The sequence below is a fragment of the Eleutherodactylus coqui genome, chromosome 8 (assembly GCF_035609145.1).
Source record: "Eleutherodactylus coqui strain aEleCoq1 chromosome 8, aEleCoq1.hap1, whole genome shotgun sequence".
In the NCBI taxonomy this organism is placed as follows: Eukaryota; Metazoa; Chordata; class Amphibia; order Anura; family Eleutherodactylidae; genus Eleutherodactylus; species Eleutherodactylus coqui.
This window is the reverse complement of record NC_089844.1, coordinates 52,636,047-52,780,225: the sequence shown is the minus strand read 5'-3', so window position 1 is coordinate 52,780,225 and position 144,179 is coordinate 52,636,047. Positions and strand designations below refer to the sequence as shown.

The following is a 144,179-nucleotide window of genomic DNA, read 5'->3' as shown; positions in this document are numbered from 1 at the left end:
TGTGTAGGAGCCAATGGGAAGCTTTTGGCAGTGACCTTGGCATTACTTGTAGCTGAGGCAGCCCAACCCATACTTCTGGTGGAGACATACTATACTAATACTCACTAGAGCAAGGGGGCACAATCTGAGATTAGTTGGGGGAAAAATCAGAAGCAATATCAGGAAATATTATTTCACAGAAAGAGTAGTAGATGCTTAGGACAAACTTCCAGCAGATGGGGTTAGAAAATAACAATTATTAAATTTCAACTACCTGGGATAAGTACAGATCTATCCTAAGGGAGACATAAAAAGGAACTAACGTAAGTGCAAACTAGATGGTCTGTTTCTGTTGTTAATTTTGTATGTTTCTACCAATCTATTATTCTTATATAAAGCAGTTTATGCGTTGAGTAAACTTAGTGCCCTCTAGTGACATTCATGCAAAAAAAAATGTTCAGCAGATATTTTTTTTCTAATAATATTATTTTTTGTTTTGTCTTTTGTACTGTAATGTCAGCATTGTTGTTAGTTTTGTATTTGCAAGCACAATTTATCCTTATAAAAGGTTATAGAAACAGAAAGCTGCTAAAATATGTTAATTAAATGTCTTGCCATTTTTATCTTTTTTCTTTTTTGGCTTTTATTTTATGCTTTTAGTCTAAGCTTGAGGGATTTTCAGGAAACACACAGTCTACTCTATTGTCTAGAAAGTCCATCGGCATATCACAGTCTGTTCTCTCCCTAATGTATTACTATAATTCCATCATAGGTGCACCTACAGTTTAGACAATGATTTTATTGGACGGGTAATTGCTGTCCAAATGACCTTCTGAAGGCTCTCATATGTGATGCCAAAAGCCACGTACAATATGTTACTAGATAACTGAACGTGTTTTCCGCGTGAAGCGCCGCTCTGGAATGATATTGATGAATTTTCTGATTCAGCACTATATAATGTCTTCTCAGTTTCATACATTACTGCTTATTCATCTCAGCAGAACCAGTAATTCCACTACTAGTCAGAATAACCCAAGAGAGATACCCGTATAGGACTACATCATGTGGGTGTTTGAGGGAGATCTGAGTCATATTATAAATAGTTTAGATAAAATATAAAGGGTAAGAATGGTAACGAGACATGACAGGTGTGAACTGAATCGCTAGCCCAATTGTGAATGTTGTCTTAAGATAGGGTCACACAGGTTGGAAATTATATGGATTTTCTGCAGTGAAATTAGCATTTGGAGTGTGTGATTATTTTTTTGGATGTGACTTCTAGTTGTTGTATAGTTATGTTCCTTTCCTTTTTCGCACCCCTTTTCTTTTACTAATAATTGTGGTGTCCATCTGTTATGGATTACTCCTGCTAATTAAAGGCACATTGTCAAAATAACAGTATTAGAGATGAGCGAGCATACTCGCTAAGGGCAATTATTCGATCGAGCATTGCCCTTAGCGAGTACCTGCCCGCTCGGAAGAAAAGATTCGGCTGCCGGCGGCGGGCAGGGAGCGGCTAGGGAGAGCGGAGAGGAGCGGAGGGGAGATCTCTCTCTCCCTCTCTCCCCCCCCCCACTCCCACCTGCTCACTGCCGCAACTCACCTCTCACCCGCGCCGGCAGCCGAACCTTTTCTTCCGAGCGGGGAGATACTCGCTAAGGGCAATGCTCGATCGAGTAATTGCCCTTAGCGAGTATGCTCGCTCATCTCTAAACAGTATACAAAACAGTAATAAAGGCATGCATCAGAAATGTGGGATACAGTAATGTAAGGGTAGCCCACTTTTCCCTCAGATGCTGTATGCCTCCAGCAGTTCACTGTTTCTTATGATTCTTGTGTATATTTACAGGTAGGCACCAGGGTCACACTGAGCACGCTCAGACCAGTTACTTGAGAAGAGCAATGCGCGCTCGAGTAACTGCTGTATCTGAGCGTGCTTGCTCATCTCTAGTCCCTGGATTTCTGAAGTGGTTCCAGACCGATAACTGCCTAAAACAGCGCCAGCTTTAACACTAAAACAACAGTCATCATCAATATGGATTGGATGAATACAGCCTCAGGGCTTTTACCCACTAGCGTTTTTTTTTTCTTGCGCTGTGAGAGCGAGTGAAAACACTCACAGAGCAGAGCAAAAAATGCGCTGCGATATCGCAAAATGCTTTCAATGGGACCAGCAGCAGCCGCAGCTCCAGCTCCATTGAAAGCATAGGGAGTATATTGCGGACTATGACTATGACAGCTGTGGCTGGAGTTTCCTTCATCCCCTCGGGGGATGCTGCTTCCAGCCCCATTGAAAGCAGTGGGTTGCTACAGCATGATTTTCGGGGAAGGGCTTGAAATCTAAGCCCTTCCCTGGAAATCATCCATAGCTGGCGAAAAAAATAAAAAAATTATATACTCACCTCTCCGCCGCTCAGGCTGTCAAGCTGTTTCAGCAGGTGTGAATTCAAAAATCTTATATTTCAAGCTTTTCCCCAGCAGCAGCGCTAACCCAATTGATAGCAATGGGATAGCATCCAGGACTTCTGCCACAGCTGTCATAGCTGTGGCAGAAGTCCACAATATACTCCCTATGCTTTCAATGGGGCTAGCGCTGCTGCCACTGGCCCCATTGAAAACACTGCGATATCGCAGATTTCTTCTCTGCGCTGCAAAGCTGGAGTGAAACAAATCGCAAATGAGTATGAAACCATTGAAAATCATTGGTTCCATAATCTTCGCTGTCGCATTGCAAGGAAAAATATTGCTAGTGGGTAAAAGCCCTTAGGCTATGGCCACACAATGCTGAATTTCTGGAGTGTAAAATTTGCAGGAAACTTTTGTGGAAATTTACGTCAAAATTTACATGCGGATATTAACCCTTTGTAATCCATTTTTGGATTCAGAGTTTCCTAGGGGGCTTTCTCTTTCTGTCATTATACAATGGTGCCATCTGCTGGCTAGAGCCAGTACTGCGGTATATGACATGTCGGAGAGGCCAACGATAACAGAGCGGCCAGTAATATACAGTAAGAATACCCTGTCGGACATCATCCGACATCGGAGCTGTACAGCCTTCAATCACAATGTCTTTAGACGTCAGACAGTGGATTGGAAAGCGTTAATGGAGATTTGGTATGGATTTCACATGCTGATGTGCAGAGGTAGAATCCACACTATAAATCCACTGCATAAATTGACATGCTACAGATTTGAAGGCGCTGTCAATTTACGCTGCATATATTTTACACAGCATGTCTATGAGATGTCTTGAAATATCAACCACATTACTTGTACTGTTAAACCCTGTGGATTTTCTGCAGCCAATCCTACTGGGGAAAGTCCAGCGTTTACACTAACTGTACCTGTGGATGTATTCTTAGGGTAAAGATAAGAAGAAGGAACCCCCAGAACCATAAGGGACCTCCACAGACCTCCCAAAACAGCAGGGCAGCCACTGAAATTGGGCAAAGTCCCAATGGATCTGGACCCATTGGAGGCTAAGTTGTATATCAATGCAGTTCCCTAATAGACAAGTGTTTCACTTGCTGGTCTTTTACTTAACAAGTATGGTGTGAGCTCAGAGTGGAGTAGAATATTACTTGTATCTTAATGAATAGGCTACAAGAGCATTTCTAAGAGTAGGACCAACAATAAACATCACTGGACTTAACTGGAACCACTTTAAGGAGAATGTGTTGCAGAAAATCTAATGCTGAATTGAAAACTCCCATATGAAACTGGTAGATGAGTATCTTCTGCCTATACATCTGAGTTGCGGTTTCAGCCTTTGCTGACTAGGGGCAGTCCCGATGGTATCTCCGGTGCTAAAATGTAGTGTTTTGTAAAAGTTCTAACTCTCATTACATTTTTGCACTTGTTTTTCAGCCCTGGGATACATTCATTAGAGAAATTGAAAATCTTGCTTCTTGTTATTTTCTTGTCACGTATGCAAATTTGCTAAATGTCATATAAGGTAAGGATATACCGTTTAACACAACGTGCAAAGCGATCACTGGTAAAGGTTGCTCCAATAAAGGATAAATAAAACTTTGCAGACTGTGGTTGTCTTGTATTGCTCCAATACATCTAGAATAAAAATGAAGTAACTTGGAAAATAGTCTTGATTATGCATTTTCTACTGGTCTGTGACTACAACTCCTATGCAGACCTCTATGTTTCCATGGTAACAGACTACAAAAATACTCTGTGTAGTCTGATCCTGCAGTTGAATTGCATAGGGGAACTATGTGGCAAGATGAGATTGCTTTGGTTGACCATTAATGGAGGAATGCTATGTGCAATCATTGGTTAAGGAAGAGGTGATTATAAAATCTCTCATGGACCCTGTTTGTATAGTTGGAAGATTAAAGGGAACTGCCTAAAGCGACGCAAACTAACTTTTGGTGCCATTAGGCGAGGTGGCAAGGAGCCGGGTGATGCATTTTTTATAAACCTGTATAGAAGAGCGTGCATAGAATACTGAAAGGAGTCAGATTTTCATCCGTCGTGAGGACTTCAGTGGTGGGCACCGCAGGATCCAGGGAGTGGATGAGTATAAAAAATGCATCACCCGACTCTCTGTCACCTCATCTAATAGTACCATAAGTTAGTTTATGGTGCTTTAGGCTGGCAACAGGTTCCCTTTAAAGGGATTTCCTGTGTTAAATAAAAGTGCCTCTCACAGGCTAAGTTGTAGGGGACATCCTATGACAATGCCAAGTTTAAAATTACAGCGCTCTTCAGATGACCGATGCTAGTACCAATGTTTGTCTATAGAGATTACATGACTGTGTGCTTGATTGTATGTACCCATTTGCAATGGATGTGGCTGAAAAGCCTGAACCATATGGACCCATAGACTTCTATAGGTGCCATATTACAGATCCTTATAGCTTGAAGTTTACAATGGTATGAGAAATTAACCCCTTAGTGACTTCCCCATAGTGTTTTTATGTCCTGGCTTGAGGGCAGGTGAAATTACTTACCTAAGGCCTCCGGCAATGTCCTCTGATAGGATCTTTATCTGCGGACCTTTCCCCAGCTTCGACGAATGCACCCGTAAGCACAATGGCGGACACAAGCACAGAAGCTGGGGGGGGGGGGGGCAGAAATTTAAAATCTCCTGCCTACTAAAGGTAGCAGAGAGCCTGGAGCAGTGACCGAGGGGCACAGTGAATGGTCCCCAGTCATGTCATCAGTCACAAAAAATTTAAAAACAGTTGTAGCTTAATGTTCCTTTTGGTTTGAGCCCCGTTGTGCATACGGACATAAGATTAGGGCCACAATGGATATGTCTCTGAACAGGGGTATCCATTTTGGGGTGCAAGTCTTCATTCATATGTGTTCTGTACAAAAACAACTGTTTTTAAATGACACAATTGCCCAAAAAATGAAAATCGTTATTTTTCCCTTCTGCTTTGCTTAGATTCATTCAAAAACTGTGGGATCAAAATACACAGGATACCCCTAGATGAATTTGTTAAGGGGTCTAGTTTTCAAAATGCGGTCATTTGTGGGGTTGTCCATAGTTTTGGCCATTCTAGTGCTTTATAAGTTAAATTTGTGCATCTCCTAAATGGTTAAAAAACAAGGTTTTTCCAATGTGCGTCCAGAAAAGAGTGAACAGATTGAAATATATATCTCATAAAAATTTGTATGGTATTTTTCCACATATTTGAGATAATGCAGTTGAAAATGTGAAAAAATGACAATTTTTTTCAACATTTTCTCAATTTTGGCGCTTTTAATAAACATACACAAGTTCTATTGGTCTAGTTCTACCACCTAAATGAAGTACAATATGTGGCGAAAAAACACTGTCAGAATCAATTGGATATGCAAAACTTTTACGGAGTTATTCTATGTTAAAGTGACACATGTCAGATTTCCATATTTTGGCTTGGTCACTAAGGGGTTAATACAGCCATGTGTATGAGGGCTTTTCAGAAGTTGGGCACTTGTCACAATTTATTATAGATGTATCCTCTTAGGTGAATGTATGTTCATAGATGAATGAATACCCCTGTAAAATCGTTTTCTTACTATACAGTACATTACCAATTAAATATATTGCAATTAACCCCTAAGCGCTCCAGGACATATGTTTACGTCATGGTGGTGCAGATTTTGTATAAAGCAGGATCAGCTGCCAATCCCGCTCCGTACACAGCGAGTGTTGGCTGTCTTTGACAGCTGACACCTGCCCGCAAAAGCTGCAATTAGCATTAACGCTAATCGTTGCTGTTAACCCTTAAAATGCCATTGTCAAGTCTGACAGCGACATTTAATTGCCACTGTTATGTCCGTGCAGGCTATGACAACAACGACCTACACAAATGCAATGAATTTTATGACTAGAGAGGAGAAAGCAGAATTGGGACGTGCATACATGACTGGATATAAACATCAAACAAGCATAAACCAGACATGCATACAAACACCCACAGGTAAAACGGAACAACAGACCCAGCACACCTGAAGGCCTCATACTTACCAATGTACTAAACCACCAGACAGATGGAAATATCTATAAGTAGGTATGAGGTACTGGTTTGTATTTTGGCAAGAACAGATAAGCTCACAAGCCCACGTCTGGGGTCTTTGTTGTCTTGTGAGTCCCTACACTACCAAGACAACTACAACAAAGGGAAGAGGAACCCTGCCTACAAGCGGGCCGATTGTCCCAATTGGCAATGGCCTCATGCCTGAACCTAGGGGCCAACTGTAACTATTTTCCTAGGTGGAAATAAGCAAGAGCACCAGCATAAAGTGATCCTCCACTTCTCCTGCTGTCTCCAGCTCCATTACTGGCTTCACCAGCACTTTGGGGTCCCATATCCTTTAGTCCCAGAAGTGATGTCCCACCTAGCTTGACTGAAGAAGGGGTTCTCTCTGAAACGCATATGCTATGCTGCTTTTTAATATACTTAATAAAAGAGAAGTCAAATAATATATCCTATTGTCCCACCATCTTTTCTGGAGCGTTGCGCCTATCCACCAATCTTTTCTTTCTATAGCTCTTCACACATCTGCCATGTCCACCTTTGGTGGGTTCTCCTAGTTGTGAGCATCCCCACAGTTCATTCATTTTTCACAGCCCTTCCTAAGGCATTTTTGGTCTCTAGACATTCATCTGGGACCAAAGCCTCAGTTACAATTGGGTTTGCTCCAACCCTCTCCTTTTCTACATCTGATAAAAGGGAAGTTAAAAAAGGGTCTGCAGAACATGCAGACAGGGAGATCAGGTGTCCAGACTATCTTCAGGGAAGTTGAGGGAAGCAACTCAAACAAGCAGCATGCATAACACAAAACACCAAAGTTCTGAGAGGGAAGAATGTAAATAGATAAATGTCCTACACCCTGGAGCAATACACACCCAGCCATCTCATCCTATGCCTGTGGAAGTGTGCTCCTGGTAACCCATAGAACTACAGGTCCCAGGAGCAACATGTAACAGCTACAATAGCTGTTTTGGGGGTCCTGAATGGCCCCTTGCAATGAGATCGCAAGGTGCTGTTTGGTTGTGATGGCAGCTAGGGGCCTTCTAAATGCCGCCAGGGCTGCCATGAATGATTGTAAATCAAGATGTGCCTGTGACATGTCTTGATAGACTGCATGTAAGAATACAGTATAATGCAATTCTATAGTATTGCATTATACTGTATGAGCAATCAAACAATCATAAGTTCAAGTCTCCTCAGGGGACTAAAAAACAAATGTAAATATAAGTTAATTTTTTAAAATTATTATTATAAATTATAAAGGATATTAAACATTTCATAAAATCTTTTCCCATATTTATAACAATAAAAAAAACTAAACGAACATTTTTGGTATTGCCATGTCCATAAAAGTCAGATCTATCAAAGCAAAGCATTATTTACACCATTCAGTGAACGGCATCAGAAAAAAACACACAACACCAAAACTGTGCTTTTTTTGTCAGCATGCATTCCAAAGTAGTACCAGAAACTACAGGATGTCCCGCAAGAAAAAATGAGCCCTCACACTATATCGAAGGGAAAATAAAAAAAAGTCATGGAAGTCAGAAGACAGCGACAGAAAATATTTTTTTTCCAAACATATATTATTTTTTAAAATAATTATAGCAAAAAACCTATATGCATTTGGCATCTTTGTGATCGTACTGACCCATAGAGTAAAGTTATCATGGCATTTTTACCACAATGAGTACGCCATAAAAACAAGATCCCCCCCCCCCAAAAGTGATGGAATAGCATTTTTTCCCCATTACGCTACACTTATATGATACATTAAATGGTACCCTTGAAAAATACAATTCATCCCCCCCAAAAAACAAGCCCTCAGACAGTTACGTCAGTGGAAAAAGAGGAGTTATGTTTTTTTGAAAATGGGGAGGAAAAACAAAAATTGAAAAATAAAATGTGTCCGCATTACTAAAGGGTAAAATTCGTAGCAAAGACAGAGTTACTGAGTAAAAATGGACTGGCGGACAACACATATGATATCTATCACTGACTAATTGTGTCCACTTTATCACGGTTTAGGGTTGTGCTTAGTAGCTGTGAAAAGGCCACTGACCCTCTATTTCCTATTGCTCTATGGCTTTGATGATGGGACTGGACAGAGCCAATGTTATCCATAAACAATATGAATGGCACCTGAGGCAATGTTATTGAGACACAAAGGAGAAATCCAGCTAGATGAAGAACTGAAATGAAGTAAAACTGGTTCAGGTCTGTCATACCTATGAGAAAGAGCTTTATGAGCCCTTTTATAGAATATGTGATTTATATTACCTATGGCCCCAGTACCGGATTAACCATTAGGCAAATAAGGCAGGTGCCTTATGGCCAACCAAAAATCCAGGCCACAAAAAAAGTTTTAAAAATTTGCTAACTATCAGGTGATGACAAGACTTGGACGTTGTTCAGGTGCGCTCGTCCGTAAATCGAGAAAAATGTATCACTTAAACCGAAGTATAACTGAAGATCACGCTTTTGTACAAAGGTAAATACACAAATCCTATTAAAGGGGTTGTCTCGCAGCAAGCATCAACATTTTACATTACCCCATTCCCCCTGTCACCCCCCTGGCATAAAATAGCAATTTAAAGCGGTTTTTAAACCGCTTGCTACTCCACGATCCGACGAAATATGGAGTTATAAAAATCTTCTCCCTAAGATGGCCGCCGGTCCTTTCCCAGGGATGCACTGCGGTTTTCTCCCATGGTGCACCATGGGCTCTGTGCGTTCCATTGCCGATTCCAGCCTCCTGATTGGCTGGAATCGGCACACATGACGGGGCGGAGCTACGATGACGACGCAGTGACCAGCTCTCCGGCACGAGCGGCCCCATTCCCCAGCCAGAAGCACGGACTGCGCAAGCACGTCTAAAAACGCCAGAAGACATCAGAATTAGACGGATCCATGGCGACGGGGATGCTAGCAACGGAGGTAAGTGAATAACTTCTGTATGGCTCATATATTACAAAGTGCATTAATATGGCCATACAGAAGTGTATAACCCCACTTGCTGCCGCGAGACAACCCCTTTAAATAATTTAGTTTATCCTATTTACAGATAGTCCCCTACTTGCGAACATTCGATTTACGAACTTCGCAAGATGTGAACAATCTATGGCATTACATCATACTGTGCAGGGACCAGGCAGGCTTCTATCAAGCCTGATAGAAGCCTGTCCGGTCAGATTGCGGTTGCTAGTCAGCCGGGGGCCTTCTGAAAGGCCCTAGGGCTGTCAATGCAGAGCGCCTATCAAGCCGTGCACTTGATGGGCACTCTGCATAGACAGCCCTGGGGCCTTTCAGGAGGTCCCCGGCTGCCTAGCAACCACACAGCGTCCCGCGATCTCATCGTGGGACGCTGTACAGGCCCCCTGAACGTCGGGTGCCCGCTGTTTCTCACAGCGGGCACCTGGCGGCAGCAGTTCTGACGAGCCGCGCCGCTCGTCAGAACTGTTAACACTTTAAATACCGCTGTCAGAGCGGTTATTAAAGTGTTATCAGTTCAGACGAGCGGCGCGGCTCGTCGGAACTGCTGCCGCCGGGTGTCCGCTGTAAGAACAGCCTGCACCCGACGTTGTATGGAGCAGGATCCACCCGCGATCCCACTCCATACAACCATTTGTTCGGACTTGTGAACAAATGGACTTGCAAACAGGCTCCTGGAACGGAACCTGTTCACAAGTAGGGGACTAACTGTAGTTGTGTTTTCTACAAATTGTATTTTGAACCAAATAAAAGTCCGTTTCTACAGGTAACTAATGCTATCGATTCGCCAGGCAGCTTGTGACAGGCCCTTCCATTCTACATGTTTTTTTATAACCAATTTTCTTAGGGCAAGCACAGCCTTAATACTGCTTTGTATGGCCCTAAAAAATCCAGTACTAGTTAGTCTGAAAAGTAGGGTCACATAGACACACTCATTAACTACTCATTAAGTTCAGAAAGACTCTGCAGACACTCCTTGTGAACAATGCCCTGGAACAAGATTCCTCTTAGATTACCGGTTGGAATTTAGATTCTGCCTGCAGAAGTATATGGCAATATTGCTAAATAATTGTTCCGTGTTATGTGGAATATTAATAACAACTATCAACCAAACACAATTATACGCACATATAGATACATCAAGTTGAGGAAGAAGTCAAATTATTCTTCCTCTATCAATGAGCCAGCCTCAATGAGGAAATACAGTAGAATTCCTTTCCGATGTATTGGAATTTATCATGCAGATTGCACAAAACATAACAAATTTTTAATTGGAATCATTAAAAAATGGTTTTATTTTTGACTCCCTTTGAGAGCATCCGTTTAATGTGTCCAGTGCTGGTGAAAAGACACTTCTTCTAGTGCCATGATTCTTCTTGCCTGGCGTATACAATAGTAGTGTTAGATTCATAGAGGGAACAAGTATGATGCCTCTTCTAGATGTCATCAACATGACAGACCAAGATGTAATAAATGTCCAAACAAGACCAGGGCTGGTTTAGGAACGGAGGACAGGAAGTCCCTACAACCAACCCTCTCCCCTGTCTCTACCTACTTGCCCCCCCTGGGCTAAGCCCCAGGGTGACAACTGGGCGGCGGTCCCTACCCTGCACTGAAGGGATCCAAGGGAAGGACAGGAGAGACCAACAAACCAGATAGACAGAATACAAAAGACCAGAGGACAGGAGAGCCAAGTAACCTCCTAGAAGGCCAAAGGAGAGACTAATTCAAGATCAGAGCGAACCACATCAGCAGACTGGACAGAAAAACCTGAGAGGGTGTTAGCTGGTGAACCATAGCAAACACTGGCAGGGACTGACAGTGTCAGCGGAGTTAAATATCAAAAGCCCCGCCTAGGTCGGGGCGGGACTAGATGACACGCTGGCCGGTGATGCATATAGACCGCCCGACCTCCGGCCACGCCCCCTAACAGGGGAACTTCGAGCCCGGCCACTGAACCCTCGCCCAGCAGTGCAACGGACCCCACACAGCAAACCGACAGGGATGCCAAGTGGCAAAGAAGGACGCCGAGCAGCGCTACACCAGCGGCCGCACACCAGGCAGAACCGCCGAGCCTGCGCTGCGCACCACCACCGCCACGGGTAAATCTCCTCCTGACACAAACTAGACAGATATAATACCATGAAAATGAGGGGACACAAAATAGGGCAAATAATGGTAATAGAACCAACTTTGGCATGGCAGACCCTTTCTAAAAAAAACTGAATGATCGCCACAAAAAGGACGGTCCGATGTTAGGAACCTAGGGGGTCTAGTCTGTCCCCGAAGAAAGAGGTTTAATGCAGAAGGAAAAGGAAATGTATATAATACAGTATAAATAACCACAAGTAGTAGGAGTCGCTGATTGGTTGAATATGTAAAACACCTTCCTGTCAGCCAATCAGCCCACACACCATAACAGATGCAGCAGAAATGTGAAGAAGGAAACATAATACACAGGCCAAGTAAGGGAATTCTGATAAACAACACTTCAGGGAACTACTGCAATCACAGGACACAGGTGCAGGAAACAGAAACAATGAAGTGAGGCTAATGTTGTGACATCACCCGGCTCCCATTCCTTTGCCATCACCATATCGCTGTGACACATAGGAGTCACTTGCTTACCAGCATACAAAAAGATCTAGGCCATGAGACTTAGCTGCTAAGCATGTGTGACCTGCACTAGACATGTTAGATGTCTACATCATCACTACATCATCCCAGATAAATATTTGTCCAGCCTTTGTTTGAAGACTTTCATTGAAGGAGAACTCACCACCTCCCGTGGTTACCTGTTCCACTCATTGATCACCCTCACTGTCAGAAAGTTTTTCCTAATATCTAATCTGTGTCTTCTCCCTTTCACTTTCATCCCATTGCTTCTAGTCTTTCCTTGTGCAAATGAGAATAGGGCTGATCCCTCTGCACTCTGACAGCCCTATAGATATTTGTAGACTGCTATTAAGTCTCCTCTCAGCCTTCTTTTTTGCAAGTGAAGCATTCCCAGATCCTTTAACCGTTCCTCAAAGGACATGATTTGCAGACCGCTCACCATCTTGGTAACTCTTTCCTGAAATTTCTCCAGGTTGTCTATGTTTTTTTTAAAAATCGGGGTGCCCAGAACTGGACACAGTATTCAAGATGAGGTCTGACTAATGGTGGCTTCACATGAGCATTTTTTTGTGTGAGCATACACCCGCACAAAAACACGCGCCTATTTGAACCAATGCATTCCCTATGCTGTGTTCACATGTCCATGCTTTACAGGCGTGAATACATGCGGCTGCTGCTGGCGGCTCTATTGAAGACAATGGTCTGCCGGCACCCCGTAATTGTTTGTTTGGGAAGGGCTTTAAATATAAGCCCTTCACTGAAAAACAAGGCAAAGAAGTATAAAAAAAAAAATAACATACTCACCTTCCTTCAGCTGCTGGGGCTTAGCTGCGTCCTCTCTGCACTGTCCCCAGCTCTACAATGCAGTTCTTACAGCAGGCAAGGATTTAAAAATCCTGCCTGCTGAAATAGCTGCTTGTGATTGGCCAAGGCGCTCAGCTAATCACAGGCAGCTCTCGCCTATCATTCAGCAAGAGCTGCCTGTGATTGGCTGAGCACCTCAGCCAATCAGAAGCAGCTCTTTCAGTTAGCGGGGATTTTAAAATCCCCGCCTGCTGAAAGAACTGCATTGCAGAGCCAGGGACAGCGCAGAGAAGACGCGGCTGAGCCCCAGCAGCTGAAGGAGCCACAGCACCCTGCCCCCTCCTCCACCAAAAATAAGTTAGACAATACATTATATGTACCCCAAAAGTTACCAATAAAAAACGACAGCTCACCACACAATGTACAATGCCTCATATGGCCATGTCAATGGAAGAATAAAACAGTTATGGCTTTTGAAAGCTGAAGATGAAAATCTCAAAAATCATCATGTCCTTAAGTACCAAACTAGGCCAAGTCTGTAAGGGGTCGGCCTCTTTATATTTAGTTTTACAGATTAGCTTTAAACTATCATGAGCGACTTACTACTGTATTCTTGATTACAGATTAGTGCCAATGTCTTGCTCCAAGAAGCGCTACCCCCTTGTTAGCATAGTCTTCTACATTGCAAAGATGGTAGAACATGAACAGACCCCCCAATATACTGGATCCTTAGAATAACATATGCTAGTTTCCCATCCTGTGTAACTTAATGGAGGCCACTGATGGATGGTTCTGGTCGTTGAGGCATTAACGGAGAACATGCATGTGTAGCTGTATCCGATGCTGCAGCTTAGCCCTACTCGGTCTGTTTACATGAATGGGCTAAGCTGGAGTACCAAGGGCAGTCACACTGATGACTATCAGAGGTTTTGGGGATGTGACTTTCACCAATCATACACTGAAGGCCTGTACTAAGGATAGACAGCAAAAAAAGCCTAAATAACCTTTAACATATATAGTATAGTGCAGCGCTTCTGAAAAAATATGGCCAATATTTTAGGTTATCCCATAGTCTATTGTGTTATCTATAGTTTTATTTAATAGGGATTAATTGCCAGTGTATCTTTTCATCTTTATTTGCTATTTCAATTGGGCCAATTTGTAGGTAAAATACAAAATAGACAAAACTAAAAGATGGCACATAGTTAACAGGAAATAATGCAATCACCTTAGACCACAGTCACATCTCATATTGTGTATTACAACTGGGGGTTGCCAGGTGCCATTGATCTTAAAGGAACGTGCAGGTGTTACCTTACTGCAATCCTCTGTGGTTTTCTTCAGGAAGCATTGGTGTTGAGCTTGGTAGACAACACAGCTGGATCCGAGCTTGGTTTTGTATTCCAGAAAACCCGAACAATACAAACATCAGTGCAGCTGTATTGTCGAAAGAAGACGTCCTCAATACTTCATGGTGTTAGTAAGAATGTGTTTCAGTCTACTTCCCTGTTCTGATAAGAGAATTATTAATATACAGGAGTTCATGTTTCATACAATATGAGACGGCTGCTAAATTATCAATCCCGCAAAAAGAGAATTGCAAATCAGGACAACAGGCAGGTGCTTTGTCTGTTTATATGAATTTGGCCTTAGTAGACATCGGATTTCTCTTTCCCTTTCATTGGACATCATTTTTTTATCAGTCTACAAACTATAATGCCAGATGCTCTGTTGGAACTCTACTATTAAATGTTTATGTCATCACAGCCTTAAAGGGGTCGTCCTGCAAAAATAACATATCCTCTATCTACAGTATAAAGAATATGTATCTGGCTGGATAGGGTCCAACCTCTGAGACCCCCACCAATCATGAGAACAGGGTTCCCGAAGGTCTCGTAAGTGGTGGTCACCTGTGTCCACTGCCGCACCATTCATTGTAAAGGGAAATCCAAATAGAAGGTCCCATTTCAATGGTGGAGGACCGAGCGGTCAGACCGCATTGATCAGCTACCTATACCCTATCTAGGGAATAAGTTCTTTTTGTGGGACAACTCCTTTATCCCATTCCCGAAAATCCACCATACATATACGTAGATGCCGAATGTCGGTGTATAGAGCAGTTCAACACCTGACCATTTAACCATTTAGATGCTGCTGTCAATACTGACAGCAGCATTTAAATAGGTTGACCAAAAGAGGGAATGCCCGCTGCGTCTCGAACAGTTCCCTGCAAGGAGATCATAGGCAGATGTTTGGTTACTATGGCAGCTGGCAGCCTGAGGGCCTTGTAAAGGCACTCAGGGCTGTCATTGATGCCTTCCTGTTAAACTCTGGCATCGCCAGGGCTTAATACAACAGCTGTAAAGTGTACAATAGTAGTCAATACTGAAGAACTGTATTGTACATGAAATAAGACGATCGCAAGTTCAAGTCCCCTATGAGGCCTAGAAAAAGTAAATAAGATTAATAAAGTTTTTTTAGGTATTAGTACATTTTTTTAAAAATGTAAAGTTAAAACAAACCTTTTCTTAGTTGTTGCGTAAAAAATTAAAAACATAATTGGTATTGCCGTGTCTGTAAAAGTCCAACTTATTAAAAGTGCCATATAATTTATCCCGCATGGTGAACACCATCATAAAAAAATACAAAATGCCAGAATTGTGTTTTTTGGTCACCTCATCTCCAAGAAAAAATTGAATAAAATGTAAAAATTGTGTGGGATGAAAGTTGTATGGCTCCCATAATGGTACAAATAAAAATAACAGGTTGCTTTACAAAGAGAGAGCCCTTACACAGCCCCATCAACAAATAAAAAACAGGCATGTGATGCCACACCTAATAGCAAAGGGATGCACTAAAAAGGGGTCACTGTGAAGTGGCTAGTGGGCTTATACAATCAAAATGTAACTAAGAACCTCATGTGTATACATATTGCTGAGAATCACTAGATCAATGAAGAATATGTGGAAGTGCGTCCATGTCTTTTTTCTACAATGTTGGCCCAATAAAAAAGTTATGGTGGACAAACGGTGGCCACAAAAAGTGATTTTAAAAAAGTAACACAACATTAAAAAATGATATATTCTTGGTATCACTGTAATCGTACTGAACCACAGCAAAAGGTAACATGTCATTTTTACCGCACCATGAACTCTGTAAAACAACTCTCCCTACCCCCACACGAAAAAATAAAAATACATGACGTCATTGCATTCTTTTTTCAATTTCAATGCACTTAGAAATCTTTAAAAGTTTCCTTTACATCATATGATATATTAAACTGTACCATTGACTAATATGACTGGACCCACAAAAAAACGATCCCCTCATGTAGCTATGTTACAATTTTTGAAAGCGGAAATGGAAAAATGAAATAGAAATACAAGAAAAGCCTGCAGCGGGAAGGAGTTAAAGGGCTCCTCTTATCAGAGACAATGACATTAAGTTCATAGCCCCCATAGAGAGCAGTGGATCACTATGAGTCTGGCTCCCACCACCTTAGCAAACAGCTGATTTTGCCAAGGGGAGCTGTGGCTGTTCTGGCACTTTCCTGTAGTGGCCACTGCAGGCGAACTGCAGCATTACATGGCAGCCATTCAAATGAATGACTGTCTAATAATAATCTTTATTTATATAGCGCCAACATATTCAGCAACACTATGTTATACAGGGACAGCTTGAGCCCCCAGAACAGAAGCCATTCTCAAAGAATAGATCTCTCTCTCCATTCTGGCTCATAGAGAGAGCATCTGGAAGGGGGTTGTAATTGCAAAGGTTAACCATTTAATTTAGCATATTAATAGGCCTAAAATACAGCTTCCTGTCTGAAAATGTTACCATTGCACTGCTTGTATTCTTTTTTACTAATTATCAATTTCAGCTAGGCTCATAGATGTAGAAAAGCGATTAGAGCCTCAGTTACTTCAGTAATATCAGAAGTGTCTAGGTGTAATGATCTTCGTATTTTGGAAAATCTGAAGCACTTCTGTGTCTTGTAAAAGTATGTAAATATAGAAAGATAATCTTTCCAGGAAAGACAACACAAAATACCAGTCTATTCACCTTTGGTCAGCTCATATTCATTTTACTAATTTTCTGATTCCAGACGCTATGCCTGATTCTTCCTAGAATGACTTAGCAGTGACTGCCATTGTATGTGCAATACTTATGTATCCACTGAAAGGTATCAGAGACCGAGTAGATAGCGTATTAATGTTCTAATGTTACTAAAGACATTTAAACTTAGGTAGAGTCATAGATGGAAAAAAGTGAGCAGTGTTGGAGTCATTTCACTATTACTAGAAGTGTCAGTCTATGACGATCTTGGGGAAAGGAACCTCTGGGTAGAGTGTGGGCCCTCAGATAAGATTGCTAACTTTGGCACAAGACTCTCTCTGTGGATCATTGGGTACCGCTAGTGGTTGAGATGAATATCTCTCCTGTCAAGACACAGGTTTGGGTACCACTATTCATATCTGAGCACCAGAGCCATGCTTGGCAAAATAGGCTCAGTCAGAGGCATGCATCAGCGTAGTTATTGGCTTCCGACAAAGAAAGGACTGGTAAGCCACCATCTTGGTGCAAAATTTTACTGAAAGTGTAATCAAACAATAACAGTCTAAGGAAACTTTCCTGTGATATGGCTAATAGGAGAATTCCAGTGCATGAAGAGTGGAAAAACAATGGTCCTTTGTAAGATAAACAGTTCATTGTGAATAAGATTTACGGCGGTCCATGGGACAGTCCTTCGATACTCATACTCGAAGGTGAGGCAACGGTGGAGTGTGAGGTTACGGCAGACATTAGGTCTCTATTGAAGTTGTACTTGACTATACTATGACTCACCAAAATGCTAAGATACTCAGGCCAGAGGATTTCAGGTCAGACACCAGCTTCAATGAGGAACGTAGTGCCAGAAGGCCTGCTTCAGTACCCAAATGTCTTTTCCACACAGCTGCTGGTGAGGGCTATGCATGCCCTTCTTATAGTTTGTGAGGACCTGATATCCAGCCCATGTATTTGTCCAATAGTCTATGGGGTAGTCCATTTAATGACTAGCTTATCACAAGTAAAAATTAACAAATGGATCCATCAGACTTGTTGATACACCATCCACTAAAAATAAGGATATATTTAAGGAAAAATTTAGTTTTTGTGTTTGAAACAGAATAAAAAGCATTGTGCATATAAAATTATTCATTGTTTGTAAATCAAGCATCTGTATAGAGAGGGTGCATCCTGACTGATGGGGTCACTGTGTACGGCCAACCACGGAAGAGCAGAACATCAGGCAGCTTTGTCACCATGTCTTTTATTGGTTATAGAATCTGCTAATCCTTTAACCCCAGCCCACCCTTCATAAAGAGGTCTAGTGGTATTGTCTTATAGGTGGGCTAATGGTAGAGATGTCCCCTCCAACAAATGTGGGTGTCATGCAGACGGATGTGTATCCACCTTGGCACACATCAATTTGGCTTAGGGATTTGTCTGAAGGCAGTACTTAGGGAACCCTGGCTTTCAACCATTACCCCTCCAAGTGAGATTTGGTCTTCACTTTGGAGTCCCCAAGCTGTTACTTGCAGAAATAGTTTCTGTAGCATGCCTGCTGACACTGCCTAAGGCTGAGGCGCAGTACCTGAGGATGTGAATGCAGACATAAACCAGAAACAGAAGCTATGTGACCAACTGCCATCAAATTATTTATCTTATTTTTCTATTCAGGTTAGAGGTTGTCTAACCTCTAAGATGGGACGGATCCCACCACTTTTCTATGAGTAGACATGGTGGTGGATGAGGCATCTCTAGTGACAAAGGAGCACTAGCCCTAGGTATTTAAAACAATCCTCCAGGCTTGGAGATGATGGTCGCACCGCTTTTCTGATGCAACATTTTTTCGGTTGGGCAGAAGGGAAAAAAACTCAGGTTCCAAGTCTTGCTGTATGTAGTCGCTGAATACAGCAATTTAGCTAAAGGAAGGAGCTGTAAATTTAAGCCTCATAATTTGCCTACACTGCCTAACACCAGGTGAACTAAGTATACAGAGAAGTGTTACCAGTATACTGCCAAAGTTTCAGGTTTGCCAATGGCTCAGAAATTCCTGGACAGTCAGTAAAAATAGAGCAGAGCATTTAAAAAAAAAAAAAAAAATAGACGTGGGTCAGGAAGTGTATCATTTATCCTTAGGGAGAGCACTTAGAAGGTGTGAGGAAACTTATACTACCATTCATGCTCCTCTGGGAAATATGCAAATGAGCAGCTGGGGCAATACTGCTACAGCACCACCTATTGGATGGCAGCATTCCTGCAAGTCAAAGTCAGACTTTTTAACCAGCCTTATAACAATAACTGGGAATTGTGAGCCAAAGCCAGAATAACAATGCACAGACAGCTGTTTAAGGGTGATTGTCCCTCATCAGTGTGCAGTAGGTTTCTGGCTTGGCTAGTGAGAGGCTTATAGACATGGGTCAGGAAGGGTACGATGCGTCCTTGATCATCATTTTACAGCTCAGAGTAAATGCTGGTAATGATTTTAGATTGAGTTCTGACCTATAGACATTTATCTTTATCATTCAATATCATTTTCCAATGTGAAAAATGTTGGCTGTGTGTGATTTTTCTACGTTGTCCAGAAAAATGAAAAATTCAGGTTGGAGACCCTGCAAGTTCCCTGTTAATAAAGTTCCATTTGAACAAGCAAGCAACAATATGGTCTCTACAAGGGTATGTTCCGACCCGTCATATGGTGCTAGGACAGGCTTGTGACTGGACCTTCTTCAAACACTTCCCAGTGGTGCTCCGAAAAAAAGAGTTGACAAACCCCGAGGTCTTCTCCTTTGTAAGTCTACAGAAGACCCTGCTCGAGGACCCACCTGCCCAGAAGTTCTCTTCATTTACACATCGGTGCTTTAAAATATAAACCAGCATAACATCACCTTCAGGCTTTTATTATTTGCATACAACATACACAGGTAGGTATATTACAGAGACTGTCAAGCTCTAATCAATGTAAACACACTTGAGTTTCTCACCCCTGATTTACTATGTCCATCAGCACCCCTGAAATGAGGAAAAGAGGGAGCTAAAATTCCTTTGTGTATTCACTCCCATTAAAGACAACAGAAACCAGTTCATATTTGCTTAAGAAGGAGCTTTTAAGACAACAAGGCCAGAGCCGTGTCAGGGTGAGCAAGGAGGAACTGAAGGAGGATTAGGTTGGTTTGTGGAGTAGGAGGAGGGCTTGGTCTGGGAGTTACCATGGAAAGCTGGAATCCTGTATGACAGGTGTACTGCAGGAATCTGCTGGTGACCAGCATGCTTATAAACCGGCTAAGGTGTGTACTGAAACAGGGGAAAAGTCAACAGCACAAGGAGAGGAAGAAAACGGAGGAATATGCAAAGTTAAAGAAGGTTGCAAAACCAATAGACATATAAACATTGAAGAATGTGCCTGGTTCACCCTTTGCACCTTACTTTACAAGGCACATCAATGACTGGATCTTCTATTAATTTGATCAACTGTTATTTGGGTTTATAGTAATATGTTTTGCAAATGTCTAAGAAGGTTCTCCACAACAGCCATATCAATTCCTGTATATCCTTTCCTTAGGAGACTCTGGTTTGGTTTATATTCCCTGTTAGGGAACTTTTAAAAGTTTGATTGCTACTAGAGATGAGCGAGCACCAAAATGCTCGGGTGCTCGTTACTCGAGTCGAACTTTCAGTGATGCTCGAGAGTTCGTTTCGAGTAACGAACACCATTGAAGTCAATGGGTGACTCGAGCATTTTTGTATATCGCCGATGCTCGCTAAGGTTTTCATTTGTGAAAATCTGCAAAACACAAGAAAGTGATGGAAACGACATAGAAACGAATAGGGCAGGCGAGGAGCTACATTTTGGGCTGTATCTCAAGTTCCCAGGTCCCACTATTAAGCCACAATAGCGGCAAGAGTGAGACCCCCACACACACTGTCAGCGTAAAGATCGTTCTCCTCTGCCACAGCTGTAACAGCTGTGGCAGAGAAGAACGATGTTAGCCCATTGAATTCAATGGAGCCGGCAATACAGCCGGCTCTATTGAAAGCAATGGGCTGCCGGCATACGCGGGATGAATTGTCGGGAAGGGCTTAAATATATAAGCCCTTTCCTACAATTCATCCAGAAATGTGTAAAAATAAAAAATATATATATACTTACCTGGTCCCGGCAGAACGATGTTAGCCCATTGAATTCAATGGAGCCGGCAATACAGCCGACTCCATTGAAAGCAATGGGCTGCCGGCGATCGCGGGATGAATTGTCGGGAAGGGGTTAAATATATAAGCCCTTCCCTGCAATTCATCCAGAAATGTGTAAAAATAAAAAATATATATATACTTACCGGGTCCCGGCAGACGGAGTTCAGCGCGGCAGGCTGCAGTTCTCCTGAACTGCTCTGAACAGCTGTGAGTAGTATTCAGCAGCCGGGGATTTAAAATCCCCGCCTGCTGAATGAGATGCCTCTGATTGGTCACAGCCTGACCAATCAGAGGCATCCCTCACTCACACCCATTCATGAATTCATGAATGGGTGAGTGAGGGCTGCCTCTGATTGGCTCTCAGCTGTCCCTGCGCTAAGCCAATCAGAGGCAGCCCTCACTCACCCATTCATGAATTCATGAATGGGTGTGAGTGAGGGATGCCTCTGATTGGTCAGGCTGTGACCAATCAGAGGCATCTCATTCAGCAGGCGGGGATTTTAAATCCCAGGCTGCTGAATACTACTCACAGCTGTTCAGAGCAGTTCAGGAGAACTGTAGCCTGCCGCGCTGAACTCCGTCTGCCGGGACCCGGTAAGTATAAATATATTTTTTATTTTTACACATTTCTGGATGAATTGCAGGGAAGGGCTTATATATTTAACCCCTTCCCGACAATTCATCCCGCGATCGCCGGCAGCCCATTGCTTTCAATGGAGTCGGCTGTATTGCCGGCTCCATTGAATTCAATGGGCTAATATCGTTCTGCCGGGACCAGGTGAGTATATATATATTTTTTATTTTTACACATTTCTGGATGAATTGCAGGGAAGGGCTTATATATTTAACCCCTTCCCGACAATTCATCCCGCGTACGCCGGCAGCCCATTGCTTTCAATAGAGCCGGCTGTATTGCCGGCTCCATTGAATTCAATGGTCAGTGCTCGTTTAATCGAGATGAGTACCGCGTGGTGCTCGTCTCGAGTAACGAGCATCTCGAGCACCCTAATACTCGAACGAGCATCAAGCTCGGACGAGTATGCTCGCTCATCTCTAATTGCTACGTTGAGTTTTGGGGAAAAGTTTTGTTTGCTCCAAATTAGTTTGAATCAAATCGGAACTTCAAAAATCCCCCTAAAATTGGAGGAGGAAAAATAAGAGAATTTAGCTGAGATGAACCTCCCAATATTTAAGTTCACACCTTTTGCAAAATTCGCAAACCAGAAACCAGCTCCTCTGCAGATGACCCCACGCAAGAACTGGCTGGAAAACTGTCTGTTCATATGGTGGCTATACTAACCTTGGTCAGTTATCTAAATAATAATCCATTTAACCTTCAATTTGCATTCTCATATGATCGAATTCACACTTCGAGATTTGAAACTGTCAGGCAACGCGATGCGGTCTTTGGTCGAGATGTCTACTTACCAAAAGCCCACTGCTGCTATATTATATGCTTTATCGTGTCATCCTATTCATGTGTTTAAAGTGTCCCAGTGGGAGTATTGCTGCATGCCAAGTAAAATTGTTCCTCTGATTTGGCCTTCGAAACGGAGGAACAAAAAGTTGTGAAGAGATTGCAACATCGCAATTACCCAAAATGGATGTTGTCTATCTAGGGCCCCAAAAATTTCTGTTGAAAAAAATTGTACTGACTTGTTGAGAGTTAAACCACACCCATGTAGTAATAGGAGGGGCATGGTGATTTTTTCAATCCCTTACAGTGTTGACTATCCCTCTATCTGTCAGATCAAGCAGAAATATCTTCCTTTATTGCGTACTAACAGGGATTTTGCCAGAATTCTTGATTCAGGGTGCATTCAGACTACCGTATATCGTCTGCGTTTTCACGTGCAGCCAATATACGGCGTCTCTCTCTGCAGGGGGAGGAGGCTGGAAGAGCCAGGAGCAGTGCTCTGAGCTCCCGCCCCCTCTCTGCCTCCTCTCCACCCCTCTGCACTATTTGCAATGAGAGGAGGTGGAATGGGGGCGGGGCTAAGTTCCGGGAATTAGCTCCACCCCGTCCCGCCTCTCCTCATTGAAAATAGTGCAGGGGGTGGAGAGGAGGCAGAGCGGGGGCAGGAGCTCAGAGCACTGCTCCCGGCTCTTCCAGCCTCCTCCCCCTGCAGAGAGAAACGTAGTATATCGGCTGGGCGTGAAAACCCAGACGATATACGGTCGTCTGAATGCACCCTCAGGCTGAAAATTTGTAGTTGAAAAAACCGCACCTTCATGCCATGTAATGCTGCAGTTCGCCTGCAGTGGCCACTACAGGAAAGTGCCAGAACAGCCACAGCTCCCCTTGGCAAAATCAGCTGTTTGCTAAGGTGGTGGGAGCCAGACTCATAGTGATCCACTGCTCTCTATGGGGGCTATGAACTTAATGTCGTTGTCTCTGATAAGAGGAGCCCTTTAACTCCTTCCCGCTGCAGCCTTTTCTTGTATTTCCATTTCATTTTTCCATTTCCACTTTCAAAAATTGTAACATAGCTACATGAGGGGATCGTTTTTTTGTGGGTCCAGTCATATTAGTCAATGGTACAGTTTAATATATCATATGATGTAAAGGAAACTTTTAAAGATTTCTAAGTGGGTTGAAATGGAAAAAAAAATGCAATGACGTCATGTATTTTTATTTTTTCGTGTGGGGGTAGGGAGAGTTGTTTTTACAGAGTTCATGGTGCGGTAAAAATGACATGTTACCTTTTGCTGTGGTTCAGTACGATTACAGTGATACCAAGAATAAATCATTTTTTAATGTTGTGTTACTTTTTTAAAATCACTTTTTGTGGCCACCGTTTGTCCACCATAACTTTTTTATTGGGCCAACATTGTAGAAAAAAGACATGGACGCACTTCCACATATTCTTCATTGATCTAGTGATTCATTGAAAATAGTGCAGGGGGTGGAGAGGAGGCAGAGCGGGGGCAGGAGCTCAGAGCACTGCTCCCGGCTCTTCCAGCCTCCTCCCCCTGCAGAGAGAAACTTAGTATATCGGCTGGGCGTGAAAACCCAGACGATATACGGTCGTCTGAATGCACCCTCAGGCTGAAAATTTGTAGTTGAAAAAACCGCACCTTCCAACATTTATTATCACCCAGTGTGATGATTGACCATCGAACTGAACAATTCTCTTGGCTTTGCTATTCAGGCTGTGTGAAATGTGGACATAATAGAAGTATTTCTTGCTCCGTTGTTCACACTACAAAAAAACTTTTTTGTCAAGTGTCACGAAAAATACTTTCAGCATAGCTCAATATATAAACTGTGGGATGACTTCTGTGGTTTATCTCATCAGATGTCTGTCCTGCCAAGTGCAGTATGTTGGGGCACTGTCTGCAGTTTAAAAACTACGATAAGAATACATATCTAATATTGAACATGCTGGAAGGAAGAATACATCGGTTGTTTCATCCCATTTCTTTTTGGCTCATTTTTCCTCTCTACCAGTCTGTGGTATAGAAAGAGTTAACTGCCCATTATGGGGCGGAGATCATCATCTCAAACTTCTTGGCAAAGAGGCATTTTGGAAGCATATTTTACAAACCTATGAACCGCCCACTGGACTTTTTATTGAATTATTAGTTATTTTTTATTTTTGTTTCCTTGTAATTGTATTTTGCCTCTAAGGGTCATGTGTTTTTGTTCCAAGCTCCCCATTGGCTATTCACTGTGAGATATGTGTTACTCACATGTGCCTTAATGTCTTTGATTAAGGGCAGCACGCTTGCCTGAAACATGTAAGACAACACATGTCCTTTGTTCCTCCATGTCTTTCTGGATCATCTAATAAAGACTAAAAGCTTTTAACTAGAGATGAGCGAGCACGCTCGGATAAAGCAGTTACTCAAGCAAGCATCGCTCTTCTCAAGCAACTGCTTACTGGTCCGAGCAGGCTTGGGGGGCGGGGGGGAGCAGGGGGAGAGTGAGAGAGCTCTCTCTGTCCCCCCCCCCTCCCGATCCTGCTCGAACAAGTAAGCAGTTACTCGAGAAGAGCAATGCTCACTCGAGTAACTGCTTTATCCGAGCGTGCTCGCTCATCTCTAGTTGTAACCCAACGGTGGACTTTCTCCATTTCCCGTGCATCAATTTTAGCAAAATAGGATACAAAATCAACTATTTTGATTTGCTCAACACTATTCCTAGTCATGTTGCAAGACCTGTTAAAGGGTCAGGCATTGATATATAGGCACTGGCGTAACTAGAGGGGATGCGGTTGCACCCGGGCCCGGGAGCCTTAGGGGGCCCATAAGGCCTCTCTTCTCCATATAAGGAGCCCAGTACTATGAATGAAGCATTATAGTTTTGGGGCCCCATTACAGGTTTTGCATTGGCACTGCCCAGGAGCTTCTAGTTATGCCTCTGCATTAAGGGGTTAAGAGAAGTTCAGGGCCCCAAGATAAAATTTTGCAGCCGGGCCCATGAGCCTTTAGCTACACCCCTGTATATAGGGTTGCTATTTAACAGTTGGAAGCTTTTTTGCATACCCTGTTCCCAGGAATCATTGCCTGGCCTACAATACTCCCTAGACCAACTTGTCAGTCTCCACAAGGGGAGGCGCCATCCCCCAATTTCTAGATATAATATGTTAAATGCCAACCGCCTTCCAACTTCACCCTAAAGAGCTGTTTTTCCAGTCTGTATAACACCATGAAGTTTAACACATTGTCATTAACAAATGGCTGAGATCAGAGATGACAGATCACATATGCTTTGGATAAACATGACCTTGGCTGCAGTGCAATGACTGCCTATATAGATGGACTATGACTTACTGCATGTTATCATGTGGTATTTCGGTAGATTACCTCTACAGTGCATCTTTAGATGAAGAACAGTGTGAGAGGAGGGTGACCCGTGTTTACCTGCAGCAGGTCAGTAAACTCCGTAGGGAAGAGGGACATGCTTTGAGAAAACCCTTTTATGGGCCTTTTACATGGACCAATAATCACCAAGGAACATTTGTTAGGCCTCCTTCCCATGAACGGATTTACGCCGCGTAATTCGCGGCGAAAATCCGCTGCGTTGCCCGCTGCTATTCTGCACCGTGAAATCTCCCATCCTCACCCGCGGCATGCTCTATTTGCCGCGGGTATACGCGCTGACGGCTTCCATTGCAGTCAATGGAAGCCGTCCGTTCGCGCTATCTCCCGCTGTAACACAGCGGAAGATAGCGCGAAAACGCTTTCCCACCTACCGCCGCCGCGTCACATGACACGGCCGGCCACGTCATGTGACGCGGTGGGCATGTCACATGACGTGGCGGCGGTGGGCGGGGAAGCGTCTTCACGCTATCTTCCGCTGGTAAGTATGGGGTCTCTGGGGGGCGCCGTGACGGGCTTCGCCGCGGAATATTCCGCGGCAGAGCCCGTCACGCTCGTGTGAAGCCGGCCTTAAAATGAACATTCAGTGTAAACACGTGAAGTAATTGCATGATGATTCATTCATTTCTTGTTGATCGCATCATTAAGGGCTCCTTCCCACGGACGGATTTCCACCACGTAATACGCGGTAAAAATCCGCCACGTTGCCCGCAGCTATTAGGTTCTATTGAACCTAATAGCTCAATGCTCATGGTGCGGAATTCCATCGCGGAATTCTGCACAGTGAAATCACCCAACCTCACCCGCGACATGCTCTATTTGCCGCGGGTGTACATGCGTCCGGCTTCCATTGCAGTTGCGTCATGTGATGCTTTGGTTGTCATATGACGCGGGCGGCGTGTCACGCGCTCTATTGCACATGCGCGCCGAAGCGTCATGTGGGACGGAAGACGCCGGATCCGGAGGTAAGTATTGGGGTCTCTGGAGGGCGCCGTGACGGGCTCCGCCGCGGAACCCGTCACGGCCGTGGGAAGCCAGCCTAATGCTGATGTAAAAATCATCACTTGTTGGCAGAAGATCTCCACATTCAGGACGGCTTCACATGAGTGTATGCGCAATTGCATATGACTCGGCGCAGTGTATTTACGCTATGGGAAAGGTTTGTGTGCGCGCATATTGGCGTATTTTACTGTACGTTTTGCGCTTGGGACACAACCATTGCTTGATTTAAATGGCTATTTAGCCTAATGAGTTCCAGATGTGTTCGTTTTTCAGAGGAATTATGAAGCGTATTACGCATCTCTATAGAGACCTTTGAGGCGCAAATGCGCACAAAAGTACAGCATGCTAAATGCGTGCTGACAAAGTTGGAGTTTGTATGAGCAAATTTTGCAATACGCCTGAATCCGCCCTTAAACAGGCGTCTGCTTGTCATTTATAATGCTGTCACCACGAGAAAAGGACAGACGAATGATCGAAAACAGACATTGTGAAGTAGGATCTGTCATCTCCGCTCTCTTCAGTAGATACTTGTAATCCCCATAAAATAGCAATTCTGAAGCATCATAAGTCTGCGTTGTGATGTTCCTCTATTAGTCCTCTTAGACATTTATGAATAAATTGACAACTGGGTGTTACTATTCCCGCTGTCAAGAGGCTGTGTCCCTACTTATTGAGCACCGATTGGACAGTGTCAGAGAATACAGGGACGCACCGCTAAACTGCTAACACCCAGTTATCAATTTTTTCATAAATGGAGTAAATGAAGAACGGTGCAACATAGAGTTCTAAGAAAAGAACCTCCATAATTGTTATTGCATGTGGAATGCCAATATGTACTAAAAAAGATATGTCATGGGTAATGATAGAGCTCTTTAAATACAGTGCAATTCCTGCAGGTCCGCACATCTTGAGCGGTGATCACTGATCGGCACTCGTTTTAGCAATCCTTTTTTCTATGAAAAAGGATTATTTTCAAATAAAACAGATAGATTAAAAAAAACTCTGAAAAATCCATTTGCAGTTTCCTAAACAGATATCATTCTCATTCTACACAGTAGATCATTTGATGTCATTGACTTGCATGGGATTCAATAGAATCATCATTTATTTACCGTCGTTTGGATGTGAATTTGTTACGGTCCTTAAAGGGTATTCCCAAGATTGATCTTTACCACCTGTCAACAGGATAAAAGTCTGATCGATGGGGGTCTCGCCACTGAGACTCCCCATCGATCCCAAGAATAGGGGTCCAGTGTCCCCCTCTCTTCTTCGCTGCGGTCTTACTGCATCTTAGGTAGTGAGGAGTAAGTTGAATGGAGCGGCGGTCAAGCACACTGTGCAGCTTCATTCATCTTCACAGTGACTACCAGAGATAGCAGATTGCTTGTACTCAACTGTTTCCATGAAGGGGCACTACACATGCTCAGCCAGCACTCCGCTTAAAGGGGTTGTCTCGTGCCGAAACAGGTTTTTTTTTTTTCCATAGGCCCCCCGTTCGGCGCAGGACAAACACAAGGGATGTGTTAAAAAAAAATATATATATTACTTACCTGAATCCCCGCTCTGCGACTTCTTCTTTCTTCCTACTTCTTCCTTCACCAAGATGGCCGCCGGGATCTTCACCCACGATGCACCGCGGGTCTTCTCCCATGGTGCACCGTGGGCTCTGTGCGGTCCATTGCCAATTCCAGCCTCCTGGTTGGCTGGAATCGGCACACGTGACGGGGCGGAGCTACGATGACGACGCGGTGACCAGCTCTCCGGAACGAGCGGCCCCATTCACCAAGCAGAAGACCGGACTGCGCAAGCGCGTCTAAAAAAGCAAGCAGACAGCGAAATTAGACGGAGCCATGGAGACGTGGACACCAGCAACGGAGCAGGTAAGTGAATAACTTCTGTATGGCTCATATTTAATGCACGATGTATATTACAAAGTGCATTAATATGGCCATACAGAAGTGTATAACCCCACTTGCTGCCGCGAGACAACCCCTTTAAGCTTTATGTCACAGCAGGGGTGGATTGATCCCATATAGAGGAGGAGAGGAGGACACAGGACCCCTGTTCTTGGGATCAGTGGGAATCTTAGCTATGAGACCCCCACCAATCAGACTTTTATAACCTATCCTATGGTAATCAATCAATATTGGTAATACCTCTTTAATAAATGTGGCATGTCATATTTCCATAGTAATGTTCTACTTTCTGTCTACAAGGGTGCAGTACTGCATGGGAAAGAGTACAATATTGGACATTTATATTGCTGCCATACATGTAAATTAAACACCCAAAAACATCAAACAGGTACAAATATTCAGTGCATAGATTCAGTCATTGAAACGTGCATCATTATGGTTGTGAGACGGTTAATCAGCTTCCTCATTGCTGTTGCTATTCGGTAGGACAAAAGGATTTTCTTCCCTCTCTGTGTACTGTGACCGCAGACACCCAGGAGGTTACGTTATCTGCTCCCGTTTTAATTATAGTAAACAAGGAGAAGGGTCACTGCTGCCATCCATGGCCATTGTGCGGGCGTGCTCTGGCTTGTTCAAACACCTGCAGATTCATTCAGAGGGTGGTGACCCTGGGCAGAGATACTATTAGATTTAGACCGCCCCAATTGCAACTAGATAGATCCTCATAACCCAACTGTGACCTTCACTGCTGGAAGGTGTAAGTAACAGTAGGCAACAGACCGAAGGTCATCAAACACAGTCAATATGTCCCTTCTGATTACAAGAGATGATGTTTAAAGGGATTTCCCAGACATTTATTATTGATGACCTATGCTCAGGATAGTAAGCAATAGACGATCGGCATGGATCCACCATGCACTGACAGCGAGCCAGAGGATCAGATGATCGGCCACTGATCAACTATTAACCCATTAAGGACCAGGCTGTTTTGTACCTTCAGGGTGAAGTCACACGAACGTATATCGGCTCGGTTTTTACGCCGAGCCGATATACGTTGTCCTCGTGTGCAGGGGGGGGGGGGAGGATGGAAGAGCCAGGAGCAGGAACTGAGCTCCCGTCCCCCTCTCCGCCTCCTCTCCGCCCCTCTGCACTATCTGCAATGGGAAGAGGCGGGACGGGGGCGGGGCTAAGTTCCGAGACAGACACTTTTTAGGGATTTTACACATGTGGTACTTTTACTGCCCTATTTTTGCTGCGTTTTTTTTTTCCCATTACATATAGGGCTATTTTTTAAATATCTTTTTTGCTGAGTTTTTTTTTGTTTTATAGTTTTATTGGGGTTAAAAAACAAAAAAAATGATTTTTTTTTAAACATTAATAGTTTTGTTTTTTTTTAATTTAAGGAGGCAGAAAGGGTTAAAAACCCCTCCTGCCTTCTTCTCCGTGTTATCAGCTGTGGCTAACAGCACAGCCCGTCCTGCTTATGATTGATTGCAGAAACAGGAGGCTTTAATCCCTGCCGGAAATTTCACATACGGCTGGGCTTTAAGCCCGGGGACCAAGTGCCGTAAATGTACAGTGCTCGGTCCTTAATGGGTTAAAGACATATCCTGAGAATAATCAACAGCTGATCAACAGGAGTCCATCATTCGGGATTGCCGCCGATCATCTGATCCTCTGGCTCGCTGTCAGTGCAGCTGGGTTTGACATCTACATTGCGGTTGGAGACAGATGTGTAATAGAAAGCAAAACTCCCTAAGGAAATTAATGGGAGCGAAAACTTCCATTACACTTTTGGATCCCACCCCAATGAGGACATCCAGCTCGATTGCTCAGACAGCGGACCTGAAGATTAGATGATCAGCAGTGGATCCCCACTAATCAACTATTAAAGACCTATCCTAAGGATAAGTAATCAACAGCTGATCAATGGGAGTCCATCATTCGGGATTGACACCAATCATCTGATCCTACGGCTCGCTGCCAGTGCAGCCGGGCTTGACATTCGCTGTGTAATAAAAAGCAATACTCCCAATGAAATCAATGGGAGCAAAGCCTTCCACTACACTTGTGGATCCCACCCCAATGCGGACATCCAACTCGGCTGCACAGACAACGGGCTTGAGAATCAGATGATCGGCAGTGAATCCCCACTGATCAACTATTAAAGACCTATCCTGAGGATAGGTCATCGATAGTAAATGCCTGGAAAAAAAGCTTTGATACAAAGCAACCAATATTAAGGTATACAGTGTTACTTTTATGTTCTCAAATATAACATTCGCACAAGCGTTTGTTTTATTGAAAATGTCAGAATCCTGATATATCACATTAAACATAACTTCCATGGCTGTCAAAGGGGTTAATTCCTCCAGCAGTGATATTCCAGGCACACAGTAATGGCTTCATTGGACTTGACTGTAAATAGAGCACAATTTCGAGAGACAAACAAGGAAATACTCTATTGAACCAGAAGCCGTGTGAGGGTGGGACAGGTGCATTGAAGCTATCGAGTTAAGGTGTGCCTAGTGGGGATTAACTAAAAGTAGCTGTGCAGGTTTATCTGTTGCTCTGCATCTCACCATGGTAATTTCGGATAAGCCAAGTGCCATACAATCTTTCCCTTCACCTCAATTCCTCCCAGAACGAAAGATTAGAACAAAACCTGAATCATCATCATTGCCAGTCGCTGGGTTTGATTCCTTTTGAAAACTGTTGTAATCCCAAAGTCCCATTCACCTGTCACCCTACCCTGTAATTATCCAAATGTCACGTAGTCCTAAAGACAGAGTGATAACTGTTAGGATTTATAGCATGTGAACCAACGCTTCATGGAGAAGCAGACAACACACATCCTATAAAGTTGTAGGCGGACATTGAAGAAATACTATGTCCAATGAGTGGGTCATGGTTGCTGATGACATTGAGGGCATACATCAATAAGTAGAGACACTGCTAAATACAGGTGTCCCAAAAAATGTACACACTTCAACAGCCACTAATGGCTGAAAACTGATAGCTTGGTGGAGGTCTCAGTGGTCAGACAACTAGGAAACTGTATTCCCCCTATTTCACAATGCAGTGTTGCTTCTCCCTATTTCCTATAATGTAGCAGTGAATGAGCCGCTGGCCTCATATCTGTGGCCGCTACTCCTTGCATTTCAATGGGGCAGACAGATAATCAAGTGCTATGCTCGGCTATTTCCGTCAGTACCATTGAAATAAATGGAATGGCATAGTTCCATTCATTTCAATGGGGCTGATGAAAATTGGCAAGTATATCTCTCAGCTGGTGGGGTGCCACAGGGTTCAGTATTGGGCCCCATTCTGTTCAATATATTTATCAATGGCCTGATAGAGGGGCTGCACAGCAAAATATCAATATTTGCAGATGATGCAAAATTGTACAAGATAATTAATACAATGGAGGACAATGTACAGCTGCAAATGGACCTGGATAAACTGAAGGCTTGGGTAGAAAAATGGAAAAATGAAGTTCAATGTTGATAAATGTAAGGTTATGCACATGGGCAGGAGAAACTGATGTCACCAATACACACTAAATGGGGTACTGCTGGGGAAAAGTGATATGGACAAAGACCTGGGGGTACTAGTGGATTGTAGACTTAACTGGAGCAATTAATGCTAGTCAGCTGCTGCAAAAGCAAATAAGGTCTCGGGGTGTATTAAAAGAGGTATAGGGGCGAGGGATGAGAATACTATTCTTCCACTATATAAGGCACTTGTCAGGCCCCACATGAATACTGTGTACAGTTCTGGTCACCAATGCTCAGGAAAGATGTTATAGTACCGGAGGGGATTCAAAGAAGGGGGACTAAATTAATAAACGGAATGGGAGGACTGGAATACCCAGATAGGCTCAAAATTGGGAATATTTACCCTGGAAAAAATACGGCTAATACATTAGGGAACAATACAAAGATGTCGCCCATGATCTGCTTATACAAAGGACTGCGACGGTAACAAGAGGGGATCCTCTACGTCTAGAGGAAAGCAGGTTTCATCACACACATGGAAGGGGGTTCTTTACCATAAGAGCAGTGAGACAGTGGAACTCTCTGTCTGAGGATGTGGTGATGGCAACATCCATAGAGGAGTTTAAGAGGGAACTAGATGTCTTTTAAGAGCGGAAGGATATTACGAGATATAGACATTAGGTGATCAGCAGGGTTGTTGATCCGGGTCTTGGAGTCAGGTAGGAACTATCAAATGTTGATCCAGAGATTATTCTGACTGCCATTATGGAGTCGGGAAGGAATTTTTCCCCCAAATAGGCTAATTGGCTTCTGCCTTATTGGGGGGTTTTGCCTTCCTCTGGATCAACAAGGGGAGGGGGTTGAAACAGGCTGAACTAGATGGACATTGTCTTCATTCAGCCTAACTAACTATGTTACTATGTTATCTGTTGGCCCCATTGAAACGAATGGAGAAGAAGCCTTGCATGTGCGGCCTGCGGCTCTATTATGAAAATATGGAAAAACAATTCTGCATTCTGAAATAGAGGAATACAACATTTGGCCCCCCACCAATATATCATTTTTTACCCATTCTATGGATGGGTGAAAATTTGTCATTTCTTCCATTAACTGGAATACCCCATTAACCAATTAGAAATAGTGGATGAAGTCAAACTAAGCTTAGAACAAAACATAGAACAAAATTCAGGACAGCGCTCTGCAGTCTTGGAACACAAAACCTTTTGTAAAAGGCTGTACAATCCGGAACAAATATGAAATGGACTTACCCGCTGTCCAGTGGGATTGCACTAAAAGAACACTCTACCAGCACCTCCAAATCCCGGTCTGCTTATAGATAGTGACTATCGTAGAGTTTCTACGTATGATGGCGACTCCTTAGATGCTTGTCCTAAAGAGCGCAGAGAGCTTTTTTATTTTTTCGATGATGGTAAGCTTAGAACAAAGAAAACTTTTCCTGAAGTGCGACTAGAAGTTTGAAAATGCAGTTGGAGCGTAAAGACAGTTTCTGACAGAGTTTCAAACAAACCCACCTACATGACTTACCATCACTCGAACCAGAAATAAGAAAACCGCGAACATCGACAAGCCCCACAAAGCAAGAATGGTTGATGGAAAAATATCTCCAGAGTACAAGAAAATCTGTGTGGCAAGTGGGTCATGAGACAAGAATTTCAACATCCAGTGTCCATCGCATTATGAAGCGCTGTGATTGGAAAGGTTACATTCCAAGAATGGTCCATGCTCTCAATGAAGATGATCCAGACCAGACAGAGGAGTTTTGCGAGCCGCGCTTGGCAAGATGTGCAGAGGATGCAAAGGTTTCCAAGAAAGACGTCTTGGAGCGATGAGACTACATTTAAATTAAATGGCTCAATTAACGGCCACAATTGTACCTACTGGGGACCTGAGAATTTGTATATTATGGAGCAACATCATGTTTATTTTCCAGAAGTTTTAGTGTGGTGTGGATTATCAAGAAATAGGGATTAGTTGGACCATTCTTTTTTGAAGCTGTTGTGTCTGGTGCGGTTTACTTGAACTTGCTGCAGCAATCTGTCATGCCACGCATTCAAGAGGACTTCAAGGACGGCGAGTTTTATTTCCAACAGGGTGGAGCACAACCAACACTACCATCGTGGCATAAGGACCTGCCTTGATGACAATCTGCCAAACAGATGGATTGGACGCAGAGGTTCAGTAGACTAACCCCCCCCCCCCCCCCCCATCCCCTTGCATTCTTCAGACTTTACACCCCTAGACTTTTTTATGTGGATATTTAAAAGATTAAGTTTACATAAAAAGCAGCAACAGTCAACGAATAGAGGGAGGCCATTGAACAAGAATGGGCACATCTACCAAAATAAATTATTCCTGATATTTACGAATTCACTGCTTCGAGATCTCTGCAGTGGCTGGACAAGAGTGGTCATCAGTTTGAAAACAGGCATAGGAAAAAAGACAAAAAGAATTATTCATTCCTGTATAAATGAATGAACTGTGTGTTAATAACCACTCATTCTATAATCATTTGAAGTGTGTATACATTTTTGGGGGCACCCTATAGATTCCCAATTCACCGAATTCTTGACAACTGTTTTAAATGAATGTATTTTCTTCCGAAAAAAGCCAATAAGAGGCATTATTCTTATGCAATATCTGACCTGAGAGTTAATAGCAAACCTCAAGTCTTCACTAAGAGGTAATATTAAGTCATTTCTGACACGCTGTCATTTATAGACTTGAAATCTATAATTATAATCGTATAATGTATTCTAACATGTCGTGTAGCTATATAAAATGATTTCTGGCAATGAGCAATTGTGAAAGAATGTTCTGACAATTACTTTCATCATATCCCTCTCTATGTAGTGTAGGCCACCAATTCAGTAAGACTAACTGTTATGCCTCCAAGGCTTGGGCATTGGAAGTGTCACTAAACGCTGTCCTTATCACAGTTGTACCTTTTTAAGTCTTCAGCTATATTCAGAAAACTGGCTGATGCTATATATTGAATGGTCACTTTATTAGAGACACCCACGTAGTAGTGCAATGGGCCTTATTCAGCCTTCACAACCACAATAATTTGGCGTGGCATAGATTCCTCTATATGTTCAAATTCTTCCACAGGAATATTGGCCCATGCCATGGTTTCTTGTAGTATGATGGAGGTACTCACATGCTCTGACCAACTGGTAGGAAGGGTTCATCAGTTCATGCTGCTTACACCAAATTCTGACCCTCCCATCAGCTTGGTGCAACAGAAATCTGGCTTCATCTGACCAGGCGAGGTTTTCCCGCTGCTCATTGATACACTTTTTGCCCTCTTTTGCCAACTGGAATCTTGGCTTTCCGTTTCTCTTAAACAGCAATGGCGCTGGAACTAGTCACCTGTGGTTATAGCCCATCTGTGCTCAGGAACAATGAGTTAAGCATTTAGACATATTAGTTGAAGCACCAGTATTGTATTTGTCTGCAATTTCCTTGACTTTACACTAGGGTGCCCGCAAGACATGGGGGGGGGATCTATTTTTGTTGTATCTTCGATGGGAACCCCTAAAAAGCCGCCAATTGGTGTAAAAATGAGATTGTCCAAGTCTCTGCTCAGTCGGATGATGTGAAGACCTGCCTGATCAGCCCTAAAGTAATAAAAACCCGCTATCCCCCCCAAAAAATCTGGGGTTTTCCGCTATAAAATTTGAACGGTTTACCCTAGGAACGTGTTTTTGTTTTAGTTTTGCAGAGAACGTTCCTGACCTCAATTTTCACTCCCATGACTTGTTTGACAATTGCTCCATGTAAAAGGATGTTTACTCAGACATGCTTTTCCACTTCGAATCGCTCATCTATGTTGTATGTGTGTGGATTAGAGGGGAAGGTGTCACTTCTATCCTTCGAGTCCTTCTGCTTCTGTTATCTTTATAGCAAAGGTTTAGGTCATACTATATATTCTGCAAAAATAATATATATCCTTCAAACATAAAATCCATATACATAGCTCACCATCACAGTTCAAAATCTGCATTGTTGCCTCTTCCCAGATCCCATTGTGCGTCAAAATGCCTCCCTGTATAGCATGACTACATTATCACTATCTACAATATGTGATTGAGCAATAGTGATGAAATTCCACTACACCCCTGCATTACTCTTACCTCCCATCACACAGTGGTCTTTGGACCTTTTGTAAGTCCCAGTGCCTGCGCCCCATTAGACCCTCGCACCACCTATATCTACATCACTGGCAAAATCTTTGAGTTTTACTGTTAAAATCAACAAACTGTATTTTTCCTTTTGAGTAATATAATTGTTTCACAATTAGTCATTTGTCTAATAAATGATATCACAGCAACACAGATAGACCAGTTACATAATAACATTTGATTGAAGGTAGATTACAGTCTTTTCGAAAAAAAAACAACACTACAATCGAGCGATGTGTCATGTACTAAGAATTTAGAAAGAGTATTGTAAACTTATGTAGAATTCTGTCTCTGGTTAAAGGAATCACGCTCTCAAATCACTATAAGAGAATCCCCGGAATTGGGTCTCAGTGAGAATATATAGAGTTCCAAGAATTTTTGGTGCTCTTTCTGCCTCTGTCTGCAGTTCTATAGACTAGGGCTTCTTAGTTATTTCTACTGCAGCCTTACCTCCGGAATATGGTGACAGCTGAACCTCACCAGTGCTTGAAGTCAATGCCAGAATTGAAAATAATCAATTTAGCTTCCATGTATCCTCTGAACCCACTATAACATTAAAGGGGTCATACAGGATTAGAAAAAAACATGGCTGCTTTTTTCCAGAAACACCATTATATTTTTCCATGGGTTGAGTATGTATTACAGCTAGGCTGTATTGAGATAAACAAGCCAAGCTGCAATACCAACCACAGCCTGTGGGGCACTGGCTTTGGAAGGAAGAAGACATGTTTTTCCCATTTTGCACACCCATTTAATAGTTTTCTGTTTTGCGCCATAATTGTATACCATAGTATCCCAGCACAGTGATGGCGCAGACACAACCCCTGTATTATACAGACAAATCTGGCTCTTGACTCCTTAGATGCAACTGTGAAGAGCGACTGTGACACCCAAGTGGTTTTTACAGAGGGGAGGTCCTTTTAGAAGCTTATGATCGCTAAGCCCTGAAATATGATTGAGGGGTGCCTATGGGTTGCCATGGCAGAAGGAAACTAATAATGGCCTCCAGGTCTACTATATTCAAGGACCGATTAAAAATGGCCTGTCAATCTAGCACGGACAGGCATAATATACTTAAATACAAGAGTATTGTAAAGTCCAGTATTATAGAAAAGATCAGAGGATCGGCTCTTCAAGACCCATAGAGGTATGGAACAATACCTCTGCAGCGCCACCTATTGGTATTATTGGTATTGTTCCATCTCTCCTATTTGCATATTACCCAAAAGAGCATAAATGGCCTTATAAGTCTCCTCACTCCCCTTCTAGGTGTTCTGCCTAAGGAGAAAAGATAGTGTTTCTGACCCACGCCACAGACCTCTCACTAGCCAATCCAGAAGCCTACTGTACACTGATGAGGGGCAAACACCCCAAAACAGCTGTCTGTGTATGGAATCTGGCTTAGCTTTCAATTTCCAGTCATTGTCACAAGGCTTATGTAAAGAGTCTAACATTGACTTGCAGAAATGCTGCCTTCCAATAGGTGGCGCTGCAGAGGTATTGTTTCATCTCCCTTATTTGCATATTACCCAGAGGAGCATGAATGGCCTTATAAGACTCCTCACTCACCTTCTAGGTGGTCTCCCTAAGGAGAAAAGATAGCGTCCCTTAGTTAGCTAAAAAAATTGTTGTGGCCATTTTGGACAGCTGAAAATGTGACAGAAAACTGTTAGATTAGAGGGGCGGTGGAGAAGAGCAACTAGAGGTAGCCCACACTTTACATAATTTTTGACAACATGATGTGTTTTTCAGTAGATCTACAGGTAAATCTACCGAGTGTAGGAATTGGCCATTATTTTGTAAAAAAAGATCTTCCTTTTTAAGAAATGTGATATCTAGATATATCATAGAAGTCTGATTAGTGAGGATCTAACAAATGGTCCGTCACCATAATCTTCTTATTTTTCAGTTCATGGGGTTGTGAAAATACTTGATTTTTGTATGACATCCTGTAGCTTTTTTGGGGACATTTTGAAGTGCATACAACTTTTTGATTGCTTTTTATTCAACTTTCTCGGAGAGATTGGGTGACCAAAAAGCAAAGAAAAAAACATAATTCTGGCATTGCATATTTTTTGTCTGACAGCGTTCACTGTGCGGTATTAATTATGTGATATTTTATTAAACCGGACATTTACAGACACAATGACAACAATTTTTTATATTTTTTGTTGTTGCATACATTGGGAAGAGAGTTTTTTGTAACTTAATATTGTTTGTTCTCTAATAATTAAAAAAAATATCTTTACTTTCTTACTTATTTTTTTAGAATTTGAACTTGCAATGATTTGTTCGCTCATACAATCAGGGGCGTAACTATAGAGGATGCAGGGGATGCGGTTGCACCCGGGCCCAGGAGCCTTAGGGGCCCCATAAGGCCTCTCTTCTTCATATACGGAACCCAGTACTATGAATAAAGCATTATAGTTGGGGGCCCTGTTACAGATTTTGCACTGGGGCCCAGGAGCTTCAAGTTACGCCTCTGCATACAATATAATGCAATTCTATGGTATTGCATTATACTGCATTTTCACTGGTATTCTATTAAGGCCTGCCAAAGGCACATCTTAGAAGGCAATCATTCCTGACAGACCTGGGGGCCCTCATAAGGCCTCTGTCTGCCATGACACCCAGACAACAGGGTGAGCTGCTCGGGATATCTGTCCCATTTGAGGCATTTAACTACCACTGTCAGAATTGACAGCAACATTTAAAGGGTTAACAGCCACAATTGGAAGTATCTTCTATTGCAGTTGTTGCTGCCAGATGTTGGCTCACATTCCACATAACAAATAAAAAATCTTCACATTTAGCCTCTACATCTTCAGAAACACATTAAAATAAAGACATGAACCGATTCCTTTTACTGTCGGATTATCCATTTGTTACATGAGAGGAAGCTTCAGAATCAAGTAGAACAAAAACTAAGTTCTGCTACCATCAGGAGATAATGACTATATCCTCAGCCTCTTTGCTGATGCTTCCAAACAGACTGATAACAAACTGCAGCGTCTTTCCTTAGATAAGTGTTTGGCCTATTTCTACCCAAAATGTCAAATGAGAAAAGAGCTGAAACCACAGACACAACTGTTCCATCAGTCAACTGAAAGAGGAACAGACTCCAGATCTTATCTGTGAGTGAGGTTACAATATCAGTCCTTGCCCTCCTCACCTCGTAGGCTACTGTCCCAATCGCTTCGCATCTGAACCCCCTCCTACATGCACTAAACCTGATTTAGCATATGAAATATTAAAGAACAGTCACATTAAAATGAAGAAGACTCTGAGGTTCCCAGCTTATCGGGAACACGTATCTTTCAGTTCTGAGGAGACGATATCTGGAGCATCAGATGCAGGGAAATGTGTGTCATGAGCAAGCACATCATGTAGAGATATCATGGATAATCAAAAGTCTGTTGAGACAACAGAAAGAGTTATTCATGCTTAAGACTGGCCCGCCAAAGATACAAGGCAGTTTTGATAACTTTGTAACTAGTGATGAGCGAGCATACTTGCTAAGGGCAATTGCTCGAGCGAGCATTGCCCTTAGTGAGTACCTGCCCACTCGAGAGAAAAGGTTCAGGTGCCGGCGGCGGGCAGGAAGCTGCAGGGGAGAGCGGGGAGGAACGGAGGGGACATCTCTCTCTCCCTCTCTCCCCCCCGCTGCCCCCTGCTGACTGCCGCAACTCACCGCTCCCCCGCGCCGGCACCCGAACCTTTTTTCTCGAGCGGGCAGGTACTCGCTAAGGGCAATGGTCTCTCGAGCAATTGCCCTTAGCGAGTATGCTCGCTCATCTCTATTTGTAATGCAACCGAAGAATTAGGCCGAATGCACACGACTGGGTCGGATCCCGAGTGCGAGATCTCAAAGCGGATTCAGACCCTGTGTCCCGGCGGTGACCCCCACATACCTGTCAGTTTTCTTCTTCATGCTGCGGATGTGCCGGCTAGCTCTCCACTGCAGGGCAGAGAATGATGCACCGGCGATGGCGCGGGTCCACGGCGCATCGCCAAGGGACGGACAGCTTCTATTGACTGCAATGCAAGCCGTCTAAGCGAGGCTTGCACTAAAATAGGACATGCTGTGATTTCCGCTCCGTAAGCGGAAAATCGCAGTTGATTTCCGCCCGTGGGCATGAAAAAGAGCTTTGCATAGCATGTCTATGGGCAGTATTTGCTGCAGGATCTGGAGGCAAACACCCGCTCCAGATCCCACAGTGCAAATACGTCCATGTGCATTGGGCCTTAAGTATGGTTTTTAGTCCAAAATAGGGGATGGCTAGAGAAGTTTCATGCACACTTCTGCTCCATTGGCCCCAATTATAGCACTTTGGACATGGCAGAAGTATAAAACTTGGGACAACCCCTTTAGATGCATTTGTAGGTAGATCTCATATGGAATGCATTAGAACCTGCCCATAGTAATGAAGCTTTGTGTCTGCAATGATCAAATTCTGCCTGTTTTTGCTCAAGTATTTCCATACAGCAACCATCCTATTCTTTGTAGTTGGGGAAGCATCTATATTGTAAATGAAGGTGTTCATCTGTATGTACAAAAACCAGATAGTAAACACACTTGACTATTTAGTGTGGGGTTGCAGTGCATGTACAGGGCTTAGATTTCTTGTTTTGTGGAGTTATAGAATGGACCATAATTGCTTTTTTTTACTGTTTTGTTAGACTTGTTGCTATTAATCCTTTTTAGTACTTAGCAATGGCAAATGGCTAAAAGTGATGGCTTTTATACTGCTGTGTCTGTACTCATAGATGCAAGATTATAAAAAAAATATTTGAATATTTTAATCAATTTTCCAATTGGTGTTTAATAAATTGTTGTCCCAATGTGGATGTATGTGTCTATAAGGCTGGGTTCAAAAAGGGCGGACTTGCCGTGAGGAATTTCGCCGTGGCAAATCCGCCCGCAGCTGCTAATCTCGGGATTGGCCAGCCATGTGGAAACCATGTGATTTCAAAAGATGCAGCATGTCTGTTTACTTTTACTTTTTTGTTTATTTTCGTCGCGGCCGCGCTCTCCTCTATGGGAGCGCCGGCTGCAACGGAAAAGCAAGCGGCTGGGCCGCTTCAAAGCTGCCGCGGCTTTTTCCGCGGCCGTTCTCCCAGCGGAAATCTCGCGGTTTTTGCTGTGGCCAAACCACGGGATTTCCTGCGGAAATACGCCTTGTGTGAACCCAGCCTAATAAGTGTCTATATATACACACACAAGCCTGCCATGATTCTATAGACTATAACATGTCATGGCAGCAGGCTGTACATATTGCAGGCTGTACATTAAATGTACAGGCTGTACATTTTTTCTACTGTGGTCTCACCAGCCAGAGCATAGTGATGCCTAAAAGTACCGATACACCTTCGAAAACATACAAATGAATGACACTGTGTCCAACATCGGTTTATCTTCTGGGGTCCAAAAGGATCAGAGTAGAGATGAGCGAGTATACCTGCTAAGGCACATTACTCGAGCGAGTAGTGCCTTAGCTGAGTATCTCTCCGCTCGTCTCTAAAGATTCGGGGGCCAGCGCAGGTGACAGGTGAGTTGTGGCGGTGAGCGGGGGGGGGGGGGGGGGGGGAGAGGGAGAAAGAGATCTCCCCTCCGTTCCTCCCCACTCTTCCCCGCCCGCCGTCGGCCCCCGAATCTTTAGAGACGAGCAGGGAGATACTCAGCTAAGGCACTACTCGCTCGAGTAATGTGCCTTAGCGAGTATAGTCGCGAGTATACTCGCTCATCGCTCAGTTGAAATTCAGCATCCCCGATCCTTCATTCCCTTGAGATCATCTGTTGGGAAAAAGCTGAGCCTCTCCCATAGACACTAGATAGTCGCATGTTCGGAAGAGTAAAGTCTAATATCTATGGGGGGCCTTAAGTCTTATCAGTTGGCAGATCTACCCAAATGTATCTTTCTATTGTCTGTTGAAATCAGTTCAACAGTAAAACTCACACATAATGACTCAATCATGTTGCTAAACCAGAAATTGCTTCAGGTAGAGTAAGATCTTTACAGCATATGATCACTAATGTTAAACACCACTTCCCCAACAAGTGGGGTGAACCTCACAGGTTAAGAAATAATCTTATGGAGAAAACAATATTTGGGAGAAAAAAAGAGTATTAAGGAGGGTATTTCACCCAATAAGTAGGATATCTATTGCAATATATATGGTTATGGCACAACCAATCTCCAGCTTTATTGTGCTAAAAAGAACACAGCACATCAAAACTTCATCTCTAGCATGGTGGAGGGAGCATCATGGTTTAGAGCTGCTTTGCTGACTCAGGGCCTGGATGCTTTGCAATCATTAAAGGGGTTGTCCCATACATCGTGCATTAAATATGAGCCATACAGAAGTTATTCACTTACCTGCTCCGTTGCTGGCGTCCCCGTCTCCATGGTGCCGTCTAATTTCAGAGTCTAATCGCCCGATTAGACGCGCTTGCGCAGAAGGGTCTTCTGCCTTCGGCTCGGTCCGGCACGAGCGGCGTTCTGGCTCCGCCCCCCTTCTACGCGTCATCGCGTAGCTCCGCCCCATCACGTGTGCCGATTCCAGCCTCCTGATTGTGTATAACCCCACTTGCTATCGCGGGGCAACCCCTTTAAGGAAGCAATGAATTCTCAGGTGGTTCAAAACACTTTACAGGAAAGGACAGTAGTCCATGATGGTAAGCTGAAGAGATGTTGGGTGATGCAACAGGACAAGGATCCAAAGCACAAGTAAATCAACTAAAGAACAGTTAAAAAAGACGATGATTTGATTTTTGGAATGGCCAAGTCAGAGACCTGACTTTAATGTCTCCGAGATGCTGTGTGCAAGGCATCCCAGAAATAGTAATTTGTGAAAGACAATTGCAAATAGAAATGGTCCAAAATTCCTCAACATTGTGGAAATGTTATTTGCAGCAAGTAAAATGTTGTGGAGATGACTACTGCTTAAGGCCGGCTGTCCACGAGCGATGCGGTATCCCGCGGCGAAGCGCTGGCATGGGAGCCGCCACCAGGGAGCAGGAGCCGCCGCCGAATCTCCACCGGTCAGCCCTCTCTAACTTTATTTGGAAGTGTGAATGCTCTATTGTACTGTTTTTCTGCTTGTTTGCCAATTGGTCACAAGCCTCTTACTAGCCAAGCCATAAAAACCTACTGCACACTCATGAGGTGAAAAAAACTGAAACAGCTGTCTGTGTCTGATATTCTGGCTTGGTTTACAATTCCCAATCATTGTTATAAAGGCTTGTATAAAGTGTCTGACATTGGCTTGCAGGAATGCTGACTTCCAATAGGTAGCGCTGTAGAAGTATTGTTCCATCTTCCTTATTTTCAGTTGGTGTACTGGACATACATGCAGCACAACCTTAAACATTGACTGCGCCTTTTTCTCACATTAGATAACAAAATCAGACCACAATTTATTAGTATCCAATATACAGTCATTGCTATAAAGACTTGCATAAAGTGTCTGACATTGGCTTGCAAGAATGCTGTCTTCCAATAGGTAGCGCTGTAGAGGTATTGTTCCATCTTCCTTATTAGCATATTTCCCAGAGGAGCATTAATGGCCTTATAAGACTCCTGACTCACCTTCTAGGTGCTCTCTTTAAGGAGAGATGATACCCTTCCTGACCCACGTCACAGGCCTCTCACTAGCAAGCCAGAAACCTACTACACACTGAAACAGCTGTCTGTGTATTTTATTCTGGCTTTTGCTTTTCACTTCCCAGTCATTGTTATAAAGACTTGTATAGTCTCATATTGGCTTGCAGGTATGCTGCCTTCCAATAGGTGGCGCTGCAGAGGTATTGTTCCATCTTCCTTATTTTCAATTGGTCTACTACACATACCACCTTATACACGGACTGCGCCGTTTTCTCACATTAGATAGCAAAATCAGACCCCAATTTATTAGTATCCAATACGGTAATCAATGTAATTTCAATTGGGTTAATTTACTTTCTCTTATGGGATATTATGGGATTGTAGCAGCTCACATCCTACGCCGGTAGCCTTTACCATTATCACGCTTGAGAATATATGAATGCGTACATTTCTTTCCTACATTATGCACAGCGTGTTTCAAAAGACTGATGATCATAATGGTCACATGAAGGTGCACAGTAAAAATGAGAAGTGTGCAAACCCTGGGAGACAAGTGTAACATCTCAGATAAGGAACCAGGCCGTTAGAAAATATATTATCTCAGAAGAGAAATTCCGTTTTTGTTTCCATCTTGATAAAATCAGAATGGACAGTGCATGATGAAAAGGCCTTAGACTGGACACTGTGGAGTGTAGAAGGCTTCTCAAACTCTGCAACAAATTGTAACACTGATGCGTCTCGATACATTACAGGTTTCCTGTTCCTTTTCTCATAACTGCACAGCCTCATCCATAATATCTGCTTGCTTTCATTAGGGTGGTAATCGAATGCGGCTCTTCTCTCTATAAAACACCACTATAAATGCATCCATCACTTTTAACTCTAAGCATTTTTCTTGTTACCAATGTACTTTAATGCTCTACAAGACTGCAGGGGCGCCGGGGAAGAGGTTATCACTCATGTTTGTTTGTTTGTTTGTTGCTGCAGTCTGCTATGAAAAGTTTATGTAATACTTGTTCTATAGCTCAAGGCTTCCACAAACTACTTGGACTTGGAAATTACCTATTTCGGAAAGTGTGTTGCTGTGAAGGATGAGGGGTTTAATGCTATTGTCATGGTGTGACTTACGGCAGATGCTGTACATCTGCTTTGCCCTAGATTAAAGGGAATCTGTCAGCCTGAACATGCTTTACAAACTGCAGGCGGCGTATTATAGATTCATATATAGTTGTATGGGGAAAGATGCAGTAGAACTTGTATCTTACTCATTTTAATCTCTGCTCTTTGAGTGTAGAGGTCCAGTGGGCGGGGCTTTACAGCTGTGTAGGACTGTACATACAGGGAAGGCTGTCAATCCTGTGCTATACAGCTGTGTAGGACTGTACATACAGGGAAGGCTGTCAATCCTTGTTGAACCGCCCATTGGACCTCTAACTCAGAAACAGCAGAGACTAAAATTAAGGTGACCAGATTTTCTCAGGGTCAAAGCGGTACAGAGGGGTGTGGTCAGGGGCGGGGCTTGTCACAACGTATGATTTTACAGCGCCAGTTCAAAAGAAGACGGAGCAAATGCTGCCGCATTTCTGCATTCAAAATACAGTCAAAATACATACTATTGGTATGTATTTTGACTGGAAATCAGCCATGTACCCGTACCCGCAGCTGATTTTATACTCTGCGGCATTCCCTCTCACCTCCTCTGAAGGCTTCTGACTATCAGCGCTCTCCATGTTCTGGTTTCCAGCAGCATGTAGTGGCCTCACCTGGCCAACATCACTTGACCAGCAGTGCCGCACCTGACCAGGATGCAGGGATCCAGAATCTGCAGAGCACTGACAGTGGGAAGCCTTTGGAGGAGGTGAGTGGGAGCGCCTCATAGTAAAAATCTGCACCAATGGTACAGATTCTGACTGTTTTTTAGATGCAGAAATGCTCCGGAAATTCCCTCTGCAAACATTCCGCAGCATTTCCACCATGTGTAAATATACCCTAAGTCAGCTTGACGTATACTCCCATGTGCAGAGTGGTCTCAGTAGTAATAGTGACCCCCCCTATATCGCCTCCAGTAGTAATAGTGACCCACACAGTAGCCCCAGGAGTAATAGTGACCTCCACAGTAACCTTAGTAATAATAGTGTCCCATATAAAAGCCCCAGCAATAACAGTGACCCCCACAGAAGCCCCAGTAGTATTTGCGCTCTCCTATACCAGTCCCAGCAATAATAGTGACCTCCACAGTAGCCCCAGTACTATTTGTGCTCCCTTATACCAGTCCCAGCAATAGTGACCCCCCCCCCCACAGTAGCCCCAGTAGTATTAGTGCTTCCCTATACCAGCCCCAGCAATAAGTGACCCCCACAGTAACCTCAGTAGAATTAGCATCGCCCATACCAGCCCCAGCAATAATAGTGACCCCCAAGGCCACAGCAATAATAGCCCCCACAGTAGCCCCAGCAAGTAACCTCCCACAGTAACCCCAGCAATAAGTCAGCCCCCTACAGTAGCCCCAGCAATAGTGATCCCCCACAGTAGCCCCAGCAATAAGTGACCCCCACAGTAGCCCCAGCAATAATAGTGACCCCTTGCACAGTAACCCCAGCAATAATAGTGACCCCTCACAGTAGCCCCAGCAATAATCGTGACCGCCCCACATTATCCCCAGCAATAATAGTGACCCCCACAGTGGCCTCAGTAGTAATAGGGTCCTCTAGACCCATATACTTACCTCCTCCCAGTCTTCACAGTGCCACTGCTCCTCTCAGCACTGCCGGTAGAAGTGTGTGCGCCTGCCGCAGCACATCCTCCCCTCTCCTGTCTTGTGGAACCAAGGAGGAGAGGTGAGAGGAGGAGGGTACGAAGATCCCAGTTGCACATACTGCCATCATTGTGTGCATCTGGGCGCAGCGCGGCAGAGTGATTACCGGCTGGGGAGCTGCAGCACCCTGGCTGGTAATCACTAGAAGTGTGACCCGACATCCCGAAAGTGGGACAAAACCAGGACAAATGTCCCGAAAGTAGGTAAAATGACTGTCTCGCTGGGGTCCCGGGGGAAACCAGGACACAGCATCCCAAAAGCAGGACGTCTCGTCACCTTACTAAAATATACTAGTTAGGGCTCATTCCCATATGCAGTGTCTTAATTGCATGTATATGTGCATATTTAACATGTTTTATTGTGTGTTTTGCATTCCTATTGTTTTTCATGAGTGTTAAAATAAAAAAAAATAAAAAAAAAAAGCAAGAAGGCCAAATTGATGTCAGATTGTGCTGTCTCCTAGCAACATGCACAAAGGACACAGGAAATATGCAAATTTACAGGTATTTTTAATTTTTTTGGGGGGGGGCGGGGTGGGGGGGGGGGGGGTTACCACTCCCATTGTCTTGAATGGTAATTTAGGTCCAGACCAAAATAGCACATGCGGCAATTTTTTCACAGGCATAAAAAAATGTAGGTCTAAATACACCAAAGCAAAGCAATGATAAAGCGCCATTTACACGTAATGGCGATTTCAAACCATTATCTTTACATGTAAACACTAGAGATGAGCGAGTATACTCGCTAAGGCACATTACTTGAGCGAGTAGTGCCTTATTCGAGTACCCTCCCACTCGTCTCTAAAGATTCGTGTACGGCGCAGGTGAGAGGTGAGTTGCGGCGGTGAGCAGGGGGAAGCGGGGGGAAGAAAGAGATCTCCTCTCCGTTCCTCCCCGCTCTCCCCTGCCGCTCCCTGCCCCCTGCCAGCTCCCGAATCTTTAGGTACTCGAATAAGGCACTACTCGCTCGAGTAGTTTGCCTTATCGAGTATGCTCACTCATCTCTAGTGTTTACATGTAAAGATAATGGTTTGAAATCCTCGCTATTTTCCTCGTTTTCTGGGTCATTTGGTAGTGTTTATATGTGAAATGGACTTAGATAAGATAACTGGACGATTGTTTGCTCAGATGGCCGTGTGTGTGTGTGTGTGTGTGTGTGTGTGTGTGTGTGTGTGTGTGTGTGTATAAGCGAACAATCTCTAGGCAGGAGGTTTTTAATTAGTGCAAAGAAAAAGCCATTGTCTACTGTGGCAGTATGTAGATTGGCTTTTGAATGAGCCATTTCATATAGCTGAGCAAACAAGCCCCCCTCCCCTTAAGTTGCATGAAAGACTGAAGGATGCTGTTTAAACCTAAGGACAAGCGAACAAGCTAACAACTATTTTTATGCGGGCTGGAACTCAGCGATAAATGAGTTCCATTGTGGCATTTATTTTACTGTTATATTTAATATATATACAAGTTCAATCAAAATTGAGAGAAATACGCAGGAGGTATTGTACTTGCCCCATCCTCAAAGTTCAGGTCCACCTGTCCCTGGTTATAAGGTAGCTGGCTGAAGCAGAAGCCTCCCCCCACTACTCTGTCGGCAAAATGCTAAACCACTCCCACACTGACACTTAATTCCCTCCTAATGATGTCCATCTGATGAGGAATCAACACTCTTTGTTCTGTGCAATATTTCTACTAGACTGTCTCAGGAGCGATAATTGTTGCGTGTAAATGGGCCATAACTCGTGGGGATGATCATTCCAGACAATTACTTTAATATTCTCTGTCTTTGCTAATTGAATGGCACGTTCTGCTTTCAAAGATTTCATATAAAGGAGAGGGGGCATGAAGAAAAGGCAAAATCTTGGTTCACCCTGCATCTTCTCAAATTCAGGTCACTATTAACCCCTTAAGGGCACGGCCTTTTTTTCATTTTTGTTTTTTTCTCTCTACATTAAAAAAAAAATCATAATTCTTTTATTTATCCATCAGCATCTGAAAGCTTGCTTTTTTCAGGCCGAGTTGTATTTTCCAATGGTGCTATTTAATGTACCATAAAATGTGCAGAAAAACTTTAAAAAACATCTAAGTGGAGGGAAATGGAAAAAAAAGTGAAATTTTGCCTTTTTTATGTGGTGGTTGTTTCTACTGTGTACACACTGCAGCAAAAATTACATAACTTGATTCTGTAGGTCAGTACAATTACTACAATACTAAATTCATATTAGTTCATTTTTGCTCTACTACGTCTAAAAAATTAGGGTGGATTCAGATGACCGTATATCAGATCGGTTTTCACGCCGAGCCGATATACGGTGTCCTCATCTGCAGGGGGCAGGGGAGGAGGGAAGAGCCAGGAGCAGGAACTGAGCTCCCGCCCCCCTCTCTGCCTCCTCTCCACCCCTCTGCACTATTTGCAATGAAAGGAGGTGGGATAGGGGTGGGGCTAAGTTCTGAGAATTAGCCCCACCCCCATCCCACCTCTCCCCATTGCAAATAGTGCAGAGGGGCGAAGAGGAGGCAGAGAGGGGGCGGGAGCTCAGAGCACTGCTCCTGGCTCTTCCAGGCTCCACCCCTACAGAGAGAGACTACGTATATTGGCTGGGAGTGAAAACCCAGCTGATATACGTTCGTCTGAATGCAGCCTTAAATATATCTTTGGAAAAAAAAAATTCTGCTGCCATTACTTTTTTTTTTTTAATCGATATAGTTGTGTGAGAGCTCATTTTTCTGCAGGATGCCTTACAGTTTCTAATGGTACCATTTTGGAGGACATATGACTTTCTGATAGCTTTCTATTACATTTTTTCTTGGAGACGGGGTGACTATAGAAGCGCAATTCTGATGTTATTTTTTTTTTCTGATGACGCTGATCGTGCAGGGTAAATGATGAGTTACTTTGGTAGATCAGAATTGTATGGACACAGTGATATCATATGTTTTTGGGTATGTTGTTTAGATTTTTAAAATTATAAATATGGTTAAAAAAGGCTTTTTTAACTTATTTAAAAAAGTAATTAATAAAACTTTCTAAAGCCTGAACTTGTGATCCTTTGATCATTCTGGCAATATGGTGTAATACCATAGCATTACATTATACTGCGATATGTCAGGCTCTTTATCAAGCCACATAACAGGCATGGCAATGTACAATGGCAGCTGTGGGGGCTTTCAGAAGGCACAGGCGGCTGTTCAGGACCCCCAAACTCCAATCGAAGTATTTAAAACACCATTGTCAGAATTGACAGCGGCATTTAAAGGGTTAACAGCTGCTCTCAGCCGAAGTACTGATTACAGCCGTTGCACATTGTATGAAGCAGGATCGGCCCCCGATTTCTCTCCATACAAACTCCGAACCTCCGTGATGTAACTGTATGTCATGGAGCATTAAGGGGTTAAAATGAACCAACAGCAAAAAAGGGCCTGGAAATTACTGCTACAAATTCAAGTTATTTTCACAGTTTTGCAGCCCAAATTTATAACCGGTTGAACGTTCAGCAAAACAATGGAAGGGGTATGCAAAATTAAACTTTACAGGGAATCTGTCACCACCTTTGTGCTGTCCTCTCTGGGGGCAGCATAAGCTAGTTATGGGCACTGATGTCTCTGTTAAGCATTTTATGGGTAGCAGACACACAACACACATCAAGGACTACAGGAAGTAGTCCTGGATATTGTCGGACTGCAGCTTGCCATGCCCTCCCTGTCCTGCAGCCACTCATTGGCAGCTTTCTCTATGCCCAATAGTTGGCAGACCGCTTTCAATCAGTGCCTGGATGATTGGGTGAGCAGGGCTAGCCTGCAGCTCCTGAATATCCAGGACTATTTCCTGCAGACCTCTGTATGTGGCTGCTACTGATAAAATGTAAGTTTCTGACAAACTACTTTGCAGATGCATAAAGACAGACATCTTACTGCACTTAACCCCTAAATTTCCCTGCAGTCCGAAGCTTAAAGGGTTGATGGTAATGATCTGTTGTTTGCCACATATTAAATGAGGTGGTTGGTCAACAGGAGTCATTAAAGGGGTTGTCCCGCGCCGAAACGGGTTTTTTTTTTTTTTTAACCCCCCCCCCGTTCGGCGCGAGACAACCCCGATGCAGGGGTTAAAAAAACAAACCGCTCAGCGCTTACCTGAATCCCGGCGGTCCGGCGTCTTCATACTTACCTGCTGAAGATGGCCGCCGGGGTCTGCTCCCTCCGTGGACCGCAGCTCTTCTGTGCGGTCCATTGCCGATTCCAGCCTCCTGATTGGCTGGAATCGGCACGTGATGGGGCGGAGCTACACGGAGACGGCATTCTGCACGAGCGGCTCCATTGAAGAGAGCAGAAGACCCGGACTGCGCAAGCGCGGCTAATTTGGCCATCGGAGGGCGAAAATTAGTCGGCTCCATGGGAACGAGGACGCCAGCAACGGAGCAGGTAAGTAAAAAACTTTTTATAACTTCTGTATGGCTCATAATTAATGCACAATGTACATTACAAAGTGCATTAATATGGCCATACAGAAGTGTATAGACCCACTTGCTGCCGCGGGACAACCCCTTTAAGATCAGTACCAAATGGAGGTTGCAAGAGGTTGGTTAAGCCATCCTTGTAGTCTAATAGTTTGTGATTTGATGATGCAATTCTGCGCACAGTTAAAGGGATGATTAATAACTATTATCTCAAAAGTCTGCTACTAACTAGAGGCAAAAAAGTAGCTGCTGGGACTACAAGCAATCATTTTTATCCGTGGGACAACCCAACAGCGTGTTCATGTGCACTGAGGAAATTTATTGAATTTGTTATGGCTGCTGGTCATGGCCGGTGAATTTGCCTACCTCTTCTTGCTGTCTCACATGTTGTGTGGCAGAAGCCGCATCTTCTGTCCCTTTCCTGATTTCTGTAGAGTGTAACTATGTGCCCAGTCCCCCTATAAAAGGGCAAGCATGTTCATGCAGTTTTTCAGTCCCCAAACAAACAATTCTGACAGGTTCTAGGCTACTTATTGCTACTTTGACCATCAGCAGGTGCCTGAACAATCAGTCTCTATATTGCGTGATGGTCCAAGTGTGTTTCTGTCTTATCTCCAGGTATTTGATCCATGCCTGAACCATCCAGCTTTCCTGAACTCTGTAATCCTGACCTTGGCTCAATATAGGATTATGCTTTCTTGTCTGCTGCCTGCCCTGACCCTTGGCCTGATCGACATTGTTAAACTATTCCGTCTGCCCTGACTCCAACTTTCTTTTACATCTACTTACCTGACTACAACCTCCAGTACCGCATTATGGAAAACCTGACCAGGTGCGTCAGCTGCCTCCTAACTGAAACTAGTTCTAAGGTCTGGGGGTCCCCTTAGAAAAGACGAAATCCCTCTTGGTGTGGCAAAAGGGTGAAAACCAGGGAACCCGGGGTACTGTCCCTGGACCTAACTCCAAGTCAAATCATTTCTGAGGCACAGCAGATCCACATTCGCTGCTGTGAAGGTAATGAAACACAGAACTGTGCCTAGTGGAATCAATGGAGTGTCCATCTAATGCACGAATAAGCTGGATCCTCGAGAGCAAGAGATACTTTGTTTAGACTCTGGCTAATAAAGGCTGGTCTGAAACACAAGTCCCCCCCACCCTCTATCAATTTTTTAGGCAAATATTTTTTTCAATGCAGTTCAAATAGGATCTGTCAGCTTAATATGATACCCTATGTAAGGAAAACACATTACAGCTACTGGCCCGTACTCATAGTAGCCAAATTGGCCTCCACATTTTTTTGGGCTGTTTGGATACTACATACTCATAATTAGGAGTCCAGTGTATTCATGTCAATCCACTTTAAAGATATACTTATAAAATTGTTTATGTTATCTATATATATAAAATTGAATGTATGCGTGCGTGTCTGTCTGCGTGTCTGTCTGTGTGTTTGTCCTTTTGGCGATTATTCAATTGTAAGCGCCAAAGAATTAGCGTCCAAATTTTACGTACGGAATCTAATTTTCTCGCTTCCCAATGTCATAGAAACTTGAAATTTGGCACGAGCATTGATTAGGTCATAAATAGGAAAAGCTAATGGGTCCCAACTCGATTATTCAATTCTAAGCGCCAAAGAATTAGCATCCAAATTTTACGTACGGAATCTAATTTTCTCGCTTCCCAATGTCATAGAAACGTGAAATTTGGCACGGGCATTGAATATGTCATAAATAGGAAACGCTAATCGGTCCCAACTCGATTATTCAATTCTATGCGCCAAAGAATTAGCGTCCAAATTTTACATACGAAATCGAATTCTCTCGCTTCCCAATGTAATAGAAACGTGAAATTTGGCACGAGCATTGATTATGTCATAAATAGGAAAAGCTAATGGGTCCCAACTCGAATATTCAATTCTATGCGCAAAAGAATTAGCGTCCAAATTTTACGTACGGAATCTAATTTTCTCGCTTCCTGATGTAATAGAAACTTGAAATTTGGCACGAGCATTGATTATGTCATAAATAGGAAAAGCTAATGGGTCCCAACTCGATTATTCAATTCTATGCGCCAAAGAATTAGCGTCCAAATGTTACGTACGGAATCGAATTTTCTCGCTTCCTGATGTAATAGAAACTTGAAATTTGGCACGAGCATTGATTATGTCATAAATAGGAAAAGTTAATGGGAAGTTGTTGAGTACACTCCTGGGAAGATTACTGGCATAGTAGATCTATCCTACGATAAATGGCGCGTGCGAGCGTCGTCGACAGTTATACCCCCCCAGACAAAGAGCGTTTGATTTCCATCTCAAGCACAAAAGCAAAAGGCATTACGAGCAACGGAATGCGTGTTCAACTACAAAATGATGCATCCGCCGAACGTATCACAAGACAATTCCTGGATATTGAGAATGCTGAGGTAAAATAAAAGCTGTGCTGTGATTGGTTGCTATATATTATACCGCTGAGGTAAAATGAAAGCTGCGCTGTGATTCGTTGCTATTTTTTATATTGCTGAGGCAGAATAAAAGTTGCGCTGTGATTGGTTGTTATTTCTCTTACTGCTGACGTAACATGAAAGCTGTGCAGTGATTGGTTGTTATATTTTATACTGCTGAGGTAACATATAAGCTGCCCTGTGATTGGGTGTTATATATTATAAAGCTGAGGTAACATGAAAGCTGCGCTGTGATTGGTTGTTATATATTATACCACTGAGGTAACCTAAAAAAGCTGCGCTGTGATTGGCTGTTATCTAGATATATAAAAACGAATGTATGTCTGTCTGTCTGTCTTCGCAGCAAGGCGCGACGGGTAAGCTAGTAAGAAAATAAAAAAAAGTAAATCGGACAATTGCCTTTGTTCCTGAGATTCCCTAGAAAAGTTTATTCCAGTAGTTGTGCAATCAAATTATTACAACTCTCAATTTGTTACAAAGATCCCATAACTTCAAATATTAAAACAAAGGTCTCATATCCCCCCCATGCATACACAAGCACATTCACTCAGAAGGGCAGCAACATTTTCAAAATAAGTGGGCATAATAAAATATGAACATTGCCACCTGAGGTTGGGCACCAGCTCTTCCTAAAGTGGTTAACATGCACATAGAAAATCACATTACAGTATCAGCTTTCCAGTTCAGTACCCCAAAAGTGCATGAATTGAGGGCAAGCAGGACTGTGTACCTCAACATTTGTCTTGCAAGCTGGGAACAAAAAATAAAACTTTTGAAACGAGATTTTGATAAAAGTGAAATGTAGACTTTGAGAGTAGACCATCCGACAAGCAAGGAATTTATTTTGTGGCCCAAATTAGAGGTAGTTTTTATGTTGGAAAATGGGCTGTCCTAAAAAAAAAAGTCAAACAAGTCAAAGTCACATGAATTGAGCCAGCACTTCAACTCAAAGCAATGGAATAACCAAGCAAGAGTGGCTAACCCCAGAGTAAACGTTTTGGGCAGAAGTGACTCATTCTCAAATGCTCAGCCTCACTAACCTGACGTTATAACATGTGCGAGTCACAAGTTTTCTTGAGACAATGCTTTACCCCTCTTAAAATCTTAGTCTGCACTGCTAAACATTCTAGATGACTGATACAGAAACATCTATTTAGGGGGTATCCGAGTATTTACTATTGGTGACCTGTCCTTGGCATAGGTCATCAATAGTTGATCGGCATGATTCCACCACTTGGGATCCGCATTGATCAGCTTATCTTCCGGCCGCTGTCCACACCAGTGGTCAGAGCCAGAAGTGTAATAAAAGGCTTGAATCCCATTGAAATCAATAGAAGCAATGCCTTTTATTACACGTCCAGCTTTGACCACAATAAGGAGTCAGAAGGCTAATGGAAGACATCACTACTAGTGATGAGCGAGCATACTCGCTAAGGGCAATTGCACGAGCGAGCATTGCCCTTAGCAAGTACCTGCCCACTCGAGAGAAAAGGTTCGGGTGCCGACGGCGGGCAGGGAGCTGCGGGGGAGAGCGGGGAGGAACGGAGGAGAGATCTCTCTCTCCCTCTCTCCCCCCCACTGACTGCCGCAACTCACCGCTCCCCCGCGCCGGCACCCGAACCTTGTCTCTCGAGCGGGCAGGTACTCGCTAAGGGCAATGCTCGCTCGAGCAATTGCCCTTAGCGAGTATGCTCGCTCATCTCTATTCACTACTATTGATTTCAGTGAAAGTGAGGCTTTCCTCTTACACTTCAGGTTCCGCCTATCGATGCGGACATCTTGCTCGACTGCACTGACAGCAGCCGATGGACCAGCTGATCGATGGGGATCCCAAGTGGTGGATCCCTGCGAATCAACTATTGATGACCTATGCTCAGAATAGGTCATCAATATTAAGTGCCCGTTAATCCCCTATCATTTCTATGAAGAGAATCACAGTAATTAAGAGCTATAATATATGCAAGTCAATAAATTAAAAAGGTTATAAATCTTAAAAATAGTAAAAATCTATCCTAAAATCAGAGATAATTTTAGAATGATTTTATTTTTTGTTCCCATGTTTAGAAGCAAATATTTTAAACAGAATAAAACATACATTGAGAGATTCCCCATCAACTGCTGGAATGTGACCATTTATATATCTATTTATATTTAAAGCATATTTCCCAAGAAAAAAAAATACCATATAACAACTTTAGCAACTTTACAATTTTCCCTAAACATAAAAATTTAAAATTTCCAGTTTTCATACAAAGATATACATTTCAGAACGAAAACAAAAAAAAATGTACAACTGGAAGTCAAAAACAAATAGAACAGAAAAGGCAATTATCAAGTGATACAATAAGATCATTACCAGATTATCTAGTTAATGCATTACAAAGATTGTATTGTAAGTTTTACTTCTCAGAACATCTACACAGTTTTTTTTTTCTTTTCCAGTCCTTTTCTTTGCTTTTAAATACAAAACTACATTTTATTACAAAAATATGTAAACAGACTGTACAATTAATGACCCAAACAGAAGAATATGTAGACCACGGGTTTTAGGAGACTGTATTAAATGACCTATACAGACATTTCCTTCAACCCATTAGCTCTCAGAGAGGTGTAAGGAGATTTTCCTGGATGAGAGGAGTGTATGATGAACATGTCCCCAAAAGTGAAAAAAAAAAAAATCAAATCAATGGACAGACGTTTAAGTAGGAGACCAGTTTTTACTTTTCTTGGGTTTTATGGGTAGATAAAATGTGGCTCTGAAAGTTGCAAATGGCAATTTTTGAAAATGTTTAAAAGAATATTCAGATTTGATGTAATTGCAGCTTTTCCCCTGCCCTTGGGCTAGACACGACCAAAATGTCTAAAAAAAAAAAATTAGGTCTGTCAAAAAAAAGAAAAAAAGTTCAATACATAATTGTCCACTTTAAAACTACATATAGAATTTAAAATATTAACCCTTTGCAATCCAATTTTGGATTCAGGGTTTCCTAGGGGGCTTTCTCTTTCTGCCATTATACAATGGCGCCATCTGCTGGCTAGAGCCAGTACTGCGGTATGGGACATGCTGGAGAGGCCCCTGACAACAGAGCGGACAGTAATATACAGTAAGAATACCCTGCCAGACGTCTTCCAACATCGGAGCTGCACAGCCTTCAAATAGAATGTCTTTAGATGTCAGGCAGTGAATTGGAAAGGGTTAATCAATGTACTTAATAAAACTTGGAGGAGGCCAGGTGAAGGCTATAATGTCCTATGAGAAGAACAAGCGAGTCGAGCAGCTTAAAAGATACAAGTAATTAAAAGAACAGTTACGTACTTGTATCCACCTAATACTACACAGATCTGGAAATGTTTGTGCATGAACCAGTGGCTTACAAAAGTTGTCATAGTCCCAGCAGTGATGACCTGGAGTTTTATTGTAGATCACAGTATAAAGAAGATACCCAAAGTCCATGCCTTGTTGAGTTGTGCAGAGTAGGATGCCAGTGCTACCGGACACCAGTTAAGTGCATAGCAAAAGGGACAAAGTAAAGTATCCTCTTCAGACACACTGGAGTGCCACTTGAGGTATATTTGGGGTTTAAAAGACGCAAGTCCAGTCGAAGTGCATTGCAAAAATCCAAAAGTTTGTCCCCATGGCTATCACAGCTCAAGTAATGCAGAGGATGAGGAAAGAGTGGCTTACGAGTGACAAAGTGTTTCCACCTATCATAATAAACGTGGGAACCGCGCATCAGTGGTGCGACGCACAAATATCATACACAGTTCTATGGATGCATCAAGTCAATGGTAGCATAAAATGGAAATGGTCCATTTAAAATCAACATTCGAAAACACCTGGTAAAAAAGATATATATACAAAGTACCAGAGAGAAGAAGAAAATGTGATTTTCAGTTTCGTTATGACTTCTTAGAGTGTCTGCAACAGAAATGCACAGAGTACCAGGCTGAGCACTCAGATGGAGGGCGATGGAGTAAAACTAGTTGGTCGAACTGCTATCAAAGACAAACTTCCATTTGGTGTATAGGGGGAGAGCTTAGAAAGAGTGGCATCATTCACAACATTTTGTCTTCGGCCGCCTCCACACGGGCCGTAAATGCTGCAGAATTTCCACAGTAGATTTTGCTGTAGAAATTTTGCAGGGTTTACAGTCCAAGTCAGATGGAGGAGATTTCAGAAATATTCTTCACGTGGTGCAGAAAGTTTCCGCAACTAATCCATAGAACGTCTAGTTATGCTGTGGAATTCAACCAAGGGTTAAATCCTGTAGCAAACCTGCAAGAAAAAACGGCATCCAAATCGGCACCATTCAGGTATGGATTTGGATACTGAACTTTTCCAACATAGCTGCTACGTGTTTTCTGTTGCGGAATGCCCACAGTTATTACGCCATGTGTGAAGGCGACCTAAGGCTGAGAACTCAAGTTGAGATCCCTCATATACCAGAATGGGAATGGAATGATCACCAAAATCACAAGAAGTTTTTCCAAGATGCTCTTAGAATTAAGAGGTTTTCAAGTACATAAATAAGCAAAACCAATTTTTCATTTGAAAACCAACCCAAAACTCTAATAGTATAGACACCATTTTGTTCATCACCCCTAATGGGTACGTAAGGATGGTTTGCTGTACCATCATACACAGGCGAAAACCAAAAAAGCTACAGTAAGTCTAATGGACCGATTTTATCTTAATGGGATTCCTTAAGATCTGTTGCCAAATGGATAGGATATGGGTCAGGTAAGGAATAAAAATGGGACTTCTGACTCCAGTGTGAAAAGAGCTTTACTCGTCAATCACCTTCTCTAAAGGACCTGCCTTGCTGGAAAGGTTTGACAAACAGCGATACGACTATACAATTTTACTTTGTTACTTAAACGCAAAACAATATGACTTAATTACAGTTTGATAATGAAGCAAGATGTGAGCGCCATTTGGTGCTTCATTAAAAACAGATTCGCAACGCAGGACTGAATGTCTGGAGATTGTGATGGACCAATAGATAACAGATGTATTTCCTTAGAATATAACTTACTTTACAATATATTTAAGTTAAATAGAACTTGTAGCTGCAATGTATCCAAAATTTGTTTCTAATTGCTAAATATTTAAAGTGCACCCACTCACAACCACACAGTGGCTTTAAAAAGGGGCCGTCTGGTTGTAAACTATTGATGGCCAATCCTCTAGTCAATACTAGATTGCTGGGTTTCTGTCGTCTAGGCACCCCGCCAATCAGCTATTCTCTGGGCCAATGAACACCTGCAGTGAACTGGTTTCTGCAGGAAGCAGACAGCTCTGTTTCCACTGTAGTGGCCAGCTTTGGTATTACATAAATTAGCTCAGCGCAACAGTAAACCAGCCAAGATAACAGCTGATTGGCATGGTTCCCTGATGACAGACCCCACAGATCTACTATTGATGGCCTATAATAAGGATAGGTCATCAATGATTTATAACTGGACAACCCCTTTAATGTTCCCCAGTGACTGAACGATAAATTCACCAACCTTGTCTTAAGACTGGCATAGTGAGACTACTTGTATTTGTAAGAGTTAACTTTAATTTGCAAAGACAAGATGCAAGGATAGCAACATTCTTACTCATGACTCAGTTATGTATGCAAACAAATAATATTCCAACCACTTTGATTCCACATAGCTCAGCTGAAAAACAACAAAGGCAGTCTTAAGGGACCCCGTGAAATCAATCAAGAAAGTTTGCTTGATCTTTCGTCTAGCTGTTACACGTCACATGATATTGCACATGGTTTTCTATTTAGCTCGACTAGAACATAAAAAAGGCGAGATATGGTATAACTAGAGATGAGCGAGCATACTTGCTAAGGCAAATTACTCGAGCAAGTATTGCCTTTTGCGAGTACCTGCCCGCTCGTCTCTAAAGATTCAAGTGCCGGCGGGGGACGGGGAGGAATTGGAAGGGGGGGGAGGGGAAGTCTCTCACCCGAATCTTTTGAGACGAGCAGGCAGGTACTCGCAAAAGGCAATACTCGCTCGAGTAATTTGCCTTAGCAAGTACGATCGCTCATCTCTAGGTACAACTTATTTTTCTTCTTTCATTAAAAAGGGGCCTAAAATAGAGGATAAAATTCAATGAAGTGCTCTATTTGTCAAAGTCCTGGACGAAATATAAATTTAAACAAGTATTTCAATAATGCTCTTCCTATGAAACATCAGTAAGACATATCACATGGTCACTTCAGTTGTGGAACTTGCAAATGTTTGAGGAGGAGGTAGAGGGAAAGGAAAGGAAGGGAAAGGAAAAAAAGAGGAAGGGAAAGGGAAAAAAAAGGGGAAGGGAAAGGAAAAAAAAGGGAAAAAAAGGAAGGGAAAGGAAAAAAAGGAAGGGAAAGGAAAAAAAAGGAAGGGAAAGGAAAAAAAAGGAAGGGAAAGGAAAAAAGAGGAAGGGAAAGGAAAAAAAAGGAAGGGAAAGGAAAAAAGAGGAAGGGAAAGGAAAAAAGAGGAAGGGAAATTAAAAAGAAAGAAAGTGAAAGGAAAAAGAAAGGAAGTGAAAGGAAAAAGAAAGGAAGTGAAAGGAAAAAGAAAGGAAGTGAAAGGAAAAACAAAGGAAGTGAAAGGAAAAAGAAAGGAAGGGAAAGGAAAGAGAAAGAAAGGGAAAGGAAAGAGAAAGAAAGGGAAAGGAAAGAGAAAGAAAGGGAAAGGAAGCAAAGGAAAAGGAAAGGATGGGAAAGGAAAGGAAGGGATTTGGGTTCACACTGAAGCCAAATTTTGACCTGAAACAGGGACTGACTACTTATGGCCAAAAAATTAAAAGTATAGTTCAAATAACTGTCCTCTGCACCAACTGATGTGGTTAAGAACTGCATGTTGTTTTAACAGCATTTAATGGGACAGGAGCTTCTATGATATCCTCTTTGAATGGTCTCAATAGTGAACTGCTTAACCACAGTACAGCATGAATGAATGTTTTTATGTGTTTTTGTATATTATAGTTTTTCAAACTTAAATAAAAAAAGGGGCAAAAATCAGGCAAAAACTGTACCTAGAGCACAAAAAATACATTAGAATGGTCTGAAATCTGCAGTGCAATTGTGTAAATGGGAACTTGATTTCTCATTCATCAGAACTGCACTACATAATTGCCAAACCACAAAGGGAATGTCGTCTTTGAAGCTCACCTTCATATAGAAGGTGGTCCTAGAATCTGACGTTTCCCCCTTAAGGTCACAAATCTGTTAGAAATAAGAATCATCAGCAAGGCCAAGTGTATACAAAGCCCAGGGAGGACCAGCAACGGCACAGAACCTGAGAAATGTAATCCTAAGCACATTATAACTTTTCTTTAATTTGCTTATTTTTAAAAGGTTTCTAGCCTTATGGGGAAACGAAATGTAAGAATCTTGGACAGTCCCTTTAGAGGCTGCGATCATCCTATCTTCATTAAGATCGTCAGAAAGGTTTTTGTATAGAAAAGGGAGAGTACAGAGAAAGTTTTTGTTGTAATAGGAACACTTCTAACACTCAATATAAAGTGCTCTAGACAAACTTCAGAACTTATTAAGACCATGACGTAGTCGCTCCAACACACACTATTCAAAGTAAATAAGGTAATGATGTAACATTGGCGTATCTGGGGTTTACAGGGACTTTACATCTTTCACTTGCTTTGTCAATAAGGTCACTGAGCATTTATTCTTAATGATTTACATTGCTAGGTGTCCACCACCTGAAGGATTACATCCAATTAATATACCAGCCCCTTTATCCTCTGAGGCAAAACTAGTTGTATTAACCCTTTCCAATCCACTGTCTGACGTCTAAAGACATTATGATTTAAGGCTGTACAGCTCCGATGTTGGAAGACGTCCGTCGGGCTCTCTTACTGTTTATTGCAAGTCTCTCTGCTGTCGGAGCCTATCCAACGTGTCACCTCATGCAGTACTGGCTTTGGCCAGCATATAGCGCTGTTGTATAATGGCAGAAAAAGAGTAAGCCCCCTAGGAAAACCAGGATACAAATTGGATTGGAAAGGGTTAATGCAAATAATCCAACGGGGCTGGATGTCTGCACTTCAGTTCGTATTCGCATTTGGTAATAAAGTGATCAGGTTGATCTTCAAACATCAATGGGCTGTGGATGTCTAAAAACTAATTATAAAAAATTCCATTTAAAGAAGCCCTCCTCCAGCATTTTTTGTCTACATGAAGTAGCATAGGCTATTATTAACGAACAGTGTAGAGGGTTTTGTGTACATCTCTTTTAGTTGATGTGTTCTACATGAACCATTTGCAATCCTAGCTCCCTCTTAGGCAGTCTCATTCGCAGTCCTACGAACTACAATTCCCATGAAACATCTGGTTTGCGGAGACAGAGGCGGCATCTAATCATGAGACACTTGCTCTAGGGACTAGGAGTGCAGTGATGTAGTAGATAAGGCTGAAATGTCATCTTCATTAGCATTATATTTAGGGGTAGACACAGAGGTGGATCTTTGGGGAAGAGGAGGTGCCGAAGTTCCCAGAAAGTCTTGCACACATGGGAGACTCAAAACTTGTCTACATAGGAATGAATACAAGCTCTGGACCATAAGTCAAACTATTGATCATATGACACAGCTGTCCATAATCAGTAAGAGGTTCAAAATGTATGGATGCAAATGAGCTATATTTAGGGGTACATACAGAGGAACAAAGAGGGTGGATCTTTGGGGAAGAGGAGGTGCCGAGAGCTACCAGGAGGGATTTGATAGATGATGTTGTAATCCTGTAGTTCCTAGAAAGTCCTGCACACATGGGAGACTCAAAACTTGTCTACATAGGAATACAAGCTCTGGACCGGTAGTCAAACTATTGATCATATGGACAGCTGTCCATAATCAGCAAAAGGGTCAAAATGTATGGATGCAAATGAGCTATATTTAGGGGTAGATACAGAGGAACAAAGAGGGTGGATCTTTGGGGAAGAGGAGGTGCCGAGCGCTACGAGGAGGAATTTGATAGATGATGATGTAATCCTGTAGTTCCTAGAAAGTCCTGCACACATGGGAGACCCAAAACTTGTCTACATAGGAATGAATATAAGCTCTGGACCGGTAGTCAAACTATTGATCATATGACACAGCTGCCCATAAATCGGCAAGAGGTTCAAAATCTATGGATGCAAATGAGCTAGGATTAAATAAATTAGAATATTGCTGGTGGGAAAACATGTCCAAAAATGCTGGAGTGTTACTTTAAAGTAGTAGTAAGGTGGCCAATTTAAGAACTGCATGCCGATCTGCTCGTCAACCAGCCTATGCTTACCATTTATGGAATTTCATAAATCCTTTTCCTAATAGTCATATGTTTGTCCCTATGATTATGTTACGTCTATAAATGGGAATATGTTTTAATGATTGTAGCTGCAGGACTTAGATGTCTTATGTGTAGTTTTGTGAGGCAACTGAAATCCCATAAATCATGTTGACTGTCTATCACAGGGCGAAAATGTTGGTACATACTATTTGTTAACCTTCAGGTGCGGACAGAGAATTAGATCTCTTTATGACGAACCGGAAATAAAGAATTATCCAAACTTCCTTTTAGCACGGACTTTTCTTTTACGCATATATTAAATTGAAATCACGGACAGAAGAGTATGTTGGTGGACACTTTCAATGCCATTTGGATAATGATAGAAACCTACCACAGGCTTCACCAAATAAACGTTGTCTACCAAGCAAGGTTTTCAGTTGAAAATCGCAAATATATCCCAATGTATGTATTGTAGGTTAGAGGTGTGTACAATGAGTTAACGAACAAGATTATAATGTGGACTCTTAAAGTTAACTTTTACAGACTACATCTGTAGACCTTCAAAAAAGTCAGTTGACGATTCGGTCATAATCATACAATGTTGATGTATTGAATGTTAGAAAACACTGTTCCAAGGATGTTCTTAATTCAGATGAAGCTAAACAAATGTGTAACACACCACCTGTTGGTTATCGGTATCTAACTTAGAAAGCAATGAAGGCTTTCCAATTTTTGACCCACTATCCCTCAATATATGCGAATCGTAGCTTTGTACAAGCTACATCTTATCCACGGATATGTTTTACTGTGCCTGACCTCAACCAGGAGATCAGTTTTGAGGATTCAGTAGTACATCTCTATTTCAAAGCTCCTTTACAGAAACATACCTCAGCAACGCAAAAGTCCCATAGGTAATACCAAAATATTGGTAGTTACTCCTTATATCTATTCACAAGAATTGTGGACAGTACCGTTTCATGGAAAAAGGATATTACATATGCTTACAAAATATAAGTAACTTAGAACTGTTTTAGGCTAATTAAAGTCTGAAGGAAAGTGGGTGAGTAAGTGCAGTATTCTTCATGTGCAGTTCTACTTCATAGAAGCACCTCTCCAGTTCTCAGCTATTGGAACGGGTGCTCTCCACGGACTATGTGTGAGGAGAATTCATAGCGGTCCTGACTTCTGTGACCACAAATGTTACATTCAAGTGGGTCCCGATAACCATGACAGCCCATGTGGATCGTATACATGACGTGATCTAGAAAAAGCACACGACAGTGCTCGCATTTGAAGGCTTTGATCTGCTCCCCTTCACTATTATATACTTTATAGACATCTTTGGAAGTGCCCAATCCTGCCTTGGCGGCATCTAGAGCTTTGCCATCTTCCTTGGAATATACTGGACTCTGCTTTCTCTTAGGGTTTAAGGCATGATTCCCTTGGTATGACTGTCGATCATCATGGCTGCTTTCGGAATCAGTGGTGTCCAGGCAACTGTTGCTGGGGGATGCCTCCCTCTCTTGAAGGTGACTCTTTGGTCTTATAAGGGAGATTGGGCCATCCATATTATTATCAGTGCTGTCTGCCGTTTCCCTGCTGGTAGGCCTTTCCACCCTGCTTGGATGGTAGACCTGAGAGTAAACTGAACTGATAACAGGAGCTACTTCAGACATGGTGCCAGTGGAGTGATGAATCAGGGGCCGTAGTGCATCTGCACCCAAGTAAGTAATGGCATTGTTAATGGCCTGGTCCATCATCTGGGACTGCATTAATTCTGCTTCCTTCTCATAGGCCATATTCATGTCAAAGGGCAAGTCTGGATATCCGAACCTCATGAGTTTTTCACCTAGAAACAAAAACATGTATTTAAAAAAAACATATTAGAGATATATGTTATCCGACCAACGTGAAGAGTCAAAAATATAATACAACTTTTGCGTTAGACTGTAAAATTGTAAGGATCAAAACATACAATACTCATGTTCAGTCATGCTAAACTCAACATGGGCAAGACTACTCTATTACCATTTAGGTCTTGTTGGCTAACAGCATGAAAAGAGCTTATTCAGCCAGAGGCATTTTGTTATTCAGGCCTGAAACGTTTTTTTACAATTGAACATATAAACTCCAACACGCAGAGTTCTAGCAGCCTGCCCTGGCCTAAAATGGACTATCTCCAATTCTCTGTAATTAAAGATGGAAGGAAGAGATCCATCGACATACAATAAATACAATTGTTCTGAACCATGACAAATGTAAAGCCAGACGTACACTTGAGTTTGCCTTTGGAGCTTTTGGTCAACAACTATTTCTTCAGGCTCCATAATAATCAAGATGGAGATATTACCAGACATTTCTGACAATGGCTTACCTCCCACAGAAACAAAAGTCTAGGTATGTTAAAATCCAACATGCATGATGCCCCCAGGCACCTCTAGCCTCGCCTTATTTGAGCACCTCTACAACGTTGATGCAAGGAGAACTGGGAATTACAAGTGACATATTGAATTCACTGGGTGACCATGGTCTTCAACAGATAACAATAACCGCCAAAAAGTGGCACTTGAGAATTTGTATAGAGTGTAATACCAGTGCCTAAAAACTGGTTCTACTAAATCATATAACTAAACCAAACCAAACCAAACAAGCCCTTAAACTAGGATATATAAATACTTGCAAATTTAGAAGCAAGATTACGGAAGATTTGAACACAAAATAAGTTACTTGATTAACCGAAAAAACATTGCAGGCTTGTAACACATTATGCTAATAGATGTGAACGTATCATGTTAATTCTGCACACAGGGACTTTCCCGTCATTCAGTGAAACGCTCTGTTTTTTGTGTCTTGGACGTGTATAAAATGGATGTCATTTCCTTTCATAGGAAACAGTGGTTTACTAACAGAATATTCTCATTCTAGAATTCTTAAGGGCAAAAAACATTGACACTAAATGTCTAAGTAGAGAACAGTCCCATACACAAAAAGCAATAGCTGAATAATGCTGGAACTGGACTTTCAGCACAACCATGTCCTATGAGGAACGGTTAAAGGATCTGGGAATGTTTAGCTTGCAAAAGAAGGCTGAGAGGAGACTTAATAGCTGTCTACAAATATCTGAAGGGCTGTCACACTGCAGAGGGATCAGCCCTATTCTCATTTGTACAAGGAAAGGCTAGAAGCAATAGGATGAAACTGAAAGGAAGGAGACACAGGTTAGATATTAGATAGTGAGGGGGATATATGAGTGGAACAGGTTGTCATGGGAGGTGGTGACTTCTCCTTCAATTGAACAGAAGGCTGGACAGACATCTGTCTAGGATGATTTAGTAAATCCTGCACTGAGCAGGGGGTTGGACCCGATGACCATGGAGGTCCCTTCTAACTCTACCATTCTATGCCACTATTTGGGAGGAAATAGAAATGTTTTTACATTTTTTGTAATAGAACATCTCAAGTTACTAATAAAGATACTAGAGGACACTGTAACACATGACAAGAGGTTGGTATGAGAAAATGTATATGCCAGGTTGGCATTCTAGACAGGCAGAAAGAGACCTGCAGCTTTGTAGCACTGCTCTACAAAGACGCAGAATGAAAAGATCCTAAAACAGGAGAAGTTGGGTTATATCGTGGTGATTGTATAAAGAATTATTTTGGATTTCAAATGCAGATTTCGCACCAAATATCTGCAACAAATCACTTTACAATACACATGCATGCAATTTTTAAAACCCCGTTCACATGTAGTGGAAGAAAACCTGCATGGACTTTAGGACATGCTACAGGTTTTTAGATCCACAGCATGCCTATTGTGTTGCAGATTTTCGGCACAGGTTTCATATTTTGCAAAGCAAAAGGTGAAATGTGTAACAAATCTGCAGTAAAAATAAGCTACTTCTGAACGAAATGTAGTTTTTTAAATTTTTTTGCAAAGTGTCACTGTGCAGAAACACTAAGCCTCATGCACAAAGACTGAGAAACAGTATCAGTGTTGCCTCATTACTTATTTCCATTACTTATTTATCTGTATGGAGCTTGCAAAAATCCATGCACATGCTGCAAGAACAACTCCATTTACATGTATGGAATAGATTTTCAGTCGCAGAGAATTCTGCAGCACATCTGCCATGTGCAATTCTATCCCTTTGTCAAAATTTCTTAATTGTGGAAATACTAAGTTAGGCTAGGGCCACCCGGCGACTATAGCTACAACAAGGGGCCGCACAACTGAGGATCACCATGTAGCCATTGTGACCTTGCACGGTCATTAAGGTCAATGGGATTCTGGTGCAAGTTGCAAAAAATACACCGCAGTCACAGGCAACATGCACCATGACCTCATTACCCCTTTCCAATCCGCTGTCTTCCTACATTCTGACTGAAGCTTGTACAGCTTCAATGTCAGAAGACGTCTGACAGGGTATTCTTACTGTCTATTGCCAACCACTCCACTGTTAGAACCTCTCTGGCGCACACACACTGGCTTTAGCCGGCAGATATCACTGTTGTATAACAGGAAAACGAGAAACCCTTTTAGGAAACCCTAAATCCAAAATTGGATTGAAAAGGGTTAACTTTTATGACAGTGTGACGTCACAGGGCTACACAACGATCGTTGATCACATGACTAGAGATAAGCGAGCATGCTCGGTAAGGGCAGCTACTTGACAGAGCAACGCTATTTTCGAGTAACTGCATGCTCGTCGGAGAAAATTCAGGAGTGGGGGGAGAGATCTCTCTCACTCTTCTCCCCCTGCTTCCCCCGCCCCCGAATTTTCTCTGACGAGCATGCAGTTACTCGAAAATAGCGTTGCTCTCTCGAGTAACTGCCCTTACCGAGCATGCGCACTCATCTCTACACATGACCCCTGTCATGGCCAAAGTCACTATGCAGTTTTGTTGAAAACTATTGACAGACGGGGCTTCCCTCTCACCCAGCCCCCTAGTGGCCCATATCAGCCAGTAAAAAAGTAGAGTTTACAGCATCTTTTCTCTGCCCCATACACCTAAAATAATAAAAGGAGAACTTGTATAAATGGGAACTCTCCAACATAATGTTACTATAGGAATATCTATCAGGAACTTCAAGTTCCCTTTACTTGCTATGCATGACCTATCACAAAATCCAATACTACCACGGCCATTTACAGACATTTGCACTTGTTCAATTCCCTGCAGATACACAAGAACATGATTTCCTGATGGGTTTCATGCCAGAAGAGGTCTGCAATGCATTAAGGAAAATTTCACTTCTAAAGATAAAATTGGCCATATATTAGTATATCAGGAGTTACAGCAGCCATATCGGTTGGCAATTTTGAAGTAGCTTCTCAGAAACAGACGGCCAACTTTCATTTTGTCAGTATGGTCAGTCAAGAACTAGGTCTCGATTTTATCAATAGCTTAGAAGATAATTCAGGCTGCGAGTTCTGTTGTCAATTTTGTAAAAAAAAACATGGCAGCTGCAACAGAATAGAAAAGTAGCAATATAAGTGTAAGTAAAAGAAACGAATTGCCAAAAACTTTGGTTATTCCATAAGTTTTGATCTATTAATACATGGTTCTGTTTGGGGTGGGATTTCCCTTTAGGAGGATGTAACTAAGTGATGTCATGAGCAGAAAGAGTGATCCAACTTCTCAGTTCTACAATCAGAAGCCACAAAGGAAAAAAAAAGCTAAAAAGAAAGGTCATCAGTAGAGATGAGCGAGTATACTCGCTAAAGGCAATTGCTCGAGCGAGCATTGCCTTTAGCGAGTACCTGCCCGCTCGAGAATGAAGGTTCGGGTGCCGGCGGCGGGCAGGGAGCTGCAGGGGAGAGCGGGGCGGAACGGAGGGGAGATCTCTCTCTCCCTCTCCCCCCGCTCCCTCCTGCTGACAGCCGCTACTCACCGCTCCCCCGCGCCGGCACCCGAACCTTCAGTCTCGAGCAGGCAGGTACTCGCTAAAGGCAATGCTCGCTCGAGCAATTGCCTTTAGCGAGTATACTCGCTCATCCCTAGTCATCAGCTCTATTGGTAAAGTATTGATTGGTGCAGCTGGATACAGAAAGCCATCATATGTACATTACAGACTAAGTAAAAGAAAGCAGATGCTTACCCACAAACTTCTGTGGGGTGGAGCTCTTACGCTTCCCCATGGTGCTGGCAAGTCTCTCTATAACAGCTGGTCTTTCAAAGGGCATCAGAGACAAGTTGTTTTCCATCAGGATCTCTGGATTCTTACACTCCTCCATAGGAGATTCTACATGGAACCAAAATGTCACATCAGAATCACTAGCCAGCACACAAGACACCACTATCGATCAACAAAGCTACTACCTGTTTAAACGAGACCTCTCACAACCATTAGTAAAATGGACAACAGTGTCCAATCGTTGGCTGCTAGAACTCTGCGTATAGGAGCTGATGGAGTGGGTAGGTCAGGACCGTTAAGACTTTAAAGTAGCAGACAAAAACTTTTTCACATTTTTAACATTTAAATTAAACTGCACAAAAGTATACGCAGCAGCTAAAACACTTCTATTAACCCTTTCCAATCCACTGTTGGACGTGTAAAGACATTATGATTTAAGGCTGTACAGCTCCGATGTTGGAAGACGCCCGTTGGGGTTCTCTTACTGTATATTGCCAGCCTCTCTGCTGTCAGAGCCTATCCAATGTGTCACCTCATGCAGTACTGGCTTTAGCCAGCAGAGAGCACCGTTGTATAAAAGCAGAAAAAGAGTAAGCCCCCTAGGAAAACCAGGATACAAATTGGATTGGAAAGGGTTAAATGTACCTCATATACGGCAAGAATACTGAACCATTACATTATTTCCTCTGGGAAGATGGAAGGCCTGTTAAAAGGTCTGATATTGACTTGCAGGAATGCTGCCTTCTAATAGGTGATGCTGTGGAGGCATTGTGCCATTTGCATATTTCCCAGGGGGCATGCATGGCCTTAGAAGTCTCCTCACACCTACCAGGTGCTCTCCCTAAGGAGAAAGGATACCACATCTGAGCCATCACTTCACCTGTCATGCAATCCATGGCATATACTATTAAGGTTCTTATTTGCCAGCAGAAGTATTTAGAAGGTAGATGATGGCATATTTCCTTGTAGCCTCAATGTAGCCTATAAACAGGCTACAAACTGTAGCCTGTGGCTTGCAGGCAACAGACTCAAAGGCATGGAATCTGAGAGCCCCACAGCAGCCCTTATGTAGATTTGCTGTGCTCAAGTCCAATACACAATCTCCAATCCAAAATGCATATTTTAATTTGTTAGATTATGGTATAATAGGGCACATCCAGTGATTGCAGGGATTCCGCTTTCCTGCTTGCAGAATGGAGCAGAATTAAGAAACTATGAGCAAAGAAGTGAACAGAGCCTTAAAGTTGTTCTGTAGTTTGTCAATGTTGTGGTCCTGTAATTTTTTTATTTTTGCAATTTGGTCCATAAGCTGAAGGAATCCTGTTTGTATGGCCAATCTATGGATGCATTGTGTAGCATTTGCATTGGTTGGCTATATAAACGTGTGTAAGCAATACATATCACCTCCACCAAGCTACAGTCCCCGATATTTATTCTCGGGGCCCAAATCGGCATATACTGGATTTTGACCATATGTTGGGCTTTTTTTTTTACATGAGTACAATATATATATATGTATGAAGGCTATTGAAGCACTTGCGCCGCGTAGTCCCTTGTGACATATCGGGCTGAGCTGCAAGACCAGACACAGCCTATAAACAGGAATGGTGCTGGTTTTGGAAAAATATGCAGACCCTTTTCCTTAATATTAGACCCCTTTGTGCCTAATTTTGTGTCCCAGAGTATAAGAGACCGAAGACATATCACAAACAAACATATATGGATGTTTGGCTACTTACCCCCGTGGGACCCTGCTCCGTGGCCTCTCTCCATCCCTACATTTTGCAGGTAATTGTGACAGCGTTCTTTATGTTCTTCCAGGGAGCTGCGCTGCTTGTAGCTTCGGCCACAGTAGTTGCACTTGTGAGGTTTGCCCACTACAAAGTGATGGGAGATCAGGTTCATTAATTCCAGGTTTAGGAAAAACAGTATTTTGCAGAAACACTTCAGCAGCACAAGCAATATCCAGCATCCGTCACCTCTAATGTTCTCTAATGTCCATGTTCTCAAACCATGACTGTGGCCATCACAAGAGGTCAGGACAGCATATCATCACTGCAGCATTGTAAAGAAGGAAATGGGGTCCACAGAATTGTAGACACAGGAGCGGTGGGGGGCCGAGGCGTACCTTGCAGCTGTTGGGCCTCAATGCAAAATCTCTAAATGGGCTCCCACCTATAATGCTTCATTTATACTACTGGCCTCCTCATATGGGGAAGAGAGGCCTTATGGAGCCTACTAAAGCTCCAGGGCTCGTGAGCTACTGCACACTCTGCACCTATTTTAGTTATACCCCTGATGGGGGTTTAAAAAGTGAATAAAGTATTTATTATCTTAACCAATAATTAGCTCACTGTCAAATTGAATTTACAGTCAGAAAACCCCCTTTAATATGTATCTGTATAGTATATGTAGCTTCAGGAACCAGCAGAATGCTTAAAGAGTTATATATATATAAATATAAATATATATATGCATGCTGATATATTATGATTAGAGATGAGCGAACGTACTCGGTAAGGCCGATTTCGCAATCGAGCACTGCGATTTTTGAGTACTTCACTACTCGGGTGAAAAGATTTGGGGGTTGCCGGGGGGCGGGGCATGGTGTAGCGGGGGGTAGCAGCGCGGAACAGGGGGGAGCTCTCTCTCACTCCCTCTCCCCCCCACTCCCCTCTGCAACCCCCCGCTCACCCACGGCGCCCCCCCGAATCTTTTCACCCGAGTAGTGAAGTACTCGAAAATCACGGTGCTCGATTGCGAAATCGGCCTTACCGAGTACGTTCGCTCATCTCTAGTTATGATTACTTCAACCCACGGCTGTTTTGATAATACAGAAAGGCATCTGGGATAGTTAAGATTAGAGATGAGCGAGTATACTCGCTAAAGGCAATTGCTCGAGCGAGCATTGCCTTTAGCGAGTATCTCCCCCGCTCGAGACTGAAGGTTCGGGTGCCGGCGCGGGGGAGCCGTGAGTAGCGGCTGTCAGCAGTAGGGAGCAGGGGGAGAGAGAGCTCCCCTCCGTTCCGCCCCGCTCTCCCCCACAGCTCCGTGCCTGCTGCCGGCACCCGAACCTGCAGTCTCGAGCGGGGGAGATACTCGCTAAAGGCAATGCTCGCTCGAGCTATTGCCTTTAGCGAGTATACTCGCTCATCTATAGTTAAGATCTCATCTGACAACTACCGGCTATTTTATGATATCCTAGGCCAGTTTCACATAAGTTTATTTCAGCCATAGAAATCCACCAGTAAAACCGACGTGTGTCCAGGCCTGAAAGTGGTATCCTGGCCCAAACTCCGCACATAAGAATCTATGATGCTTAGAGTTTTTGTCAGGAGACCCGAGGGTAGGCTGGGACATAAGTCTGTATTACAGATGCTGAAATACATCACTAATACACTTATGTTTAAGACGGGACTAGATGTCTTGATAGAGCGCTATGATATTACAGGATATAGACATTAGGTCACCAGCGGGTTGTTGATCCGGGTCTTGGAGTCATCAAGTAGGAACTTTCAAACGTTGATCCAGGGTTATTCTGACTGCCATTATGGAGTCGGGAAGGATTTTTTCCCCCACATGGGCTTCCTCTGCATCAACATCAAGGGGTGTAAACAGGCTGAACTAGATGGACATTGTCTCCCTTCAGCCTAACATACTATGTTACTGAGAGCTTCATAAAAGGGATCTATCACCATTTTAATGCTGACCTCTATGGGGAAAGCATATGGTAGTGACAAACACCCTGATTACAGCGATATGTCTGTTTTATGTGTCTGTGTAGTACTATTTGAGAAACTGACCCTTTACTAATAGTGGCACTCACAAAGAGCTGGGAGGAAGTAGTCTGTGATATTTATGAATTGTATGGCTAGCACTGCTCACCCCTGCCTTCCATTAGCTGATTGACAGCATACTCCCATGCACAGTAATATGCAGAAGGCCATCGATCAGTGGCCGGAGGGTAGGGGTAGACAGAATAATGGCTGCTAAATAGAGAGGGAGCCAACAAAGAAAAATACTTGATGTGGCTCTGTGTAAATGTGATATGAACTACCACAGAGGCCACCATGTTATACTGGGTAGTGATCTCATTAAAAAGATAAAAATTCTATTGGAAAAATGGGACACAGAGCCAGATGGATTTCTGGGGGCTTCCGGTATGTATCATTACATAGTACAACAAATCTTTAATAAATCTTAAGAAGGGCAAGGATTCTGTTCAAAAATAATAGTTCCAATAAAGAAAAGGATAAGCTTCATTAATAGAGATGAGCAGGCATACTCGCTAAGGTAAACTACTCGAGCGAGTAGTGCCTTATGCGAGTACCTGCCCGCTCGTCTCTAAAGATTCGGGTGCCGGCGGGGGGTGGGGAGCGGCGGAGGAGAGCGGGAAGGAACGGTGGAGGGGGGGGGGGGGGGGGAGATCTCTCGCTCACCCTCTCCCCCCCCACTCCTCCCTGCTCACTCCCGCACCCAAATCTTTAGAGATGAGCGGGCGGGTACTCGCTCGAGTAGTTTGCCTTAGCGAGTACTCTCGCTCATCTCTATTTGTTAACAGATCAGCTTTCCATAAGTAAATGAACTACAAATCCCAGCTGTAAAAGAAGGTTTGGGGCAGAAAGTGCTGCATTACAAGTATGGCTCAAACAGTCCCCGTACTATTGAGGATCACATACTGACTATGGTATCTGCTTAAGACAACGGATACTCCAGAGTGCCGAGTATTAGGGGTGCACCGGGTGCCTTACACATCTGAATTAGAGGGCAGGTTACAAGAGAACCATGGTGAAATGTGTCATGAGATTGCAGGGTGTGGAATCCCCGGCTCACTCCAGGAATGTTGCTGGACAAACACTCCCTCTCAGACAAGATTTTTTTCCTCTCCGTTGGGTTTTAATCCCTCAGGGATGTTGCTCAAACACAGCTATTACCTCCTTTTCAGTGGGTGAAAGGCCTGCGAGATTTGACAATAATATGAAAAGTGAATATTTGATAACATTCTCCTTGTAAGTGTCTTATGTAGCGTTAGAGTGGAGAACAGGTAGAAGACGCTTCTCCATTACAGAGCAGACAGGCTGCATCCAGAGGACTAGATAGATTGTAGTAGAAGAGCTACAATGTTGTAAAACAACAATATAATGCAATACTAAACCAAAATGTCAAGTTATCTGGGACTACACCTGGCGGTTTTACCTTAATTTGTGAACATTGAAGCAAACAACAATAAGTGGATACAGCCTTAAAGGGAACTCGTCATGTCAAACACGCAGTCCTATGTGTCGGGGCGGCATGTGATAGAGCAGGAGCAGCTGAGCCAACTGATATACAGTTTTAAGGGAGAGGATTCAGTACCACTTCTAATGTATTCATTAAAATCTCTGGTCTAACCCCATTGCACGGATGAAACGTTCACTTTTGCGATTTTCCCAGGTTGTTGTTCGTGGTGTGATCCCTCAACATTGGAGATCCCCTCCATGACAGAAGGGGTGCAAGAGCTAAACAACTTTATCCTGATGGAGGAGCTTCTGGTTGATGATGCAGATTCCCAGGAACGCTTTCTTGGGATCTAGACACCTTAGATTATGTTCAAGACCTTTGACGCTTTCCTACCCATTTTTTGACTCCCTTCTGCGCCCGCGGGTCTTGAGTGGCAGATGGGAGTTGGTGGGGATTTTGACATTATATCACATCTTGTATCACTACCCTCTGCCTGGCTCTTTGCTTCTTTTTTCCTTATCTTCTACCACCCCCCCCCCCCTTTTCTTTTTCTTCCCTGTTTTTGTGGCTGTTTTTGTCATTTTGCCAGATATCTATGTTTCTAATATTATCTATGCTGCTACCAGAACTACTCAGATATTTCCTCTTTTTGGCATGGACTTATCCTGGGTTTGTTGTTTAAGTCCTATATTTGTTTTGGTTCAGTTTCTGTTTTAGATCTGCAAACCCAAAAACTCTGTGTGCATCCTCTTATGACATTCAGTCACTCCCATGTGATATTCCACTTGACTTTACACCTAATATGCTCTATTGTGCAGCGCTTTGCTGATAACCGAGGATGCGGCTCTTGTTGTTTGTACATTTTCTTTTCTATTCTGAAACTTTTCATTTCCAAAAACTACTGATTACACATAAATCTCTGGGCATTTTGGGTTTAGGAGTCCAGTGGGCGGTCCTCTCAGTGACTAACGACTAGTTCTCTGTGTGTGCATACATAAAAAACTGCTGCTCAAAGTTAGGAGTGTTCATGTGAAAAGTTCACTTTGCAGCATACAGTACGTTCCTCTCATCTATCGTCTCCCGTCATGGACAGGATCTGGAGTCTAGGGGTGTGCATACACAAGAGTTTGGCCACAATGCAGCCGAATAATTGTCTGTGAAACAATTTTAGCATCAACATGGCAGACAAATAAGGCAGAGCAGTCTGGGTGGGCATGCCGGACTGTCTCTGCTATCAGTCTGTTCATTCTCAAAGTCTGCCCCTCTCACCTCCTCAGACACATGTGAGACTTGGCATGGCTACATGAGCGCCATGTGATAGTCAGACGGCGCATGCACAGATGAAGTGTCCCTTTTGTAGGCAGATTCATGTTGCTCATCTGCGCATGCTCAATCTGACAACAGCATGGCACTCACTGAAGACTTGACAGCGCTATGTGTTTTGGAGGAGGTGAGAAGGGTAGACTTTGGGGATGAGCAGGCTGTTGGCAGAGACGTTCTGAATGACAGGTTTCCTTTAATCTGTCCCCCTAGCATAATTCAATGCTGTGGTCATGCATCATGAGATGGATGTGAAACTAAAAGTAAACTTTACTCTAAAGATCGTGCAGAATAAGCATCAGACAAGAGGCTACACGTCATGAAAGTGACTGGAATACACAGAGGAGACATCCAGAGTCTGACAGGCAATCAGGTAAGGGGCACAAAAATGTATATAGTAAATCTATCTAGTTGCAAGATTGGTTTAAATTTATTCCATAGTCTTATTATTAAAATATTAGTTGTCTATAATCCCTTTTTTCCTCCTTTCATCCATCCCTCTAGAGTTGAGCGAACGTACTCTTCCGAGCTTGATGCTTGTTCGAGTATTAGCATACACGATGGTGCTCGCTACTCAAGCGAGCATCACGCCGTGTTCGACCCCGCCCCACCGCTGACGTGTCAGATTTGACGACACTGCGCACGTAAACGGTAGTTTGTGGCTGGCTTGGCGAGAGCGAGAGCAAGAGAGAGAGAGAGCGAGAGCGAGAACGAACACAGGGAAAAAAAAAGCTCGGCAACCGGCGGGTCCCATACAAAAATGCTCGAGTCTCCCATTGAAGTCAATGGGGTTCGCTACTCGAATAGAGCTCTCGAATTTTACGAAAATCTAGACTCGAACAACGAGGACCCGAGCATTTTAGTGCTCGCTCATCTCTACATCTCTCACATACTATTATAGGAGGGCTACAACCTGTCACTTTAGATACATACTATTCAACTCTACCCAATTTATTTCTCCCCACCCCTTCAACTATTGTAACTGAGATGCCAGAAAATATATCCAAGCATTTGGAATCGTCAATCCTCCAGATCGTTAAGCCCCTTCGAAGGGTCTCTAATTTAAATTCAGCAAATTTCTTACTCCATAGTAAATCCCTAAATTGCATATGGAGTCTAAAAAGCTATTGTGATGGAATCCAAACTGGACACTTTTGAGTGTATAAAAAAGTTGTGACATCAGAGCCATTTTTATAAGATTTTCCCTGCCAATTATCGACAATGTGATAGGATTCCAGACCTTGACCTTATCCTCAAACTTTGGCACCAATGGAAGCAAATTGGGAGTTGTGGTATCTTCTAAGCCACAAGACTATCATCTGCTTATAGGGAGATACGTTCCTCAATTTCTCCATACTGTAATCTAACTATATTGGGGGATTGCCTTATCAAAACAGCCTTAGTCTCGATCGCCAAGGCAAAGAGAAGTGGGGTCAGGGGGCACCCTGTCTTGTTCCCCTATCTAACACCATCCAGTCAGAAATACGACCATTTACCCTCACTCTTGCCCCTGGCATTGAATACGGTAGTTTAACCTATGCCACAAATTTCTCACCGAAACTTATCTAATGAAGAACAGCCCACAAATAGTTCCACTCGACATGGTCAAAAACCTGTGTAGCATTGAAAAAAAAAAAAGCAAACTTCTCCTACAAACTCGATGATTCACTTGAAGATTCAGATATAACCTCTTTAAATTAAGAGTAGTTAAATTAATTTATTAGAGTCAGTACTAAAAGTAAATATTCCCAAGTACCTCCACCAAGAATTTTTTTAACATCAGTGGTCAACGGATGAATTAGACGATAGGAGTTAGGAAGAGACAAATCCTTTCTTGGTTTAAGAATTAAAACAATCATAGCATCTCTCGTTGATGGTGGAAGTATCATGCAATGATTCATGAAGCACAGTCAGTAAATGTGGCAGAAGCATATCTTGGTATCACTTAAAAAATTAATTTGGTAGACCACTCAACTCAGGTGTCTTTTCATTAGGAAGTGCTGCAACTGCATAACTCATTCAATGTCAAAAGGAGCCTCTAATATGTCTGTCTGACCATCAGTCAAAGTTGGCAATTGCACCTGAGCCAAATAGTCATAAAGATCTTCCCAATCCACACTTCATTTAGAAGCACACAGGTTATTAAAATAGAAAATAATATCTTCAAAATGTCATCCTCTGCTATAGCAAAAGAATGATCAGACCTTCTCAATAGAGGATGTCTATAGACCTCTATGTGTCCATCTTCAGTTTCCGAGAGCAGTTGACAAACAACTAAGACAGCTCAAGTACAGTGCTCAAGTAACGCTGCAGGTCCCTCAGTTTAGCGATCAGCAGGGGTCTCAGTACCTGGACCCCGAATGCTCAAAACTTTTCACATGGCATTCTGACGTGTCAAAAGTTTGTAAAAAAAAAACCTCAAAATGAACACATTGGGCTAGGGATTCTCCAAACTCCACTGATCATGCTGTAAATGCTTTTGTTTTCAGCCAACCACAGCCGAGATATTCCAACAGGATAGATCACGTTTCTGGCAGACTATTGTCTGCCATCATGAATGATAATTTGCCTTTATAGTTCAAATGATAGTCAATTGAAATGGTCAAAATTGGCTATTTCAGACAACTTATCTGGTGTGAATGGGCACCCTAAGGGTGCCATTACATGAACGCTCCAAATAAGCAAATAGGTGCAGCAGCACTCCACTGGAATGCACCATTAGGTGACGAAGACTCCAGAAGGAGTTGAAACGCTGCTCTGCCCTTTATGGATCAATAAAGAAATACTATCTGGGCTCACTGGTTGTGCTGCTCAATTCACTTTCTATTTGGTTAACATGAACACTATCGGCAGCCGCTAGCGCATGCATTTTCCCAACAATTGCTGTGCTGCACCTGCAAGTGCAGCCCAGCAATTAGCACTATTACACATTGTTAATGCGTGTATAATAGCAACAATTGCCAGACTGTACCTCTATAGGTGCAGCCCAAAATTATCAGGGAAACGCAAGCGCTAAAGTTTGTGTTATAGCAGCCTGAGAGCTAGAATTAATGAGCTGTAGAGCAACATTCTGGAGATTCCATCATCCAGCATGTATCAATATCACATGATGGCTAAAACAAACTCACATTTCCAACAACATTTATTAACATATCCATAGTGAGTACTGTACTCATTCTCCAGGGTCATCCGTCAGTATCATCTTCCATATATTGATAATTAGTCAAACAAATCAATACATTTGGTTTTTAAATTTGACTAAACATTTGTTCTCCTGTGAGATAAGATGTTTCCAGATACCTCTGCCATTGCTTATATCCCTCATCTGTAACATGGAAGACTGTTGGAAGAGGTAGCGGGCTCATATATATGGTTATCCCAAGGCTTTCAGACATTATCAAACAGTAAGAGGTGATTCGTCTAAAATGGATTCACAACTAGCGCAGACGAGACTTTGGTGTCTTAATGGTTGCCTCTGACCAGACCCCCCTGACCCCCCTGTAGCATCTCCACTCATCAATACTAAAACCTTTAAACATCAGATAACATTAAATGCAAAAAGTGTACAATAATAGACAAGAATGTACTTCTAATGCTTGAACACCAGGGGTGAAGAACATCTGGTATCATGTCACACTGGCCGTAATAGAGGTGGTTATATTATTTTTCTCTACTAAGACATTGTGTAACGTCAGGGATAACCTGACACACTCATTATCATTTAAAACCCCTGAAACAACACCTTCTATGGAAGACTTCAAATTTGCTGCTGAGCTTCCTTGATGAGTAATGAGCATGGAAAGCAGTTACACCACAATGCACTGGAAAACCCAGTCACAATAACTTGCTTCCAGTCATCACAACACCCCCACCTTCTAACAAAGCCTAAAACTACAGGGGCATAAAATTGTGGTGGCAAGGGTGGGGATCGTAAGAAAGCAAAAGATTGGTAAGAGATCTAGAATTCTAGAAGTGAGATTACTTCTGATCAGCCATGTATTGGTTTTCACAGGATCCCTTGCTGCAACAGCTACCAAAAAGTATTAAAAACTAATATAACTTCTAACTTCCAATTAAAGTCATATAGAAGCTTTCACATTATCATCTTGCATAGGTAGGGGGGTATCCCATCATAATCAGAAAAGGAAAAGCTTACCCGAGTGCGTCCTAAGGTGGCCTGTGAGCGCATCTCTCCGTCGGCAGGCATAGCTACAGAATGGACACTTAAAGGGTTTTTCACCAGAGTGCAGCTTAATGTGGCGCAATAGGTTGCCCTTTTGAGTAAAAGATGCTCCACATTGGTTGCAGTGAAATGGGCGTTCTCCTAGACAGAGACAAAATTAATGCCAATGTAATAAAGCAATGAGGTCCAGGATGGATGGATGCATACAACTACTGACAGTGCGGGGAGATTTCTTCTTCGAAGCTACATATTTAGCCAATATCATGTTCAGTATAATGATGTCATGTTACTATCTATCCCATACGTCTCTCAATATATATATATATATATATATATATATATATATACATACACACACACACACACACACACACATATATACACACGCTCACAGTATATGAGTATATCAAGTGTAGGAGCAAACTGGTGACACCTTTCTGGTATACAAACCCTTTCACACACTATATACTGCACAGGTAGAAAGAGTTGAATTCGTTGTATTCCAGATAACATTGTGAAGAGGCCAAAATCTATTTTTTTTTGTAACATACAATAATTTGGCATTGGAGACCCCATGTACAAGTTCCCCCTGAGATAAATGTATTCCTCCGCAAAGTGACTACCAGCAGCTAAAGAAATGGTAAAAATGCAGTGTCTTGGAATCACATGGTGCTACAATGTCCATAAAAGAACACAATTCAAAGCAAAATGCTTAGAAGTATTTGAATCAAACACCAAGATTCGACAAGATGGTGACACGCCAACTCAGAAGCAACTGAAATAGTAGTAAAGCATGCAACAGTATTGCAAAAGGAGTGCTGGGTGGTTTATGCATGTTTGCTGACAGCCCATTCAAATCTATGACTTGTGTAATACCTAATTGTGCCTGTGGAGGCGGTGCAAGAAATAGAGCACTGTAAAGTTCAGTGATCAGTTTACAGCTGATCAATGGGTTCCCAAGCAGGGAGATACTCTGAATAGCTTATAGTCATGGGACTATTTTTAAAGGGGACTGTCCAAAGCAGACAATGCATTGAGTGAAATAAACATCTAGTATGCATAATAACACCCAGTCTTAGGAACGTACGCAGTCCTGTTTAATTTCAATTTCATTTACAGAATAGGCTACATTATTCAAGTTTATGCGTATATGGAAATTGGATAGAAATTGGATATAGGCCAAGCAAGTTAAACTACTTGTACTTGAGCAGTGAGGTATCTGCGCCACACTGGCCCTAAATACTGCCCATTTATATGTCTATATATTCAAATATATTACATGTAATGGCTGAAAAGAGATGGGATAGATAAATATATACTTGTATTTACCATTTTGTGCTACAGTGCATTGTTGGATGTCCATTTCTAAGAGTATAAAAGAGTAACATTTCCACTCTTTATTGAATCTGATGCATGAAAGACTCTTATAGGCTCATAAACAATAACAGAAACCTATTATATAGTGGAGAACAAAACCAAAAACGATGAACTTACGTTCAGAGCAAAGCCTGAGCTAAGGAGCATATGACACAGGGATCTCTAAATCCCCGTATTATGTACTGCCCTCTTACCGCCTGGACGAGCGCTGTTTTAGGTGAAGTTACATATTGAGGAGACCAATTTGCTCCCTAAGAGGGAATAATGTAATAAGCGGTTACCGAAGGCCTCATTCCCATCATGCTTCAATTTCCATTCTGGGTTTCCATCTGGATCATCAAAAGCAGCATCAAGATGGAACCGCAGGCCAATAGGGTCTCCATTTCACTAGTTTTCCATAGCAGGCACTATTTTCTAACATCTTTTTAACCCTTTCCAATCCACTGCCTGACGTCTTAAGACATTATGATTTAAGGCTGTACAGCTCCGATGTTGGAAGACGTCCGTCGGGGTTCTCATACTGTATATTGCCAGCCTCTCTGCTGTCTGAGCCTATCCAACGTGCCACCTCATGCAGTACTGGCTTTAGCCAGCCTATAGCGCTGTTGTATAACAGCAGAAAAAGAGTAAGACCCCTAGGAAAACCAGGATACAAATTGGATTGGAAAGGGTTAAAGGGTCTTTCACGCTAATGACTATTATGGCATGTCCACTGGATAGACTATACAAAAGAGTGACTACACAACCACAGCCGCTTCTATGTTGGGAATCCACATTCTTGGGTTTGGCATGGGTTTCAGTAGTGTATCTTTAGAAGACCATCCACTGGATATGTTATTGCTATGACCGACTGTTTAAGGCAACCTGTATTCTGCCGTAATGTGCACTGCAACACTGTGGACTCTCCATTTACAGAATGCAGACTGCCATAAACAGCTCTTATAGGTTGATGCCTATGCCTAGAGGATAGTGAGAGAATTAATGGAACTTCTTCTGCTTAAAAATGATTAGGGTAATAACGTTGTATTTTGGGAATTCTCATCATAATGAGCCACTTGCAAACTCCTACCTCTTAACACGTTGCTTTGTCTTTTTCCAACTTCTGGTGGCCTCTCTTTCTCCCCATCTGACAAAGACTTTCTGTATTGTTGACCACGCCATCTATGTACTGTTACAAGAATAAGTAAGTGAACCATTTGAAAATCACTGGATGTCTGCATTGATTCAATAAAATATGGTCTGATTGTGTTGATCCAAGCCAAAATTATAGACAATATTACTAACACCACACAAACAGGTGTATCGTTTACGTCTTATTGAGCCCACTGAGTAAAGCACAGAGAAAAAAGTAAGGGTATGTACCGACGTTGCAGTAACCACAATGAGGCTGCAACCCTGTCCACCTGCAGCAGCCAACAGTTGTACAATGTTGATGATGATCGTGATCATGCTGCCACAGGTGGGCAGAGTAGCAGACACATGGCAATCACCACAATATTGCCCTGTAGTATACTTATCCTCTGTGTTAATGACTTCTCCACAAGTTAACTGGCAAAAGTGTTTCAATTAAAGATATGAGAATGTCAACATGTGTTTCACAGGTGCTTTGCCTATTAAAAATAGGCACACAAAGCCTGGTTACTGACAAATCTGTTCCTCTTAAGGCCCTCTGTCCATGGCCGTGACAGATTACTACTAGCAATTTACCGCCGCGGAGGAGGAGGGGGAGCACTGACAGGTCTCTGCAGTTAGCCTATCTAACAGATAGGCTCACCGCGGAGAATGCCATGATTTAAATACCGCGAGCTGAGAATCGCTATGATTCTCCACTTGCGGACGTCAGCGCTGCACTTTCCATAGTAATCCTATGGAGAGCTTTACAGAGCGTGATCCGTGGGCGATTTATCACCTGCGGATCATCACCCGTGGACGGGCAGCCTTAATGTGAACCATACTCTAATACAAACAAGTTTCAGAAGTACTCAGAAAACGTGTTCTAGAGATGCAAACAGCTGAAAAGACTACAAAAACATTGCTAAACACCACGGTTAAACAAATGTACAAATGGAGAAAATTCTGAACTGTTGCTGTTCTCCCTAGCAGAGGGTGTCCTCATAAAATCCCCTCTCGAACACAAATTCCAATCCAGAAAGAGGTGAGAATCTGCAAAAACCTCTGTTCGTGTGTCCATCATTAGACCAACAATGGAAAAAAATGCTGGTCATGAAAGGACACCACAATGGAAGCTGCTACTGTCCAGAAAGAATATCAAGGTCTGTATGAAGCTTGCCTGAAACCATCTGGATATCCCACAATGGTCCTGGAACAAATGTTCTATGGTCCGATGAAGTGAAAAAGTGATATTTTTTAGCACAGATGCACATAAATATGTTTGTAGGAAAAAGCACACTGCACGCCATCATCAAAACGTCAACCTAACTGTGAAGCCTGTTGGAGGAAGCATCATTGTTTGGGGCTGCTTTGCTGTCTTTGGGTCTAGATGCTATGATATCATTTAAGGAATAATGAATTCTAAGGTGTATCAAAACACTTTACAGAAGAACGTAAGTACAGTAGTTTATAACCTTAAACTGAAGAGATGTTGGGTGACGCAACAAAACAATGACCCAGAATGGTTGAAAAAGAAGATGAAATATGTTTTGGAATGGCCAAGAGTACTGATCTTAACCCTATTGAGATTCTGTGGCATGACCTAAAGAGGGCTATGCAAACAAGGCATCCCAGAAATATTGATGAACTGAAGCACATTGAAGGGAGAAATGGTCCAAAATTCCTCATCAACGTTGTGCAAGCCATACTTGCAGCTACAAGAAACATTTGGTATAGATGATTGCGGTTAACAGGATCTACAGGTTAATAATTTCAAGGGTTCACTTACTTATTCTCCTTGCACTGTGGATGTTTATGCAATAAACTCAATGAAAGACATGAACAGTACAGGTGTTTATGCATTATTAGTTTAATTAGATTGGGTTTGTCTATAATTCTGGCTTAGATAACAATCAGACCACATTTTATTAGCAATCAATGCAGACATCCAGGTAATTTCAAAGGGTTCACTTACATTTCCTTGCAGCTGTATGTAATACACAGAGTGTCTATGGTTACCAGTAGGTATTCTGTTCAGCACAGAGGATAACAGCAAGTAGCAGTATGATACCCTGTCAGTGCATAAGCTGGGAAGACAAGCTCTGAAGACAGGGAAAAAGGGCTGGTTAAAAAAAATAATGCAGGCATAGGTTGGTATAGGTTTGGGGGCACTGTACTACGGTTTAATACCAATACCCAGTGTAGGCTTTAACCCTTTCCAATCTAATTTGTATCCTGGTTTCTCCTAGGGGGCTCACTCTTTTTCTGATGTTATACAATGGCGCTATATGCTAGCTAAAGCCAGTACTGCATGAGGTGATACGTTGGATAGGCTCCAACAGCAGAGAGGCTGGCAATATACAGTAAGAGAACCCAGATGGACGTCTTCCAACATTGGAGCTATACAGCCCTAAATCATAATGTGTTTAGACGTCAGACAGTGGATTGGAAAGGGTTAAAGGATTGTGCCAAGATCACAAGTTATCCCCTAAACACAAGATAGGAAAAACCTTGGTGATCCGTGGGGATCTTCCTGCTGAGACCTCCGACAATCTTAAGAATAGGGTTCCGATGTGCCCCTCTGCCTGTCACTGCGAGGTCCCTTCTCTCATTGCAGTAACATAAGAAATAATGGAGCGCTGTTCAAGCATATGCAGTCGGCGCTCCATTAATTTCAATGGGGCTGCCGAAGATAGCTGAGCGCTTGCCGCATAGCTATCTCCACAGTCCCATTGAAAGTGAATGGACATAGTCCCATTGAGAGTGAATGGACCAGTGCCCCAGTCTCCTCCTCACCGTGGGGGGTGCAGTAAGCCCACAGTAAGGAGGCTGTGGGACGTGGGATCCCGGTTCTCAGGATCAGTGGGGGTCTCAGTGGTGAGACCCCCACCAATCAGCAAGTTATCCCCCTATCCTGTGGATAGGAGAGATTTGTGATCCTCGTCGAATGCCTTTAATATAATACAGTGTCTACAGCCAGAGCTTTGGTTGGAATTGCAGTGAAGGAGAAAAACAATGCACAGCCATCCTAGAACAAAAACCTTGTCATCCTGATATTTGTGCTCAATAATAGATCGTTATTATTCAAACACAAAGTTTTTTTGCTTTTAACGTGTTTGTAGAATATAAAAGGCTGTTGATTAGCTGGTGTCAGTTACTTTGACGGAGGTGGATTTTGGGTTGGCTGCTCCACTGAAGAATGCCTGAAGGATCAGAATGTAATATTACCTGAGCTATTGCAAGCACACACATGATTAGCATAACAATTTTACCAGATTTAACGCTCAATGACAGGTTATACCCAACAACTGGCACTCTGAAGTACGGCGGAGTATGGAGTGCTGTGCCCATCCCGCTAGTGGTTCATATCACTGAATGAAACCTATTTTTTAGAGCGTCTCCATCTCGAGGGCTCCGTCAGTGTAAAGTAATTTCCTTCACCTGACAAGTCAGGTAATTAAATAATAAATAACCTAAATGTTAACTGCCATTACAAGCATGTCATATAGCACTCCTGACTGAGCCGAATTACTTTTAGTAATGAAAACCAACAAGGATGATGAGTTTTACCCCAACTTTTCTAAGTGGAGAACGTGAAGCAAGAGATCTGTAATCAATTCTCAGTTTGCCAGCTTTATTTTCACTCTTGACTTCCTCAAATAACTACCTCTTCTGTCTCATGTACAGGGGTTCAATTGTCTGGAAATAAAGTAGAAGTCCTCTGATGCAATTCCCAAGTGGGTGCTGAAATGCATGACATCGTGCCAACCGGTATTACAGCCAATGGTTGGTATCACTTTACAGTTTTACATCAGTGAATCGCCACTTTATTGGTGACAATGAACCTGACGGTTGGCATCCCTGTATGAAAATTAGACACGCGACCCTAGAATACGGCATAAAATCAAGTAGTGAACAAGTATTCCATCACTCCGTTTCAGTGTTGATCCACTTAAGAATATAAAAAAAATGGAAAAAACGATCTGAGCAACTTCCCAAGACCAAGTCACCGGTTCTAGACTAGCCGAGGCCAGTCTTTCATACACTGCCAGCCTTTTGGAGTTTTCCCGTACGACGATAGTCTACAAAGAATGGAGTGATCGATAAAAAACATCTAGTGAAACGGGAAGCTGGGGACGTAAACAACTTGTCAAAAAAAGAGGTCCGAAGAGGAGGTGTGCAGTCAAGCAAAGTGCAGCCAAATACAATGCCAATGCGTCAACAACAGGTCCAAATGCACAACTTAGCCTTCCTTAGCACAAATGGGACATAACAGAAGACAGCCAGTGCAAGTACCATTGCTGTCTAAGAGAAACAGAACAGCAAGTCCCCAGCCAGCTTAAAGTGTGCCAAACTTGGATTACCAAGAAGTGGAAAAACATCACCTGGTCAGACAAATCCAGATTTCTGTGGCATCATGCTATGAAGAGCTCAGAATTTGGCGCAAGCAGCATAAATCAATGAACCGTTCCCATCAGCTGTTCAGAGCTTATCAGTACCTATAGCTACACCAACTGCAAGAAACTATCCTGCCTGCATGGACCAGCATTCCTGTAGATCTAGTGGAATCTATGCCACAACAGGTCAATGTCCAAAGCACTGCTAGATGGGTGACTCGAATAAGTGACCAATCAGTGCAGTATATCCCCAAGTAAGAACACAAATTTGAATGCTTATCTAGATAAAGGCCAACTCTCCTGTCACTTCATCTGGAATCTTGTGATGCAGAACAGACTGTAACTTCCATCATAACCACTGGGTGTACATACAGATACATATGGCATAGGCATCTCCCAACAGAGTAGCGTGGAATCATGATTTTTATTCTCAAAGCTGGTCAACTAATGTCCCACATATATGTCAAGCCAGGGGGAGAGGGAGAGGGAGAGAGGGAGAGGGGGGGAGGAGGGGGGAGAAAGAGGGGAGGGGGAGAGGAGGGGGGAGAGAGGAGGGGGAGAGAAGGGGGGAGAGAGGGAGGGAGAGAGAGGAGGGGGAGAGAGAAGGGAGAGAGAGAAGGGGGAGAGAGGGGGGAGAGAAGGGGGAGAGAGGGGGGAGAGAGGGGGAGAGAGGGGGGAGAGAGGGGGGAGAGAGGGGGGGGGGAGAGAGGGAGGAAGAGAGAGAGAGGAAGAGAGAGAGAGGGGGGAGAGAGATAGAGAGGGGAGGAAGAGAGATAGAGAGGGGAGGAAGAGAGATAGAGAGGGGAGGAAGAGAGATAGAGAGGGGAGGAAGAGAGATAGAGAGGGGAGGAAGAGAGATAGAGAGGGGAGGAAGAGAGATAGAGAGGGGAGGAAGAGAGATAGAGAGGGGAGGAAGAGAGATAGAGAGGGGAGGAAGAGAGATAGAGAGGGGAGGAAGAGAGATAGAGAGGGGAGGAAGAGAGATAGAGAGGGGGAAGAGAGATAGAGAGGGGGAAGAGAGATAGAGAGGGGGAAGAAAGATAGAGAGGGGAGGAAGAGAGATAGAGAGGGGGAAGAGAGATAGAGAGGGGGAAGAGAGATAGAGAGGGGGAAGAGAGATAGATAGAGGTGAAGAGAGATAGATAGAGGTGAAGAGAGATAGAGAGGGGGAAGAGAGATAGAGAGGGGGAAGAGAGATAGAGAGGGGGAAGAGAGATAGAGAGGGGGAAGAGAGATAGAGAGGGGGAAGAGAGATAGAGAGGGGGAAGAGAGATAGAGAGGGGGAAGAGAGAGGGGAGGGAGAGAGAGAGGGGGTGGGAGGGAGAGAGGGGGGGCGGGAGGGAGAGAGGGGGGGCGGGAGAGAGAGAGGGGGAGAGGGAAAGAGAGAGGGGGAGAGGGAAAGAGAGAGGGGGAGAGGGAAAGAGGGAGAGAGACAGAGAGAGAGGAAAGAAAAGGAAAGCAAGAAAAGAAAAGGAAGGGAAGGAAGGAAGCATCTTTACACTTTATGGGTACCTGCACATGGGCATATTAGCTACAATTCTCTAATCCTCTAAAGGTTACTTCCAGCAGGAGAAAACAGCATGACAAATGGTCAAATACGTCCAAATGGGTCAATGAGCATTACAATAAATTTGGTATAATCTAATAAACTGCGCTGTCAATAGGTCTAAATGCTAAATCCTTTGTTATATGGTGGAACAGGAAAGGTATAACATAAAAGAGGAGCCATTAAATGAAAAATGAAAGAAAAATGCAAAAATGAAGAAAAGCCATTATATCAACATAGAGAAGAGGCTCTGTAGAAGAGGCGAGTCCAGAGAGGTCCTACCCTGTATTAAAAAGGTATCTAATAAAGAGGCCACTGCGTTTATATATAAGGTTCATAACCAAGTACTGAATTGGCTCCAAATCTGCAATACAATAAGATGAATTCTTGTTGCCAAACACAAATCTTGAGGACTAAGAAACCGTATGTGAGCTACAGATGTAAAATGTGAACACAATCTGTGTCAAGTAACTGAAAAGTTCAGTTATGTCACTAAATCCTAAGAAAGTTACAGAAAAATCGCCTTCAATCCACCTTGCTAAACAGTGAAACAAAGACAAACCAAAACCAGTCCTACGACCTCGCAGTTCTGAAGCAGTCTGAGAAGCATCTGTAGCCGGACATATGGAATATACAGTACAGTACTCGTATCTAACTCAGATCTATTTAACCAAAACAAGCACTTTTCTCATCCAGGGAAGATGTCAGCAGAAAATTATTATTTTTTAATCAAGTTTTTAAGCTACAGTTTAAAAAAAACAATCAAGCACCTAGAAGAAGTTGTCAGAATGGAATGAACCTTTCTATGTGTGATTGTAACATTGATAAAAGATTACAATATTAGCGCAAAAGGATAATTTATTGCAGAACAATGAACACTTGCATGGAGGCTCCAGAACCCTGTTAGGCCATCTCTAGGTTGGATGCAAAATGTGATATGGGTAGCCATAAAGACATACAGGTTCCATAGGTATCCTGCAGCATATCGGTCGACACTTGTTGTAGCTGAGCCTCTAGATCGTGCAAACTTGTAGGCTGTCATAGACTTGGTGTCCCAGATGGTCCCATACATGTTCTATTAGCAATAACTCTATTGACCGGGCAGCCATGGAAGTGTGACAATGTTGTGGGGACATTCCTGTGACACCCTTGCTACGTGCAGCTGAGCATTATCCCGCTGGAATATGCCTCTTGAAAGCTCTGCCAGGAGACACAACACATGTGGCTGCAGGATGTCCTAAACATATCGCTGATGACGGCCGTGTTCGTGTCTGGAGACCTAGGGATGAGCGCCCGAATCCTGCCTTTGCTCTTAAGCAGCACACTGCCCCTACTTTTGGTGTGATGGTCCAAACAGCCTTCACATATGACAGTCGGTCACACATAGTAGAGGTGAAGAGGGACAGTGACAGCTCAGCGATATGTTCAGGACATCCTGCAGCCACATGTGTTCCTCTCATGGCGGCTTCCAAGAGGCATTTTCCAGTAGGATAATACTCAGCTGCACACAACAAGGGGGTCCTAGGAATACCTCCACAACATTGCCACACTTCCGTGGTTTGCCCAGTCACCAAGTTTATTACCAACAGAAAATGTATGGGACTGTCTGGGACACAAACTTGGACAGCCTGCGAGTTTGCATGATCTAAAGGCTCAGTAACATGAAATGTGGAGCAATATGCTGGTGGAAACCTTATAGAACCTGTATGACTCCATACTAGCCCGTATCACATCTTGTATCCAAGCTAAAGGCGGTACAACAGGGTACTAGAGCCTATATGTCCGCCCATATCACATCTTGTATCTAAGCTAGAGGTGGTACAACAGGGTACTAGAGCCTCCATGCCTGCCCATATCACATCTTATATCTAAGCTAGAGGTAGTCCAACAGGGTACTAGAGCCTCCATGTCCGCCTGTATCACATATTGTATCCAAGCTAGAGGCGGTACGACAGGGTACTAGAGCCTCCATGCCCACCCATATCACATCTTGTATCTAAGCTAGAGTTGGTACAACTGGGTGCTAGAGCCTCCATGCCCACCCGTATCACATCTTGTATCCAAGATAGAGGCACTACAACAGGGTACTAGAGCTTCAATGCCTGCCCATATCACCTCTTGTATCCAAGCTAGAGGTGGCACAACAGGGTATTAGAGCCCCCATGCCCACCCATATAACATTTTGCATCCAAGCTACAGGTAGTACAACACGGTACTAGAGCCTCCATGCCCACCCATATCACATCTTTCATCCAAGCTGGAGGCAGCTCAACAGGTTACTAGAGCCTCCATGTCCGCCCATATCACATCTTGTATCTAAGCTAGAGGTGGTACAACAGGGTACTAGAGCCTCCATGCCTGCCCATATCACATCTTATATCTAAGCTAGAGGTAGTCCAACAGGGTACTAGAGCCTCCATGTCCGCCTGTATCACATATTGTATCCAAGCTAGAGGCGGTACGACAGGGTACTAGAGCCTCCATGCCCACCCATATCACATCTTGTATCTAAGCTAGAGTTGGTACAACTGGGTGCTAGAGCCTCCATGCCCACCCGTATCACATCTTGTATCCAAGATAGAGGCACTACAACAGGGTACTAGAGCTTCAATGCCTGCCCATATCACCTCTTGTATCCAAGCTAGAGGTGGCACAACAGGGTATTAGAGCCCCCATGCCCACCCATATAACATTTTGTATCCAAGCTACAGGTAGTACAACACGGTACTAGAGCCTCCATGCCCACCCATATCACATCTTTCATCCAAGCTGGAGGCAGCTCAACAGGTTACTAGAGCCTCCATGCCTGCCCATATCACCTCTTGTATCCAAGCTAGACGTGGTACAACAGGATATTAGAGCCTCCATGCCCGCCCATATCACATCTTGTATTCAAGCTAGAGGCAGTACAACAGGGTACTAGAGCCTCCATGTCCACCCATATCACATCTTATATCCAAGCCAAAGGTAGCCCAACAGGGTACTAGAACCTCCATGCCCGCCTGTATCACATCTTGCATCTAAGCTAGAGGCAATACAACAGGGTACTAGAGCCCACATGCCCATCCGTATCACATCTTGCATCCAAGCTAGAGGTGGTACAACAGGGTACTAGAGCCCCCATGCCCACCCATATCATATCTTGTATCCAAGCTAGAGGCGGAACAGCAGGGTACCAGAGCCTCCATGCCCACCCATATCACATCTTGTATGCAAGCTAGAGGCGGTACAACAGGGTACTAGAGCCTCCATGCCCGCTTGTATCACATCTTGTATCCAAGCTAGAGGTGGGACAACAGGGTACTAGAGCCTCCATGCCTGTCCATATCACATCTTGTATCTAAGCTAGAGGCGGAACAACAGGGTACTAGAGCTTCCATGCCCACCCGTATCACTTCTTGTATCCAAGCTAGAGGCGGTACAACAGGGTACTAGAGCTTCCATGCCCACCCGTATCACTTCTTGTATCCAAGCTAGAGGCGGTACAACAGGGTACTAGAGCCTCCCTGTAAGTGTTCAGTTTTCTGCAAACAATTCTCCTTTTGCTCTGCTATTGCAATCACTTACTTATATCAGTGTTACAATCACATGCATCATTTGATTCCGCCAGCTCCTTCTAGGGAATGAGTGTATATACGTAGTGACATGGACAATATTGAATGCACGACAAGTGCCAGTTGGGATGCCAATGCAGACTATGTTCTGTGCCTCTTAGTTCAGGGAGTGTTCCAGTAACAGTAGCTGCCTGTTTTTTTTTTTAGTCAATGCTATCTTAGTATTAAAAATACTTCAATGGATGCAGTGAAGACATCTAAATGCAGCTACCTGGACCTCCTCCTATACTACACGTCCTGCTATCCCAGCACACAGACATTACAAGCATTTACACTTGGAATGGCTCTAGCCATGCCACTTAGCATTTATCAAGTGGAGACCTGCTTGTACAACGAGCTTGGATTATGTCAGATGGTGGGTAACTACTGGTAATGAGGATGTCTCTATAGCTCTACTGTGTAGTATGCCCATTTCCAGTGGTGCACAGCAGTCAGACTGACATGAAATGCAATGTGCATCCCAAAATATAATTAAAACACCCTGTAGACAGAATGCATTGGATTATCATAGTAAACTACGGCAACTTCCATAAGAAATGTTCCTGTAAAATGAAAATCGTAATAATCCCGAGTATTTGCCATTCTGGACTCTGAAAAGTCAGTGACAACACCTGAAGGAGCTTAAGGGGGTATTTCCATCTCTGCCAAATATTGCTGAGATAGGAATACCAGCCGGTACGCTGTCGGCACCGGTGGCCAGGATCATGGAAACAGCCCAACTGGAAGTTGTTCACCATCCCTCTGTCACTGGCCACAATGGTGATAGGGGAGAGGGTCGGGGGGACCCCAGTTCTGGCAGTCGCTGCATCTATTAGACCTTTATGGCATATCCTGTGAATATGCCATAAATGTATGAAGTGGGAATACTCATTGAAATGGGAGCCATAATGGTTGCCAATATTCTGTTGACTCATTTTAGCTCCATCTGATCTTTCTTAATGGGTAAAGGCACTTTCTCATCTCTCTATTAGAGGACATGGCTGTGAATGCACTGATAGTCGTGTCCTCTTGTAAGCAAGCAGACAGCGTAATGAGCTACAGTAATACATTCTCCACTCATCGGCATTCGCTAACACTATGCAGTCTTGCAAAATGGTGCAACATGTAGGAGGAAGCAATGACAGGCAATAGTATCAGGTAATATTAATATCAGATTCTACAGGCAGTTTGGCTTCTAGCTGCTTACCCGTATGACTCCTCTTATGGACCATTAGCACATTGGGGCCAATGCAAATCATGCCACAGACGTCGCATTTCAGTTTACCATTCGGAAGCCGGATTCCGACGTCCAGAGACATATCCTGGCTCATGCGGCTGTCAGAGATACCATTGGTCTCAGCCACTGACTCTTCCAGTCCGCTCTCATCGTCCTGTGACTGCAGTGGGGTGTCTCGACGAAGCGTCTTTCGGTCTCCTTCGTCATCGCTATGCATCTCCATCTTCACAGAATTTGCTAAAAATGCAAGAATGCGAAATTTATACTTCCTATACAATGTTCTTAAAAGTATACTACATGCACTGATTTATAGTATATACTGCATGTCTATGCATCATGGATATATCAATCACATAAAGGGGGTTTTCGAGTTATTACTTCTAGATAGTTTGGGATCTCCCATGCCCAAAACTGTGTCAAAGAAATGATATTCAGCGCAGCATTGGACTGCCGTTTCGGTCCGGAGTTGAGTCAGAAGATAATGCTGCTGAGCTTCTCTGAGTTAGACCCCTTTCACAACACTATGGCTGGGTTCACACGAGGCGGAACTGCCACGGAATTTTCGTGCGGACTTTCTACACGGAAATTCCGCCGGCAATCTTAAACCCGAGCCTAAGCAGCAAAGTGGACGAGATTTGCAAAAATCTAATCCCCACATTGCGGTCACGCTACAATGAAACTGTCATGCTGCGCGGAGTTCAAAGCCGCGGCATGCTAACCCTTTCCAATCCACTGTCTGATGTCTTTAGACAATTTGATTGAAGGCTGTAAAGCTCTGAGGACGGAAGACGTCTGGCAGGGTATTCTTACTGTATATTACTGGCTGCTCTGTTGTCGGGGGTCTCTTCAGCATGGCCTATACCGCAGTACTGGCTCTAGCCAGCAGATGGTGCCATTGTATAATGGCAAAAAGAGAAAGCCCCCTAGGAAACTCTGAATCCAAAATTGGATTGCAAAGGGTTAATTGTATTGCCGCTTCCACTGCACCCATCTTTCCTTCCTATGGGGAGAGATGGTTGCAGGGGAATACAGGCAGTGAAGCCGCTTCAAAACCCGCGGATTTTGAAGCTACCTTGCTGCCACGGAAATCTTGCGGAATTTCCATTCGTTCCCGCTGCGGTCATTCCGTGAGATTTCCGCAGGATTTAAGCCCTGTGTGACCTCAGCCTAATACAGGATGGGCCATGGAAAAGCAGCCCACCCACATTTTTATGGCAGCTGTCTAAAAGAAAATCTGTCTTTGTTACCCAGAACAACCAATCACAGCGCAGCTTTTATAGTAGTACAAGAAATTAAAGTTGCTATGGGCAACAAAGATTTTTTTAGGGTGCATCACACGCTGCTGATTTGCTGCAGATTTTGGTACAGATCGGCAGCACATTTCACCCTTTCAATGAAATTAAAATTGAAGGGGCAAAACTGTGACAAAATCCATAGCAATTCAGCAATATGTGAACCCACTCTTGGACAGCTTTTAGAAGTGTGTGGTACCAGGCTACTTTTCCATGGCCCGCCCTGTATAATGGTATATTTATGGTTCACTCACAATGGCGTATCAAGGCTGCATATTACGCGCTTATTTTTCACACGTGTAATACACAGTTAAATACGGATGTAACGTGTATTTACTGTGTATTTGAAACCCACCAAAGCCTGCAATGCGTGTAATACGCACCAAAATACGACGTGTTGTGCTTGAAAAAAAAAACCAATACACATGCCTGGATGGCCCAATGTAAATCATTGGGCTTTTAGGACTGCCTATTACGTAAATGAACAACACATGTCTAATACGCAGTCGTGGGATTGTGCCCTTAGAAAAAAGCTATTGCAGCATTCTAGTTTACATGCAAGCGTCTACAACACGCAGTCAATATATCATATATCTGCTGAGCTTTTCTCCCCATACTGGCGTGTAAAGGGCGACAACCATCACTGATCCGCATGCCACTTGCCCGTGTAAAACCACCCTCGGGGCGTCTTCACATGTAGCCAATTTGATTCAGATCTGCAGACAATTGAACGCCGTCAATTTGAATTCAATTGTAAGAGTGAAATCTGCTACCCATAAAATACAGTCAGTGCACGAATGGAAAATATTCAAGTGTGAATTTGACTTTAGTCTATGGGCTCACTTAGGGTAACTTCATTCTTAAGTAAAGTAGAATAGGGTTTAACTGTATGGAGAGCAGAGGTTGTGGTCACACCAGTACACTGGAGACGGTCGTAACCCAAAAAGTTCCCCTGCCCCAATGGAGGACGAAAGTAGTATAAAGGAAAAGTGACAGTGGTGTGGCAGAAAGTGACAGTGGGGTGGCAGAAAGTGACAGTGGGGTGGCATGGGGTCCAGGAGCCTGAGAAGAATAAACTCTATAATCAGATACTTGGATATGTACTGAATGGACGACTATGGGCACTCTTGCTTTAGTAGCTGCATCATTCTTGTCTCTACATGGAGGTAGATTACCACTGGAAGAGGAACTATCAAGAAGATCATTAACCTCTATGGAGAGTAGATTTCGGCACAAGGAACACATTGACGCCTGACTTTCATGGTTAGGTGGTAGTAGCACAGCAGGCTGTATAAAGTGACATCTCTGTCCCCTGTGAGGGAAATCATCTCCTTCATAGGGGCATTTCTCACCAATGGTTGCCTCTGCAGGCCCGGAAGAGACGACCCCAGAAGCCCTTACAGACAGTCGCTTACATCACCCACTATTTTTACGCAAACTCTCTACTATGTTACAAAATGAAAATCTAAGTGCAATGCAATAAAGCAATATGATGTTTTTCAGAAGTTAACCGCTATTTATATAAAATACACTGATGTTGTAACATCAGACCCGGAAAAATAAACTAAGCCTCAAGATTACTCCAGCAGACAGCCGCGACTGCTTCTACCTCCCAACTTCTCACCGTGCGGTCTCATCTTGCTTCTTTTTGGCTTTTCTCCAGTAAGACAGAACATCTGCCAGGTGTCTTCTGCCAGCGGTTTGCCCCTCTCCTCCTGGTGTGAGCCCACAAGTTTGGGTGCAGGGTCCCCGGCAGCCTGACCTCACACAGACCCAGGCTCCTGCTTAACACATCTCCATCCTTCCACTTATAGATCCTGCCGTCAGTGCTTGTTATGTGCCTGTATCCTCTCCCAATGGGATGGAACGGCGAACAGCAGGTCTCCATAGAGGATAAATGCTGCAAGAGGGATCTCCTCACTGCTATACAGAATCTTCTGTGCCTGTATAATAATACACGCACATACATGATACTGTGAACATGACAGAGGAACCACAATGGTGGAGCTACAGTATCAACCACTTCTGCATAAGGCATATGGATAAGATACCTTATTACTACAAGATATCAAGCCTATAGGATATACAGATGTGCCCTTCCTTATCTTGTCTCTAGACCCGACCTATCCTGAGATAAAAGCATAGGATAGGAATAAAAAAAAACTAAAAAACGCAACATGTAAAAACATATACATTCGATGAATGTCATCCGTCAGTCATCAATCACCCACAAACTCCCATGATAAAAATACATATGTACAGTACCCACCGGACATTTGTAAAGACCCTATGTTTCGACCATCAAATCACTAGTCAGAAACATGTTTGGAAGCTTTTCCACCAATAATAGACATGTATCCCAACTAGAGATGAGCGAGCACCAAAATGCTCGGGTGCTCGTTATTCGAGAGATCTATTCGAGTAACGAACCCCATTGAAGTCAATGGGAGACCAGGGCATTTTTGCAATTCACCCGCCTGGTGCCAGATCTCAGTCTCAGTCTCTCTCTCTCTCGCAGCCAGCCAGCCAGCGCTGTGGACGTGCCAACGCTGGCACGTCACAGCAGGAAGTGGTAATGCGGGGAGGGGTCGAACACGGTGTGGTACTCGCTCGAGTGACGAGCACCATTGAGTATGCTAATACTCGGACGAGCATGTTCGCTCAGCTCTAATGCAATTTCTTCCAAATGTTAAATTTTTTAAGCAGTGTTTCTAAACATCTGAAGATTACTGGACACATTTAACTAGAGCTGGGCAGTTTAGCCTAAAACTAAAATCTCAACTTTTTTCCAATCTCTTCTGGTTTTTCAGTTTTAGTAGCAATTTTCCTTTCTTTTTTGTAAACTAGCTAAAAATACAAAAAAAATTTGTACATAAGGGAATTGCATACATAGCACTTTCTTACTAAATAACGATTATTACAATTAAATGGGGCAATTCTGATCAGTACTTATTAAGGAATTACTGTGTTTGAGATTCCCTTATGAAAAAAGTTGGGCTACAAACTTTAGTTATATAAACATGAAAGACGGAGCTCCACTTCCCCCATCAATCACTGCCCTACATGTACTATGCCCCCAATCCCCGGGCTTCCCTTGTACTGTGACCCCCTCATCACAGCCCCCTATATACTGCATCCCCTCCTGCTACAATCATCATAGGCACCTTGGACCTTCTCCATCCGCAGCTACACAACCTTCTTCACTGCAGTCTTGTAGTTGGATGCTGATGAGCTTGGAGAGTGCAGGAATCAAGCATAAACACGCTGTTGCTTCATTTAGTTTCAATGGGCCTGCGGAGATAGTTAGGTGGCAAGCACTTGGGTATTTCCATAAGCCCCACTGAAATGAATGGAGTGCCGCCCTTATATGCTCCATTTAGCAGTGACTAGAAAAGGGGGTCAGGGGACCACTAGTCTCAGGATCTGGTGGGGTCTCAGCGGCGAGACCCCCACTGATCAGCAAGTTTTGGATAACGTGTAATTTTGGTAAACCCATTTAACATATACTTTTCTACTGGATGGCTGTGATCGATGCTGCTGATGAATAGCAACTGTTGGCCATTAGAGATGAGCGAGCGTACTCGCTAAGGCAAACTACTTAAGCGAGTAGTGCCTTATTTGAGTACCTGCCCCCTGTCTCTAAAGATTCGGCTGCCGGCGGGGGGCGGGGAGCGGCAGGGGACAGCGGGGAGGAATGGAGGGGAGATCTCTCACTCTCTTCCCCCCGCTCACCGCCGCAACTCACCTCTCACCCGCGCTGGCAGCCGAATCTTTAGAGACGAGCGGGCAGGTACTCGAATAAGGCACTACTCGCTCGAGTAGTTTGCCTTAGCAAGTATGCTCGCTCATCTCTATTGGCCATCCATCCCCAGAGACTCCCATATTGAAGTATAAAAAAATACATTTTTTGGATAGCACAAGATCATATTGAGTTGGTATCCTGCAAGTTGTATAACTTCATGAAGTTCGAGCTAAATGAAGGCTGGACACATCTGCACTTCACAGAGGCTAGGATTCTCTGCTGTTAAAGAGCCCTTCTGAAAACTAGGAATAAAAAAAAAATTTCAATGAAAAATAGTGATTGTCCCCTAAAGCTTTCATTAAATGCAAAAAACACTCAATTCAATATTTCTACAGTTACTACCACCCCCATCAAACCTGGATACTCTACCCCTACTACAAACCGATTCTCGTTTGAATGACATCACTGCTAATTCGTTCGCTCTCATGCGGCCCGTTCGAATGAGCCAACGATGCATTTGCCTGTCTAAACGAGAATAGTTAAGACTCGTTCAGTCTTTCACATTCGCAGTATGAGCAAACGAGAACGACTGAGCGAGCGCTGTTTAAATCGACCGCTAAGTAAACGAGCCATTGTATGCCTGCAGGATGAATGAAGGATGAATGAAAAGTGAAGGAATTATCTTTCGCTTCCTTGAATGACAATCGTTCCATCTAAAAGCACCTTTAGTCATTGTCCACTCTAATTCCGTCATTCTATTCGTGCGTGAGATCGGCAGGATGACGGGTTTGGTAGCTGGTTGCTGAGGACGGAATTTTGAGAGAAGGGATATAATCAGATTATATTCGTAAAATGAAACTTGCTACAATCGGTAAACGAATACTGCACCCTGCCCCTCTAGACGTGAGCTCTGTGGTCATGGCGCCAAGCAAAAGCTGGAAAACAACGTTTTTTCCTGCTCACAGACTTGTGAAAGTAGGTTAAAAAGAAGATATATATATATATATATATATATATATATATATCTCCAGAGAGAAAAACTAGTAGGCAGCCTAAACGTATAGAATCTTCAGACCAGGCGATAAATGGCGCTGTAGAGTGGCATGTGATTGAGCTGTGTCTGATGACTCTACCTCAATCCGATCGCAGCAAGATTACAGTAATATATTTACCCAGTGCAGGAAATATATATTCATCTGTGTACCATTAGGATGTAATATAGCGATTCTTGATAAAGTGTTGGGGTTTTGCATTGCCTAGTCAAAATTTGACTGGAGGGCGCTTAAATACTTGCAACAGAAAGCTGTTAAGTTCTCCTTTATGCGATGAGCATCAGAAAGAAGTTTATTAAGGATGTGTTCACACATCGCTAATTTTCTGCAGATCTGCAGCAAATCTTACCGCTTCAATTTTAAATCAGTCTGCACCAAAATCAGCAGCAGATCAGTTACGTGTGAACGCACCCCAAGACTGCTACGAAGATGAACTCACGCAGTTCGCCTGTAAAATTGATATTTCATGACCTCTATTAAAATACTCAAATGCCAATTAGTAAGTGGAACCTTCTCTACCTCTCTACTACTCCGCCTTTATTTGTGTCAGTCTCCACTTCTTGCATTTTATTCACACACCACATGGTACTGTACATTAGGTGGTTACAGACCTGCGGCAGACTTTTTCCTCTTATCGAGGAGCACGCAGACACCTTTAAGTCAATGTCATTTTTAGTTTCACAACCTGTTCTTCTCTTTGATAAGGGAATGTGACAACCATCTCATCATTATGAAAGCCTCCACTATCTTTCTTTCCTTGTGCTGTTTGAGCAACATTCTCAGTAACTGCCTCTTCCTGCATTCACATGACATTTTAAAAGTTGCCTCATGTAGCGGATGATCTTAAATTATCAAAAGAAAACATCTTAGAAATAAGATGTAGAAAAAAAAAAACTGTAAGAGTTCTTGTTTTCTTCAAACTCGGCAATGTTTTTTTCATGGCAAGACCCTGATAGAAGCCGGTCCCGAGGGGATTCTGCACCACATCTTAAAGGAGTTGTCAGATTTCTATACAAACTGTTGCAATTGAAAGGAAAGCTATAAAATAATAGAAAAGTACTTGCCTAGTAAATCGCCAACCGTTCCACACCACCATTCTCACCTTCGTCTGTCTTGGTCTACATTGGCTGCAGCTATGATATCCCTTATATCCTCTTGACAGCCGCAGCCAATCTCTTGCCCCAAAACTGATCATAGCCAGTGGTGTCCTAGATAGTGTGCTGGACCTAACATTACTAGCCCATATGGCTTGTATAAGGGATGCCACTGTGTCCAAAAGACCCCTATCAGTAGAATGGATTGTGTCTTATTAGCATGTCATCTGTCCTAAACCACGCTACATAAGATGCAGACCCTTGGAGGTGTCAGCCATAGTTTGTGACAGGAACTGCAGGCTATTGGGTATACGGGTTAGGCCGCTGCACACGAGCCGACCATTACAAAGTGCAATGCTTCAGCCCATCTACAATGGTGCAAATAGCGTCATCATTGGACAGCTGAGCAATGGAAGAGCGTTCTACGGAGTGATGAATCACGACATTCTATCTTCACATCAGATGGACGTACCTGGGTATGGAGGAGCCTGGTGAACACCTTCTACCCGAGTGTGTTGTGCCAACAGTTAGGTACGGTGCAGGTTCCATTATGGTCTGGGGTTGTCCTACGTGGCATGGTCCCAGTCCGTTCGTTGTAGGGACAAGAGTCATGAACACGGAGGTGGTCATTGCCATTCTAGACAATAATGTGTTACCAACAATGTGGCAATACTCTACACTGATTCACTGAACAAGCTGGATGACTTTCTTGAAAGAAACAATATTAGGAGTTCGTATTTATTTTGATTGCCATGTCTGGAGGCAGGAAGGAATTTTTTCCCTAATATGGGGCAACTAAATTATATTTTCCTCTGGATTAAAATACTAGGATTATAAATTGGACCTATATCTATTTTCAATAAATCGATATTTGGAGAAATTATTACTTCTTTTCAAAAGTAGAAAAAAGTTAGGCAACAAACAGCACATGGGGGAGATTGTTTGCCACTACAATATATCCTGTTTGGAACCATAAGACCATCAAAGGGGTTTCCCGAGACTATCCTACTAATGACCAGTCCTCGGGATGGGTCATCAATAGTTAAATAGGCAGGGGTCCGCCACTCGGGATCCCCGCTGATCAGCTGATTGAAGACGCAGTGGTGCTTGGGTAAGTGCCATGGCTTCTTCTCAGGCTTGTGATGTCATGTTCATTGGTTATACGGCCCAATAACAGCTCAGTCCCATTTTAGTGAATGGGACTGAAATTAGCACCAAGCACAGCCACTATGCTAGTATGGACTGAAGTGATTGCAGGCTTCACCTCAGCACCGCTGTCACTTCAATCAGCTGATTGGCAGACCCCAGCAAAACTAATGATGACCTACACTGAGGATAGTTTAATCCCGGAAAACCACTTTAACTTCTAGTGGTCCCAAGTGCATATGAGACAATGTACTCTTGAAGCAAAGACATAAGAGAATTAATGGACTTAAGCTTAAGACCCATCTCCCTTCCTGACATATCCCTTTTAGTAACTCTCCATGAAATAACACATTTTGGGGAATCTTCTCTTATAATTGTGCATTGTGCTGTTCTTCTGTGATTCCTATTAGAAAGGTTTATGACTTGACTAGTAGGTATTAGTAGTTGGGGACGTGCCCCTACACAGTCTAACATGGTCCAACCAGTGCTGGGAGTGTCTGGGCTCATTCACACCTGCGTATTCACACGATCCGTATTAGTTCCGTTTTTGTACTTTTATTGAAAAAAACGTTAATCCATTCAAATAGTTAAAAAGCGCGTTCACACATGATGGATTTGGTTATTGATTTGCACCAAAACCCACCGTTTGATGTGGATCAACAATAGATTTCGCCCCCTTCAATTGAAGAACTGAAGTCCGCTGAAGAATCATGTCTAAATTCCCACCAACGGTGCAAGTTTTGCTGCAAATTTTTGGCTGCAGAACTCGGTTACCTGTGAACGATCCCTTACACACATTTCCACCGGCATGTTCCATCTGATCTATATGGGTGCTGTTTTAAACCCCTAAAACACGTTCCATTTTTACATAGTTTATATGTATTTTGTTTTTTTACATAGTTCATGTGTATTTAGTTTTTTTTAAATTGTTGCTGAAATATGGAATAAAAAAATAAATAAATAAAAAATTGTAAATTCGCCCTTTAGGAAAAGAAAACAATACAGATTGTTGAAGTGCTGCGTAATATGCATGAGCTATATAATCAAAGGTGATAATTAGAGATGAGCGAGCATACTCGCTAAGGCACATTACTCGAGCGAGTAGTGCCTTAGCTGAGTATCTCCCCGCTTGTCTCTAAAGATTCGGGGGCCGGCGCGGGTGACAGGTGAGTTGCGGCGGGGAGCGGGGGGGAGAGAGGGAGAGAGAGATCTCCCCTCCGTTTCTCCCCGCTCTCCCCCGCCGCTCACCGCCCCCCCCCCCCCCCCCCATAATCTTTATAGGCGAGTGGGGAGATACTCGGCTGAGGCACTACTCGCTTGAGTAAAGTGTCTTAGCGAGTATACTCGCTCATCTCTAGTGATTATTAATACAGATGAATTACGGACAATGCAGAATGCACTATGGAACTATTGTAAGTTTTAACTAATTTCCGATACGCACTCTGCATCTATATTTTCAGATCCTCACACCCAGTTGTCAATTTATTCTTAAATTTCCAGCAAGAATAACAGGAACGACCAAATGGAGGGTTCTAAGAAAACGTGCTCTAGAATGGTTATCTCATGGGGAATACAAGTATTTACCAAAACAGACCCGTCAAGAGGGCTGAGCGGTCATTTTTAAAATGTTACAAAATTACAAAATGTTGCAATATAATCAAATAGTGTTCTTTAAAATATGATTCTAATCATAGCAAACAGAAAAAACACAATGTATAAAATAGATAAATAGAAGAGCAACGGCTCACACAAGATACATACATTATGGATGTCATACCATTCCTGTTTGCGAACGATAACTGCGATATTCCACAAGTACCAGAATATACAGAAGCCACGGATGTTCTTTATATCATCGGCCTGTTGTTTTGCAGAGTTGTGTAGAAGTGTGCAGCGACAACTAGAACGCAGTCTCCCAACTCATCCCAACAGTCACACCAGGAAAGTCCCTAAGGTCTCATTACTTATTGTATACCCAGAAGACGAGAAATCCCGGCCCTACAGAGTTTCACAACGAGAAATCCACAGCAGGACCAAAGCCAAGAGGATCTGTGAGAATACAAGCAGCACGCGAGATAAGGAACTAGAGGCACGCTAGAACATCATTAACTAAACAAAACCAAGTCTGTGCTAGTGCGAGCCCTGTATGAGCTAGTCAGAGCGTTTCCTAAGGTAAGAAGATCAGAAAAGAAATTCCTAAAACACCCAACATTTGAGAATATATACTGAAAAATGCAGGAACTTAAGCCAGAGAAAACTTCAAAGATGAAGAATGTATTACCCCCAAGGGCCCTTTTCAACTGCTAGCTAAAGTATCATGGTTAATCCCCATTTACCGATGGTGCTCTTTGTGCCACTTAAGATACCAGGTGAACAACACACTTGAGGAAGAAGAGTCCTTTATAGGTATATTTTTAAAGGGTCTTAAAGGCTAGGTTATCAATATCTGATTGGGGGTCTGCTACACGCAACACTGGCCAATCAGCAAAACCAGATCTATATATTGTGCAGTGGCCCAGCGTGGTATTGCATGCAAAGCTTCCATTCTCTTCATGTGCTTGCAATACCAACCCGGGCCACTGTGCAATATATGGAGCTATTTGCTTCCTGATCCATAGAGGACAAAAGTGGCTCAGCTAATCAGCCGTGGTCCTGAGCAGTGGGCTCCCAATCAGCTATTGAAAACCTTTCCTTTGAAAAATTCTATTTTTAAGACTTCCTTTAAATTCTTTAAAAGGGCTTTTCATGGCCAAGTTGTGAAAACCCAAAAGCTCTGTTCCGACCACCTCTCGGGAAGAACCGAGCGCTTAGAGCTGCGCTTTTTTCATTTTAAGTTCTAAATATATCTGAAAGGATTTGCTTTTTTTCTATAGTTCTATAGAGAAGCATATGTGGGGAAAAAACCCCTGAAAAGACATCACACTCAGAGCCACATAAAACACTACATTGCAGAATGTACTATAGACTTTAGTAAAATCTGCATGCAAACAAACAAAATAAAAAATAAAAAAAAGAAACAAAAGCCAAAAAAACAAGAAAGATGATGTAGAAAATGCTAGAAAACACAGTGTATCAACCAGCCTAAGGGAGCCTTCACATCTGCACTGCGGATTCCATTATCCTGCTTCATTCAGTAAGCAGGAAAGAGGAATTTTCACAGTCGAATAGTTTAATCTCTGGACCGACCAGCGCTGGACGGACCACATTGACTATCATGAGGTATGCCCACTTTTCCCCCAGCTGCCCAGTTTTAGGATAGAAGAAAAGGCTCAGCATGCGGCACCACTTCTTTTGGTATTTGCAGTAGGACCTGCGGCCGAAGGTTCCAACGCAGATGTGAAACTGCTTTAAAGGGTTTCTCCTTCACCTATCCACACCCCTCTACTTGGCTATTCCTCATAGTGCTGCTGCAGTGATCATTCCATTCAAACTGCTCCATACCACACTGGTGTGAGTTAGAGGAACAGGACACTCGGGAGCCTATTCCTGGTAATCAGTGGGGCTCGCAGCAGTGGACCCTCAGTGATCCTACATGTATCCCCTAAATATGGGTAGGTGATAAATGTACACTGAACGGACACGAGACACTCATCTAGTAGGGTGTTGGACCTCCTTTGGCCTTCAGAACAGCAGTCATTTGTTACGGCATAGATTCCACTAGATATTGAAATCACTATGCAGGAATATTGAATTAACCCTTTCCAATCCACTGTCTGACGTCTAAAGACATTATGATTTAAGGCTGTACAGCTCCGATGTTGGAAGACGCCCGTCGGGGTTCTCTTACTGTATATTGCCAGCCTCTCTGCTGTCGGAGCCTATCCAATGTGTCACCTCATGCAGTACTGGCTTTAGCCAGCAGATAGTGCTGTTCTATAACGGCAGAAAAAGAGTAAGCCCCCTAGGAAAACCAGGATGCAAATTGGATTGGAAAGGGTTAATGGTGTGCCAAAAAACATTCCTTACACCATAACTCCAGCTTTTTCAGCCTTGATTGTTGACACATAACTGGATGGGTTCATCGATTCATGCTGCTTGCACCAAATTCTCACTTTCTCCTTAACATAGTGCAACCGATATGTGGATTAATCTGACTAGCAATGTTCTTCCACTGCTCAGTAATCCAATGTGTGTGCTCTTTTGTCCACTGGAGTAGTCTTTCTAATTCTCTTAGACAGTAATGGCACTCAAACTGCTCTCCTGCTATTATAGCCCATCCTCACTAAGTAAAGATGAGTTTTGCATTTGATCAAGTTAGTCAGAGTACCAGCATTGTATTAGGCTGTGATTTACTTGAATGTGCACTGACTGTTCATCAGAACGATTCTTAACATCCTCCTCTGACCCCTTGAAAACCACAGGATCCGCTTTGCTGGATATGTTTTCTTAATCCCACCATTCTTGCAACAACAAAAAAAACCTCTCACAAGGTTGGTAGCTTTTGGAATGATGACCCAGGCCTTGTCTAAAGTTGCCAGATCACTCGCTTGTTCTATTCTAATGTGGATTCACACTGAAACTGATCCATAGAAAACTTGCTTAATTGATTTTATGCTGCATTTCAAGGTCAAGCATGAGATTTCCGTATAAGGAAACTCCAATCTTGAAAGGGCCGGCGTCTCTAATAAAGCAGTGATTCAGTGAAGATGGAAGGAAAAAGTCTTTAGAGGGGTTCTCTCTTTAGACTTATAATGCGGAATCGATTAGCCACTCTTGGCACCCCCAACAAAGAGCACGGCAATCCAGGCATTTTATCTAAATGTAATAATAATATATGGTGGCCATTCAATGGAATACAAGGACAGCTCGAGTCTATCAAATAGGAGCCGCTCTCGGTATAGTTGTGGCTCATAGAGAGAGATTCCAGGCAAGGGACCCCTCGAAGCCCTATCGAACCCCCTCAGGAGACAACCTTCTAGTCTGAACCTGCCAGTGAACGTCCCTCATATAAAAATGTTAAGGCAATTTGTCTTCTCTAGGTTTTTGCTTTGACGTACAAACTTGATACAATGATGGATTAGGAATTTGTATGGTTGGGGTAAAGTGGCCATCGGGTACTCACCGTCATACTACAAATTGTTCCAAAGCTACTTCATAGAGAGAAAAAATAATCTGTATGAAAACTCCCCTTTTCTCTCCAAGAAAGAGCCCTAAAACCTTTAACTCTAGAGGAAAGAAGATCTCCGCACAGACATAGAAGGGTGTTCTTTACTGTAAGAGCCATAAGACTATGGAACGCCATGCCTGAGGATGTGGTGATGGCAAACTCGATAAAAGAGTCCAAGAGGGGCCTGGACACCTTTCTTGAACGCAACTGGAATTAAGCAGGAATTTTTTCCCCTTAAAAGAGGAAAATTGTCTTCTACCTCATTGCTTTTTTTTGCCTTCCTCTGGATCAACACTCTGGAGGGGTAATAGGCTGAACTGCATGGACACCCTTTTTTTCAGCCTAACATACTATGTTACTAGGTTAGATGAGATTTCCAAATCATTGCATTCCTTTTTCCTAACATTCATTTACATTTTACAAAGTGCCCCAACTTTTTTGGAATTGGGGTTGTAGAACAATATATTTAGGACATAAAGCGTGATGTGATCTTATGATGTGATGTATATGTTACAGGAGTAATGGAGCAGGAAGGAATGTGGGCAGAAAGTAGTGCAGAACTGATGTGAAGCGAGGACTGAGCCGCGATTATTTTGTGACGCCCTCTGTAAATGGCATCTATGACATAATGCATCGTATGTGAAAGGATGCTGCTCCTAAGGAGTGTTGGAGGTCGGGGCCTATGGCTAAAAACGATGCATGTTTATGCCGCAGTCTAGACATGCTGAAAAGTTACGTGAAAAGTCATGTGCCTTGCTGCTGGCAAGAGGAACCGAAGGAGATGTATATGTCAGAGAGAAAAGCCAGTTAAAGAAAAATTATACTTTGAGTTGCAATCGATATTTAGAGTACTGCTGCTTTAAGAGCATTGACAACCAGTTATATTGCAACGTTTAAGAATGAAAACCCTCCTACGGAGCCAAATCTCGGTTATCATGCTTTTGTTAAATAAAGTTTATATAAATGCGTGCTGCCTCTGCCTGCCTCCGCACCATCACATAAACCAACACCGGGCATTACCACCTGCCCGTTACAGTGGAACAACCTCTTTAAATACCAGATATAGGCAAAAGTTTTATTGGCCAATTTCTCGACTCATTTTCCTAAAAGCCCAAAACCCACCAACCTATCCAACTGCACACTGTCCTAACAACAAATAAAGTCAATTGAGAAGCACAAAGAATCGAAAAGGAAGATGACAAGTCTATCGCTAACACCCCATCAAGGTCTTTTTGCCATGCGATTCCAAGATGAATACAATCACCAGAGTCCTTTGCCTACAATATTGAAAATCATCCATAGCCATGCCCATTCCTATACCAATGACTTCTACGTCACAGTGCTTATTGACATCCTATAGATCAGAGGTCCCCAACTCCAGTCCTCAGGGACCGCCAACAGGCCATGTTTCCAGGATTTCCTCAGTGTTACACAGGTGATGTAATTATTGTCGATGCCTCAGACATTGCCACAGGTGTTCTTACTATAGGAGATCCTGAAAACATGACCTGTTGGTGGTCCCTAAGGACTGGAGTTGGGGACCTCTGCTATAGATAGTACAGCAGTAGCATCAGAACATAAACATTCCACAAGCCGCATCATATTGCCATCGCCAAAGACTGCTCTTATCTTACAGGAAACTCTTTTGGCGTCATGTAGAAAAGAAATGTCTTCACTTTTTTTTTTTTGTCTGAGGAAACATCTTAGCCACATGTTACGTATGAGGAATACATCTCAAAAGGAGACAACTTAGAACAGCCATTCACGGTCATACATTTCCGATAATTTTGCTCTTGAATAGGTCACACAATCTTTTATGTCTGACTTCTGTCATACCTCTGTTGGAATTGCCAAAAAGTTGCAACCAACTACATGTACTGTATATTCCGCACATAGTGGTGTCATTATTCTTCATCTGTGAGCCTTATGAGTGATATATGATACTTCTAGAATATACAGAGGTCCATATAGTATACTGTAGATCCTAACCCGCATGACTAGAGATGATAATGATGAGGCTTATGCTAGTCATTGCTAGGAAATTATAAATCTCGGATAGGAAATATCGGATCCCTAAATGGACACATCCTATTATGGCGACACTAATACCTGCTTTTAGCCATCAAACCAGTACCATAGCATTTTCCTTAGAATTTACCCCCTGGCTGATGTATCTGGCCGTTGCTTAACAGAGTTTCCTGCAATAACTACCTTTTTTGGTTCATTTCTAACTTGTTTCAAGGGATATCTAAAGTTTTTTACAAATCAGTTACCATTTGCTTTAAGCATTGCAAGGGACAATCATGCCCACTATATGTTCCCCCTCAAAAGCCAATTGTGAACTACAAAATATTTGGCGACTGCCACCCATTCAGCCGAGAGGCTACATGCAGGCTTGATCAGCCATTCTATTGGACTGGATGGGTCCATATGATGCTGAGGACCTCATCAGAGCCGAGAAAGTTCACTTGGCATCTCTTTGCTTCCAATACTCATAAGGGCACATATCAGACAGGGCAGTTTTATTAGTTTTCCCGATGCCACAGTAGCTCTAAAACCATGGCAGTTTGTGGTAAAATTCTGTACATTTTTTTGCTGCATGGTTCTTGGCTGAAACCGCACACAACCGTAAAGTTTGACTATATTGTTAGAAGAAGAAAGGAGCTCCACTTCTAAGATGTTGAGGGGCTTTGATAGTGGTACTGGACTGTACTAGGCGCATTGACACCAATTACTTCAACAGAACACTATAAAGATGCCCTACCCTAAAAAGGCCGTGCCAAGAGGACAAGTTGCCTCAAAGTCGTTTCCCCTTCCCCGATTTTTTTCATTAAACAAAGCCTTTCAAGAGACAGCTATGCTTCATTTTTCCTTCTTGACCATCAGACATCCCTCTACTGATACCGCCAACTATCAGCATTGTTAGACATAGATTGTAGCAATTTATCAAATGCATTTTTTGAAGGGCTTTCTAACGCCTATAAAATTATAGACAAAATGACATTACGGTAACGTAAAAAGCATGTTTATTCATGGACTCTACACTGCTGGGAAAAAATACACCATATAAATTCATTAACCTTGGTCATATAATCCAAAGAGTGTAATTTGGTCGTAAAGCAATAAAGAGTGTAAGGAAACCCCCAGGGCATTATAGGGGCAAAACCTGGGAAGTTTTTAAAAAGTAACTTTGTACATTTTATAAATGGGACTCCGAAATCAGGGGTGGAAAAAATCCTCTCTGGGAAGCCCCAAATCCTATGAACACCGGATAAGGCTGGACAACTTTACTGTAGGTTAGGATCCCTGCTTCTTTAGATACTTACTACTATACAGAAGAAAGCTTCAAAAGTTCTATGTCCCCCATAGGAAAGCACTGGTGGAGCCCACCCCTTGATCCGAGCCGTAAGACATGTCAGTCTATTTATACTGCACTATTAGGATCATCTACACACCTGAATGGTGTCATTAGTCCTACAATCTTCAACATAAAACAACATAATAAAGCCAAGTAAGTAGGACATAGTGGGTCCAGTTGTACTCGGATGGTCCATAGACATACCAAGATGCTACTTCTCAGTTACAAGGTTATTTTACAACAAGGGGCGGCTTCTGAAGCCATTTACAACTTCTATAGAGAACATAAAAAGTTTAGTAACTTAGGAGGGTGCAAACCAGCAGTGAAAGCTCTGAACAAACATTATTAGATAGAGAGTGCTTGGAAACTCCAGCTAACAAGAGTGAAGTATTGTGGATGCAGCTGTGGACTACAAGACAGGATAAGTAAAGCAAGATATTAGAAACTTTCTAAATAGATTACATTGAAACTGTAAGGCCCAATATCCACGGGCAGATAGGGAAGCATTGGACATCCGCCCTTCATTTAACACCTACGGATCTGTTTTTATTTGATTTGCGGATGCCAGGCACGGATGATAACTCGCAGCATGCTCCATTTTACCATGAATCACACGTGGATGTGCTCCATTCATCTCTATGGAACCTTACAATCCGCAGTGCATCCACAAATACAAGTTAAAAGGTTAACATCAATTAGGGAGGTGGGAAAAAGGCTGGTAGGTGGGGTTATGGATTTTTCCCAAGCGGACATCCACTTGGGAAAAAAACGTAATCCACGATCTCCCGCAAGAAATACAAAATCTATTTAATGACGACTCACAGTGAATCCGCTGTGGAAAACCGTATGAAAAATCTTCGCGTGTCGTGTACATGAGGCCTAGAGGTCCTATTACACGAGTGCCACTAACACGCATCCTCCCATGTAGCAATTGTTAACATGGCTGGCGCTTGGTGATAATTACAACGTACTACAATGTTGTAAATCGACTTCAGTTATCATGACATTTTAAAGGTCAAGTTAACAGTTACTACATCTGTAAAAGTAATACTTGTGGGGCTATTACTCGCCGTTATGGGAAAACCACGTGCACAAATGGCAGCTGCTAGTGCATGTTATAGCATCCTAAAGGCTAGGTTCACGTCTGCACTCTCATTTTCAGTTTTCGTTCCACCAAAAGCGCTCCTATGCACATTTTTGCGTATGCCTTAATCCACCAAATTTGCGCCCTGAACTGGGCATTTTTGCGTTCGTGTCGGAGTATTTTACTGTACCTTTTGAATGCGCAATTGCGAGAGCAAAAAACTATGCAACCACCGGCCCATCCAATGCCAATGGGTAATTAGCCTAATGAGTTCCAGGTGTGTTCTTGTCACAACAATGCTACGGCATTAAGTTTGGCGTAAAACTTGGGGATTCCCAAGTGCAAACAATCTGGTATATGTGGTATAAGATATGTACACCTCTATTTACGCACATTAGGGCAGAATTCTGGTGCATTTAGCTTAGATTTCCCGATATGTATTTCTTTGAGATGAGAAAAATCAGTATACCTATGCAGGGAAAGACGTTCCCTTCCCGTCGTCAATACACAGCAGCGAGGGAAAGCTTAGCCTTGGCAGTTAAATACTAACAGAACTAAAAACCTAAAGCTCCAAAATCTCACAGTAGATGGAAGATATTCGAGGCTTCATACACAAGGTTGATCAGTTTGCGGTGATGTGTTTAAGTGATGCTCAGCTGCAGATCAGTAAACAATTGAACACATGTCACCCTTCTGCTCTCGTCCTTTGGGCACGGTCACCCTCGGGAGATATGAAACTCCAAGGAAGATCTTTAAATAATGGAGAAGGGAAACTGAAATATCATAGCAAAGAAAAAAAAATACCCATTACACTACTGTTGCTTGTCTTAGGCAAAGGCTCAGCTTCTCAAGCTCCCTGGCATAGCGCTAGTAAGGGCTTGGAGGGGTGGCAAGGCAGAATAACTGCAGGCAATATATCCTCCTACTCCTGCCTTGGGACAGAATTTTGTCAAGAAATCGAAGGGTCGCTCTAAGGGTATAATCAGACATGGCTTCTTTGTTGAAGAAGTTTGAATTGGGATTTCAGAAATCCATGCCCATGCTGCAGAAACAACCCCGTTCAGATGTATGCAGAGGATTTTCAGTCGCTGTAGCTTCCGGAATAAATATGCCAGATGTAAATACGCCTTAATTGGACATGAACAATCAATTTTAAAGAGAACGTGTCATTAGAAAATGACCAATTGTATAAGTCAAGATGAAACATTTTAAAAGAATTTTTGGATATTTTTTATTTTTGATGTCATAATCTACATAAAAAATTCTAAATTCCTACCATTTTCACACTGACAACTATGCTTAATAATAGGCTGGGACTTCCTGTTCTGTAGAAAACTTTTCAGCAATCATCATATCATCACAGAAGGATTACAATTAGAGATGAGCGAGCGTACTCGGAAAAGCACTACTCGCTCGAGTAATTTGCTTTATCCGAGTATCGCTGTGCTCGTCCCTGAAGATTCGGGTGCCGGCACGGAGCGGGGAGCTGCAGGGGAGAGCGGGGAGGAACGGAGGGGAGATCTTTCTCTCCCTCTCTCCCGCCCGCTCTCCCCTGCTCCCCGCTGCGACTCACCTGTCAGCCGCAGCGGCACCCGAATCTTCAGGGACGAGCACAGCGATACTCGGATAAAGCAAATTACTCGAGCAAGTAGTGCTTTTCCGAGTACGCTCGCTCATCTCTAATTACAATGAAATGCAACACCTACATATGGATATCCTAGAATCCACCATTCACAATAACTGATGGTCATTCGTCACCTCCTCCCACTCCCTGCACAGTGTCACAGAGCATGCCCACATCAGTCTCCCTTTAAAAAGGCAATTCGTCCTCTCCTGCCCATTGTGTCTATGGCTTACAAGTTCAGGGCTCCTTCACATGGGCGTTGCGATTTTCGGTCAGCCGCATCGTGGCCTAAAATCACATGAATGAGAGGCAGTTGTGACCAAGTCACAGCTGCACCTCCCGTTTATACGCCCATTCAGATGGCCCGGGTGCGGCGAGTATATACCAAGCCTGGATTACTGTCTGGCAGGGAAAAACAGTTTAGCTCTGCTAAACTCCCTCTCCCTTCCCGCCCCCTCTCCGTCCCTTGCCCGCTGTCAGCAAAGGAAGAGGGTGGGGCAGGAGATAGTGTGCTAATCTCCCGCCCTGTCTAGCCCCCTCTTCTTGCCGACAGCCGGCAAGGGGCGGAGAGGGAGTTTAGCAGAGCTAAACCTCTTTCCCCGCCCGACGGGCAAGTGGCAGAGATTGCTAAACTCCCTCCCACCTCAGCCACTGTATTCTGACCGGAAAATAGTTTTTAAAAAAACAGTCAACTGGAATCTGCACCGTATGCGCCATCTTTTCCAGCCAACCGTTTTTACGCACCTGAAAATCGGCCATCTGAACTGATGCATTGGAACCCAATGCATTAGATGGTCGCGTATATCGGCCGGCCGTGAAAACAGGGTCGATACACGCTCGTGTAAATAAGCCTCCAGAGAAAGCAAGATCAAATGCGTTGAAAATTCAATATGTCCAATTTTTCTCTTTCCCAAACATCTGCTGTTAAGGGGTGAGTCTGGTGGCGCCTTTGTAGATTAGATGGCCAGCCACTACTGCTAAAATCGGCAGATTTGGTTAACATTTACCCAATGTGTACGGGCACCTTTAATAGCAGGTCTGTATGTAACTGACAGTCGTACAATATTCCCAGTCACTATTTACCCACCTTAGACTGCTGGTGAGGAGAACAAGGTAAAAACAAAACACGCGATTAAATCTACCCACATATAACCTTGGAATTGTCTTAGAGGAAATGTGGAGAAACCAGAAACCTGTTCTGTTGGATGAAAATACAGGTGGGAGGGAATTTCTGTAAAAATAAGAGAAAAAATAAACTTTTGACAGGTTTGGCCAGAAGCCAGAATAACCTGGAGTATCTAGGAAGGTGCGGAGGGGACTGGCGAAAGGAATGGGGTGGATGGGATGGGTCCTGCAATTTCAACTGCAGCAAACAAGCAATTTCATTAACCCTTGCTTTACCAGTGTGTACGAGACTAAAGGCAACCTTAAATCAACTTTCAAGCAGCAAATAGTGCTAACTGCTTTACCGTGCATTCTACAACTATCACCAATATCACCATTCACAGTGCGGACACGTTTACGACTCTTTTGATCCCATATTATATATTCCAATCTTAAATAAGAGAGTATTATCGTAAAGTGCCTGGTATGGCCTTTGTTATCAAAATTGATAATTAGTGGTTTCTTAGTTAAATCTGTTCCTGGGAGGGACATGGCCAACAGCTGAATGGAGCAGGCATGTGCCGGGCTAGCCCTGCTGTTCGGGGCTATCACCTGGAGTAATCAGAGTCCGATTTAGACCCACATCTATCTGGGGATCATTGGCAGACTGTCCCCCGATGCGTACTTTCCTTCTCCAAATGCTCCTTGCTTCTGCATTTGAAGCACCAAAATCTGGACCCAGAGCCAGCATATGCTTTGGATGGAAGAGCCTCCTACTCTCTGGTCGGCCTGCTCACTCCACACAACGCGCTGCAGCAGCGGACACTCCACTCTTCCTGCTGTTGTGGATGGGACTGGGACTGTGGGGCTGCCAGCTTAGGTAGCTTGGTGGACTGTGCCATGCCAATGATCTCACAATGGCGGAAACACCGGTACCCACAGCCTCCACTAGTGGCAGACTGTACTGGGCTACAGTGCCCTCATTTCATACTAGGACCTAAGAATACTCCCTATTTTTCCTCAATACTATAAAAAGGACCGGCCATACAAAGTAGGCTGCACCTCACTATTAGTTTGAGCAACAGCACTTTCAGTAGTAATGTAATAATCCCCATCCAATGATCACTTTTTGCATCTCAAGAAGCTACTGCAGAAATATGTATGCTCCCAATTTTCTGTGGCTCCTTGAGCCCTCTTCAAGTGTGATGTGTTAATCGTTTCACTTCTTCTGTGGACTCCTGTGATATTTATTTCCAGCTTACTACTGTTCTCCATTTACCTGCTTCTGTAGTCACTTTATGGCCCCAAGAAAACAAATCAAGATTACTAATAAATTGCAGCAATTTGCGTTCTCTGGCGCTATGTCAGATACTCAGCCTACTGAATCTACTGATCCTCAAGGCTCTTCTTCTGACTCGGCTGCACCACCTACCACCTGTGGCTAGTCCCACTATTATGGATGTTATTAAAGCAATAGCGGAGTGCTGCTCTGTACCGACAGAAAAGATGGATGCTCTAGAGTTGGATTTTAGTCTCCTGCGTGTGGATGTTCAGTCTCTACGAGAGTGCACCACTGAGGTGGAGCCTCATGTCTCTGACCTAGAAGAGGATACTGCACTGCTCAGAGCTCAGGTACAGAACCTGGATTCTGTTCCTACCGCACAGCAGAAAAAGCTGGATGGCCTAGAGAACCACCTGCGTAGATGTAATATTTGGCTAATAGGGCAACCGGAGGAAGTTGAGAGGAACAATCCCTGAGATTTTTTGGAAGCACTCCTAAGAAAAGACATATGATTCTCCTTCTTACCCCTCCTGTGTGTTGAACGGGCCCACAACATTCCAACTGGAGCCCCGACTCCAGGAACTCCTTCGTCAACTTAATTGTAAAATTGCTGAACTATCGAGACAGAGATAAAATCCTTGAGCTTAACCATCAACAGGATCCATTGAGAGTCGGGGGACAAGAGGTACAGATATTCCCGAAATTTTCACAGGAAGTACGAAAGAGGAGACAGAAATTTGCAGAGAAAAGAAATTGATTCTCTTCTACTCCTATTTTTTTCTTCTCTTTCCTCTTTTCCCTTAGGTTGGCCAAAGCAGGTGCTGCATCTGTCTATGGCTAGTGACTAAATCACTGTTGCAGCTTTGCGATCTCCCTCGGTGGGTCTCCTGGGTGCTTCTTAGCCCATAATGAGTCTCTTCAGAGGGAAATACTCTTTCTCAGAGTGGCTGCTAGCAATGTTGTTTATAATATATATACTGTTGTGACCATCGGCATTTACATGGCAACAATTTTATGTCTCCTCACAGGGGGGCTGCACATTCTACTGTTTTCCCTTTCACATTTTTTTTCTCTCTCGCTTCTTCTGAGGCTGGATTCACATGAGAGTATGAATCTTTGCGCCATGTTTTTGCGCATCATCGGGCATTGTGTTTTTGTGCGCTCCTCAGCAGTTTTTACTGCACTTTTTGCGCACACAAAAAAAAAAAAACGCAAACAACCATTAAAATGGCAAATTAGCAAAATAAGTTTAATACATTCTATTTCCTATTTTTAAATCCCCCACCTGCTGAAAGAGCTGTATCTGATTGGCTGAGCACTCAGTCACTCACAGGCAACGCTCAGCCATTCAATGAATGACAGCTGAGCACTGCCTGGGATTGGTCACAGTGCTCCGCCAATCACAGGCAGTGCTCGGCCATTCATTTAATTCAATGAATGGCTGAGCATTGCCTGTGATTGGCTGAGTGCTGTGACCAATCACAGGCAGTGCACAGCTGTCATGCACACGATGCAGAAATGCAGAAAATCTTCCAACAGCCTGGGACAATATAGCTAAATATATTTGTGACACTTGACAAAGTTGGCGATCATTACATAAACTCTTTCATTTCTATTGCTTTATCTGAAGAACTAGAAGTTTCCACATTTGATTTGTGTTCTACAGTACAATACGTCACTGGTTTTAGTTAAAGTCCCCATAAATTTCCCAGTCTTGTTGCACCTTTTGCCAAAATAAAAAGCCTCATCTCGGAATATGGAGAAAATTTCGAACAGCCCGATGAAGTGCTCTATGCTGGTTGAAACGTTGTGTTTTTTGTATATACTGAATAAAGACTTCTTGATAACTTGCCACCTTATGGATTATGCTGTTACTTTGAACTGAATCTGTAATTAAGTGTCCATAAGTGATTCTTGGACTTTGTAGTACTGCATCTGCATTTAAACCTTGCAAGGGATATGAAAAAAGTCAGCTTACTATGGACTTGGCCATTTGTTCTTAAAATGATGGAAGCCCTATCTCAGTCAGATGTTGCTTGATTTGACCATGTAATGCTTTAAGCGAATGAGAGAAATCAAGTTTCCCAGGCTCCTAGCAAAGGTGTCAGTTTTATTCTCCTTAGTGGCTCAGTTTCTTCCTTTAGCCAGCTCTCCTGCAGTACCCAATGTCAACTAGGGAGCTGGGTATCCACAATTCGTAACAAAAGTGTTAAAAAGTCAGAAATCTGATCGTACTCTCACTTTGGTTGCCTTTGGTCACATGGCAAAATGGGCATGGCATCACTCACTTGCCATTATTCCCTCTTCAGAAGGGTGAAGACAACACATACCTACAATTTCTTGAAGCCCATATGACATCACCAACTTTACCGACACCTCTATAGTAAAGTAGGGGTCAGCAAGCTATACAACTCTCCTCCCCCCAGCTGTTGCTAGACTACCTCTACGCCGATGCAAGATAAATTTTCTACTTCATGCTAAACAGAGTTTAACTGTCTTTAGGTTGTAGTGAACGAGGAAGCCGCGGTACCAGGTCTGAATCGACTTGCTACTTTGGTGACTGTTCCTACTAGGTAGAACTTCTGATGCACTGCAAACATTTTCACCCCCCCGCTTCTGCAGGAACAATGGCCTCTAGTCGCAGCAGTGCCTTATTTCAATGCAACTGGTTTTGACAAGACAACGAATGTAGGAAGGTAGGGAACGATTTATTTCTTCCATAGAGCCTCGTGTGGTGCAGAGTGTAAGCTCTCACCTACGACCTGAAGGTTGCAAGTTCAATCTCTGCTTGACTCAGGTAGCCGGCTCAAGGTTGACTCAGCCTTCCATCCTTCCGAGGTCGGTAAAATGAGAACCCAGCTTGGTGCAGGGTAATGAGTAATAAATTACCTGAAAGCGCTGCGGAATAAGTTGGTGCTATACAAATACCAAGATTTTTATTTTATTTCCATAGCGTTTTGGTTAAAACTGCTCTAAAGGCATTTCTACATTCTTTTGCTTATGACATTCTACATCAAAGACTGACATATTAACATAGTTTGCTATGACTAATTATACAGAAAGACAGATGGACAAGGCCAGACAGACAGACAGTTTTCAGGGAGTACTTATAATTGCAAAATAGGACTCTGAACTTCACCCATAATGACTGCGTTGCTGGAGGGAGAGTGAAAAATACCTCGAAGGTGATGGAATTTGACAAGGGTTGTTTAGACAATAAATCAGAACTGGATCTTCTTGCTTTCCTTACTTTTCCCAACCTACCAAACTATTTTGAAAACATTTTTTTTGTTGTACGTGTAGTTCTTACTTTGAAGGTATTTTAGAGAATCTTAGGACCCCAAACTCCAACAGGTTATCAGGACTGTTCCCATTAGAACAGAATCTGAAAAAGTGCAGAACCTTAGAATCCTAGAAGCAAAGCAGGAAAATCTGGAAGGAAGCTACAACTATAGACCTTTGCAGGATATAAACAGAGGGGCATCTTTATTAAATATTGTACGCAGGATTATTGATATTTTAATAAACTGCACCTTTATGAATGCAAAAACTCCAGTTTTTGCTATTTTCAAAATGTTAATCCTTGTGGCAACAACTGGTTGCCAGGTTTTCAATTAATTTCATTAAACTTTCATTTTTGTCCCCTGTTTTTTAGTCCCCATAGGGAACTTTAACTTAAAATAGTGTAATGTCTTATATAGTATATCGCAATACTATGGTATTGCATTGCACTGTATTTTAACAGTTATCCTTTTAAAGATGTTCCAAAAAGTGTGATTTTTTTCCCCAGTAAGAGAAACCAAGTAATCTTGTAGATATGATACCTTTTAATGGCTAATAAAAATACATGATGTTATAGTGAGCTTTCCAACCTACTCAGAGCTAAAGACGCATTTATACATAAAAACATATACACATGATCACAGGGGAGGGCACAAACACAGTGTGGTTAATCTGAACGTAAAACGAATTCCAGTCCAGGATAAGAGGGCAATGACATGATGTGCCACAGGCATGTCTTAATAGGCAAACAACCATGGCAATGCAGGGGGCCTTCGGAAGACCCCAAGGTGCCATGACACCTGGACAGCACCCCACGATCTCTTCCCAGGAAGGTCTTTAAGGACATTTAAATCCTAAGGAATCAGAACATTAAAATGCCACAGTCAGAAATGGTTAATAGCCACGATTGGGGTTATCTCCGATCACAGCTGTTGCAGGTGGGTGTCGGCTGTCAAAAACAGATTACACATGCTGTGTAATAGAGTGGGCTCAACTCCCCAGCCTGCTCCATACACAGCATATACTGCCAATGTTTATATATGTCATGAGGAATAGGCAGTTAGAATGTACATAGCCAAACTGCACTCGACACGGGCTTAAGTGACTTAGTATATTTTTTGCTTTGTTGATTTTGATTTAGGTTTCATGGCCCAGGTGTATAATGGAAACAATAGCACAGCCCTGGCTATATTGTACGAAGGAACCCAATTGTGTCCAACTTACCCCATTGAATTGGCAAGGTTCTAGAATGCTTTCCACAATTTTGACTAAGAGAAGAGCATATTTGCCATTAAATGTGACAAACTGCCAAGGGAGCCACCAACACCGGTGTGAACAGAGCCTAGCCCATGTGAATAAGACTATTTTCCCTAGCAGCAACTTCTGTCCGACTCAGAGAAGGACAAAATTTGCACGGTAAAAGAGCCAATTCATGAGTTACTTTTCTCTCAGGTCCGATAATCTGAGTTAGAAAAATTGCAGCATGCCCTATTTTTGCGCTATTCTTGTTCAAAAATTGCCCATTATTTTCAATGATGGATAAAAAGAAAAAAAATACATCAGACTCGCATGCCATGTAGAGATGTCGAGCATACTCGTTAAGGCGATTTACTCGAGAGAGCATCGCCTTTTTCAAGTACCTGCTGGCTCGTCCCTGAAGATTCGGGGGGGGGGGGGCTGCGGGGGGCAGCACGGGGAGGCGGAGGGGAGCGGGGTGGAGAGTGAGAGAGATCTCTCTCTCTCTCCCCCTCCCGATCCCCTCCGCAACCCCCCGCTCACCACCGCACCCCCCGAATCTTCAGGGATGAGCCAGCAGGTACTCGAAAAAGGATGTCCGAATTTTAAAAAATGCACATCTGAATGCACCAATTTAATATAGTGCACCCATATCCAGTCAGTAAAAAATTAGGGACTAAATATGGACAGAAAATATACCCGTGTGAACGTGTCTTTTGGTTGTATTCATACGGGTGACTGCGATGTAGGTCAGTGAATTCTAGAAGAATAGCCCAAAAACAGGTCCAAGAGAAAAATTGCTCACGTGAATGAAACCATTCAAATGAAGGTTTTTTTCTCATGCTTGCTCTGTCCATCTTGGAATCTGATAGAACTCGCTTGTGTGACTACACCCAAGTAGGTTTAACCCCTTGAGTGGCACGCCCGGAAATTTTCCGGGACGAGCTCCACTGCTCATAGCGACATAGCCCGGAAGATTTCTGGGCTCTGTATCACTATGGGAGCTGCAGAGCACAATGCCACAAGCTGTGGCAGTGTGCTCTGCCTGCACAGACCCACAGAGAACAAAGCAAGGGCTTTGAAAAACCAGCAGAAGATATTGCCGATCTGCCGGCAATCTCCTGCTTTGTTTACAGGTTGCCATAGAGACCATCGGCTTGTCAGAAGCAAGCCGATGGTCTCTGTGGCAGGGAGAGCTTGGTGCTTGGCTGTGAGAGTACAGCTAGGTACCTGCTCTTACAGCAGAGATCAGAGAAAACCTCCGATCTCTGCTGTGTTAACCCTTTACATGCTGCAGTCTATGTGACTGCAGCATGTAAAGGGCTGTCACTGCAGCATGTAAAGGGTTGTCACCATCGGACCCCCGGAATGTGATCAGGGGGTCCTGATGGGTCCCTGTGGAAGTCCCCTAAAGGGACAAATAAATAAATAAATAAATAAATAAAAATAAAAAAGTGAAAAAATGATTTAAAAAATAATAAAAACACTTGTCTCCCTTTACTTTGTAAAAAAATCAAAAATACAATCACACATGTCGTATCCATGCGTCGTAATGACCCAGAGAAGGAAGTTAATACATTATTTAACCCCTTAATGACATGGCCCCTTTTTTTCTTTTTTCCCCATTTCTTATTTTCCTCCCCCCTGTTTAAAAAATCACAACTTGTCCCGCAAAAAACAAGCCCTTATATGGCCATGTCAATGGAAAAATGAAAAAGTTATGGCTCTTGAGACGCAACTGCAAAATTAGTTGAAATTCAATGATTAGACCATTTTAAAAAACCTGCCCTGGTGGGCACGACAGGGTGGTAGGAAACCCGCCACTCAAGGGGTTAATCTATACAAAACTGTCAAAAATTAAAGCATAAACTTTTTTTTCCCCTCTTTTTGAAAAAAACATAGGTGCAGCTCAGGAACAAGCGGCTTGGCCACTAATCTGAGAATACCTGGAAGTCGTTCCCTGTCTTTATTCGTTCTACTATACAACATTTCCTGTGACTTTCGCCCTCCACACAGTTATTCTAATGTTCAGAAGCGAATAAAACATTTTATATGGAATGGTAAAAAAGGTGGCGATACGAGTTGGCATGCATGGCGGTCTGAGGGATGTCTATTGAAGAGCTGCACACCTGTACTTACTGTCAATGCTTGTGCCAACACAAGGCCATTGAAAAGAAAAAATCCAACAAGGCAGATCAACTTTGCCCAGATCTCTGCCTTCTGTAATGGTTGAAATCAGCCACTTCCGATAAAATCTTTAGTGTATAGCCAGCTTAAACAGGTTGTTCTTTATATATTGCAGTACTCTCCAATTTATTTGATAAATTATCTCGTGTCATGATCACACTTCAATAAAGTTGTTCATTGAGAAGGAAAAAAAAAAAAAAGTTGACAGATAATAAAATTATATTGTTAGATCACGCAAAACAGGAATGACACAAAATGGCTGCCGTCTGTACGGCCTCTAGCAACCTGTCCTAGAATGGGAGAATGTATGTGTAGACCAGAGGGTAGGGAGCAGGGCAAGGGGTAGAGTCTATAACCTGAATGGTCAGAACAGTGTAGTGTTAGGCTCTGCTCCCTTCCCCATGCCATCTGCATATTCCCGTCCTTGGATGCATTGCCACCAACTTCTCGGAAGGCAGCCATTTTGTGACATTCCTCGACCATCTTTATAAAGAGGTATTCCTGTGTTATAAAGAAATGGGAGTTTCACACCAGTACTGAATAGATTTGGTAGACATTCAGAGCTTAGCACAAGAGAACTTAAGGAAGAGTCTTAACAGTAACGCCACACCAACATATAGACACAAGGACATCTATCTATTCATTCTTAAAGTGATTGAATCGCTCTAGGATATGCATCGCTTTATGACTGGCAAGAGGTCCAATCTCTAGGACCTCCAACAATCCTGAGAATAAGGGGCACACAGTTAATATAGCACTGCATCCCTGTCATGACTCACTGGCCACGAATGAGGATCAGCGCCTGGATGACATCTCGTCATCAGCCCCGGGTCACCTGATCTTCATGCCCGAGCATGCTTACTGTCATTTTGGCACTGGATGCTTACAGGAACACTTCTTTGCTGGTTTATGGACTGAATGGTTGGCTAGGAGATGGGTATCCCAGCCATCCAACCAACTCTAAATTGTGGGCATTTATTCCAGCTTGTCACTACACGACAACACTGGTTATACTCTTGGTCTGAAGGAGTTTCTGGTCACGTCACATCGGCAGCTCCTGGTCCTGTTCCGAGTCTCAGTTAAGATAACTCTGCTGGAGATTACTTATTTACCTGGGGTGTTTTGATCATCCATTTCCCTGCATTTTTGTGGATTATCTTTTCAATGACATCTATCCTTTGCCATTGTCCCGTCATCATCTAAGGAAAGTCAGGGTTGCCCCAGGTTTCTGACATGGGGTCGCCCTCATCAAGGCGAGCACTCCACTGGTAGGTGGGCATTTTCCCTTATCTGAGTATTCAGGGTTAGTTTCCCCATCTTCCTCTTTCACGTTTCCTTTTTATAGCTTTTGGGTTATCTGTGTTTGCACTGTGGGTGTATATATTTGTCCTTTTAGGGTACAACGAATACATCTGGATCAGATGTAATAGCCCCCTAATAAGTTGCCCCTGGAGAACATTTCCTACACAACAGGAAAAAAAACATATGGCAGTGCAGGTAACTCCTTATGTGCTGAAATGGGGTGTAGTCTTGAAAGCTCAATAATATATGCTTCAAACGTCTGCCTTTCTCAAAAAGGAAGTAGCCACTTCTTCCTTTCAGCCATGTGAGTCGTAATGGGACAAATAATTATGTCATCCAATATGGGAAATTGCGCTATTCTGTAAAATGGTGTAATGACCGTTATCACAACTAGAGGGGAAGCAGATAACGAACAGCCAATGTTAGAGAAGAACATCGGCCTGTACAATTATGGAATTAACTAGAGATGAGCGAGTATACTCGCTAAGGCACATTACTCGAGCGAGTAGTGCCTTAGCCGAGTATCTCCCCACTCGTCTCTAAAGTTTCGGGGGCCGGCGGGGGAGAGCGGGGAGGAACGGAGGGGAGATCTCTCTCTCCCTCTCTCCCCCCCGCTCCCCGCTGCAACTCACCTGTCACCCGCGCCGGTCCCCGAATCTTTAGAGACGAGCGGGGAGATACTCGGCTAAGGCACTACTCGCTCGAGTAATGTGCCTTAGCGAGTATACTCGCTCATCTCTAAAATTAACTCATAGAACTATTACAGGGATTGGTACATGAAATTTCGCTCCCCATTAGCGTTATGTCATTTTTTTTTTAGATATGCTTTTTTGCATGTTCTGATATTAAACATTACAGTATAGACCATTCAATATTAAAGAAAGATGAAACGTCATCTATCCTCGAAGTGAACGACTTCAGCTCCTGGAATTCCCTGCCATAGGAAGATCTGCCGAACAAACCTTTGCCTTAGTTTGTGTTCGGAACAACGTCTTTTATGTGGCATTTGCCTTTGTCTTACATAAAAAATATGCTACACTATATCATTACCGCCGTCTCATTTAACAACTTGTTTTTCAACTCCCCTTTGTCACCCATTGACTTTGAGAAAATCCAGCTAGGTAGGGTTATTTCTATAGAATAAGCTAGATCCCGTCTACTCGGCTATTGTGCATGGATTTGTCAGAGAATGATGTCTACAGGAAAGAAAAGGACCTGGATACCACAAACAGACACAGCGTGGGGCTGAAAAAGCAGACTTCCTCCACAATAACTGGCAAAACTCGAACAGGAGTCTTATGTAGTAGAAGGAGCAAGGTGACCTCTGGCCAGAATGTTTTATGAAGTGCCGTCTCAGGTAACAGTGAAGAACTCTACACGGTAGCAGCACCATCTACACTGCATCCCAAGAATGAGAGTGGTCTATATAGAGAGGGTCTGTTTTCTTATTTCTACAGCAGATATAGGGAAACTTCCTGAGACTTTGATAATGCAAAGTAATAAAAGAAAGAGAGGGAAAATAAAGGTCCTGATTGCATGGATACATAAGATTTAGAAAATGTGGAAAAAGGCCTCTGCAACTGGACATCCGCATCTCCCACCATCATTTAGATTGTGGTCGGAACTATCCCTTTAATTACAGCAATTTCAATAGAACTTGGCTTCTAGTTGCACTGTAGATTGGCAAAGACTTCTGCGCTCCCTGGAACTCAGTTTACTTTATGTATAAAGGATCTACAAAGTGCTGCCAATAACTAGACGGACTTCGAGAACGACAGTGCAGTACTAGACGCCGAATGATCACCAGTGCATTACAATGTATCTGTTTTAGTACTATGTATCTGTATGTAAACAGTAGGGATTAGGAAAAGGTTATCTGTCATATGTAACAAGCGAGCATCCCAACAAACGACAAATTCATCAGCATGTACAGATGGAAGAGGTTTAACTTTTCTCGTATAACTATTTGTGACAGTTTATCTTAAGACATTAGAAAACTATAGTGATCTTTGTAAGTCTTTGTAAAGCAAATGAAAAACGGTGAACCGAGTGGCCCAGAAAGTTATAATGCACTAAAAGTCCTGTTACACTTCTCTGCATCTATAGGTTAAACTGGAAGAAAAACTTCGATAGGAGAATACTAAATGTGTCAGCTACTAGTAATTATTAGGAAATTATAGTACCAGTGTTTCTGGTGGCACAATGTCCCACACAGCTTTGCTACATGGTACATCCATTATGATCCCCAAACATCACACACAGCTCTACTACATGCATCTTGATTCCCACACAAGAGAAAAACATCTTTGCTCCTCCCACAGTAGTGACATTCCTGCTGGTCCTTCAGCCCATGGGATCTCTGTGGTGGCAGTAGGTTGGTGTCTTCTGTCAGGACTGCCGAGTTGTGTCTGAGATAATAACGGCTTAGTTGTATTTTCATTTTGTTATTTTTGTCCTCCCCTTCCAAGAGCTCCAACTGTGTTGTTCTTTTTTGGTCAGGCTCTGTGTTTTATATATCCTATAGGACCTGCGATGATGTCACCAGGGGGCGGGGCATGAGAATCCACATACTGTTCTTTCTACCGAACTGCAGAATGGCTCCTCCGACAACAGTGATGTTACCACAGGTCTTTTAGCTCACTGGATCTCTGTGATGGAGGTAGATCGGTGTCTTCTGTCAGGACTGCTGAGTTGTGTCTCAGATAATAACGGCTTACTTGTATTCTCATTGTGTTATTTTTGGCATCCCCTATTCAAGAGCCCTAACTTTGTTGTTCTTCTGTCAGTCAGGCTCTGTGTTTTATATATGTTGTAGAACTTTTGATGACGTCACCAGGGACGGAGCATGAGAAGCACTCACATACTCACTGACAAGTGGTCGTTAGCAGTTTGAGTATAGGATACAGCATATATACGCAGCAATAATTGTCACTGCAAATTGATATAAATGTTGCTAAACTGCAATGTTCATTTCAAATTGGACCACAGATTCCATTTCTACTTCTATTGTCTGTAAGCTAACAGACAAACCGGTCTCACTTAACTCACCTACCCTAGTTACATGATGGGAGCTGCACCACATTGTAAGTCACATACATTTTTCTTCATCCTATATCCCTCTACTTCAAAGTGAGATTTCCTTGCACAACAGTTGCATGAAAGTTGTATATACACAACTTTGTTACGCTAAGGGCCTATTCACACGGCTGAATTGTTGGGCCATGTGCTGTCCGTATAGTCCACAGCGAACACATGACCCCATTCTAGCCTATCAGGCTATTCATACTATTGATTTTTTTTACATGGACCGATGGTCTGTGTGAAAATGTTGCTGTATGTTGAGATCTTGTCCGTTCTAATGGACAAGAATAGGACATGCAATGTGTAGTGTTTGTGGAGATCAGATGGCACACGGACAAGTGCCCATGTGCTGTCCAATGTCAACTGCACCCGATTTTTTTCAGGCTTAACTCACATATGGTAGAATGAATCCATCTGAAAGGGGGAAAAAAACAAAAAAAAACTACCACAGCACCCTTATAAAAAGCACTGTGAAAATCCCATCTACACAAAATCTGTATCCCAGTAATACGTCAATTAACCCCTTGAGTGGCACGCCTGGAAAAGTTCCGTGACGAGCTCCACTGCTCATAGCAACATAGCCCGGAAGATTTCCGGGCTATGTATCACTATGGGAGCTGCAGAGCACAATGCCACAAGCTGTGACAGTGTGCTCTGCCTGCACAGACCCACAGAGAACAAAGCAAGGGCTTTGAAAAACCAGCAGAAGATATTGCCGACATGTCGGCAATGTCCTGCTTTGTTTACAGGTTGCCATAGAGACCATCGGCTTGTCAGAAGCAAGCCGATGGTCTCTGTGGCAGGGAGAGCTGGTTGTTAGCTGTCAGAGGACAGCTAGGTACCTGCTCTTACAGCAGAGATCAGAGAAAACCTCCGATCTCTGCTGTGTTAACCCTTTACATGCTGCAGTCTATGTGACTGCAGCATGTAAAGGGCTGTCACTGCAGCATGTAAAGGGCTGTCACCATCGGACCCCTGGAATGTGATCAGGGGTCCTGATGGGTCCCTGTGGAAGTCCCCTAAAGGGACAAAAAAAAAAAATTTTTTTAAAAATTTAAAAAAAAAAAGTAAAAAAATTTAAAAAAAATAAAAAAAACACTTGTCTCCCTTTACTTTGTAAAAAATCAAAAACACAATCACACATGTGGTATCCATGTGCGTCGTAATGACCCAGAGAAGGAAGTTAATACATTATTTAACCCCTTAATGACATGGCCCCTTTTTTCTTTTTTCCCCATTTCTTTTTTTCCTCCCCCCTGTTTAAAAAATCACAACTTGTCCTGCAAAAAACAAGCCCTTATATGGCCATGTCAATGGAAAAATGAAAAAGTTATGGCTCTTGAGACGCAACTGCAAAACTAGTTGAAATTCAATGATTAGACCATTTTAAAAAACCTGCCCTGGTGGGCACGACAGGGTGGTAGGAAACCTGCCACTCAAGGGGTTAAGAGGGAAGATGAGACAGTATTTATAAAAACCCAAACATGAGTTAAACCCACAACACTAAATAACAGTAAGCAACACATAAAGATATTCTGGGCCCATCCAAAAACTCCTACTGACAAACATACTCTTTATTAAGTGGGTTGTGCCAACTTTTATATCTGATTAGTGGGGTTTGGCCACTGGGACACCTACTGATAACAAGAAAGGAGGTCTCAGAAAGTCCCCACATGTTGGAGTGGTAGCAAAGCATGTGCCCCACTGCTCCATTCATTTCAAAGGGGATGCTGGAAGGTTCTGCATATGCTCAACTGTCGCCTATTTTCAGGATCAGTGGGGGACCCAGCAATCAGACCCCCGCCAATCATAGTCATCTTCTAGTCTGTGATAGTGAATAATGTTAAAAGTTGATACAACCCATTAAATACCCATGCCTAAAACTATATGCTCATTGTAGAACTGTTTTGCCCCACTGCATCTGACAGATGACATCAACGGGTCTTCTGGCTTGGTGACATCACATAAACCTGGCATTGGGCTTCTTATGTAAAAGCCTCCGGCAGGCTTATGGAACGTCTCTGGCGAGCCTCCTATTAGCTGTAGCGGTCATGTGAGCACACAACCCCGTGACTGCTGCAGCCAGAGAAGATAGGAGGTCCAGAGTGACAGAGGGAAGGCGATGTTTTTTCTTTAAATATATGACTCCTCCCCCCACTACCGCCAATGTTTTATAACGCAGAAAACCCCTTTAAGGTTGGAGATGAATTTAGGACTTTTTCCTAGAAGTTATTGTTTCTTGCCCCATGTGTCCATCATAAAGAGAGTCTGCTGAGAATGATTTCTACTTTTGATGACTCCTGGGTGTCTTTTACCCCAATCTGCTTATTTTGTGCATTTAATAAAAAAAAGGATATATTTACCAATTTTTATTCTTGTTTATGCACAAAATCTTTTTACGTGTTGTTTTTTGTTGATATTCCAATGGCAGGTTAATCTCACCATCAATGACGGACTATAACTGTCTCATGACCGTTCCTTGCTCTTGCTCATGACTTGAAGGTTGCAGGTTCAATCCCCGCTTGGTTCAGGTAGCCTTCCGATGTTGGTAAAATGAGTACCCAGCTTGGTGGGGGTTATAAATAAAATGACCTGAAAGCGCTGTGGAATGAATTGGCGCTCTAAAAAATAATCCAGCTGTTCAACCAAACACATCTGCCGAAATTAGTCATTCATTTTATGAACGTTCATTAGTTTACAGTCATCCCTAGAAAAACGGATACATGTTCCCTTCCGACAATGAAAAGTTTATAGCTAGTAAATTCTAATCCTCCAATAAAACGGTCATTAGGAGGGTAAGACATGACTAGAACTGATCTACTAGCACACAAGCAGCACCTGTGAAGGAATCACCTGGCTGTGTTATCTAATGCTGGGATCCCAGGAGAAACTAACACCGCTGCTCCGAGAGATGAGGTGTTCAGTTCTCCGGAGACAGCCGTATAATTGGTCATGTTTGCTAAAGCAGAAGCACAACCGGCTGTATTCAGATAACGCTACGGTGAAGCAGCCTTCCGAAATCACACAAAGACCTTGAGACGTTGGCCACAGAGGAAGGAAAATTACCTTTGCCATAGCGCATTACGGCACATTTTATCTTGTTCAACTATTACACTGACCACACTTAGACGGCTCCTCAAGATTGTGGTAGGTTTTATCGGACGGCACTGGAACAGTAGAAGCTCTGGAGGCCTCATTAGAATTTCAGAAATTGAAAGTGTAAAACTTAATGCTTCCAGCAAAGAAGAGCTATCAATAGAACGGTTTTGCCGCAGTAAAAATAATTATGCAGCACACTTTCAATTTAAGTATTTAAGGCACATGGAAATAATTACTTGACCAAAACCTAATGGAGCGATGAATATTTAAATTATATTTAACACTAAATCGGAATTCATTATTATTTAATGTAATACTAGGACATATGTGCAAATTACTGGGAGAATCGCGGAAAAAAACAAACGGAACGCAAAAGATATTGGAAATGTCCAAGAATGCCCATCACCCTGTATACTAATCGGGAGTTACACTGACATATATATATTAGTACTAGAGATGAGCGAGTATACTCGCTAAGGCACATTACTCGAGCGAGTAGTGCCTTAGCCAAGTATCTCCCCGCTTGTCTCTAAAGATTCGGGGGCCGGCGCGGGTGACAGGTGAGTTGCGGCAGGGAGCGGGGGGAGAGAAAGATCTCCCCTCCGTTCCTCCTCGCTCTTCCTCCCCGCTCCCCCCTGCTCCCCGCCACAACTCACCTGTCACCCGCGCCAGCCCCCGAATCTTTAGAGACAAGCGGGGAGATACTCGACTAAGCCACTACTCGCTCGAGTAATGTGCCTTAGCGAGTATACTCGCTCATCTCTAATCAGTACACATGCATCCCATGTAGGGTACAGCTCAGGTCCGGTTATATTTACTGTTGTTGGACCATTCGAAAATCATAGGTCTTAATGGAAACAACCAAAGGTTAGCCACTTGTAATACAGTATAACCAAATCTATGGATGACCTGGCATTGGTCCAGACCTCATCAAATAATTAACAGCGCAGTAACTGGGAGGACATAAATTAGGCCTCTTTCACACGGGCAACGGCGATATTGCTGCTCTGTACCCACGATTTTGTAGTCAGTGACGCTTTTTTCTTGCGAAAAATGTAGCATTGCGTCGCTGCTACCCCGCAAGATTTTATAGCGAGAAAGTTAATAGGACTGTCTAATGTTAAAATTGCATCAAACAAAAATCGCAAGTTTGTGCGATGCGATAAACAAGGAGGCTCCATAGGGAAGCATGGGCTACAAAACATGACAAATCGCAGCTGTATCGAGCATGCCGCTATTTTGTAGTCCCACATTGTAGCAGCCTACAAAACTTCTCTCATGTGAAAGAACCCATGGTCTTCATATACATGTGCTTTGTAGCGCTGTTGCATTGCTACAAAATTGTGCAATTTTGTAGCCTGCATGAAATCAGTCTTAAACCTGTAGTTATCTACTATTATCGATAGCTACTAGAAATGAGCGAGCGTACTCGGTAAGGATAGATACTCGAGCGAGTATCGTCCTTTTCGGGTGGCGGCGGGGAGCGGCGGGGGAGAACGGGAGGGAGATCTCTCTCTCCCCCCGCTCCCTCCTGCTCACTCCCGCAACACAGCACTCCCCCCCGCTGGCACCCGAATCTTTGCGGGCGAGCAGACAGGTACTCGGTAAGGGCGATACTCGCTCGAGTATCTGTCCCTACCGAATACGCTCGCTCATCTCTAATAGCTAACCAAAAAAACAGAAGGCATCCAAAGCCCTAAAATAATTCTGAAGCGGTGCGGAAGAGTACACACACAAAGCGGCCCCAAACCACGTCCGTGTGCGGCCCCTGCAGTGATTATATTGCCTGATAGACGGACGCATGATTTTGCCAGAAAATAGCTGCCGTCACTCGCAAAGCAGTACTGCCATTACAATCATCCGCGTGATTTCGCAGGTGAAACAAGTGTTTTCAAGAAAAATAATGGACTACCTAATTTAAAAAACGCAGCAACCACATGCGACGCGGTTTTCACCGCTGTTGTAGCCGCATCAGTGCTGCTCCGTGTGTATCTACTCTAATGCCATGTCCAGATGAGCAGATTTCAACTCCATATTTGCACTAAGTTTTGCAGACCATTAATACGGAGCGAATGTAAATCCTTATATCTATTAACATGGCTGTATTTTTCATGGCTGTTTTTTAAAAACGTAGCAGGAATTTTTTTCTTTGGCGGTTTATGCCTCCGTATAGCTATTATCTTCTATTGGGTAAATACAGATCAGTATATGCCCAGCAGAAAATAAAACCAATGAATACAAAAACTGATCAATGACTGATGAAATCAGGTTTTAAGATCATCTGTAACACATCCATCTTCAGGATCCTTATTACAGACATGTGACAATATGTTCGCCTGAAACCGCTGTGTCCCACAAACGTATTGGTGCAGCATACGCATGTCTAAAACGTGCATGCACAATATGCAGTGAACAGAACCCACTGGTTTCAATCATTTGCGCAGACGTTTATTAATGCTGCATTTAGATGGACGGGTGAGAGTTGCATCCAAGAATCTCAGATACAACTCTTATTAGATGGCACAGACACCCAGGGTGCTGCCCGATATGCAGAGGAGGGGACACTGCACGCCCTACTCTCAGCCATCAATGGAACCAGAACGGGACATGCTGCAACTTCTTATTTCTATTAGACATGGATCATCCATGTGTGAAAAAGCTAAATAAAATATAGAACATGGCTCATCAGAAGAGCCCCAATCATCGGTTTGCTCAGATGAAACATAAACATGAATGGGCCCTAAAAGTTTTTGATTTTTGACGGAACTAATTATACATGTCGCACATCTTTATTATAATGGTTGCTGTTTCTAGAGATCTCACCCAAATAAATATGCAAAACTGATATAATAGAGTGTAAGAAAGTTGCGAATGTCTTGTAAGACATGTCTTTTCAAAAATTTAACACTACTAGGTCACGCGCCCTTCTCGGAAATCTGGGCAGTTTCAGATGTGGGCATTACTGCTGCACTATGGACAACTATCCCAGCCCGGCGGCAGGTCTACTGAGGTAGGAACTATTAGGGGTTGATCCAGGGAACAGTCTGATTGCCATTAGGGAGTCAGGAAGGAATTTTTTCCCAAAAAAGGGCTATTTGGCTTCTGCTCTTGGGGTTTTTTGCCTTCCTCTGGATCAACAAAACAGGAGGCTAGACAGGCTGGACTAGATGGACATTGTCTTCATTCAGCCTTACGAACTATGTTACTATGATCTGAACTCCCAACATTGTAGGGATCTACACTGGTCTGTATTATGGGCACAAAACTGCACCAAAACACATGAGGTAATATCTGTCTAAAGCCGACCTACGATGAGCAACAAAGAAGAGTTATGTAGAGCATCTATGGCTACGTTCACACATCGAAGAAGACCTAGTGTAGAAGTTTCTGTGACCGTACCATATATCTGAATAGGTTTGATGAAAACCCATCAATAACCAAAACGACAGTCAGCTTCATATGGCCGATACTCAGAGGCAATCTTAGTAGAAAGAACACTTTCCATAATAGGTTTCTAAAAGTTATTCTATAAAAACATCCAAATTAAATACAGCTGCCAAGAATTTGGCGAAATGAGAAAATTGTTCCAACTAGGATTAAAGGGAAATTGAATGTAATTAATTGCTAAATATTAATTTAAACATAATTATATAAAATGAATCTGAAAATTTGTTTTATAACTATTTAAACTTTTATATTAAGGAGGACGACTTTGGAAACAATTAGACATCTTCTCTGGTTAGAGACAGTCGTCCAACAATGCGGCAGAAGAAGTCTGAAGTTTTAGAAGGAGCTTTCATTTCGGACACCTATGTAAATGACTCGGTTGTGACATCTCTAATACAGATACTGGAGACTTACTGCTTGCCAAGTGGTTCGGAGAGGAATGTTGCCCATTGGGTGTGCAGGAGGTCAAGTCTATAGCCATATTGGAGTGGTCCCTCTCGGGCACAAGCTCATTATCACCTGATTGAGGAAAGGAAAATAGAAAGACTTGTTAGATATCTGGCTGCGGGGCAAGAAACTGCGAACGAACGTCAGGAATGCAACAGACAAAAGACCAGAACTTTCCAAACTCTAGAGGAACTGGGGTGTTCTAAGATACTTTGTAGAACGTTCAACCCAACAGAGCGGCTTGCCCAGACTGTGCCAAAGGACCAACGTATTCCAATAGGAGAAGAAGCGATCAGTAGGTTTATATAGGACTGCAGGCCAGTTATAACGCTGCAGTTCTGTGTTCTCAGAGGCGTAAGTGACAAATTCATGTCAACTACATCTATGCAGATAAGAAATGAAATGGAAATAAAGACTTCTATTAGCAGGCAGCATATTGATAGACTACATGGAGAGAACCATAGGGTTAAAAAAAAACATCAATACGATCAAGCTGAGGGCTGTTCAACCCTTCAGTCCGATTTAAGTGTGTATTCATACGGGTGCGTACAATTTCAATTAGTGAAAAACGACCCATTTTTCATGCGCTTTTCATGTGTGGGCGATGCATTATTTTTGCGATTTTCACGTGATTTGCATTGGTTTTTCCCGGTTCATGTGGTTCCCAAAATAACGTGTTAAAACGCATCGCACTCGCATGGCATACGTCTGCTATCCATTTTATACTCAGACATAAAAAAGTAATGCTTGATTCTTGAATAAGAATTGCACAAAAATAGGACATGCAGCAATTTTTTTTCAAACTCCAACTATTGGTCTGAGAGAAAAAAAAATTTAAAAAAACGCTTATGCGAGTTAACCCATCCAAATTAATGGGTTCTGCTCCCATGTGAGTTCTAAACATCTCAGAATTGGATAGAACTCACCCATATGAATACAGCCCAAGGGCTCCTTCACACAAATATATGGTTTCAAGGTATTCTGGAATACGCTGTAGAGATCTGATAAGGCTTCCATGTTACTGCTCACACATATTGCGCAAAATAAAGATCGCAGCATGGTCTATTCCACACACATACACTCCAAAATAGTGCATGATGATCTTCGGTCCGCAGCAAGTACACAATGTCATCGCGTTATTGCTACAGGCCATGCGACTGTCACATGCGGAAAGCACACAACGGAATTACGCTTGTGTGAAGCCGCCCTTGGTACGGCAAAAGGAAAGAAATATCTGCGTACAACGGCCAAAGCAGCAATTAAGAACTCTCACTTTTTATCTTAAAGTGTAACTATCATTTAAAAAATGTCTGACGTATTACAAGGCATTCTGATTGTGGAGGGTTCAGAAACAAAGTGTCAGAAGTGCTCATATAGGAGCTGCCTCTGCTGGCAAGTTGATGATGGCCTCACACGAGCCCGTCTTCAGATAGCATAGCAGAAGTCAGTAAATAGTTCAAAAATTACAAGGCCGTCCATACATATCTGCATTATGACCACAGATGGATATTCTGCTTGTTTGTTTTTTTTCCAGGATGGGGGGGGGGGGGGCTCAAATTGCTCAATAAACCATTTCAAAATTACAAGCCCACAATCTGCCGTTGGGGCGCAAACATCACGATCCACCAAAAGGAAAAACCCAAACTCCTGAGGGATCACATCTGCAACAGTATCCTTCCCTTCGCAGAATGTTTTCTTCCAGAATCTTAACATGTTCTTTCCTGTGGATGTAATTCCCAGCTAGAAGGGCATTCCATTGCTTAGGGATTTTATGACCTCTTACAAGTAAAGAATTATTACTACTCAGAAAACTTAAAGCAGTAAAAACAACAAAAAAAAGAATGCAAAGTGAATAAAACTGTGCCGTATTCCTTCTTAGACCCATTCAGCCATAATAATGTAAAAACCCAACTGAACTAATGTGCACAACATACTCTAAAACCAAGGCCAATCCTGCACCAAAAACAGATTTTTAGTGATCCAATAGTATCAACTTTCATAGCCTGTGACAGAACTTCAATCAAAACGTTAGTCGGCGGCCACAAATTCATTCCTGGTTTCTCATATTTACCATATTGTAACAATTAGAGCAAACACAACTAGACCGTAAATCACCAAAGATCCAGGGCTGTGGAGTCGGAGTCATGGCGTTGGGAGTTGGAGTCCCATTTTGGTCGGAAGCAAAGTAAAGACTCAGACTTACAAAAATAATATCAATATATATATTTTTTTATAAATATGGTATAATTTATAGAATTTGTTGCATATTTCCTTTCATCGGAGGGTAGAACAGTTTTGAAATATCCTATTACTAAACGCATGGCGTATTGTATATTTAGAAATTAGTAAAGTTTTGTGTTCTGAAATTGTATTCTAATTAATATATTTTACATTCTATTTAAACAGCTTAATTATTTGATCATAATGGTGATGAAAAGGCTGATGTTACCGTTCTAATACAGTAGATTTATTACGTAAAAACACGAGTCATATATAAAGGAGTCTGAGAAAACTGAGTCGTCGGAGGTTTGGCTTACAGACTCCACAGCCCTGCAAAGATCGAGAGGGAAATGTCTGGACTGGCATAAAATAAAAATATTGAAGAAGCGATCTGGCATGATCACAAGTGCTAATCTATATACTAACTGTCCATAGACATGACCGTTGACTAATGGCCTCTGTAACTGTAGACTCAGATGTCAGTGTTGGGGATGGGAAGGAGAAAGAGCTCATCTACAGTTCGGGGATGTAAAGAGGTTTAGATAGAAGACATTTATAACATATCCAACGGGGATCCCATAAAGGTCTGCTATGTGGGACTTCTTCTAGGGCGACCCCCTGTAGGATCCAGCCAGGAACACCATTAGGGGGTGTTCACAAGTTGCTGTGGATTTTATTGCAGATGTTAGTGCAGATCTGCTGTAGATTTCACCCCCTCAATTTGAATTCAATTGGAAGGGTGAAATCTGCTGCACCAAAATCCGTAGCAAATCAGCGATGTGTGAACGGACCCCGTTTTTGGAAGCAAGAAAACACTAAAGATGGAAGCAGGTTGACAAAGCTTCATCAGACTACACAACATCATGAAGACACGAAACATATTCAGATCAACTATCTGATAATCCAATAAGAGGTGGGTGGTGCCACATTTCGGTATATTTATTTGTGGCCCGAATGACAACTATTCTAGAAGAAATGACGAGGAACAGTTTCATAGGCAGGAGGCCTTATACGACCTTCTAGCCTGGGGTTTCAGGTATCCAAGGTGGAGACCACCAAACAGCAGTTTCATAGGTCGGAATTATACAGGCATGAATTTAGGTCTTTGTGATGACGTCTTGTGGGTTTACTGTTTATAGAACTCACACAGGATAGGAATGCCATCACATGTTAGGAAAATGTGGCTTTTTCTGTTCATGTTGGCCAATTCTTGTACCATTTTATGGTTCAAACAATACACCACTAGGACCCAGTTTCCATTATGTTAGACCACTGCAATGGACTAACTACTATATTTTGTGTATCACATATGCAATGTGTCCCCACTAAGGAAAATGTGAGAACCATTAGCAGCTCATAATTTGAGAACCCAAAGTGGTGCAGCGATTGGACGCCATGTTATCAATAATAAGAGCAGAGGAAACGGTTTATTGCTAGTTTTAGCACTGCTAAAGATTTGGGGGATCCTAGGAGACTTACACAAAAAAACATGTGATCCGAGTGTAGGATGCAATATATAGTTATATGTTCAAAATGCTAAGGCCGGGTTCACATGTTGCAGCCACAGTGTAGCCTCTGTTGTGGCTTTCCGTGACTGCTATATGTGAACCAGCTTAATACTCCGAAGGCAGATTTCTCCAGTTACACAAGACTTTATGCTGTTTGTGACCCTCTATATTAACACCTTCACTCCATACTAAAAATACCTAATGTTCTGGAACACATACAGTACCTAACGTCTTGGGGGGGGGGGGGGGGGACTGGAGAGAACCTTAACTCTGCGCAACAATTAGACAAGTCCTGATGAACTATTTAAACACAAGCACATTATCTGTACTAGTAGCAATGTGGGAAGGACAGAAGAACAGAAGAATAATGTATTGCGTGTCACATGTATGTTTAAGTTGGATAAAGGCTTGGGGGTATGAACCGCATTTTCAGCAAACCAGCACTGAGATCTAAATCCAGAAGCCATAGCCAAAAGATGAGAAAAGGCCGGAGACGCAATGGGGCCCATTTATTGGTTGTATTGCGCCAGAATTCTGTTGCAAGTTGCAGCATTTAGGCATAATTCAATTAAGGCAAATTTACTATTGATTTGCGCCAAAATGAACAGATATCCATAACATGTCTAGAATAGGGGGCATGGCTTGCTGCTTGGCCAGAATTAAGAGCCATAAGTGACTTTTCAAAAAGTTGCAAAGTTTGTCCCAATCGCTCTCCGGTAGATGAGTGGCATACAAAGTGACTCCGCATCCTTAGACATATTTAAAAGACGCATCAAATGTATCAACACTGTGCGACATCTGATAAATACCATATGTCACATTTTAAACTGGAGAAGTAAAAAAAAAATGTTGATAATCCCCCCCCCCACTTCTAGAATTGGGCTACTACTACTGCCAATATCTTAATTTTATGGGATCCTAACTAGTATTCCAATGTGGAAATGTTATTAAATTCTTCTAAAAGAGTGCAGGTACAATATGAAAGAAAGACTTCCTAACTGCCATCTGACTGAGCTGATGGAAGACTGCCAGGTAAGTAACAACGTCCCTGTGCCAAGTACTTGACAATCTATGTACCCATGCAGCATAGCCTACATACATGACGGTAAACAAGACATTACATTGTACTGTAGCGCTGCTCCAAAGACTCCCATCTGGAAACAAAGGCCTTCTTACAAAATATCAAGGGTGAGCAAAAAAGTGATAAACGGTCATCTGCAAATGTCAGAATTTCACTTTTCCTACTAAACAAGACATCATTATCGTAATCTTGTAATTTTTACAGCCCGCATCTCCGAAATTCTTCCCTGCCGTAGTGAATAAAACAGCCCAATGGACGTCAACGAGCAATAAATAATCAGAGTCTACCAGGAAATTAAATTCTGGGACATATAGTGCATTCCAAAACTAGTCATGTACTGTTAATCTCCCCCGGTAGATCTTTCTGCACATAAGGGCTTATTCACACAAGTGTATTTCACATCCATGTGCTGTTCCTGTTTCCAACAGACTTCCTAAGGACCACAGACAGACCCATAGTAGTCAGTGGGCTATTCAAACATTTGTTTATTCACATGGACCAATACCAATGGTCCATACAAGGGAGAAGGGAAAAAAAACATACACTATTCTGGTCCCATTCATGGATGAGAGTAGCCTATTCAAAGTCAACAGATCCATGAACTACGGCCTGCACATGAAGAATGTCCTCACGGACAAGTCCCAAGGCAGAGTCAGATCTCCAGAGGCAGGAGTTGCACCATATTCTCATCAACCAACCAAATATGACCCCTCAAGGTTTTCTAGCCTCAAATCCAAGGGCTGCTACAAGATGTGTGCATAACAGATAAGGATAAGACATCTGCAAGGAGGTATGGGAAATCATAAATGGCAAGTTGAAACAAAGCCACTTAAAACAAGCCAAAATGAAACAAAGCCTAAAGCTTCCAGAACATATTGAGAAACATGGGAGGCCATTGTGGCCAAAGACCTATCAAGATCCAAAAGACATGTCCCCCTTAAAGTACATACAATACTGTGCAAAAGTTTTAGGCAGGAGTGAAAAAAATGCTAGAAAGTAAGAATGCTTCCAAAAACAGAAGGCATCTGATTGGCTCCAACGTTTTTTTCTGCAGCAGGATAATGACCCCAAACATCCAGCCAATGTCATTAGGAACCATCTTCAGCGTGAAGAAGGAGTCTTGGAAGTGATGATGTGGCCCCCTAGACCCCTAAGCTAAACATCATTGAGTTAGTCTGGAATTCCATGAAGGATTGGAGCAAGCCTACATCCACAGACGATCTGTGGTTAGTTCTCCAAGAGGTCTGAAACAATCTCCCTGCCGAGTTCTATCAAAAACTGTGTGCAAGTGCACCTAGAAGAATTGATGCTGTTTTAAAGGCTAGTCACACCAAATATTGATTTGATTTAGATTTCTCTTTTCTTCATTCACTTTGTATATTGTTCATTGACGAAATGAACTATTAAGACTTCTATTTTTGAAAGCATTCTTACGCTGCAGCATTTTTTTCCCCCACACTTGCCTAAAACTGTACGAAGATCAGAGAACAAACTATTAAGACAAGTACAGGAAACGAAGGGCATAACACGCATATAAAATGATCACTTACTGGTTACATATCCACCGGGTCTCTCTGTTTCCATAGTCAAAGAGCAGTGCTGAAAGAGAAAATAGGAAATCTTTAATAAACGGACTAGCGTGGATAATAAAACTTGTCATATGTAGCAAACTAATTACATGTGTCTGCTGGAGTGTATATAAGGCTGGCCAACCAGCCGAGATCCAGACCCCGTACTTCATCTTTTTACAATGGTGCAGCTTATCTGCTGCAAGGTATTTGCAAACTAACCCTGCTGGTGTCCTCTACGAACTGCATAGCCATTTATTCAGATAGGCAGGTAATAAGTGAAGTTATTGCTACACCAGAAATTCCATTTCAAACTAATTGTCCAATATTAATTATTTTCTATCCCATCCCATTCAGAAATACCCCAGCTAATTCTGGCTCCAAGCTCTTAGTTCTAAGTAACTAGCATATGCTTACTTTGCGATTCCCATCTAAAGTATTCCAAAAAGTAGCAAAAAGCCTACTATAAAAGTAGCAAAAAGCCTACTATAAAAAGAAACAACAACACAAGAGCCCCTATATAAGAGCGTAGCATAAATGTACCTATGTCCTCCCTGTAAGCCGAGTGCTGTCACAGGCTAGTATCTTCCTGTGTTATGTGACTTAACCCCTTTGAAGCCAACAACAATCTACAACTCCACATAGCGTGCCATAGGTTACCAGGATATCAAAGGACGAATGACATCATGCAATTACCATTCTGTTTACCAATTAATATACATTGAAGAGCACATCGATTTCAAGGAAAAACACCAAGTATTTCAATGTCTTAAAAAAAAAAAGAAAAAATTAGGACTTCTTCATTTCAGCAACTTGTTCTTGCCAAGTCCTTGTCAGTTTCCTGGAATTGCTGTCAGTAGTTCTTAAGCAAAGACTTCAATATCACACCAGCCAATAATGAATAGACATAGAAAGTAAAGCAAATTGCACCTAAATCTAATGCAGAAGAAAAAAAATTATTTCATTGGTGTGCCTATATTGTTTATAGACCTTTAAGCAATAAATGGATCTTACCTGCAAGAGTTCATCCAAAAGTACATGATATATTGCACCGCATGTACATGGGATATCAGTCAGCCTACTCCACTTGCACACTGCTGTCTATAGAATATGCAATGGATGTGGAAATAGTGGAGGATTAAATAATATATGGGCTACTGTACATAGCGGAGCAGAAACCTGCTGGGTGCAATCTATAGAAGGGAATGGCTGTGTGGTCAGTCTGTGATTGCTTCCTGGGCTGGTTCTGATCTCTTGGACATTACATTAAACATAAAGGATGCAAGTGCTGCCCCGAGACAAACTCTTTAAAAACTACTAAAATTGAAAAAAAAAATTAAAAAAAATTGGTAAATAGGTATAAGAAGAGAAAAAAAGTAGAAAAAAAAAAAGAAAATCTGAATACAATTTTATGCAAAATTGTGAAACTTTTTACTGAAAAGCATTATTATTGCTCAAATAGCAATTCCATATGCATCCTGGGAGATGAATGCAACTGCACAGCAATGTCTGCACACTACAGAGACGGACACATAAACAGTACAGAATGGAAGATGACCACCCCAGCATATATCATATACCAAAAGTGAGAACTGGCATCACATATAGCGTATACATGGGAGCTGTCAAACTCCTTGCAGCGCAGTGATGCTCAGACCCAGCAGGTCGTCAACTCACAAAGTAACAAAACATCAAAATAAACACCCAAACTAAAATATCAATATTTAATAAAATACTGAAACAAAATGCCAAAATAACACATAAAAGTAAACAAACAAAAAAAGTAGTCTCCACTCAGCACCTAAAAGACCTTCTCATAGGGAATGAAGAGGAATTTTCTTGTCACCTCTTCCCCGTTTGCTCTTAGCTTCCAAATCGTTCCAGCACTGCCAGTTAAATTATTCACAACCAGCCATTTCAGTATTGATCCACCAAGTATATTTAGCTCCTGCTCCTGGAATTTCTGCATTACTTACTGGAAAGTAAGGCAGCTTCAAGTCTTGTCTCCAAATCACTTCCCAAAAAAGTAAAAAAAAAACTCTATCACTCTGGCTGCATGTATTACAGAAGCACTTTTCACCTTTCTTGTCTCTTTTTCCTTGTCAGACTTATCTTACTATCTTTACAAACAGCAGGTAACAGGATTGTTTCAACAGGCTACAGACCCACCATGACAAAGAGCAAGCTTGTCTGGAGCGCTCCTCAACGTATGAAGTTCAACAGGTTGCAAACCTCAGTTGCTGAGGACCCGTCTGTCACCTAGAAGACCGGGCAATGCTGAAAATCAGGAACTAACTGTGAATTGGGCCAACTGAGATAAGAGGAAGAAGAGGCATGGCACAACAACCAAGCTGTCCGATTGTCCCCAAGCAGAGATGGCAGTCAGATAAGAGGTTTCAAGGTACAGATGTAGCAATCGTTAACATGATTGGCGCGTCCTGATAACCGCATGGTACTGCAACGCTGCAAGCTGAGTTATCCTAATGCATTAAGAGTCAAGTCAACTTTGCTCACAATGTAGTGTAGAAATAACTGGACAGTGAAGATTAGCAAAAGTGCAATAATAGAGGTGGAACTATTACTTAAAGTACAGACCACCCAAATTGGTACTAGCGTGGTGCAAAATCCCAAGGTCGCACCGTCATGACCTCCAAAAAGGTAACAAAGTCGAGAGATAGAATTTGCAAAAGTCCGTGAACGCTTTTATTACAGATGTTCACAATGTTTCGGGCCGTATAGCCTTTATCAAGCAAAAGCGCAAAACACATCCGAGTCCGGAGTAGAGTAATTGGAGTGAAATTAAGGAGGAGTTGGTGGTTTAATATACCAGATCATACTGGTGGGGTGTAAAAGGGGACCTAAGGTCGCTGCTACACTGTAGCTATCTGTGGAGAATAGAGTGGTTAAACCTGCTCTCCAATGAAAATTTGGGAATGGTGGGGTATCAGGAACGCAAAAAAAAAAATAAAAATGGTTTATGTTTGTCTCAGGCATGGGACATCTGTATAAAAAGGTCTCACAACACAGGGGAGATAAGTCCCACATGGGAACTACTGCTTACTGTCATTCACGTCTGACATTGCTTACTTCTGCACATATCGCACAATGACCGACACATCAAAGGTGTCAGTACAGCATAAAAAAGGTCTCAAGCTGCGGTGTGCGTTTGGAACCAGTTTATGCGGCACTTTCAAAAACCGGATTAGTTTCGAGGAGCCCACTGCGGCTACGTCTGTAGCAACGGCAGAAGAAGAACATGCAGATGTAGCATAGCCAGGCTTAGGAGATGTAGCAGGACTGGTTCTGTCGTATAGCAGAACGGATTGTGACATTATGATGTGGTTTTACAAAGGGCTGTAGGTAAGTCTGTAAACCAACTACTACAGAAGTCAGTGCGACCACTCCAGGCGCCACGCTGACTTTGGTCAGTCAACGTACACAACAACAAATTTGACTCTGCTACATTTGTATCGCAGTAACATGTTTGATCAAAGTATACACACTAACTTACATCGGAAGGATATTTAGATCTAGAAGAAATACTGATAACCCGATGTACAACATAAGGTGTGTGAGATAAGAGTACACATTAAAGATGTCACTACCTCATGTGCAAGGCTGGCCCATTGATTTCTGTTGGCAGGTGAGGAGTTAACAGAGTAGTCCTGGGTGAGTGGTGTGCAGAGGAGCAGGACAGTCCTGAGATGACAGTGAGGAGTCCAGGGATGTGTAGAGGAGTGCTCGGTGCAGGAGCAGCGAGGATGAGTGTGGTGCGGTGCAGTTGGGGTAGACTGGTGAAGAAAGTTAGGAATGTCACGTACTTTCAGGAAAGCAAGAGGGAGAGGGAGGTCATCGCTCCAGCAATGAGATTAACAAGAAACAAAACTGGATCCACCGGTTATTTCTGAAGCAGCTGAGAAAGAAACTCAGGAGAGGAAAAGGGGAGGAAAAGGGAGGAGGTAGAGGGGTGAGAAAAAAAGTGCAAAGAGGGAAACAGGGAGAGAAGGGCTCCTGAGTGAGGGCAAAGTGGGTAGGATGAAGAACCAAGATCAATGCCATCACGCCAATACCCTCTGCTGGGGAGGGAGGCTCAGGTGGTGCTATACCCATTACACTGCCAGGTGACACCCAGGTGACTCACCTTTCCCTAAGCCCAGAATGACACATCTACCCAAGTATGGATCAATAGGCCCCCTGGATTTTGCATTTCTTCATAAAGGTGTATTTACACGAGAGATTCACGCATTGCGAGATGCGGCGGAATGGATTGCGAAAAGACCCTCTTCATTCTAATGGGGTTATATACATTGGCGGCTTTTTCTTTCACGATCGATAGTGCAAGAGAGAAAGCAGCATTTCCTCATTTTGGGGGGATTCTGTTCAAGAATCGTCCATTATTTTCTATTGGAGCTAAAAAAAAAAAAACGTAGCGCACTTGCGTGTAAATGGGATGTTCATGTTTTGGGGGGGGGGGGTTAATGGTGATTACAATATGTGATTTTTTTCTACAAACATGAAAATGGCATATTATATATTTCATATTATTACACATTATATCGGCATTA

At 42.9% G+C, this 144,179-nt stretch overlaps 1 protein-coding gene across 5 annotated transcripts; it reads right to left on the bottom strand.

Moving 5' to 3' along the window:
• Positions 1-63,734: 63,734 nt before the first annotated feature.
• On the bottom strand, positions 63,735-141,924 carry IKZF2 (IKAROS family zinc finger 2). 5 transcript variants are annotated; one of them, XM_066575622.1, is made up of 9 exons: positions 140,629-140,676; positions 139,597-139,645; positions 133,205-133,309; positions 93,242-93,508; positions 82,458-82,556; positions 79,985-80,152; positions 71,028-71,165; positions 69,253-69,396; positions 63,735-64,998 (listed from the first exon to the last, which is right to left on the bottom strand). In XM_066575622.1, exons 2-9 carry the CDS (start codon positions 139,628-139,630, stop codon positions 64,274-64,276), a joined length of 1,680 nt encoding a protein of 559 aa, XP_066431719.1. In that variant the 5' UTR covers positions 139,631-139,645; positions 140,629-140,676; the 3' UTR covers positions 63,735-64,273. The 5 variants fall into 5 exon arrangements, with proteins under 5 accessions (XP_066431719.1, XP_066431720.1, XP_066431721.1 ...); XM_066575623.1 differs by lacking the exons at positions 82,458-82,556; positions 140,629-140,676 and adding an exon at positions 141,784-141,924; XM_066575624.1 differs by lacking the exons at positions 82,458-82,556; positions 140,629-140,676 and adding an exon at positions 141,784-141,923 and having other exon boundaries at positions 93,320-93,508.
• Between the last annotated feature and the right edge of the window lie 2,255 nt (positions 141,925-144,179).

What these genes read in the sequence shown, in the direction of transcription:
- IKZF2 (XM_066575622.1), bottom strand. Translation starts at nt 139,630, where the DNA reads ATGGAAACAGAGAGACCCGGTGGATATGTAACCA. An exon ending in ACCCGGTGGATATGTAACCA is followed by an intron (nt 133,310 to 139,596) that starts GTAAGTGATCAT and finishes TTCCTCAATCAG; the next exon opens with GTGATAATGAGCTTGTGCCC. An exon ending in CGGAGCAGGGTCCCACGGGG is followed by an intron (nt 69,397 to 71,027) that starts GTAAGTAGCCAA and finishes GGTTCCATGTAG; the next exon opens with AATCTCCTATGGAGGAGTGT.